Below are 117,230 nucleotides of genomic sequence, written 5' to 3'. Positions count from 1 at the left end.
CTGTAGTCCAAACCCCAGTTCGGGTTTACATTCTCAGTCATTCCCTGTCCTTGTCTCTGTTGATATCACTGTCACATTTGCTGCTGCTGCTGAGCCTGTTGCAGTCTTCCTCACTGTCCTGGGGTCCAGTTGTGTCATTGTGCTTTTCTTTCTGTCCTCTTCCCTTCCTTCCCAGGGGAGTCTTTGAACAGCCTGTGCCAAGCATCTCCTTTCTAGGTGGAATTGGCTGTGTCTTCTCCATTCTCTCCCACTGTTTTCTGGTAGTAGGACTGAAGTTTGCTCAGAAACATTTTAACACAGCCTGTTTTCGCGTGTCTATAGTTTGCTGCAGGACAGTCCTGACACATGACACAAACTGGTCCAAATGGGCTGTCAAGGACCGCTGCTGGTCAGACAGATGCACAGTGCCGCCACATTTTTGGGTTTGTTCTCTGCATTTGCTTATGATGCTTGCCTCAAAATAAAGCAATGCTTCAAGTTCGCACTCACTCACTGGCAAGTTACAGTGAACAATATAAAGTAAACACGAAGACTTATTTGCATCCTTATTTGCATATTTTCCAGTGTGCGGTGGTTTTTCAGCAAATAAGGTCATAGAATCATAGAATCATAGAAGTTGGGTTGGAAGGGACCTCGTAGATCTTCAAGTCCAACCCCCTGCCTGGGCAGGAGAAAAAACTGGGCTCAAGTAATCCCAGCTAGGTAGGCATGAAGCCTCCTCTTAAAGACCCCCAGGGCAGGAGCCAGTACCACTTCCCTTGGAAGTTGGTTCCAGATCCTAGCCTCCCGGACAGTGAAGTAGTTCTTACGGATGTCTAATCTAAACCTCCTCTCCAACAACTTGTGGCCGTTATTCCTTGTTATGCCAGGGGGAGCTAGGGGAAACAAGGTCTCTCCCAAACCCTTCTGGTCCCCCCTAGTGAGTTTATAGACGGTCACCAGGTCCCCCCTCAGCCTTCTCTTGTGAAGTCCAGCATTAACCCTTGCCTGAAGTGGCATTCCTTAAGATGCTCAGAGGACACTTAACATGAGTTAATGAGCTTTAATGTGTAGACTCATGTTTTAAATGTCCTTAATATGGTCAAAATCAGGGGCTGGCAACGTTTTTGGGCAGAGTGCCAAAAATATCCACAACCTTGACTTGTAATACGTTGGAGTGCCAGGGGAGGGTGGCAGGGGAATTGTGAGGGGCCCAATCCTTGTTTGGCAGCACAGGCCTGGCCACTTCCCTGCTGTCTGCCCTGAGCTGCATGTGCCTTCACGTGCCACACTTTGGCATCCGTGCCAGGGGTTGCCTATGCCTGCTCTAAGTTTAATCTGTAACTTCACCCTGTGACTCCCCTTCTTCACCTGCACTGCTTTGTCCAACGTAGCAGGTAGGGCTACTGGCTAGAAGAGTGCCTTGGGGTTGGTTGCTTTTATGTACGTATTTATTTAGCACCAAAATGAAACAGACTTTCACAAAGTTTCTAAAAGTGTCGTGTTTTGGAGTCAGGCTGAGAGATGGGGGAGACCTGTTAAAAAAAATGTCACTATCACAACTTAAAAGATTCTCTCTGTCCTGACTGCTGCACTGCTGCCACTCCCCTTCCCTCCACCAGGTGGGGAAGCTGCAGAGGTTGGGGGCAGGGAGCACATGCCATGCAATGGAAAGCCCAATAGCCAAAGCTGAACCTGAACAATACTTAACAAATACCATCAGGCCATATCCTCTTCTCCTTAATTAGAGGGGCCAGGATTTCTTAGGGTGGTATCTTTTATTGGGCCAACTGCATAGTTGGGATAGAGTAGGCAAACTTAGATAGAGTTAAACTTGAATGGAGTTAGACCTTTGGATGGAGTTAGACAGGGTTTGAATTACACTTAGACCTTTTATTTTTGTGAGGGGTGGGGGAGTCTGCAGTGGTGGCAGCTGGAAGTAGCCGCCACCGCCTCTGCCACCTGGGCTGCTTAGAAAGGCTTGGGGCAAGCCAAGGGCTGTCCGGTGGTTCTTGTCTCTTATGGAGGGAGGTTTGTATCTCTTATGGGGGGACTCAGCCACCCCTTCCTGCCCAAGCTACCCCATAATATGAACCCTGGAATTGGACTAAAAGAAGAATGTCTTGCAGTCAAATGCTTGTCTAACTCTATTCCAACTATGGAGTTGGTCCAATAAAAGATATCACACTTAGAAGTCATTGCCTTTCACATAATTCCTGGACCATCATGGCTACAACATCACTCTAACACTCCTTAATTGGCAAAGTAATCATAAGATTACTTATGTGTTGTGGGTAATGCTAATGGAGGACAGGTGTTAGCATGTGATCCAACACCCTTGGAAATTATACTAAGCACGCATGCAGCAAAGGGAAGGGGTAATGACTTAAGTTCTGGATACAGTTTTAGTCAATATTTGCAGCTGTTTAAAAAACAGAGAGACAGACAAGGGTTACTCTAAAAATGTTCATGTTTGTCAAAAATATTCCTAAAAGAAGATAGGGAACTGAGTGGTTTCAATTAAATTATGCCTGGAACATTTAGTTGTTTTGTAGATGACCAAAACTGTTTTATCTATCTTATGAGCTTTATGCAGATAGATTAGTTAATAGTTGCATGTTGTCTTGAAAACAGAAAGCATTATAAAAGCATTAACTGTAAATGCAACTGACATTTAAATACCATTCAGGACACAATGCATATTTTCAGTATATCATTTCAAACATATCCTTGGATCTCCTCTGCACCAAAAATTATAGGAATGTGGGGAGAGTCCTCCTAAGAAAGTCAAGAGGTGAATCCTCCTAGGGATAAAGATTCAAAGAGTTTTAAGCATAATATACAGATATACTACACTAGTATATATGTATTAATGATGAATGCAAATTGTCTCTAGAGACATGCAGAAGGTGGCACCAGTTAGCTGTTACAAGTTTTCATTGACAGAATTCAAGAATAAGAATACTTTAAAAATGAAACTGGGAAATGAGACTTTGAAAACATTGTCACTGTGTTGATATCTAGCCCTTTCTTGCCTGCTATTGCTCGACGAGTCAGCCCATAGCTAGAACCATGCAGAGAATACAGCAGTGTTATCTAGAGCCTGATTCTGAAAGCTGCTCTGCACTGGCAGATCATTACCTCACTGAGAAGCCTCATTAAAGTCAGCTGTTGATGCACTTTTATTGCAAAATTATAAGAACAGCAGTTTTTTAAACCTAAACCTCCAATCATCCATTTGGAAAATATTACCATAAACAAATGCTGCTTTAATGAACAAACTAAAAATGATGTGGGATCTTGCTGCCATAATTGCTATGTTTATTAATCCAGTAATCCTTCTGAAGTGAATGGAAGCACTTATATAAGACATGTAAGATTTGAATCTTTATAAACTAAAGCTGAAAGAATAATTGGATTTTATTGCACTCTGGTGATAAAAGTGAAATACAAATGATAAATCATGCCCTTTTTTTTTTTTTTGATGGTTAAGGTAGACCTCAAAGTATTGGTATTTTTATAACTACGTTCTGACCATTCTGGTGGTCAGCAGATGCCCCAAAACACACTATTTGCTAACTCCTATCTTAGCTCATGGATGTTATCATGTGTTACAAAATTATTTTTATTACAGCATAGATCCACTATCTCTGCCACAACATAAGCACTCATTCCTGATGCCATCTGTACCTATAATGTTAGGTACCTTCTGCTTCCCATGAAAATAACAACTCTCATCATTCCTTTCATAACAAATGCCCGCTGAAAGGAATGATGAGAGTTGTTATTCTCATGGGAAGCAGAAGGTACCTAACATTATAGAGGAGGCACTCATTACTGCTAGCATCGAGGAGGCACTCAGTACTGCTAGCATCAGTCCCCTAATAGACAACATAATATGATAAATAGTATGCTGGGTGAAACACAGAAAAAAAGTAGGAACAAAAGTGGAGGCAGTGTGACTGGATCACCTGTTGTCTATTTGAATATATAAAGTCAAAGTGTGGCTTTGCCATAAGTCTAATAAGGAATGACCGGCACATTGCTGTGCCGCTGCAGGAGCAAGTCAGGGTCCATATTTTAATTGAAAATCACAATATGGTCTCTGCTGAAGTGATGTTGTGGCTCTGTTTTCTAGAGGGGTTATAATCTGTGCCAGTTCTATTAGAGAGAATGACCCATGGAAGGATTCATTGGTTTAGGGCCCAGTGGAGCAAAGTATGCCTATATTTTTCTATGTCAACTTTAGCCTGTTTGATGAGTATTGTGGGTAGTTACTGATGCATGTGATGTGCATACTTGGATGGAGCAAGAGACTCTAGTTGTAGACGGATTGTTAAGCTTTACAGCGTGGAGAAGGGACCGTATATGTTTCCTGGACTGTATGGTCCAAAGTGCCAGAAGTTTGGTCCTCAGATCCATAACTTCATGCATAACTTCTCCAAAGGATTGCTCTTCCTGTCCATATACACAGGTAAAATTTTAATTCAATTCTCATTTGAATTACTGCTACATCCTCATCTCCAGCCTTGACTAATGTAATCTTGTTCTGGACCTATCCATTCAGAATGTTACTGCTTTGCCCATGTCAGTCATGTCTGTCTTATCAAAAACGAAATGTTTGTCTTCATAATCAGAACCCTCCACTGACCTTTCCCTGTCATCTCTCATTCGTCATACTGCAAAGATAACTCACAATCTCCCTTGAAAGCTTTTCTTAAATCTCTGCCATAAAGCCTACAAAAAAAACTTGACAACAGCTGTGCTGTAAAATTGCCGCCTACCATACTGACCAACTTTGTCACATTGCTTCCTTGCCCTTCCCCATTTGTCTCATGCCTCTTACTTTGCCTCTTTCTTAAAGCACTGTGGCACAGAAAACATCTTTGCACTGCATGTGTGCAGCATGTGGGACAATAGAGTCCTCATCTATAAGTAGTCATAGGTGCCACAGTAATATAAACAATAATAATTTGTGGGGAATAGAAATATTTCACATTCCCCAAGATATGAATTTTCCATTAGGTAGACAGACCTGAAGCATGGGATACACGAAATGAAATCCCATGCTAGTGAATCTGCATAATTGAGTTGCCTTTCCATTTTTAAGAATTTGTCTAACCCAAATTCGGGGCAAAACAGCAGGAACACATGTAGCTAAATATTCACCACCTATTTGCCAATAAAATGTTCTGTTATATAATGAAGGAGTCAAATTCTGGCATTCAAAATATGAGTCAGACTGTCTATTGTTCACAGATCCTAAGAATATTTTAATTTTAAGTATGTTGAAGTCCCATGTCTACCTTTACTGAAATCATGTTGCAACATCAGAGGTGATAAAATAACTTTGGCCCAAGTAATTTTATATTAGCTACACATCAACATGCGTGTGGATGGCACTTCACAACCATAAGAGACACACCTTGACACAGGAAATGTATTGGGACTTTGCTGTGAAAAAGGCTTGTAAGATTGGCACCTTTATTGTTCAGAGGATGTGTTGGCACAAGCTCTATGCTATACTTTACGTTTTTTTACTTACCTTAAGTCTTCAAAACACTATTACTGTGTAATCCCACTCTCAGATCCCAGGCTAAGCCTTCATGGCTGGCTAGCAAAACATTCTTTTTAAACAAATTATGTCCAAGAAAGAAACAGTTGAAAAGTATTATTGTGCAAACTTCACAATGATTTTTCCTTTTCCAGGGACACACCTTGAAGTATAAATGCATTTTTAACCAACCAAACAGGAGAGAAGTGTGAGAAAACAAAAATAAAGACCGTATGATTTTTAATGAAAAATTCCCTCGAGTTAGTCTCAGGTTGCCACCTCTGACTGAAGCTATTCAGAGATTTTTTTCCAGCATGATGTAATATAATATCCTATTAAAATCTCCTGGATTGCTTTCAATAGTCACTGGCAGATTGATGGTGAATCTGGTAGACTCCCAGCCAATCCAGGAGGGTTGGCAACCCTAAGTTAAACAAAAGGCATGGATTTCTATGGGTCTCATCTTTTATTGGACCAACTGCATGGCTGGGATAGACAAGCTTTCAAATGCATCAGCAGAATGCATTATTTTTGATTGTGCTTCTCCAATTCAGAGGTCTACTTTATCCTTAGAAATTGAACACATACTTTTAATTATTTACAAAGCAGTTGAAGGTCAAGACTGATTCAAGAAAGTACTTAAGTGTCTCCTGAATTCTCCCACGGTTCAGAAAACACATAAGAACATTCTTACCTTTAAGTATGTACTTTCCGCCAAGGATTTGAATATGCATTTACATGCTTCCCTGAATCAGGGCCCAAGCCAACTGTAACACATTCCCTTATTCAAAAAGGGAATGTAATGTGAATGTAAAGTGTGCAGAGCAGGTAGAACCAGGGGGCACTCTGCATAGCTGTGTTGACTGTTAATTTGAACTACAACTCCCAGAAACCTCTAGGGACTGGGGAGCAAGGGAGAAAGGAAGGGAAATTTTGATTCTGGAGTAAATGGAAGAGAATTGGACATGGTGCATGGTGGAGCTGGAGAGCTCACTGGCTTGGTCAACCAGGACTGTGGACTGAAGAAGCTTGACTCAGACTTGGGGGCTGCCACAGGCTGCAGTTTGATTGCTCTAGGGACTAAGGGGTTGTCTGGGCATACCTTTGGTAGTGTGAGGATAAAATTAAGGTGCTGAGTATATGTTACCACAGTGTTGACATTTCTTTAGCTGTACCCATCCCTGTAGCCCATTGGCTTGTAGCCCTAACCCCTACAATTTCCTATAAAGAAGTGGGAACTCTCCCTTGTTTCTTGCAAGTTTCTGGGGCTGCAGTGTTGGCACAGTTTGAATAAAGATTTATTTTCAAAACAAGCTTTTCCAGTAGCCCACTCACTCCCTATATAAAAAAGTCACAAATGAGAAGAAAGCAGACATACTTTCCATGAATGCTAACCACTTCCTGGAAATCAAGTCCTTAACTGAGATGAAAAATCATTCAAATATAGAGCTGTAGAAAGAGAGAAGACCCTGTAGAAAAGAATGACTTGAAGCAAAAACTTTACTTCATATGCCCAGATTTTTATTGTTAGAAGCAAAACAAGAAATTGCTTTTTTCCATAATATTAATAAAAAGCCATTCACCAGCTACTGGGGGAAGAGAAGTATAGAAATATTTTCCTTGTTTTTAATTCAGTCCTCACTCTGCTCCAGCAACAAAAAACATGGTACATTAGTCCAGTGTAGCCATGGCTTTTCCCAGCAGTTGGGTGGAGGCAGGGCATTCAGCCAGGGTTGTGCCAGGTGGTGGTGCGGGGCTGGGAGCGGAGCTGTGGAAAAATTTGGGCTGGCTGTAGCCTCCTCCCAGTGCCGCTGGAGCCCACTCCGAGCCCAGCTCCCACGGAGAAGACCCCTGTACAGTGCCAGCTCCACTCTGCAACTGCCGCCCGCTCTGAGCCATGCAGATCTGGGGACATACCACTTTCTACCCCTGCCCTCCTGGGGTGCAAGCAGTGGCAGGAGCTGCCTGGATGCACTGATCTGCCCCCCATGCCCCTTCCCTCCCCACTTCCCTTCCACCACACCAGACTTACCACCTGATGGCAGCTGTATTGGATATCAGATTGGTATCTGCCGATATGCTTCCTTAAATATTGGCTATTGGTATTTGCCTAGTCTATGCCTCCTTAAATATCGTCTATCAGCCCCCCAAATCTCTATTGGTGCACCCCTAGTAAACAGTTAAATAGTTTATGTTAACTGCAATAGTGATGCCTATGAACTTGCCATTATTAAAATAAAACAACCAATAAAAGATTTGCATACCACATAGGCCTAATTCTGCAGTCAATAAGAGAAATACTGACAGGTAGTGCTGTTCTGGCTCACACACTAACATTTAAGTACGAACTGCCACATATAACCATGTTAGAAATGGAGTATTGTTAGAAATGCACAGCTTGCATCTTGCGCCTGATAAGAAAGAAACACTGCCAAGGACTTTTTTTTCCTTGGCCAGCCTTGCCACAGTTTTTCTTAAATCGCAGACTCTCCCCCAGCCTCCCCCTAGCCTCTCATGCAGATTACAGAAGCTGGAATTCAACTGACTGTGTCCTTGAAAGGGGGCGGGTTTAAACTCTTGATGACCTAAAGAACTTTCTGAGCATGCGGAATTAGCTGATGCATATTTACTTCTCTGCCCTGCATACTTAAGTAGTTAATTATAATGTACATGTGATGGATGTAGTGATGTAACCACATATATGTTTGTATGAAACGGAAATGAGCTGTAAGAGTTCCTGTTTCTGCACACGTGCCCAGGAGGGAAAGGATAAATACAGCCTGCAAAAATTCCGTGGTGGGTTCGGAGTAATCTGAGTTTTTGACTCTGCTCTGACCCTATTTGCAAATACACCTTTTGTGCTGCTAAATGAGTGTGTGTCTATGAATTTGGTGGCCTCCAAGAAACGGACCGCAATCTTTTGCAACAACCAGACCAGGGGTGTTTCTAATAGTTATATAATTGTATTTTGTGGGTGTCAAGAATCAATGAGATTTTGCCTGATTTAGAAACTGCCATAACATACATCTGTGCCCATCTACTGCCCTCCTTTGCAGGCAGACAGTTAGAAGTAGTAGTTATCACTCTAATCATCCATTTGAGTGCTAATAACCTTTAAGTGTCCTCTTGATCCAGAATTAGGAGAACCATCAATGCTTAATATTTAGGTGTAGCTGTAAAAAATAGTGGATGTGTCAAAATCTGGTTCATAGCACAAACAAAACAAGGGCATCCAGACAGATGGAGAACCATTACAGACAGTGAATTTTGAGTACTCACAGAATGAGAAACAAGGACATTCGCATTCATTTGGGCTCTTATTTCAATCACTATTATGTAAATTATATGTAGTTATACAGTTATTTTTATTCAAATAGGGAAAATTTCTACCATCACCTCCTTGCTCCTGTTGAGTGGTATGCTATTCTAGGGATAATTTCCCTGGAATCAATGGAGCTACTTGTGTATTTAGGGTACTACTCAAACTGAATAAAGGTAGCAGGCATGGCCCTCAGTAAACTTGAGTCAGAAAGAATAGCTAACTATGATTCCTATCAGATCTCTTCTTTGAAACAAGCACATTTAAGTCAACAAGAAACCTTACTCAATAATCTTTTGTTAAGGACCTAGGAAAGGATGTCACTCCTATGGAATTCCAAATACAGAAGTGCCAAAGTAAATTGCTTGTATTGTTTTCATGATCATAATGTAAATGGGTGATAACACATCAATTTAAAAAGTATTTCTATTCTCTGTAAAGCACTCTGAAAACAATTAGTATAAATCATCTCTGCTACAATTACATTGATATAAATTGCATTAAAGCCTGGATGAATTTCACCAAATAAACATTTGAGTCACATTAAGGAATTATTGTTGTTAATTAACTAAGGCACAAAAACAGAACAGTAAAAATCTTTCATGCTGTTAAAACAGCTTGGAGAGTTCTAGGGCAATAAAAAACCACACCTGGTAGTAAACAAATTACAGCATCATTTTATGTTTGAAAGGCTTGTAATTTCATAGTGAGCATAGTGTACTGAAAAATTGAGTAATTTTAAAATGAATAATAACTTTTAAGCAGCACCTATTTAAATGAAGTCTTGAAACCAAATAGAAATTACATAAGCTTACATCAAAAAATAATCTGCTTTTCCTGCATATTCAGACATGCTTGTCAATTTGCATCTTGGAACACTAGTTTTGAATTGGCTTTTGAATTGACCCAAATAAGCTGCAAGAAAATAGCCTAAATGATCACCAGCTGTAAATAAAAGATGGATAGAATTTTTGCTACATAAATGATTACTTTGAAAGGGAAAAAAAGTCCCTACGATTAGCTATTTATTTCTAGCTAGGCTTCTACTACAGAAGTTGACATTATTGAAGTAATGGTCTACTTTAAGAGCTGTATATGTCTCCCACCTTAGAAGGATTGCAGTATACTGGATTTACAATTATTGACTTATTTCTTCCAATTTTCTCATCTCTCTCAGCATCCAATTATAAATATTTAATGGGAAGTCTTAAGAGAGTAGTACTTCAGGATAGCTCTCTATTCTTCTCTTTTTACTTTTTACATCTTCACTAAAACCATATCCCCTGCAAACAAACTGTTCAATAATCAAAACAAATTCCTATCAATATCATGACATTAAAATACTAGTGGATGGCTTCAATTCAAGAAGCATACATTACTTTATGGCAGCCCTGAAGCTGAGCAAATAATTTGGCTTCTATGTCCATTCAGTCCGTCTGGGAAATTTGGCAAAGATTTCAGTACTGATTGGGGTAGTTAATTTTCTCATGTGGCTGCTCAGTACTGCTATCAGTAAAGGCAGGGGAGTGAGCAACAGAAGAAGCTCCAGAGGCCTCTGTTTCTTTTACCATTGGATTAAACTTTCTGTAACCTCCTGGATGGTAGAGACAAAATACTAAATAGAGCACTGTTGCAATCCAGTAAGACAATTAATTTGTTCCTGTGCAAAGAGGAAGAGAGAAAGACCATGTATATATGTCCAAATGATCTGGGAGAATTCTCCCAGTAGAAAAACTTACTGGAGAATCCTGTACTACTGATGTTTGAGCTCATCAGCGGTGAGCCTGCAGCACTTGACATTGGCCTGCCTGGAGGCCCTAGACTACAGTATCAAGTACTGCAGTCTGGGCAGGCCAGTGACGGGGCTGGTGGGGCAGGGGTTGCTGGGTCAGTGAAGGGAGGTGGGGGAGATTTGCTGGATCAGTGACAGACAGTGAGGGGGCTGCTGGGTCAGTGGGAGGAGATGGTGTTACCTCTCAGCTCCATGTTCTTGGGGAACCCTGACACTGGGCGCAGACTGTCTGACTCACAAAGAAACCCTCCCCCCACCTAAACAGAAACCGATTAAGATGCAGTGAGAGACACACCTAAAACCCTCCAGATAAGGGTGACAAGAGTGAAACAACTGCCCTAGGTCTCATTTGCATCCGAGCTGGAACCAGATGACCATTCATTTACATGAGAGATGGAGAACAGAAAGCCTGAAGCAGAGAGGGCAGTGAATTCTGGGATCAGAGGAGCAGGGGAATCTGTGCTCCAAATGCTAATCAACCCTCACACCCAGCTCAGCATTTATCAGACCATTCTAATCTGGATTTACAAAGGACTCCCCGCCCCCACACACACACACACCTCTAAGCAGAAGTAAGTTTACTAGGCATCTCGGGCCGTACATTCCCCGGTCCCACTATGGGAGGCCTATGTAAACTTAATTGGCTAAAACTCGGTTGCCGGGTTAGGGAATGCTGAGGCAACAGACCGAGTCCGAGGGGGTATGGGCAACATTTGAACAATGGTAAAGGGTCCATCACAGCATCCAGCCTGTTGGAGCCCTGACCACAAGTGTTGTCATACTTTTCCCGGGACGACTGGTGGAAGTCCTCTCCACAAAAGGTTATGAACACTCCAATAATTGCCTTAAGTCTGTTAAAAGACTATAGTAAGATCTGAAAAAGTCATGCTAAGCTGAGGCTTATTCACAAGTAAAAATCCAAAACCCTGATGTTGCAATTGATCTATTGTTTCAGAAGAAACCAGGAGCTATCCTGTCAGTGTATCTGCTATCCATTGGAATGTCAAGCTGGCTCCCAAGCAGGTGTTTCCTGAGTATCAATCAGTTTCCTGAGATGTTCCAATCAGATAACCCCTTGCCAACAGAAAAGACAATTTGATTTACACTATTGAGAATGCTTGAAAGAAGCTGAACCGAAGGTATAAAAATCTGTAAAAGAAGCAGCAGTGTGTGTGCTGACACCACCCGCTTTCTTCTCGAGAGGCTGAAGGAGGCAGATCATCTCCCTTCAAGGATCGTGCTGAGAACTTTGACCTGTCAGCTTTGCAACCTGAGTGCCTTGGACTGGTGAGATCCCAGCTCTCTCTCTTTCCTCTCTCTCTAAGCATAGATTTCTGAACCTGAACTGTATTAGTTAAGCTTGAGCTAAGTTTCCCCAAATACTTAGTGAAACCAGGGTAATACTGTAACTGTTTGTGTTTGTTTTTCCTTTGCATTTCTATTACTACTAGTGTCATTATATATTTCATATACTTAGCAATAAATAACTTTTTAGTCAAACTGGTGGTAACTGGGTATATTTTTCCTTCTTTACTTCTCCTTCCCCACCTGCTCTGCAGCAACGCTTCTTTTACCTAAGCTAAAGATCCCTGTGAAGCGCAAAAGTACTGTGGGGTCTGCTCATCAAGAGGCTAAAAGATTGGGACATGCTGAGTTTGAAACACATAAGGGGATCAGCTTGTACAGGCTGATTGACCCAGTTTGGCTCAGACATGCCCTAATGATCTGAATGCTGGCCCATGAGGGTGTCATCTGGACACCCAGCCAGATTCAGAGGTATTCTGTTTAACTGTGTGCTTGTGTCTGACTGTAGATATTGTTGCTCTGATGAACCAATTCTTGGCATATGAGGGCGTCAGCCTGTCCATGCTGATCAACCTGGCCAGGTCAGGCGTGTCACGTTAATCTGAGTGTGTTTGTGTGTATGACTGATTTGGGGACTGGAAGAACCCTGCCCCACTGAAACTGAGTCCTGCAAGATAGCTCCACTGTGGGTGAGGGCTTGCAGAAGGGAGTGATACAGCTCCGTATAGAAACACAAGTAACACAAGCAGAACATTAATAGAGTTACCAAGGCCCTGGAAATGTATCCCTAATAAATGAGCACACCCCAAAGTAATGGGCAAATCTGGTAACAATGGGGTTGGCTGTGGCTGAAAAAGCTGGGAGTACTGTAGACTATACCTCCTAAGTGCTTTGGCGTTAGGCTTTTCCAGCCTGAAACACTCACTGGGTGTGTTCTGCTCTCTGCTTGGCTGGGATCGAGGCATCTCCCTGGACTTGTATGAGGGTAGGGAATGGGCAGAGAGCAGAGCTTGCAGGGATTCCAGATGACTGCTTTGTGGCTTCTCTTGGACGGATACTGTACATATGTTCAGTCTCCCAAGAGATGTTCTCCCAGAAGCCATTTCACTTTGGTTGCTCCCAAGTTATTTTTCTTCCAAAGCAGCCATTTTTGTTCAGGCAGAAAAATCATGAGTGACCATACACTTGTGATTTTTATGGGGAGAGAAGTGACTCTCCCAGGAGAAACTGAATATCTGTAGGTAGGCAAAAGACTATTCTTATTTGCCCCCAACTCTGTTATTGGAGGATAATATCAGCTGAAAAATCTCACCTAGCCAGTCAGAATGTAACTTTGAACAGGCACTTAAGTAGTCAGTTCATGCAAATAAAGTTGTTTTGCCTGTGGAACCCGGTCTGTCCACAAATTCTGCAAGAGCATTAATGAAGGGCGTTTGAAACTCGGCTCAGAGCATTCAACGCCACATAAAGTACTAGAATGAATACGCATGCTTAGGGTTTAGGATTTGTTATTAGAATGGAAGAGGACTCTGGGATTTTTTTCTGATTTGTCACAGCACTAAGAACGCTTCTGACCAAAGTGATGCACAGGATATGTGGTGATTTGCAACTCTTGAGTTCTTTTGTCCTATAATTTCTTAGCATGTGAATGTAATCTCTTGCAACATCCCTTGTGACTCTTTAGAAGAAACAAGTAAAGCTTGCACTGTATAAAATCTCATGTCTCGGCACTTCTTTGTTCCTCTATGTTCATTTTAATGTATACTGTAATGTTTGGTACGTGAGAATTATATGTAGTTACCAACAAAATCATTTTACATATACAGTACTCCCCACTGCCTTCCAGAAATTTTATTGTATTTCACAAACAATTAAGATTAAATCAAAATAATCATTGTTATAGAACTTGGCAAATAAGAGACAAAACAGTCAAAATACTACTAAGACAAAGAAAGATGTATTACAAACGTTTCTTACACACAGACATCTAAAAAGTGGGACGAAGGGCCTGAAAACCAGAGCAGAAGTCACTCCTGAATAATTATGGAATCACCACAAGAATTGCTACTTAATAATTATGGAATTGCCTTAACCCAAGTGATGGACCACCGAAAAGACAGCTAGTACAATAATGCAGCTGTCTCTGAGGAGGTGGCTTTGGGAGAAACTTGGACAAGTAGCCACATCAATTCCCAGAGTAGCATGCGCTTGGAGAAGAAACCCTTAAGATTTGGACCCCTAAGATTAGCTACTTTTGTGAGAGGAGTCTTTGAATGGATTTTGCTGTGCATTTTTTGGTGTTCAGTCCTTACCCAACCCTGCCTATTTAAGGTCCAGCTTTAGCATGTGATATACACAGACTTCTTTGCAGTGATTTGACTTGTGCGCACACACATGTGCAGTTCTGTCCGAATACAGCCTCTCCCTTCTTTATATGTTCTTCACCACTGTACCTAATGAAATGAGCTTTAGCTGAGGAAAGCTTGTGCTCTCTCTCTAGCTTATTTTATCTATAAAGGTGCATATCTACCAGACCTTCTGACTGACTTGAGACTAATAGAGCTAGCCACCTCTTGCTTCTTGGGCTGCCAGGCTGTGGTAACTAGAACAAGAGACTGGTGTGAGTGTATTTGCAAGGAATCCTCTGCCCAATAAATGGCAGAATCTTTTTTGAGGGCAGCTTCAGAAATGTGCCACATAAGGGCACCTTCCACCCAGGAGCCCTGTTTTGTATTAGCATCATAGAAAAGTAAGCCTAGAAGGGACCTCATGGAGTCAAGTAGTCCGGCCCTCAGCTCAAATGTCTAACCTGCTCTCGCAAAGTTGGTTTAATAAAGTTGGTTTAATTTACCCAAAGAACCTTGTCTTGCAAAGAAAGGAATTTTTTTGCTACTGTTTAGTTGGTCTAATATCGCTTCTGACCCAAGGGCTTTGTGTAACCTGCTCTTGAAAATTTCCATGGATAGTGATTCCACCACCCAGAGCTGTCCCTACGGGTGTGCGGGGCCGGGAGTGGCTAGTGGCAGGGGTGGGGATGAGCAGCTAAAGCGCGGAGCTGGCAGCGCATGGCAGCCATGGCGGAGTGGGAGACACATGGTGGCCATGGCAGAACTGGCAGCGTGTGGCAGCCATGGCAGGGCCCGTACGGCACTGTCCATGGGGCCCCCCAAAGCACGGGGCTGGGGGTGGTCACCCCGATTTTGGCACCACCTCTCTAGGTTTGAATAATTGAAAAATGAAACACGTACAACTTTTTTTTTATGTGTATTGCATACAAGCACCTTGTTGACAGAAGTCTGAGGGAAGTTTTGGGGTAAATCCAACATCTTTTATTAGCTCACCTCAAATAGCTGGAAAAATTCTTCTTAGCAAGCTTTTGGGCATAGACGCCCTTGGGCAGGCTGAGGAAGTGTCCCGAGTGACACTTCCTCAGCCTCACGAAGGGCGTTTGCCCCCCAAAAGCTTGCTAAGAAGAATTTTTCCAGCTCCTCAGCTGGTCTAATAATACCTCACGTCAGATATCACATCTAAGAAACTCGCCTGCCCAGAGAGGTCTGCAGCCTTGCAAGGCTTTCGGTTCCCTCTGGGGGGAATGACGTGCGAAGACCAGGGGGAAAGGGAGCTTCCTTCGCGAAGCGGAGTGGTAGCCGGGGGAAACTGAGCGCGCAGGAGGAGAGGAGCTAGGAAGGCAGGCTCGCCCCACCGCACCAAGCAGCCGGAGGCCAGGCACAGCACGCACCGGGAGGGACCCGGCGAGGGCGGGGACTCGGGGGCGGTGCCTGGGCTTGTTGGCGGAAGCAGCCGCGGGCTGGAGGGGACCTGGCTGGGGCTGTGCTTGCGCTTGCTGAGGCCGGTAAGCAGCAGCGGCTGGGGTTGGGGCTGGGGCTTTGCTCCGCAGGGGGCCGCCGCTCTGCCAGCTGTGCAGAGAAGGGAGATGGGGGAACCCTGACCCCCGCATCCACATTTGGCAGCGAGGTGGTGGTGCCCGTGTCCTCTCAGCACGGCGTGGGGGCGCTGCTCTCTTCCTGGCGTGTCCACGTGGGCTTCCTCCCCCTCGCTGCTGGCCACAGGGGAGCTCCCACTGTTTAATCCTTGCCCAACAACCCCCTAGTACCCAGTTTGATCTCCCAGCAGAGGCCGGCCCTGCTCTTCCGCTCACCCCCTTGTCTTTTGAGGCCACTCCTGCTCTTTGCTCATGCCGTCGTGGTTTGTTTTGGTTTTGTTTAGGCCTGCAGCTCTCCGTGTCCTGCGGATACCACGACAGCACGCAGAGGCTGCCTGGGCATAGGGCAAACTCCAGGGCAAAGCTGCTCCCGCAGGTCAGTGCAATGCAGGCTGGGGCAGGTGATGAGAAAGGGGAGATCAGCCCCACAGCGGAGGCCACAGCTCCTTCCAGTGTTTCCACGTGCTTTGAGCAAAGGGAGAGGGAGCTCGCGTTGAGTGACGTGTGGATGCGCACCATGGGAAAGGGCGTCTCTGTGTTGCCCAGTCCCACTCAGTGGGACTAGTAATGCATGGAAAGTTAGGCGCAATACATGCTTTTGTTGGTAGGATTTGGCCTTAAGGTAGCAACCACTCATGACCTGCTTTGTAGGGCAAAACTAACCCTAAAATTAAAACCAAAACTAACACTTCATGCAGAAAACCAACCAGAAAGGACAGTGAGGGTAGCGCAGTGGGGAGATATGCTCCCTGGCAAAGTGCTACATTGCTCTTTTCTTTTCTCCCTTTTCCAAAAAGGTCTTAGGATGTCCGGTTGGCTGAGTGAATGCTTTTCTACTTCTCCTAGGTAATTTAGATAGCAGAATCAAAAGCGGTAGTCCATTTCAGTTTTCTTATGTTCTTGTACATGTACATTTGCTTCTCTTTGACTTCCCACTGTACCATGTACGTTGCTATGTCCCTTTTTTATTGAGTCAGAAGCTTTTTGCAAAAGTCATTGAGTCTAGTGCCTCAAACACCTGTGAATTAAATCTTGCAACACCCCTGCCTGGTGTAGGTGTAGATAATTTGTAGGTGAGAAAAGGGAGGTGCACACTTGCACAAAGTTTTACAAGTAGTTGGGACCCAGAACCCAGCTCACCTGTCAGGCTCATGGCCTAACAACACTTTCCTTCCTCCCATGTATGTATTTGGTGATTGTGATCTGTGTTTTATCATGATAATGGTCAATGAGGAAGTTCTGTTTAGGGACTTGTAGCAAGCCAGCTCATCCTGGGTTTTTTGGGGGGTTGTTTTTTAAATCTTTTCTTAAATGGAGAGAGAAATTTTGAAAATATTTTTCCCTGAGCATTTTAAGTAGCATCCTGCTGTGATGTTAGTGCTGTTGGAGCCAAAGAGATGCTAAGTTCACATATAAAAAAAAAAAGCTATTTGGAAGAAATTTAGACATTTCAGTTTGAGGAGCTAGCTTGTTAGCGGAAAAGCAATGCCTGTTTTGTGTTGCCTTGTATGACCCATCTGCTTCTTTGTTATACGGTGTATGTTCTTATGGAGGCTGTAGATGCATAACAGGATTACAATTACAACCCATTCAGCAGACATTTTAGCTGTGCATAGTGATTAGCTGGGTTCTGTTCAATGATAGAGAAGCACAATTTGAATCTATGTGAATAAATTAAAGAGGATGGAGCCAAGGCTGATCTACTCTTTTTTTTTTTTTTTGCAGGCTGAAATGTGTGTTGTCTGTATTTCTTTCGTGATCAAAGTCGAGACAGTCTAAGTTAATTGCCATTTTAAACATCACTTTGTTTTATAATAGGTCTCCTGCTCTCATAATCTCTGGGATTCTTCTGAGTAGACTTTTCTTGCCCAGACCTGTTTGATTTGCAGTTTGGATCATCTGTTTCCCCAAAATTTGGAGCTTCTACTTGAGGATTTAGTTGTAGTTGCACAGTGCCTTCCTCTGAAATTAGGTATTGTTATGAAATATGGTATTAAATTTTTGTATGCTTGACCCAGGACATGTGACTGACCTCGGGGAAATAAAGTTAAATCCAAGTCTCCTGTTTGTTACAGACATGGCAGGAAAATCATGAGGGAAAATTTATAAAAATTATTTACCTTTTTAATTTAAAATCTTTGTCATGTTTTATTGAGGGGGCAAAAAATGAAACTTCAAAAATTTTGACTAGCAAAGTTACACTTTTATTACAAATTCCAGGAAATCTTTTTCTTCTTTAGCACTTTCAAATTGAGTCTCCAATTTGGCAGGCCCAGTCTTTGATTTGTAATGAATTGTGTCTGCAGCTTTGCCTCTGTAATTCATTTTCTTCTTGACTTGACAATATTTGACTTGACAATGAAGGGCTTCTTTAAAACTCATGCCCTATGTCAGGTTTTTCACTGCAATGTGCTCTTTTCCCCCCCGCCCCATCCCCTCCCTTAATTAAATATTTAGAATGAAACATCACAATATAGAGAAGACCAAAAATGAACTACTTGAAGCTTATTGCCAGAGCTTAATTTTAACTCTTGTTAAGAAGTTAATAGGCCTTCTGCTTGTCATCTGCCAAAAGGAGACTTTCACGCCTAGAAAATAAGTGAGATTTTATAAAAGATTAGCTTGGACTGATTAAACATAATTCTAATGTTTAGGTTGAAATGTTTTAAATGAAATGCTCAGCATTGTTTCCACATGTGTAATGTGATTTTGTGTTAAGCGTAAGTGCATATATAGATTACGGTTCAACATTGATCCGTGTCAGTGGCCAACTCTCTTCTGAATATTTGTATAGTGTGCTAGGTAAGAGAGTGGTTGATTCTGGTAGAGTATGAAACCTGTTGGACATGCAGAGTCATGCACATCTTCAAAAACAAACGCACACCTTGGCATATCCCTATATTAAACTGGGATTTGGGTTTAATGTCAGGTGCAAGCATTACAGAGATATTTTATTAACTTATATTTCAGTTTTTATTTCTAGCATGCACTACCTACTGAACTAATTGATAAACTTTCTATTGTTTTTTTAAATTTTCTTCATAGGTATATTATGAATAAAATGAAGCCTTCTATATCACACTGTTTGACCCTGGGTTATTTTTTAATGTTTTTCTATTGTACTTCAGCGAAATTCCTTGAAAGGTAAGTTATCAGTTGGAAAAAAAATCTTTATTTCATTACAGTAATTTAAAGCCGACCTGAGACACTTGCAGCATAGTTAAACTCGTTATCAGTGTGAGATTTCCTATGCTAGCTTGTGCTATTTTTGATGCATTCTCTCTCTCAGAAGCTTAGCCAGCATAATGATACTGCCTGAATAACTTGCATTTTATGCTGCAGGAAAAATGGAGCTTTACACTTGTTAACATGATAGGATAAAAAAGTGAAGGTTAAGCCACAGTTGTTGCATTTAGTCATGGATTTGATTTAAAGATAACTTTAACCCAATATTTGGGATATTTTGTAGACAATTCCAGGAAGGTTCTTTGGGTGAATCTGATATCTTTTATAAACCCAACTTAAATAGATGGAAAAAACATTTCTTAGCAAGCTGTTGGGTTTAAAAACCCTTCGTCAGGCTGAGGAAGCCTCTGCAGTTGGTGTGTGCTCTTTCATTCCATCCAGGAAGAGCACACACCAACTGTACATATGATAGTAGAATTTCATCTTTAAAAGATGTGCTAATACTTTGGCTATTAGGGGTCCCAGGTATGCTAGCTAAGAAAGTGTAAATTTGTTTGTACCCTTCAAAAGGAGAAGGCAGCAGCTGTTAGGCAATAACAGTTATGTATGGATGAGCCTGTAGTCGCACAAGTGAGATAAATCACTGCAAGACACAGACTTACCCAGGACTAGAGTTAGAGTGGGTTTGGTGCAGTTGTATGCTCTAGATTCCTGCACTCATAACATTAATGCCTTACAGCTGTTCCATTCTCCTGAGCAGCAGTATTGGCCCCCTTCCCCTCTGAAGCCACAAATGTCCTTTTGTCCACACCTTCAGTGGCAAGTGGTGGATTGGTTTACTTACTCTGTTGATAGGTCATGGGAAAGGCACTGCCTATTCTAATATTATAAAACCCTAAGTCTGTCTGTCTGTCACGCTTTATTCACACTCTGATTGGCTGACAAACAGTCAATCAGTGTGAAGAAGCATTCAAACAGGTGGCAGCCCACCGCCACGATGGTGGGGACACAGGGGACGGAGCAGGGGGGTGCAAGGCCAGCACAGCTGGCCTCACCCTCCCCACCCTGCTCCCCGGAGGCAATGGAGTGGACAGAACAGGCTGGCCTCCCCCCACCCCCGCCCTGCTCCCTGCAGGTGGCGACAGTGGAGCAGAGGAGAGTGGGCAAGGCCACCAGAGCTGGCCTTGCTGCCCCCTTGGAGGTAATGATGGCGGCGGCAGCATGGGGGGCAGGGGCGCCAGGTTGGGACACTGCAGAGGGCCAAGGCCACCAGCGCTGACCTTGGCCCGCCCTTCCCCCTTTCCATTGTCACCGCCTGCAGGGCCAATCATGGCAGTGGGGAAGGAGTTGGCCTGTGCATGCTCCTGCCTTTCCCCTGCTGCAGCAGCAGGGAATGGGGGAGCAGGCCTGGACCCCAATCGGTAGGGGGGGAGAGGGCCGGGGCTGGGCACCGGGGGGAGGCGTGGGCCCACCACGGCGGGAGTGAGGGGCAAAAGCAGGCCTGGGCCAATACAGCAGCAGTGCGGGGAGGGGAGGGGAGGAGCGGGCCCTGGTCTGGGTCTGATGCGGGGGGGAGGATTGGGCTTGAGGAGGGGTGGAGAAATTGGCCTGCCACAGCAATCTGGGGGGGTGGGCAGCTGGTCTAACACGGCAGTGGGGACGGGAGGAGAGGAGTGGGCCCAGGCCTGACGAGGAGGGAAGACAACTGAGTCTGAGCCAGGGGGGAAGCGGGCCCACCACAGCAGTCAGGGGGAGTGGTGGGCCCAGCCTAATGTGATAGTGGCTGGGGGTGGGGAGGAGCAAGTCTCCTCCTCCACTTGGGCCCAGGCCTACTCTTCCCCCTCCCCCCTCTGCAAGGGCCCGAAGCCCACTTCTCCCATTCCCCCACCACCACTGGGTTGGCCCAGACTCGCTGCTCCCACAGCTGTGGCGGCCAGCTTCTCCCCACCCTCGGGCCCAGTCCTCCACCATATCGACCCTTGGCCCCCCCCACTGCAGCGGGGAGTGGGGGAGCGGGCCCAGACCCCAAGCAGCAGGAGGTAAAGGGGGAGTGGGCTCCGTGGGGGGGCATGGGGCTCAGTCCCTGCCCACTCTCCTGCCCCCTATCATTTTTGATGGGCAATTGGCTAGTATATGTATAATGCCAATATGTATTTGGGCTTGGGGAGAAGGGAACAGGACTTCTAAGATTCATTAGTGGTAGTTAAGCGTCTATCACATGGAAGATGAACGCTTATATGTCTTCTGTGTTTTTTGAATATCTACTTCTCAGCTTCCCAGTAAATTCCCTTTTAGTTTGACCATGGAGCCCTAATGTCTCTGAAGCCTATGAATGTACACAGCTTGGTTCTCACAGTAGCACTTAAATGCAGAAATTGAATTTCTGGCTGTCATTCCTTTATCCAGTGCAAAGTAGCACACTACAAGCTTTACAAGTACACATATCCATGGAAAATAGCACTGGGTGAGTTCATGTTGATTAAGTTTTTGAATTGAAAGGGAGGGTTGACAAGTCTGTGAGACCAGATGGTTAAATGTTTTAATTAATGATTTCAAATTCTAGTAATTGCACTGACGGGGAATACATGTGAGCCATCTTAGGACCATGGTTAATAAAGTTTGCTTCAGTCTCTAAGGGAAGCATGTGAAGAAATAACCTTCGGTTTTGTAACAGTGACTGCGGTAATGAAACTTCTGCAATTTTAAGTCCAGAGAAAGAGTCTTTTGCTCTTCTTTTTATGCTTAGGACTTGCCTAGCACAAGGAACTATCTCAAATGTTGCACAGGATCAGATAATGAAGAACAAGTATAATATGCAAGCAGTTAGAAATCTGAGCAGGAGAAACGTTAATATTTTTCTTGTGACTGTCTGGCTTGTTCCACAGATGTCTGAGTATGAAATAAAACAAAACATGAACATACATGTATATGTGCACATGTGCTCCCTCCCCCAACCCCATGACTCTTTTAGCAGGTAAAATGTGGCTAACTAATACTGGAAAAAACAAAACCTAAAGATGGTTTCAGAATGAGTTAACTTCATGATACCTCACATCACAAATATACCTGCATGTGATTGTTTTTCCTATTTTGAAGCAAAAATTAAACTTCTCAAGGAGTTAATTCCCTTAGCTGTTTTTCCATTCACTAACAAAGAATGCACAACAAATTAGCTGTTGTGAATAGTAATTTATGCTGTCAAATTCTGTAGTCATTTTGTTGGCTTGAGTGAACTGGATTTTGCAAGGATTTCACCTGCATTTTAATAAGTAACCTACTCATGACAGCCCTCTCTTCTTAATGCTTTTTGCTGCTATCATCTGAAGCTATCTAGTTGTCTTTCTCCCCTTGTTTTTTGTCTTTCCTCATTTTCACCTAAATTGTAAGCCTTGAAGAGTAGTTGTCATTCTCCGAGTCCTGGGGTTGGTCACCAGCTCAGATCTGTTGTTTGGTTGCATTACACTCCCATTTGCACAGCTCCTGCTGGATCACAATACTTATTTTAGGAGAGCACTTGAAATTTCAAGAACACTGTACACCCTTTTTTGAATTACACACTTAAAGCAACTTTAGGAGATCTTTATCCTGGATTTTGTTCTTATTGCTATCAAAGGTAAGATGGTGCTTGTCTAAAAACATGTAGTTATATAGACAAAGAAAATGTGTAGAGAGATTGGCTGCTGTAGCAGAACGTTTGTTAGCAATAGGGAAACATTAGAAATGATCAAAACTTTTTTTGTGCACAGCTTATTACACTGGGACTACCGTCTGTTTGGGGTCCTTTGGCTCTGTTCCAATAGAAAGAGTTACATAAAAACCAATTAAAATTCATGTATTGAATTACTTAAAGTATTTTTATTTCAAAGGAAAATAAATATGTCATTTTATTTTCCAGTGACTGCCACCCACATACTTGGGACAAGTTGATCCTTGTTCATCATTGGCCAGTGACCGTATGCAAGGTGAGGGAGGGGAGTAGGATTCATAATTATACATAAAGCTGAGTATGTAATACAGTATATATCTGAAAATAAGAGGAACATGTTATTGTAGCAAAGTCAATTACCCGTTTCATTTTAGTTGCCTTGTAGTACTCACTTAATAAAGATACTGGTTAATGTTAGTTGCTTAACAGGTCTCACTAGATCTAGAGCTTCATTAAAGAATGTTGCACATATAATATTATGTCTGTAATAGGCAGTCCTGCCTCACAGTGTAAGATTCAGGCTGAAACGTATTTAAATCTTTGAGCAGTTACTTACATGAATGGTCTCACTGAAGCCAATTGGTCTAAATTGGGGTAGGCAACCCCTGGCACACGTACCAGAGCATGGCATGCACAGGCATATTACTTGGTAGGTGTGTCTTGGGGTGGACAGCGGGGAAGCCACAAGGGCCCAATCCTTTTTGTGGCCGTGCAGCCCCAGCCCCTTCCAAGAGGCTGCAAGCAGCTATACTGGGGTCTGCGGAACTCCAGCCTGGCTCGCTGCTGGTGGCAGGAGCGTGCATGCCTCCGGTCAGACGGCAGGGAAGGGGATGGAGCTGTGGTACCACAACAAGGATCATGCCTCAGGTTGTCCACCATCTGCCTCTCACATGCCAGCATCTTACTAGTTGAGCTTGAGGGTGGTTTTGGCACTTGGCCAAAAACAACTGCTGACCCCCTGATCTAAATAACTGTCTATCATTTTGATTCAGTTTTGCAAACCTGGCTCCAGAATCTTGATGCTGAGCCATTAAATATAGATTCAACTGAGAGAAAAAATCAGCAGCTAACACAGGGATATTTTGGTAGTAACCCTGGAGTACTGCCAGCCATCAGATCACTGATTTTTTTTTTTTTCCTCCAGATACATCTGGCAAGTAGTCAACAAAGATATGTACATTCCTTTGTCTCTTATGCAGATGCATAACTCAATTCCTTTGAATTAAAATGTTTCAGTGCATCCAGATGAGCTGGAGTGTGCACTTTGTGGAGCCTCAAAGGCTTTTTAGGCACTGCAAAACACATACAGCATATGTAAAAAGTTTCTCTGTGCTGCATGCTTTTAGCACAGAGCCAAAACATAGACACCAGGAAATCCGGGTGTCTAAAAAAAAAGGCTTAAAAAAAAAAAGGCGAGGCGGTGCACATGGCTGAAGCATGCAGTGCCTGAAACCAGAGCTTGGCTGGCCAGAGCCATGCTTTGGCTGATGGCCAGGCTCTGCATGCCTGGATTGCTGCCACTGCAGCCCCAGGAGGCCCCTAGGACCCTCGCTAAGGCTTCTGAGGACAGCTGAGGTTGAGCCCAGCCTCCCCTACCCCACTCACAGCCATTTGCCGTGTGTGGGGGGGAGGGAGTGGAGGGGCATTCCCTGGGGACAGTAGCAACACACAGTGTTATGTGCTGCTGCTTATTGTCTCCAGGGAAACTCACGTGTGTGCTTATGGGGATGTGCCCTTTGGGAGTAAGTGGGTAAATATGTAGGTATGAGACAAACCAAAGGCTTTTTTTTATTTTATTTCTTTTTTTTAATTAAAAATTTCAGAAGAAACTTAAGTTTGACATTTTAATCAGATTGGTGAGATAGGGTTATATGACCCTGTGGTTAATAAAGAAGACTAGGCTTAGGGCAGCTACCTCTGCTATATATTTGCAACAAAAACAACCTGTCTGAGATGCTTATATTTATAGCTGTGTAACTGTATAGCTTTTCAAATGTGCTTTCTTGTTTATGGGCAGCCTTTTAGGCATCTCAATCCTGATGCAAGAATCAAATAGGAAGAAAAGTAGCAATAGTGTAATGCAAGTAAATATAATACTAAACCCTTATAAGTGAAGTAAGAGCTGTACTCCACAGTATTATGAAGTGTGGAGTTGGAGATGACCTTTGACTCTGAGTGCTCACCTTAAAGCATTTTAGCTTATCAGTGTGTTGGTCCATGTAGCTTGTACAGATTTAAATTGCAGTTGTTGGTGGACATCACTGATGAATATCCGATGTCAGGCTGGGCACTCGGACTAAAGCAATCCCAGAACAGTGGCCTGGCAAACATTTTCTTAAGTGGATAAGTGACAAACTAGATGCAAAAAAGGAATTGTGCAAAACAGAGGCACATGGCTGTGTTGCTACAGGTGAGATTAGGAGTTCATACAAACATAGGGAGAAAGTCAGCAAGGCAAGGCCAAGGCATAAAGCAATACATGGCTGGCAAAGAACATGAAAATGGTACCAAAACAGCATTATATAAAATGTGTTAGAAGTGGGAGGAAGAACAAGTAAAAAGTCTGACCCTTGCTGATTCAGGAAAAGCTAATGACATTATGTGGGAGGAGACTGAAATATTCAATGACTTGACTTCAGTTTTTTCCAAAATAAAAAATCAACTATCAAATAACAAGCAAAGGTAGTATCCGGGATAGCATAGGAACCTCAGCATTGATTCCATATTAAAGAACTTATGTGAGCTAGATGTTTTCATATCATCTGAGCCTAATGTGGGCTGTCCTTGTGTTTGTTTACACTGAGATGTTGGCATATCCCAGCCACAACAGGTCCAAGTCCACTCCATGCTCTCAGACTGATTCAAACCAGAAGTTCACCAGCAAGGATGCTTGTGTGCATTTCTCTGGGGCCAGCATGTGCCACACTGATGGTGTTCATGAGTCCCTGGAACACTTAGTTCTCTGATTTAATTCCAGAGCTGTTGGTTTTAATGGTTGAGAACTGGTGAAAGTCAGGTGAGGTTCCAGAAAACTGGAAAAAGGCAAATATAGTGTCCATCAACAAAGAGTTTGAGCAGTTTGAGACGCGGCGAGAGGCACGCCTAGAATGAAAAAATGTTGCCTGCGCTGCATATTTCCAGTATGAACTCCAAATTTGATACCGGGAAATCCCAGTATCAAAAAAAAAAAAAACCAACCCCCAGAAAAAATGTGGTGCAGGGAGGTCCGCTGAAGTAACCGGAGGCTGGGTCCTTCACGGTGATGCTTTAGCACCCGCCAGGGTGTCTCAATGCCTGCTCCATGGCCCTGTTGCCCCAACACGCTGCCGCAGTGTGCTGGAGCAAAAAGGAGGACAAATCAAATGCACAAAGACATATTTTTATTAACACACGTCTACACTGGTTGCCCATGTCCCATGGGGGTGAGAGGAATCAAGATGGTTACAGATGTGTTTGAACACTGAAATATTACAGATAATTTTGAACACTGAATCAAGAATTGTGTTAGGTGATTTCCTTACAGAATTTCAGTGCAGTGAGTGGTTAAAAGAATCTTAATTTCACTACCATCTTCCATGTCTTCAAAACTTACTGACAGCTTTTTGTTAATAATTCAATGAATTCTGGATCTGTATTTCTAGATATCAGCTGTATTTTTAAGTACACTGTCTTCCAACATGCAAGAAAATCTGTTTCTTCTGTCTTTTTCTTACCTTTTCCATGTTGCTTTAAGGAAGAAAATATCATTACTATCTTGTCTTCTAAAACTACTCAATAACTTAAAGATAATGAAGGAAACCTCAAAGTATGTTCTATTATTCATATCTGCATAGTGCTTTGATGTGATATTCATTGTTTATATGTTTTGACATTGTGTACGTGTGAGAGAAAGAGAGGAATTCAGTTTTACTCAGGGTTCTTTAAGGTGGGTTGAACTCTGGGTGCGGAAATGGGAGACCTTCATCTTAATTCTTGTTTCTTGTGGGTAATTGTATGTGTAGAAAAGATGTGTAGAAACAGAATTTTTATTCAAGGGTTCTCAGAATAAATGCCACGTCAGATTTCCTTTTGCTTCACCAAAGAGAGTGCAAAATGCTAGAAACACACTATTATTTACTTGCGTGTTTTTATACATTGTGTGGTAACCTTTCGAGTGTGAGCTCACCTTTACTCAGTGAAATTAGGACAAGTTTAGGACCTGTATGATAGGTTAAGATCAGAATGGTTCATTATGGCTCTATATGTTCTTTGAGTTCTTCAATTAAATGGGACATAGGATTTGCTCAATTAAATTCCATAGAGGAAAGAAATATTCTTTCCCACAAAGAAGGCATCCTAATTCAACTAAAAGTTGCAGGGCTTTATAATATTTAAAGATGGATATTCTCATTTGGAGGAAAGTGAAGATGAAGGAAAAGGGAAGCTTTTATCATTGAACTTTTTAATTCATGGAGAATATGAAGCTAGAATGTCTATTTTAAATATTGCTCACTGCTAGTATAGCTGATTATTTCTGGAGAACTGTCCCATTTTGATGGCAAGTGTGGAGCATTTCTGCTGTTCATTGGGAACGTGGTAAACCTAAGAGAAGGAGGAACCGTTTGTCAGTAGGGGTGTACTGATAAAGATTTTTTTGAACCGATACCAGTGGCTGATTATTAACCAGCCATATCAGCCAATACCCATCTGATTGCTGATACGGAGCCCAGCAGCTTGGAGAACAGCATCCGATGGGTAAGTCTGTGGGTGGAAAGGGGCATGTGGGGAGCCGGGGGGCAGCTCAAGGCTCCCACAGTGAGGGAGGGAATGAGGCAGTGCAGGTGCTGCCTAGCCAAGGTGGGGCATGGGATGGAGCTGCAGGTGGCTCATGCAGGGGCTGTGAGGGGTGGTGGGGGGAGTTCCCTGTGCTGTGCGTACCCTTGGGGAGTAATGGGGGGCATGTGCCCCCTAGATTCATGCATGAGGTGAGGGTAGGCTACCCACTGCAGCCTCTTCCTGGTTAGGGGGGGCTGGGTTTGAGCTGTGTTCAGGACGGGCAGTGGCAGTGCTGGGAGGGAGGGCTATGGAGAGGCTACAGCCACTCCAAAATTCATGATAGCCCCCCCTATAGACCTGGTCCCAGCACTGCTGCCACCTGCCCTGGCCCAGTTCCCCTGCCATGAAGAGGCCAGTGCAGCCCCTGGCCCTGAGCCCACAACGGGTAACCTGCCCTAGCCCTGCCCCCCATGCCTTTCCCAGGGGTGTGTGCAGCTCTCTGTGCCTCCAGATAAGCTGCCTGCACCTCCGTCCTGTGCTTTGCCCTGCCACGGCTGGGCAGCCCCTGTCCCTGGCCTAGCCCCATTCCCTCCCTCACCATGGTGGGGGGGAGCCTTGATTTGTGCCCCCAATCCCTTCCCATCCCATTAAGCTATTAGATAAAATTGCCAAAAAGTCCTGCTGAAGCGCCTGATCTACAGAGACGTTGGGCGAGCGGGGTCAAACTAATGCAATGCTTGTTATGGGCATGTGTTGGACTTGGTGCAGGGGTGCTGTGAGTTTAAATTAGAGCTATGAGTTTTTTCACGTCTGTAAAGCAGCAAGTGTGTCCCTGGGACAGGGTAATACTATATCCTGCATTTTACAGACAGGACTGAGGATGAGAGAAACTAAGACATTGCTGTGTCTGTAGTGGATTTAGTTTTAGAGTGGTGTTTTAACGATAGAGTATTCTGCCTTTCAAGATGAATGGTACTGTAAGGATCCTTTGGTGGCTTGTACTGGCATTTCATTTTCACTGATATGGTAGGAATGATGTTATTTTAGATCAAATTGAATCTAAACTGTATGATCTTATTGATAAACAGTTTTAAATATAGGCAAGCCAGATCCTCCTTAAATTTAGCTAACTACAAACTACATTTTAAGCCAATGTCTGCCTCGAGACACGCATTTGCACCCCCTTTTCATGTCAAAAGGAACTGCCTGTCTATATCATAAAGGTGAATTTGTTCCTTGTTGATCAAGATTTAGTGAATCTGACAGTGATCCGCTTTGCTAAATGTGTGTTTGACTACCTTGATAGTGCTGGTTTGAAATTAATTTTGGAAAGCAACATTGTGCAACATCACTAGTAATTTGAAGATGGCAAAATACGGTTGATAATACCGCAAGGTAGATCAAGTTTCTGATGCATGTACGTGGGTTCCGCAGGCAAGGGTAGGTGGGGAGTGGATTGCTGCTGTGCCCCAGCCCCATGCTGTCACCACCCCGTGCTTCAGGGCCTGGTCCCAGAGGCCGCTCCCTGCCCACTTGTAGCCCTATCCTATTCACCTGGTCATGCACCCTGCCCACTTGGCAATCTCCATGGAGACCCCAGGATCATGGGGCAGTAACAATGTGGGTCCAGGGCAGAACTGCAGTCTGCTCCCTCCATGCCCCTGCCTATGGAACCAGCATCCATTGCAGGGACGTGTGCAATGGATTGTGCCTCTTCCCTGGGCCCTGGCCTTATGCTTGCACCACCCCAAGATCCCAGGGTCTTCCCAGCCCCACCTGCCCATCTTGCTCCTGAATGCTGCTCCCGGTCTGCCCATGGTCACATCCTGGCTGCCAGGGGAGCAGAACCGCTTAGGGAGTTTTGGTGAGCTGTTGCAGGAGTAGGGTGGGGGGGCTGAACCAAAACTCCCTATTATGTGGCCCATCGGCTCAAATAATTGCCCACCCCTAAGTTAACTGTTCAGTGCAGAAATACCCTGAGCTAGTTAACTGTAACTCAAGGGAAGATGCGATTTCCTGGTTAGTTATAACTGACTGTTTTTTGGCTTCCCCTTCTGAAGGGTTTTTGATTTTGTAAATCTTGTCTTTCATGAACAATGTTGTTTGTCTTTGTAGCGTTTAGGTAAATTCCTGTCAGGAATAAACTGACACTGGGTTTAACTGTTTTCTGTTCACTGGACTATGTAGGTGGTAAGAGCAGAAAGGGAGCAAAGTGGTAGAAAACAGGAGAGATTCATACCACTTCCAGCTTTTATGTACACCATACAGCTGTGGTAGCCTAGGCAATTAATTTAGGTTCCTCATCTTTTTCTGCTCTTCTGCAGTATCTGAACAGCAGTTTGACACAGTGCATCACACCGTAATTAAGGCAGGCAGTAGAACATGGAGATTAAAAAGAAAGTGAGTTTTAGATGCGTAATTTTTTTTTTTTTTTTGCATTAAGCTATTTAATGTTCATCTGTCAAGCATCATAGGGAAAGTACAAAAAGAACATTTTGGTGTGTGAGCACCAAATTTGATTAGTGACCAGGAGCATGTAATCTATGCTACAATCCATATGTATGCATAGAACATTATGCTCTTCCTTCTATGATTAAGGGTTTGAACTACCATTTTGGAGAGGGTTAAAACATGCCATAGTCCTAAAACATGCCATACACAGTTAACTGAAAGAAATGGAACTAATTGTATCAAGAAGGGTTTGCAAGATTGGCATCCAAAATATTAACTGAGCTCATGGAGAGTTTCTTCATCTGTTGAACTGTCCACTTATTAGTGACTAGTATTTTGGACAGATAATTATTTGGGTTATGAATGTTGGTGTGGTTCTCTCTGTTAAACATTATAGGAAGTATAGACTGAATGTCAACTTGGATTAGGCAGCCTATATGGGACTGCAGTCTTCAGCATATTATTCCACCTCTTTCTTTTGTAACAAAATACTAGCATTGCCCATTGACACATACAGACTGTTGCTGGATTAACTAACAGTGCTGATGGCTTCTCACAGAATTAAGTTCTCTCTTATTTTGACAACTCTTACCTTATGGGAAAGGTCTGCTGATCGCTTAAGTGGGAAACTACTGGGAACTGCAGGCTAGATTCTCATGAGGTGTAAAAATTTGTGACTTGATTTTAACCGAACAGAGCTACCCTGATTTACACCAGCTGAGAATCTGGCCTTTCCTCCTTAATACATTTGTGCTGTGTATTTAGAATGTTTTTGTTTACCCTTGGCATGACATCCAATTAACTCATTTGATTTCTGACTAAATATATCTGGCAAATATTTTGGATTCTTGTCTTCCTCAGATGATTATGAATGACTGTGATGATCCCCCACAGTACTGGACAATCCATGGATTATGGTAAACACTTAAAACAGCTACCTTTTTTCTTTCAGACTGGATAAGAATGTCATGTTCTACTAAATTTCATGCTGATGTCAATGGGTACAATTTAATTGATTTCATGGTTAAGAACTGGTCATGCTTGGATGGGTGAATCAGAAGTAACTCCATTAGTGATATCACTACCGTGCAAGAGTAAGTGAAAGAAGAATCAGTCTCTTAGGTCCAAAGTCAGTTGATTTGTACCCATGTAAATGCAGTCTACATTCCTGTAAATAACGGTCATGATAATATTTCCATGCTAAAGGATTTTTAGTTTAAAAGAGACATGGGGCAAAACCTTGGTCTTACTGAAGTCGGTTGCAAAACTCTGACCTTAGTAGGGCAGAAGGCTACCCCGTGGTCTAGTGCCTAGAGCATGAGACTGGACGCTGGAGTGAATATAAATCCCAGGTCTGGCATTGGTTTCCTCAATAGCTCTGGGTCAAATGACCCTTTTGAAAACTGTCCAGTGGGGATGAGGAGGTTTTAGAAGGGTTAGTGATTTGATTCTAGCCAGCACTTTGAAAATGATTGTTCTAGTATGTTCTACAAAGACACTCAGCAATTATTTTGATTCAGTCAACTGTAAAAGGCTCTCGAATAGAATTAAGAATCCAACTAAAAATGTCATCAGCTTTGTATGTAGTACAGCGGCCCTGAAGTTTCATTTCTACTTTCACTGCAGATTTGCCCAGTAACTTATATATTGCAATACCAGGGTTTCTTGTGTCTCTCCACAAAGTGCTGACTCTAATTGTAGCTTTATAGAAATGCTTTCAGTAGGATTTTTAATAAGCTATGGTTTATAAAATAGTTCAGACTAATTTAAGGTGTTTTCTCTTTTCCATCTTGCCCATGGAAACTCCAAATTCTAAGTGCAGTTGTAATGCAAAAAGCGAGTCCAATAAAAAAACCCACTCATTGAACGGTGTTGTCTGACAAGATTCAGTCATGCAAATTCACCCTGGGCTTTGAAGGCTTTGTTGTGTGCTAATTAAAATCAGAAGCAACTCAACTGAAGTCACTGGTGTTACACAACTGTAAATTGAATACAAAGAAGATTTTAACCCTGGTAGTCCAAGATGGGGAGCTCTCCTCCTCCAGCATTAAAGGTCTTGTTAGACTTCCTGTGACACATATACATTTACATTTCAAGTTCTTCAAATTAAATTCTTGGTGAAGCCTTTGCATTCCTTTGTTGCCTTTAAAAGGAATCTGGTACATCTGAATTGTTAGATCATTCTCTCATACCTGTGTTAATTCTGCAAGGTTTACCAGTTGTAATGATAAAAATCTTTTATTTTGTGTCTACTCATCTGATCTAAAATACAGATTGGGCTGGGGAAAAGGTACTGTTTCTCATAGTGAGTTTTCAGGGTTGAATTGTATTTATACATGAATTTGTCTATCTGGGATCAGGTCAAATCTGTTATCTTATTGAAATATTTAATCTTACACTCTTGGGGGTTCACTTCATCCACTCTGTTTCTTTATTGTGTGGTATATCGCAGTATAAGAATCCTGCTCTACCAGAGAAAAATAGGTCAGCAGCATGTGGACACAAATGCATGATCTCACATGTGATGTGAGTTACAGATCACCAGGAATCCTGGTTTTCTCTGATTTAAAAAAACAATCCCCAATTTTCAGGTTAAAAAAGGTAAACTAAAATTCATGTCTTTCCATAATCAAAATGAAACGCCACTATACATCTCTATCAGTTAGTGGCGTTTCATTTTAATCACGGAAAAATGTGGATTTCGGGTTACTCTTTTTAACCTGAAAATTGGGGATTTTTTTTTTTTATCAGAGAAAATCAGGATTCCTGCAGGTCACTGCAGAATAAGCTCTTTATATCTCTCTCTCCAAACTTACTGAGGAAGTTAAGCTTCCTTGCTGTTTTGGGTGCACAGCATTTGTTAATGTCTCAAAAGTGACTATGGCCTTGAGTCTAAACATGGTACAGAAATTCATAGAAACTCGGGGAAAACATCTCTGAAAGGAAACAACTGATTATACTGTGTATGAGCAGTAGAGGCATGAAATAATCCATAAAGATAAGAAATTGGAAGAAACAATACAAGAGGTTGGGAAATTATGTAAAAACTGTGAACAGCATTACAATTAGAACTCAAAGACATTTGCTTACCATTTCCCAATACTACTCTCATGCTAAGTGACTTGGTTAGGGTGAAATTGATTCGACTGGTGACACACACCTGATGAAACAAGCCACTACTTATAAATGCTTTTGCATCTCTTATTTAGTTGGTTTATAAGGTACAAATCTGCCCTGCCAAAGCCATCACTAATGCTTTATTTCCTTCTCATGCCATAAGTTTTTTTTGCAGGGCTTAAGGGTGCTTGTACACTTGACAATGTCACAATGTACATGTGACAAAAAATTCCCTTTGTGTGGCTTAGTGGCATCATCACACGTTACGTGTACCCGAGTTTTGTGGGTTTTAAATGAGTTTGCATGGTTGCAAGCTAAACTACATCCCCAATTTGGCAGTGGGGACAGTTCATGAAGTGCTGGAAGCCTGGGCAGGCTGCTAGCTGGCCAGGTGCTGCCCAGCTTGGAGGTATCTGATCCACTGATTCCCTGAGCCTGCCTGGGCTTCCAGCACCCTGTGCACCTTCCCCACTGCCTTCTCCAGCCACCAGCACACTCAGCCGCCTCCTTGTGCTGCTCCAGGCTCAAACTGGGTGTGCTGGTGACTGGAGATAGCGACAGGGATGGTGCAAGAGGCATTGGAAGCCTAGGCAGGCTCGGGGAAGCATTGGATCAGGCACCTCCAAGCTGGAGCAGGACCCGGCCGACTAGAAGCCCACTTGGGCTTCTGGTGCCCTGTGCACCATCCTTGCTGCCTTCTCTGGCCACCAGCCAACCCAGCTGCTCTCCTGCTTCTTTTCTGCACTGCCCCAGGGGCAAGCCGGCCCATTACTGGGCAGCCTCAGGTGTCCTACCAGCCGTAGGACTCTGCTGAAGGTGGTGATGGTGGAAGTGGCAAGTGGGCTAATCCTTCCAGCAGAGCTTGTCTGTCACTCCCATGACCAGGGGGCGAGCTGAAAGATTAATGGCACAAATTAACGGCCTCCTAGCCACGGGAGTGCTTCGCCAAAATAAAAAAAAAAGGATTGGGCTCCTCTCTGCTTCTGCCTTCAGCAGGCTCCTGCAGCCAGCAGGACAATCACGTGTATACAGTGATGGAAATTGGAACAGTGAGGTTTCAATAAAAAACTCATTGCTTCAATTTAGAAAGCATAGAATGCAGCCGTAAGGATGAAACCTCCGTCACATGTACAAGCACCTTAAGTCAGGTAAAAGGCTAATACAGGACTGATAAAATTTTATCTATCAGCCTGGGCTGATAAAATTTGACTCAAAATAAATTTGTAATGAATACTAGCTCATTTCTGTTCATTAAAATGTTGTGGAAAGTGACATTGGTTTATTGCATTTTTAAAGTTAGATTTCCATGCTATCATCTTGTAACTTTGAAATATCTTGTGACTTGACTTTTTCCACCCACTGCTTTGTAGTAGGGTTTTTTAAAATTTATTTTCATTAATTTCTTTCCTAGGCCAGATAAAGGAGAAGACTGTAACAGAACATGGCACTTCAATGTGAATGAGATTGAGGTATTTAAATTAAAATGTGAATATTGAGTGCGATTGGATGAAATTACCTTTTGAGATGCTCATATAATACCACTTTTGAAATAGTCTGTCATCTGAGCTAGACATTATTTTTAGAATTCCTATTCTAACATTGTTCAAATGCCTAGTCTAAGATCTACTTTTTGAAGTCTGCTGTGCTGATGAAGATCAACAACCCCTGTCCATCCACCACTACCCGGATCACACTGGTGTTCTCACTGGCTTGATTTGTATCCTGGCTTTTTCCAGCAAAAACTGGAAGGACAGAGGCTTTGAGGTGCTTCCACCCTCTGAAGAAGAAGGTGTAATGAGTACCTCAGTTGAGAGGCCTAGGGCTCAGAGAATAAGAGGACACTGGCCACCTGCAGTTGGATTTTTCCCAGTAGCTTCAATTAGCAGTATTCCTATTAAGTTTCATCCTTTCAAAGCCATTTTCTCTGGGGGAACGCTGAAGTGGAGAAAAAGCTGTTGGGTCTGTTGCCTGCCCTTTCGCAGTTGTGAGGTGTATGTGAGGTGCACAAGTATGGGTGCAAAGGATACAAATTAAGGATAGAAGAGAGAGATCTGTGGTGTATGCCTAATCAGATTGATTTCCTTTTTTGATAAAGTGACAGGCTCTGTGGATGAGGGGAGAACAGTGGATGTGATATACCTTGACTTTGTCAAAGCTTGACACTATCTTACACTACAGTCTCCTACTAAGCTAATGAATTACAAACTAGATGAAAGTTTTGTAAGGTAGATACATAATTGGTTAGATTATTGTGCTCAATGACTGTTCATCAGTCACTCAATATCTAGTTAGGAAGAGTATCAAGTGGGGTTTCCCAGGGGTCTGTCTTAGGCCTGGTATAGTTTAACATCATCAGTTTAGATGATGCCTTGAGCAGGGGACTGGGCTAAATGACTTCATGAAGTCCCTTCCAGCCCTGCGTTCTTATGATCTTGCAAATCAAAGAACAGAAGAATCTATTTGCTAGTCAAATGTCTTATGAGGAGAGGTGAGAATTTCAAGCCTTTAAGTACAGAAGACTGAACATAAGTGTTGTACTGAATCAGGTCAAACTACTGGGGGAGAAGGCTAGGCACAGAATCTTTCAGCCTCTTAACAGCATGTTTTTGTGGTTGTCTGGCACATCTCTACCAAGAAGTAAAAAGGAAATGGGCTGTGATTTGAAAAGTAATCTTTTTAAGGTGTGTAGTTTTATTATTATTTCTAGGATCTTCTACCAGACATGAGACAATACTGGCCTGATATACTTCATTCATCTCTAAATCGCACCCGTTTCTGGTAAGTTCAAATCAAATGGGAAAGCATCTTGGATATATCTTTAATACGAACCATACTAAATAACTGCTGTATGGAGAAGCCTCTGGTGCAAGCCACTGGATATCAACTGGAGCTGTACGAAATACCTTTCCAATACCTTAGTCATCCATAGTATCGATGTTTACAGTCATATATATGTTAATATTAATAGTTGCATTAAAACATCATCTCAGGCCGCACACCTCTAAAAGACTAACTTATGCCAGTATGGATACTCAGGGCATTTATAAATGTGCTGCGGAAGATGGGGTAGGGGGAACGCTTTAATTAGAGCGACTTTGAGAGCCGCTGTAATTAAAGTGCCCAGACCATCACATATATTAGTGTCCCTGCACTGAAAAATGGTGGTGGAGAGGCTTTAACTAAAGGTTGTCAAACCAGCTTTAGTTAAAGTGCTTCTGTCACCATTTTTCAGCCCGGGGGATGCTGATATACGGGTGATGCTGGCATCTGCTGGAGCACAGTAATTAACATGCTCCAGCAGACTTGATTAATCAAGTCTCCTCCAATGTGTTGTACTTGCAGTGTGTTGGAGCAGCCTCTCTGCACATGTATAAGTGCCCTCGGTCACTACAGTCACACTCTGATAATCTGAACTCAACAAGTGTGTTGCATATCATGTTATGCGTCAACCTTTTGCATCTCTATTTAACATTCTTGCACAGTGTTAAACATTCTTGGCACATGTCTTACGAGGGAAGGAAAGGAAAGGGTTGCCTTCATCTAAACGCCTGTAGCTCGGGGGTGAGAAATGCAGAGTTCAGGTCTTATCAAACAATATATATTTTTAAGACCTCAGTTTTGGTTGATAAAACCACCTGTAGACGTTTAGACTTCTTTAAGGGTGTTTTATTTGGTTCTATCCAAAAGCCTGATTTTGGAAAGAAAGAAAGAAAGAAATCATTGCAGTGAAAAAATCCATGTGGGATCAATTTAAACATTGTTTAACTAATGGATCTCTGCAAGAAGGCTCTTCTCAGCCAGGCTGGCTGACCTGCTCCACCGGGCTTTAAACTAAGTCCGCTGGGGGATGGGGGGACTACTGCCACTGCTGGCCCGCTGAGCGACCCTTGCAAAGCCAGCAGACCAAGGCACTTAAGGGAGCCCACCCCTGCCCCAGCCCTGGCACAATCTGTGGGCAAGGCAAGAGCCCCCAAGGGCACACTTGCCTGCCTGTACACTAATGCCAGGAGCCTGGGTAACAAGCAGAAGGAGCTTGTCCTCCTGCTCAGTGCAAAGAATTATGATGTCATTGGGATAATGGACACCTGGTGGGACTCCACCCATGACTGGACCACGGGTATAGAGGGCTATACCCTGTACAGGAGGGATCGTGTAGACAAAAGGGGCGGGGGTGTAGCTCTCTATGTGAAGGAAAGCTACATGTCCCTGCAAGCTGATGTTGGCGACCGGCATGGACAGCTAGAGACCCTCTGGGTAAAAATTGGTGGGGAATACGGCACAGGGGACACAACGGTGGGAGTCTACTACAGACCTCCCACTCAAAGTCCCGAGCTTGACCAGGAGTTCGCCCGGGAACTGACTGAGGCCGCTTGCTCCAGGACCTTGGTTGTCATGGGTGACTTCAATTACCCGGACATCTCCTGGGAAGATCACTCAGCAAAATCCGAGCGGTCGCAAAGCTTTCTCTCGTGCATGGATGACCTCTACCTGACTCAAGAAGTCTATGGGCCAATGAGAGGCAAAGCGCTGCTTGACCTGGTACTGGCTACGGGGGACGACCTAATCGGCGACCTAGTGATTGATGGGAAGCTGGGTGACAGCGACCACGAGCTGATCACCTTCACCATCCGCCGTAAAGCTGGCAATTCAGTCAGCAACACAGAAGTCCTTGACTTCAGAAAAGCCAACTTTGACAAGCTCAAGAGGCTTGTCGGTCAGGCCCTCAGGGACTGTGACCCCAGGGAGATGGGGGTTCAAGAAGAGTGGTTGCTTCTCAAGGAAGCGATCCTCAGTGCACAAGCTAAATCTATTCCAACACAGAGGAAAGGCAGCGAGAAGGCACAGCAGCCCTCCTGGCTCTCTACGGACCTAGTGGACCTCCTGTGGCTAAAAAGGAAAGCCTACAAAGGATGGAGGACGGGATTCACCTCCAAGGAGAATTATTCTGCACTGGTCTGGTCCTGCAGGGAGCAAACCAGGAAAGCCAAGGCTGCAACTGAACTCCAACTGGCTTCAAGCATCAAGGACAACAAAAAGTCCTTTTTCAGATATGTGGGGAGCTGGAGGAAAAGCAAGGGCAATGTTGGGCCCCTGCTAAACCAGATGGGGCAACTGACAACTGACGCCCAGGAAAAAGCCAACCTATTAAATAGGTACTTTGCATCAGTCTTTCCTCAGTTGCATGGGACGCCCATGCCTGGTATGGGACAGGGTGATCCGGGTGTTGGGGATCCCCTACCCTCCATAAATGCTGACCTCGTGAAGGAACACCTTGAGAAGCTGGATACCTTCAAGTCAGCCGGCCCTGACAATCTGCACCCCAGGGTACTCGAGGAGCTGGCGAGCGTCATAGCCCAGCCCCTGGCACGGATCTTTGAAAACTCCTGGTGCTCTGGTGTAGTGCCCGAAGACTGGAAGAAGGCCAATGTGGTGCCGATCTTCAAGAAAGGGAGGAGAATGGATCCGGCTAAGTACAGGCCCATTAGCCTGACTTCTATCCTGAGGAAGATCTTAGAAAAGTTTATTAAGGAGGCCATTCTTGATGGACTGGCCCAGGCTAACATCCTAAGGGATAGCCAGCACGGGTTTGTTGCGGGTAGGTCTTGTTTGACCAATCTCATTTTCTTCTATGACTAGGTGACCTATCACCTGGACAAGGGAGAAGAGATTGATGTCATATATCTTGACTTCAAAAAAGCCTTTGATCTGGTATCCCACGATCACCTCTTGGCCAAACTGGCCAGTTGTGGTCTTGGCTCCACCACGATTTGCTGGCTGGGAAACTGGCTCCGTGGTCGGACCCAGAGGGTTGTAATCGATGGCAGTCACTCATCGTGGTGCCCTGTGACCAGTGGGGTCCCTCAAGGCTCTGTCCTTGGACCCATACTGTTCAACATCTTCATTAATGATATGGACATCGGAGTCAGGAGTGGACTGGCCAAGTTCGCTGATGACACCAAACTTTGGGGCAAAGCATCCACGCCAGAAGATAGGTGGGTGATCAAGGCTGACCTGGACAAGCTCAGCAAATGGGCGGACGAGAACCTGATGGTGTTTAACACCGAAAAATGCAAGGTTCTCCACCTTGGGAGGAAAAACCTGCAGCATCCTTATAGGCTCGGCAGTGCTACGTTAGACAGCACTACAGAAGAAAGAGACTTGGGGGTCATCAATGACCCCAAGATGAACATGAGCCTGCAATGCGATGCTGCGGCTAATAAAGCGACCAAAACGTTGGCTTGCATCCATAGATGCTTCTCGAGCAAATCCCAGGACGTCATTCTCCCCTTGTACTCAGCCTTGGTGAGGCCGCAGCTGGAGTACTGCATCCAGTTTTGGGCTCCACAATTCAAAAGGGATGTGGAGAAGCTTGAGAGAGTCCAGAGGAGAGCCACGCGCATGATCAGAGGTCAGGAAAACAGATCTTACGATGACAGGCTGAGAGCCATGGGACTCTTTAGCCTGGAAAAGCGTAGGCTCAGGGGTGATCTGATGGCCACCTATAAGTTTATCAGGGGTGACCACCAGGATCTGGGGGAACTTTTGTTCACCAGAGCGCCCCAAGGGATGATGAGGTTGAACGGTCACAAACTCCTGCAAGACCGTTTCAGGCTGGACATAAGGAAGAATTTCTTTACTGTCCTAGCCCCCAAGGTCTGGAACAGTCTGCCAGCGGAGGTGGTTCAAGCACCTACATTGAACACCTTCAAGAGTAAATTGGATGCTTATCTTGCTGGGATCCTATGACCCCAGCTGACTTCCTGCCCTTCGGGCAGGGGGCTGGACTCTGATCTCCCGAGGTCCCTTCCAGCCCTGATGTCTATGAAATCTATGAAAGAAATTCCGTGTGACAAATCATTATTTAATAGAGTCTTCTAGTTGAGTTTCAGAGGGATCTGTCCTTGGTGAAGTGTTGTTTAATATCTTCATTAATGATCTGGTAAAGCTATAAGTGAAGTACAATTTGCTGGAACAGTAAATAATGAGACCTGCTCAGTTTCACACATGAATCTGGCTCTTGCAGTAAGCTGGTTTAATAGAAGCATTGTGGATGTTAATGAAGCTAAATGTAAAGTTGTACATCTGGGAACCAAGGATGGTCATAGTGAAATGGGAGGTCTGTTTTGGAAAGAAGGACGACAGTGTGAGACCTGGTATTGTTTACAGGATGGATGTAATATTATGAATGGTGTTCTGCAAGTTCTTTAGTACTTGAAGTAGATTTAAATGGTTACCATGGTTTCCTTATCTCCTCTCTTCTCACTCAGAGGTAAAGATGATAAAAAAGCCCTTTTCTATCTTGCTTCATTGTTAATGTAGTAACTCTTCAAGCAAGAGGCATTATACATGTAGCTCATCTGTGAAGACTTTGGATTTCTTGATGGTGTGAATCTACCTTGCATCAGAGTTCCTCATACAAATGTGAATAAGTGACAGAGTGTACCTGTGACTCCCTGTCTAAAACTTCAATCCAGAAAGTCAGTTGACTTATTCAGTGTTCTGATAGCTTCTCCCCAGCCAAATCCAGTCTTCAGGAAGACTTAGCATTGCCCATCCAGCCTGTGGGGTGAAAAGGTTGGGTCCCCTGGGTTAATACCATTTATGGTACTAGGCAGTTTCTGGGGGCAAAGTGGTGGGGGTAGACTGTGTGTGTCCTTCATTTCAGAAGAGGGGTATGTAGGGAAGCCTGAAGTGAGAAAATCAAGATATGCTGGTGATTCCAATTCAGCATTTCTGAGTCATAGGATGTCCAATAGCAGGTGTGGCAAAATTGAAAAATCCTGGGAATATAGCTATATATGAGAGTGGAAACTATTTTTTTCAATACTATAACAAGAATTGCTAAGGGCGCGCAATTGCTCCTAATTGTAGTTTTTGTAAATACAAGCTTTTAGTAAAGACCTTCCACACTTTTTATTCTAGTTTATTCAATACATGTTTCCTACACAAGTTTTTCTTCAGGTTAGAAACCCAGAACTACAGTATGACAAATATAAAGCTGACTAAATTGATCTTCATTGTTGCAAGCTAAAAGAAATGAAATAATTTATATGAAGAGTAAGCATAGTAACAAAGAAATTAGATTTTAAAACTCCCGATATGACAAATGCTATAGACCACTCAAAGACTATTGAATCAATATTTATACATCTACATTTTTATGCGTTTACTCATGATTGTATTTCTGGCTTAGTGGGTAAGATTAGAAATGGTTCCTGCATGATGGAAAGATACTGGAGGGGGATAGTATAATTAATACAGCAAAGGAGACTTGCAATGATGTATGTAGCAATTATTTTTGTTTAATTTTCACACTCTATCTCCATTCCTGGGGATAGAGCATAGACTGGTTTGACTTGACTCATATGGACTAACAAGATAAAAGGACTTGAAACTATATAAAATGACAACCTTAACACTGGGGAGGGGGGAGGTAAGGGGGCAGGGAGAGAGAGAGGTGAAGGCATTTGATCCAAGAATGGACAAGTATGAAACTGACTCAGAGAGGCCCTGGTCTTCGTATAGAAGATACATGGCCACCTGGTAAGAAGGGCATGCATATGAAATTTGTATTAAGGGGTTTTTTAATCTAAAATGCTTTTTGTTCTGAACAAATAGAACTTGTTTTATGAGAGAAGGACCTCAGGGTATATAGACTGGTTGCTCTAGGCCTTTGTACATGCCACAAAATTGGCTTTTAAAGTGGCTTAAATGCCCTTTCGCACCACTTTAATGGCATTGCTGTTTGCACTGTCAGTGGCATATTGCGCATTACATGACTTAAACACCTCCGAGGTGTTTTAATTTGCTACCTAACAAAGTACAACAGCCACAGAGGGAAACACTGGGCCCTGTGCAGCTCAAGAGCTGTGCAGGCAGCCCAGCGGCAGCCAGCATAGGCTTGGGGGGAGGGGAAATCAAGCTCATGGGTTTTGGGGTTTTTTTGGCCCTCCCCCCACCGAAGCCTGCCTGAGCTGTGTGGGGACCTGGTGCTTCCTTCTGCAGCTGTGGGGGGAGGGGTGTGTGCTCCCCTTCATGGCTGCAGTGCCCCCTGGGACCACCCAGGCTGGTTGCCGCCGGGGGCGGGGCGCTGGTGCCACTGGGGAGGGAAGCACCGCCCCCCGCTGCAGGTCGGGGACTGCTCGGCCCATTGGCACCTTGCCATGCCACCACCACTGCAGAGGCGCAAGTAAGGATTGGGCCCAACCCTTGTGTACACGCCACAGCAGTTTACTTCAGTTTAATTCTCCCTAAATTGAAGCAGGGTTTTGAAAAACCACCGCTTCGGTTTAGGGAGAATTAAACTGAAGTAAACCCCTGTAGTATGCACAAGAAGCCTTTGACTTTAGTACTTGGGAAGTTACTGCAGCAAATGATAAAACAATCAAATTGTAAATGCCTGGAGGAGAAAGGGCATTTACAATTTGCCCTTACAATAATCATCATCAGCATATAATTTCCAAAGCACTTTATCTTTTTGACAGTGTGATCAGTTCAGTGGATCAAGGAAGTGCAGTGGACATTTTTATATACTTGGACTTCAGTAAGGCTTTTGATATAGTCCCACATGACATTCTTCTAAGTTAACTGAAGAAATTGTGGCTAGATAGAATTGTTGCTAGGTTGATGCATAGTTAGGTGAATGATGGCAAGCAAAGAGGTATAAATGGATCAATGTTGGAATGATAGGAGGTCTCAAGTTGAATTCCACTGTCTCGTGCTGTTTGACATCTTTATTAATGACTTGGATGCAGGGGTAGACAGCCTCCTGATCAAGTTTGTAGGTGGCACAAAATTAGCTGGGGTTATGATTCCTTTAGAAGCCAAGGTTAGAACCCAAAAGGGTCTTGAAAACTGGAGAACTGGGCTATAGCTGCCAAAATGAAATTGAACAAAGATGTGCGAGTTGAGACAATGGGAAGAAAAAACAAATGCACAAATTCAGAATGGGAGGTAACTAGTAAGGCAGCAGCATTGGTGATTTGGGGTTTTGGTGGATCACAGGCTACATGAGTGAGCAATGTGAAGTGGTGTCAAAATAAAAGAAAAAGAAAGCCAATGCAATTTGGGGCTATCATTATCAGTGTGTAAGATGCATGAGACAATAGTATCATTACTCAGTTCTGGTTAGATCTTAGCTGGAATATTGTGTCCAGCTCACTGTTTTGGGAAAGATGTAGAGAAACTAGAGAGAATTCAGTAATGAGCGACAAAGATGATAAAGGGGTTGGAATCCAAGCCATGCAAGGAAAGGCTGAGAGAACTAGAAAAAAAGAGATGATGGGGAAATCTAATAGCAGTTTTTAAGTGTTGGAAAGGCTTTCTTAAAGGAGTGGAAAAACAACTTTTCCCCTTTGCTGCAGGTGGCAGAGCATGAAGCAGTGGATTTAAACTGTGGCAAAGAAGACTTGGATTTAATTTTGGAAGTGGGGGTGTTTAATCTAAAATCAGTAGAACAGTTGGACAGGCTACTCAGGGAAGCTGTAGACTCTTCAATTGCAGTTTCTGAGAAGAGGCTGGATAAGCACGTGACAAGGATGGTTAAGAAATAGAGCACCTTTTGTTCATACAGGGGCTTGGACTAGATGAGTCTTGGTCTCCCTTTCATCTCTATGATTTTAAGTCTGTTTTCATCTTGGAGAATAACTGTAGGCATTGGAATTGGACATACTGTACTAAAGTGAGTGCTCTGAACTGGAGAAGTCTTCAAGTTCCCGTTCTAAAGAGAGCAGATTGCAGGTGGTAGTTAGAGTCCTGAGCCCAAAGTGGTTTAGTAGAGACAAAAGGAGGATCAGAAATGCAAATAACACAGGAACTCTGAAACCTTTTGCTTAAAAATCTTAGATCTTAATGTAGGAAAAGGGAATGTGTTATTTTCAGGGACACTTTCAGTTGGAAATTGTTTTCAGGTTTGTAGTAATCCTTTAGAGCAGGAGCTGGCATCCATGGCTTAGTGGTATTAAGTAGGAGCAGGCAATGGGGGCACTAACATTGATGAAAGTGGGGCAGCCCTATGTTCGCTCTGCCTACACATCTCTGTTTGTTACTATGCTCCAGTTTTTCCATAGGCTCCCTGCAGCGCTCAGGCCTCTCTATTCTCTCTCTCGCTCTCTCTTTCTCTCATGCCTCTGTGCTGCAGCCACCACTTCTCTTTCCACCAAATCCATTGCTTCTACCAGCAAGTGACAGTGGGAATTGACAGTGAGGAGTGGTGTTTTATTCTGGGTTTTTGGAAGAAGGAAGACTCTGTGTTCTCATTAAGCCTTACCCCTGACCCAGAATGGTCAACTGATCACTTCCTGTGGATGACACCACTCTTTAGGAATGGAGTTAACCCTTACTACTACATTCCCCTTTCTCAGGGGATACCTTGATACACACTTAGTTACAAAATGAACCTAAACAAAGCTAAACTATTGGTAGGTCTATTTGTTTAGACCTGACTAATTCACAGGTCTAATCTCTTTGGTGAAATTGAGGCATGTCCATACAACAAGTAAACAGGTGGGATTTTGTTCTCAATTCCTATGGAGAAGACCACTAGGTGTTTCCACCCAGTACGAACAAGGGATATTATCTGCCATAGCCTGGACAGTACCTTGGACCCTTGGCTCTGGGATCTAAACTTCCTTCTGGGGGGAAAGAGCAGGTACATGTCTTAGACCATACCAGGTGTCATAGTTCCATCTCTGGCAGTCCTTAAGAATATGTCTTTCTCTGCACACATACTTGTTCAGCTGTGAGGTCAACACATATCCTAAACTTACCATTGGGTTTTGGCACAACCACCATCCCAGAACACCAATGAGTAGATTCTTCAGTCTTTGCAATTAGTCCCATTTCTTCTATGCATGTTAGCTCTTTTTAACTTTGTCCATTAGTGGCAGTGGTAACCATCCTGGAGTAGTTAATGCATATGGACTGGCATCAGCTTTTTAGGCGTATCTGATATTCACCTGACATTTTTTCCCAGACCAGAAAAAATTGATGGGTATTTGGTTCTGTAGTACTGCTCCAAGGATTTCTGGTCTGCTGTTTCATCTAGTTGATGGACAAGTTGCAGTGCCTGTATACCTGGAAATCTACCTAAATGCACAGCAAGATTACCAATCACATAAACTTCCTGATCTATACAGCTCTGCTTCAGTGTCATCTTTGCATTAAAGGATCCTTTGAGGGTAGTATCTCCTGGTCCCCAGAACTGTTTAGTAGGGGTAAGGAGAATCCCATCCCTATGTGGGCTATAGTAATAGCTGAGACTGCTGCTCCTGTGTCTATTTTAAATGGTATTGGCTATCTGTTGAGCTCAGTTTCTGTCATCCAGACTCCTGGATCTGATGAAGACTCTGTAACTTCATCTGAAAGTACTGTGCAATCCTTTGCATCCCGTTCTGTGACTTCATAGATTCCAGTGGTAGAGTGACAAACAGAAGTATAGCGACCTTTCTTTTTGCATCGCTGACATATCTCTTCCATAGCAGGACACTGAGCACAACCTGGTCTTGGAGTTTGTCCACACCTGTGGCATTGGCCTCCTTTCCCATTTGTTTGCTGCTGTGGGCACTGGGGAGGCCATTTCCTATTTTTGTTGTGCCTGTTAGTTCTAGTTGTATTTGTTTGTAGCTTCTTAACAGTGTGCATTGCATCCATATTAACTAATGCCTGACAGGACTGAGAGTCATTCCGGATTTCTCATTGTTGCTGTTTAACTAGTTCTGATTGACGAGCCTGTATGATAGCCTTCTGGAGCAGTAAATCAGGGCCCAACCGTAATCTTTTTGAGAGCTCTGTATCACGAAGCCTCACAGCTCAGCGGTCTCTAATTAGCTCCTCCTTAAGCTCCCCATGTTGGCAGGATTCGGCCATTGTATACAAAGATGTGATGAATCTGTCCACAGGTTCTGAAGGCTCCTGTTTACAGATGTTGAATCTAGCTCATTCATTAATCACATTTCTTTTGCCCAGAAAATGATCAGTTAATGCTTCTATCACTGCAGTATATTGCTTTTTCCCAGCATCTGTAAGAGGCAGTGACAGCAGAATTTCATCCACCTGATCTCCCACAGAGTAAGTAAGAGTACTCACTTAGTAAGCTTCCAACTCCTTGTCCAGGCCTGACACTTCCCTGAAGCGATTAAAATGCCTGATCCATTGAGGACATGTTCCAGGGGATTGGAAATCAAACTGTTTTGGTGCAGCTTTGAGCGCCTGCAAGGTCTCTGTAGCCAGCCTCAGTGCTGTGCTGGGCTCTGCTGCAGGTAGAGGTGCTTGGCCCTGCTCTGCCCTGGACTCATCTGCTCCTAGAGTCGGATCAGTCATTTGGAAATCACCTGTTTGATTTCTTGTTGGTGACAGGATTCACCACTTTTGTGACAGCATGTGTTACTCTGGGTTTTTGGAAGAAGCAGGAAGACTCTGTTTTCATTAAGCCTTCATTGTAACAACTAATCCCTGACCCAAAATAGTCCCACTGACCACTTCCTGTGGATGATATCACTCTTTAGTAAGGGAGTTAACCATTACCACTACAGGTGGCACCAGCAGTGGTCACACTAATGGGTCATGAGTGTGACAGCAGTACTTGGGTTGGGGCAGCAGAAGGTGGCTTGGAGCAGCAGTGGGAGTGTCAGGGTTGCAATCAGCAGCCTGCCTTAGGACCCAGCTGCCTTAATTCAGCCCCATTGCTCCTTAAAGGCAGCTAGCACCTGCTTTAGGGGGAATTTCATGAAAAGCAAGTTTGGCCCAAACGTAAGAGCCTCCAGGCTCAACTTGCATGTAAGGAACAATCCTAAGACATAGCCTACAGCGACTGGTCCGCATCTAATTCTCTGCTAGTGCTGCCAATCTCTATAAAATGCTGTAGACAGGAGTGTTTGTAACTCCTTCATTCTGAGCCCAACAGGCTTGTTTTGGAGCCAGTGGATCTATGCACATCTCCCAGCAAATCTTGCATGTCTCCAGCTCAGTCTGCCACACATTCCTGTACCTCAGTGCTTCTGCCCAGTAGAGCACTGCAGAATATAGTTCCTGTGCTGTGCTGAAGGAAGTGTAAGATGCTTGTATCATGCCTTCCTTCATCTGTAGTTGAACCACACCAGTTGTGTCAGTTTTGCTACATTATAAGGCTGTCAGCAGTTCCCAGGACTTCACCCCTAGGATTTGTTCATGCCAGTCAAATTACTGTACCTCTCCCTAGTAGCAGAGGTAGTCAGCTAAGCATTTTATTTGAATGATAAACATGTCTATGTCTATGTAATTTAAACTTCTGCTTCCTTTAGCACCCACTGTTCTTCACCAAGGCTTTTTTGAAAAATGAAACAAAACAACCCCCCCCTTCCTGTGAAAAGGAAGAGGTTTGTGGTGATAGTTTATTTCTGCTTAGTACAAGGAACTTGTCTTGTACTTGTATTCAACCTAAGCATGAGCTAGGGCTTAAGTGAATTGACCTTGCCTTTCTTGCTTCGAACCACACAAGGACAGAATGAATCAATTTCATCATCAAACAAGAAAGAAATTGGTTTCTCATTTTTCAGTAGAAATCTTAGTACCTGCAGTTTCCATAGCTTCCTAAATCCTTCCGTTTGCATCAAGTGGAAGAGATGAAGGTTAAATGTTGTATTTCTATACTGAACAGTTAGAAGTAATTCACTACTTCTATGTGTCTCCATTTTTCACATAGCTGTTCTTTTGAAAATGGGTAGCTTCTCTTTAGGAAATGGCATATAAAGCTTTTATTATAACCCTGAATACTCCCCAGGCAGTTGTACTGGATCTGAAACTTGGGTCCCACATACTCGTCATCTGCAGGAGTTTGGTGGGTTGGGCACTAAGGCACAGGGTTAACAGCCCAGAGGTCACAAGTTTGAGGCCATAGCAGAAGCTCTCGCAGTGTAGCCCTGTCAGATTCCAACAAATCTGCTAATTCTACTAAATATTCTGTCACGAGAACACAAGAGGGAGGGAAGGCAGGCAGTGGAGTGTAGACGCTGTTTCTCTGGCTTCAGGTCTCTTGGCAGTGAGGACAGCATACCCCAATTGCCACAAGGGCCTAAACTTATGACCAGCTCCCCTTTGCCCTCCTAGTAGCTGTTGCAAGCTCTGACTAACACAGATGCTTTGGCTGCTTCAGTTTACTGTTTCCTTCTTTGGGTTGTAACTTACAGTGAATGCAAATAACAGTCTCTACTAAACCAAAATTCCTAAATGTCGTCTGTCATAACATATCTGCAGAAAAATAAACACTATCTGAATATGCACAGACCTCAGTCTCCTTACTTTTCAGCTTTCCTTGTGACTAAGTAACTCAAAGGCAACTTGCAAAAAGAAAAAAAAAGTGCTTTTCCTCTCCTCTGCTGCTTTGTGATACATAGAGGCAATGCAAGTGCCGAGGGACAAAAAGTAGGGCATCTGAGAGAGGAAGTAGACTTTGATCAGTTGTTAGAAGCTTTTTGTATTTTGTGTTGTGCTGACATCTGTTTTAGCACCAATGACTCACAAAAGCTTGGAAAAGATTTCCTTGTGAAAGATTCTCAACACTTTCATCCTTTTGATTAATGTGTTAGAACTCAGTGCTTCGAGCTATGACTGAATTTCCAATCTCTTTGAATATTTTAGTCCTAAAAGTACTATACTGGATTTCTTACATTCCTTTCTATGATAGTGATGGACTTAATAACACAGTAGATACAAGGTTTTGGAACATCTTCATTGCTTTTGAAATCTCTCTTGATCTAGACCTGCTAATTATTGACTCCACAGAGGTATTCTTGGGAATCAAGGAAGGCTTGGGGAACCTGTTCCACCAAATTAGGTGCTGAAAAGAACTGGGGCCTTGTTATGCCTTACACTGTGAGCTACACAAATGTTGATTTGGTGTTAGTGCTAGTTTGAGTTTGATATAGTCACACTTCAGGCCACGAGGAACCTGGTGGCCTAAAAGGTAAGAATCCCTCCTTCCTACCACCCCCATTCTGAGCTTCTCTCTGTCCCCAGGGCTCCCTCCCCATCCCCTCTCACTTGTGGCTGCCCTGCACTTTGTACCAGGGGAGCAGGCAGGGAAGGGTAAACCTGCAAGCAGCAGGAGTGGTGGTAGTGGCTAGACTGGCAAGTTAACCCTTTCCTGCCTGCTGCCCTGGGACAGACTATGTGGGTAGCCACAAGTAAGCAGGAGATGGGGGAGGGAAGGAGGGCAGTGAGTGGAGATGTGGAGTGCTGGAGAAGGTGGGCAATGGGCCCCATCTGGGCCATCAGGGGAGAGGGGTGGGTGGAGTGTTTACAATAAGGTTGGGTAACCATCTGTTCTGCTTTTCCTGGGTCAGTCCCAGATTTTAGATGTTGGTCCCAAGTGCAGGGCATAGATTAAAATGAATGTCCTGGGTGCAGGGAAGGAATGCAGTGCCTCAGGCAGGCAGCTGGGCAATCACCACAGCTGCTCTGCCTGCAGCATGCCACTGTGCCTACCTCTTCCTTCAGTGTGCCCCTGATTTGGGGGGGATGGGGAGGGGGACAGGATCCGGGGTGTCTCATATTTCCAAACAGGACAGAAAGAGGGCCACTTAGGGAGTTTTGGTGTGCTGTTGCAGGCCAGGTCAGCCTTCCCATACTGTTTTCCCTCACCCCCTCTGCCTCCCCCTGCTCACAGCAGCTCACCAAACCGCCATAAGTGGTAGATTACTGGAGTGGGCAAGCAGGTGTGGGGGGTCCATGGAGATCAGCCTGGGATCCCCACAGGCAGAGTGTGCTCAGCTGGGTGGATGTAATGGGGCTGTAGGTGGGCAGGGAGCAGCTTCTGGGAGTGCATCAGGTCAGGGCTGGGATTGTGGGGTAGTGAAAGCATGGGGCTGGGGCCCAGAGCAGAGCCACAATCTGCTCCCAGCACCGTGCTGCACTGTCATTTCCCTACACTCCTGGCCCCAGCTTCCTGTCCTTCTCCCAGATGCCAATCCCTGCCCATCCCTGGCCCCATCAAATCTGCTTTACTGAGTACATCCTGCCTGCCTTGGGGAAGTAAGTCTGGCTGCAGTGCTGTCCCAGCCTGGCTGTGTGCAAGCGGGCAGTGGCACTGGCCACACATGCTACAGGCTGGGCTGTCCCCTGTGCCTAGACCAGGTGGGGCTGAAGGACCCACCCCAAGCCAGGTAAAATACCTTGCTGAGCCCATGGGCTGTACTTTGCCCACCCTAACTTTAGTGTAACATGAGCTGGGTAACATGGATTAGAGATAATTCTGCCCTGGAATGGTGTAGCTTTGAGCTGCTTAAAAAGTGTTTTAAACTAGTTTCTGGTGTTAACGTGTGGACAGTTGAGGTGCTGCTCAAAATTACCATGTAACAAAGCCCCTTGTTTAAATACATTTAATAGCAATTTTAATATTGAATGCAAATAAGTGAGTATAGATAAGGCATATGAAACCAAATAATCAAATGTTTATTAATAACATAATTTTTAATATTAAATGCAAAGAGATTAATATTAAATTTACTATATTCTAAAGTCTTAAAAGCCTCTAATCAGTGGGCAGTCTATCAGGGGAAAATGGAATTTTTATTTACTGGTAGATTTAAATTTCAAAGAAGCACTCATCGTGGTTTATCTGCAGATAGCCAGTTCATCAAGAACCAGTTTAAGGCTAAAAGGCAAGGATTCTTAAGTATCCCTGGATTTTTTTTTTATACTTTATTACCTGGCTTAACTTCAAAACCTTGCTATAAAGGGCTAGAAAATACAGAAATACGTCAACTACGCTATTTCATCATTAGTATTAATATGAATTCTCTCTAATGTGGTTATTGAATGTACCTTGCTTGTTATGAAGCAGATATATAGGCTACTGAAAATGGGCATAAACTGCATCTGCCCTAAACCAGATCTAGCTGGTATAAAGCTACTAAGTGACTTCAAGTAACCTTAAGCCAACTTCTCTTAATCTCTTTCTCTTGCCTTCTGAACCCTTCTTGCCTATGACATTTTCTTCCCTGCTCATTTCCTTTCTCTCTTCTTCTTTTACACTAATTTACCATTAATCAGTTTAGGGTCAATTATAATCTACATAGTATTAGCTTAGAAGACATCACTAAAACTCATATATTAAAAAAAGTTTGAAGTGCTAACACTTTTAGGCAAATTCTTAGTTTTAACTTCTGAACATAACTTATTTCACCAAATACAATTTTAATGTGCATCATCAGCAACAGTGCTTGGTACCTCAATTTTAGGACGATGGTTTTTTTAGTAAATAGGAAAGTAATTGGTATATCCATAGGTGACTGAGGAGGCCAGTCCAGGATCCACATGTTCAACTGCAAATGTGGCAGATTAGATCTGGGAGGAAGGAGTAGATCCTGGTGATGTCAGGCTCTTCCGTCTGTCTGCCTCCATAGTGAGGCGAGTATGCTTAAAGTAATCAATGTCTTGTCATTCTTCATGGCGCCATTGGGGATGATGCAGTGATCTAGTCTCCCAGATATTGATGTTTATATTGCATTTCTTCAGACTGGCCTTCAAGGTGTCCTTGAATCTCTTCTTTTGGCCACCTCTAGAGCAGTGCCCATTGCTGAGTTGGGATTATAAAACCTATTTTGGGAGCCAGTTGTCAGGCATCCTTATGACATGTCCTGCCCAATGGAGCTGGTGCAGTATAAACATGATTTGAATGTTGGTTATGGTTACCTGAGCCAGAATGCCAGCATTTGTTCTTTTATCCTTCCAGTTGATATGCAGGATTTTCCAGACATCACTAATGGTAACATTCTAAAGCTTTCAGGTGTTTCTGATATGTCATCCAACTTTCATACTCATACAACAGGAAAGGGGTGACAGCAGCCTACCGGATGAGAAGCTTGATTTAGGTCCTGATGTCATGATAATCGAAGACACTATTTCAGAGATGTACAAAGGTAGCTCTGGCAGATTTTAATCCAGCATTGAATATCATCATCTGTGTTTACTTTTTGGGAAGATGGCTACCCATGAACAACTTGGAGCTCTTCGGTTGAGTGGGCGCACCAACAGAGTCATCAGTGTGTTGAAGATCATTAATGCAGGTGTTTGCTATCTTGCATTTGAAACATTACTGGTTGATGTTTAAGGGATTTTCATCCATATGATACTGGATGATGCTGCAAACGGAAGTCTGTCAGCAATGAGATGTGGAATTGCTGAAATATAGATAGAAAAGTGGTGCAGTCTCTCATCCTTGCTTGACTCCAGTTCTGATAATGACGAGGACTGTTTCTGGGCCATTGCGTAGCACAGTCGCTGTCAAGTTGTGGTGAAGAAGCCTGATAATTGTGACGAATTCTGGAGGGCATCCAAATCTCATCAGGATCTTCCTTAGGGCCTCTCTGATTGACCTGACTAAGGCCTTTGAGTCAATGAAGCCCACATAAAGATCTCTTTGTTTCTTGCAGCACTTCTTCTGCAGCTGTCTAGTAAGAAAGATCATAACTATTATACTTCCACATTGGGACTTGGGTAGAATCAGTGAGGAAAGTGAATCTGTTGGGAACATGAGCGAGGCTCTTCCCAGCTATGGACAGGAATGCAATGCCATAATAATTGCTGCAATATGGTCTTCTTTTTTAAGATATGGTAACAATTTGGGCATCTCAAGTCACTGGGAATCTGTTCAATAATGACATGTATTCTGTCAGGACCACTTGTTTTTGTTCTTAATCTGCTTAGTGGTTTTCAAGGCCTCTTGATAAATTGGTGGATCTGCAAGGTAATCCTTAATGGGGTGTTGTGGAATGGCTTTGATGATATTGTCTCTGATGTTAGAATCAGTTCAGGAGCTCTTGAAAGTGTTCCTTCTACTGTGCATTGTAAGTGGAGCTGATTTTAAAGAATGTTGTTCCACCCTTGGACCTTAGAGAGACCATTCCTTATGTGCTTGACCCATAAGTAGATTTGACTGCACTGAAGGAACTATGCACATCAAGGCTATTGGTAAACATTTAAATGTTTCTTTCTTTGTTCTCCCACCCCTTGTTCTTTTTGCTCTTGAATCTTCCTCTGGGTCTTGGCTGTAATGTGGCAGTAAACTTGTGTTTACAGTTGATCTTATTCTGTTAAGCATTGAAGGCTCTCCTTTTCTGTCAATGAGAGCTTGAATTTTCCTGTTATTCTCATCAAACCAGTTCTTATGTTTCTTCGTGGAGAAGCCTAGAGATTCTTTGCATGCCTCATGGATGCCTTTCTTGAGGCTCTCCCACTAATAAGTGGCATCAAGATCATTAAAGAGGGAGAGTTTCTCATTGAGGTATGGATGGAGATAATTGATTTTTAGTACAGTCTTCCTAGCACTCAATATTGAGTCTCTTCCTTCGTTTCTTTTGTTTACATCATTATGGGACAATATGAAAGGACACGAGGGAATGTATCAAACAATAATCTTTCCAGCAGTCACCTGTGTTGGTCATAGCTCTGGTAATGTGGACAATGATCCCATGCGCAAGCTGTGATGTAGTCCGTTGAGTGCTGTTGTTTGAAGACGGTGGGGGGGAGGAGGAGGGGGAACCACAATGTTTTTTATTTGTTTCTTTTGGCAGAATAAGGAGTTTGTTCCATACACTTGCTCAGAGGAAGAATTCTGTTTGAATATTCTCCACCCCTTCCTGTCTGTGTTCCTTTCTGTAGCTCAATCTCTGCCCACTCTAACGTTGAAATCACGCAGAATTATCTTATTTTCTTTGGGCACAGATGATGGGGTTTGTTTGAGTTTTTAGAATAGATTTCTTATTTTGTTTTGTCATCTAGGGTCAGGGTGTATGCACTGATGACTGCTGCATGTTATCTGTTGGTCAGTTGAAGATGAAGGGTCATGAAATGCTCATTGATGCCAATTGGACAGTCCAGCATCTGAGTAACAATCTTCCTCTTGATAGCAAAACCAGTACTGTAGTTTTGTCTCTCTTTTGGCTTTTCCCTCCAATAAAAATGTAAGCCATCCCCATGTTTTGTGAGCTGCCCTTCTCCCATGAATCTGGTCTCTCTGGGCACTTATACATGGGCAGTGAGGCTACTCTGACACCACTGTAATTACAGCGCATCGGAGCTTAATGTGTCTGCTGGAGCGTGGTAGTTACTGTGCTCCAGCAGACTCCAGTGTCTCATGTATTAGTGTCCCCATGCTGCAAAATAGTGGCAGGTTGCTTTTACTAAACCTCATTCAATTAGCTTTAGTCAGTGCCATAGCAACAAAGCTGGGCACCCAGGAGAAAGCCCACAGTGGTAGCCCTTTCCCCCATGCTTGCCCGGGAGTGCACGCAGTGGTGGGAGCCACTCTTCCCCAGTCCCCACTCCCTGCTCTAATTAAAGCACTCCCTCTGCACCACTCCCAGAGCACATGTATAAACACCTACTAAGTGCATCAATGTCAGTATGCATCTGCAGCCATTGTGAAGTATTCTTTATTCACCCACCTGCTCTGCCACTAAGGGCCACTCCTGGTAATATTTTTCAACAGTTTCACAGCCTATTTTTACCTCCAGCTGAAAACCATAACTGGGATATAGTGATATTAACTCAGGTATAGAAATGGTTGTCACTGAAGTATTGGAAGCACTGTCAAGATGCTCAAGAAGGCTAGATTTTGTTTTACGAATTTGAATAAGAGAAGTGTTTCCTGTACTGATCACAGAACTAATATAACAATATCTTTTGACTATGTTGACCATTTTTTGCCTAGATTTGGTTGTTGTTTTTTAATTTAATATATAATCTAGAAAATGAGTGGATATTCCAATAACATTATATTTGTTTTTACTTTGATATTAAACTGAATACAATAGGGATAGGCCTCTGGCATATTAATGAAGCTTCTAATATCTCTTTAACTGGAGAAAAACATGTACCATGTTATATGTGATGATGTACCACACCACCTGCACTGCCCCTTTCAAAATCCTAGATTCGCCCATGCCAGGTGGCACCTTCATTGTTTTGTCAATGATGATTTTTCTCTTACTTCCTCTGTGAATGTAATCAGTTTACATAATGCTAATTTTGTCCGTGTGTATGTATGAATTCTGTCTTCTAAATACTCTGTTTTGGGGGTTTTTTTCCCCATAGGAAGCATGAATGGGAGAAACATGGAACCTGTGCAGCCACAATAGAGCCTCTTAATTCTCAAAAGAAATATTTTGGTAAAGCATTGGATCTCTATCACAAGGTGGACCTCAACAGGTATGGAAATTTACCCCTGTGTTCAGTTTAGTATTTTAGCAGGTATTAGAAGCTTTGACTTAAAACTAAAAATGCTGCTCTGCAATGGAAGTAGTGACTTGGGGCACCAGTTATTTTACTTCACAGTGCTGGTTCCCAAACGGATACCACATACACCCAAATCCAAGAGGTCTTCAAAGTTAAGATGACCCCCTCCAATAATTAGACTCTATGCATAGAAAAATTATAAATTTGTTATAATTTTCCATATATAGAGTCCAGTTAATGGAAGGCCATCTTAAATTTGTTGCCTCTGCTGCTGTGGTGGGGAAAGCAGTGACAGGGGGTGAGGGGCCAGACCCCTGCCTCTTGCTCTCTGAACCCCTTGTTCCCCCCTCTTGCCTGCCCTCTCTTCTGCCTGCCCCCCACCATGCACCTCCCTGCCACCTGTTCCTCTGTGTGTGAGCCCTACTGCCTTCCTTTTGATCCCATTCCTGTGCTTCAGTTTTACAGTACCAAGGCCAAAAAATATATTGTTCATATTAGTGTATTTTTAGAATAAAATTTAAGATTTTGCATACTAGAGAAATAATGAGCCAGGGGCAAATTTCCTCTAGTCTCTTGAGAGAGAAAGATGGACTGAAATTCAGAAAAATATAGAAGCAGCTCCAAAGGAAAGAGAGGACAGCCTGAAAGGGAAAAGGTCCATCAGGGTCTAAGGTCCTAGCCACCAGGAATGAAGAATATTCTCCTCTTCTGATGGAATTTTTCCTATGCAGAGGTCCAGCACATTAAATCCAGGTAAAAATTTTAGCTGGGATATTATTTATCATATCCTTTTGTATGTACAGAGCTGCTCCAGAGGAAGGCAAAGGGAAAAGTGCAAAGTCACAGATTGTTCATTGGATAGGGAAAACATCTTCCTGATACAACATTAGTCAGTTGTATTCCACATGTAACATAATTCTAAAGGACAAGAGAGAAAAATCTTTGAGTATTTTCCTGAACCGTGTCTTTAAAAAAAAAAAAAAAAAAGCATGTTCAAGTTTTTGCTTGTCATTGTTCAGTTCAAACAGCTTAAAAAATCTAATTCTCCTTGCCCATGCATGTCCTAAAATATATCTTCTTCCTCTACAGTCATTGTAGCAGCTTCCTAAAATCTAGTCAGATTTTTCTAGACCCAAGTTACAAGAACACATAACATGTAGTAATAAAACAGTTTAATAATATCTTCTTAGTAAATTGCCTGCATTATATTGTCCTCGGTAGCTATGACAATATGATTATGAAGTGATTTACAGATGGCACAGTGACCTACAGTCTGGCTTTTTACTTAGTGAGTAGCACTGTAAGACAAAGAAAGGAGACTGAAACATTTTGAAGTTAATTGCTACTGTTTTTGTCTGCCCACTAATATAAAAATAAGAGCATTAACTCATTGGAATAATAATGATGAAAGATTTAGATTAAATAAAACCACTTGTTAGAACTTAAAAGTCATTACAATTAGAAAAGTTAGAAGTGATAAAAGGTTTAGGTTTTCTATTTACAATGATCTTTTTCATACCTCTGTATAAATGATGTGTATGTGGGGGGTGGGGGACTCCCTGTGCTATGTGGGGCATGCGTGTCTCGGGGTGGCCAACCTGCAACACAGATGCCAGCAATAGCACAGGCCACCCTCTACGTGTGAGATGCAGCAGACTGGGGAGGGGACAGGCAGCATAGTGGCAGATAGGGCAGAAAGCAGAACAACAGATCAGATGGTGGGGGGGAGGGGGGAGAGATGAGGGAGGCACTGGAGGAGGGTACGAGGCTAATTTGTAGCACACTTGCCAAAAAGGCTGGCCCCCACTGGTCTAAATGATTTCTTGGTGGTAACTATACAGGCTGTTGTAAGGATTACATTGCATCGGCATAGATATTGACCTGCAAAGAACAAGTGTCAAATGTCTGAGTGTGGTGGCTCCTCTGTTGGGAAGATGTCTTTACATATCATTAAATTGAGGCATATAGGATCTTGTGAGGTGCTGAGCACCATTGGTTCTCACTGAACTAAATTTGAGGGCTGCTGAACAGTTACAGTTCCTCCTTAAATGAATGGGAAATGGAGGTATTTGACAACCTGTTGGGATACAGGCCCACAAACTTCACTGGCAGTTGAAGCAATTTGTTTCCTCTTAGGATCAGGCTTAGAGGAAGAAGATCCATTGATTCCCAGTTCTGGAGGCTTGTGCTACTTATTTTAATGCACCTTTAAAGTGTGCTTCTGATACTAAAAGGCCTAGAGCAGTAGAGACCAACCTGTTTCGTAAGAGTGTCACAAATTAAGCCCTCTGCCCTCAAGTGCCATTCTGATCCCTTTCTCCTGCCTGATTTGCTGCTCTTCTTTCTGCTTCATCCCCTATCTTTAGCTGTGCTGCCTGTTCCCTTCACAATCTGCCACATGCTACAGAAAGGCTACCTGATCCACTGTGGCACACATGCCATAGATCGGCCACCCCTGGCCTAGAACACTACTTGGACTATTTTAGGGTTAGTGGTGTTCATCCTGACCTCCATGCCAGCTATTTTGCTCTCCCTCACTAATGCAGAGTAGCTCTAAACCAGTAAAACATTCCTGTGTAGTTGAAACCTCAAGTAGCATGCAGTGACCATAGCTCCTCCACTTTTTCCCCATGGTTGAGGAAAAGAAAGGTAAACTCTGAAGGTTGTTCTAACCTGTAGTAGGGGGTGCAGACAGAAGTGCAGCTCCCAGATGTAACTCAGAATGATTTTTGCAAAGCGTTTTGAGTTGCAACATTACCCTAGACCAAACAAGTTCACTTCTGGAACCAGGGGGGAGGGGAATCTAGCTGTGGGCTGGGAGCCTGCAGATGGGTAGCAGTGGCCAGGTTCTCTGCCAGTGCTTGCCATTTTCGGAATGGGAGGGGAGGAAAGGCAATGGAGGAAGCTTATTTTTGGGGCTCTCCAGCTGGTGCTAAAGGGTGGGTGAATTGGAGCCCCCCCAACGCAGGGAGGTTCCAGTACATCTACCCCACCCTCTGGAAGGTTGGGGGGGAGCTGAAAACCCCCCAGGCTGACTTCGTCTGCTCCCTTTTCTCCTCCCGTTCTGAAAAAGGCAACAGGCTGGGAGCTCCACAGACACAAGTTGCTAAAGATGCTACCTGTTGTAACATCTTCATCTGATACCTCAAGCAATGAGGGGTTGTATTTTCATGCAGTCAGCCATTTTTTAAACTGTTTGCAGCTGTGTACTTGTTTGGTCACAGCTATAAGCTGCTTCCTGTAGCCAGATCAGGTGAACATTGTCACTTCTGTCTGGACCAGCATACCACACTGCAGCCTAGTGCTCTGCAGAGTGAGGGCAAAGAACATTAGCATGCCCCTCCCAAACTGCAGCTGTTGGGGAACCAGGTAAAGAAAGTTGCTTGCTCAAGCCCAGGAGGGTACTGAGGAGCTGTGCTTCTTCCTTCATTAAAACTAATTGTCTAGCTCTCCCACTAAGATTGGCTATTTACTCATTTGTATCAACGCCAAATGAAATGTAAAAGTGAATTCTATTCCGGTTTTACTTTTTGTTTTGTTTTTTTGTCTGTTCCAGTTACCTCTTGAAAGTTGGAATAAAACCAGGCCATACGTATTACCAGGTAAGACATGTTCTTGTATGTTAAATAAAATCATTTTAATGCATCTTTTAGGAATCAGAAGTTTCAAACTCATTGTAGATAAGCAAACTCATCTAGTTTTATAGTTACTTAAGAGTTATGTGGTATGCAGAATGGGAAATGGGAACATACGAAAAGGTTATTTGTTTGTGGAAGTCCTTTTTGATTCTCCCTGTCTTTTAAATCTTCAGATGAGTGCCATAAAAGAAGCCCTTACAAGTTTTTATGGAGTGACACCAAAAATTCAGTGCATTCCTCCAGAAGAGGTTAATTTTTTGTTTTGTTTTATTGGAACACTAGAAGACAGACATTTATGTGTATTGTATAACTAAATTATTAACCACTCTTAATGCTTTTTTCTGTTTAGTTTCTGTGTCAGTACATTACATGATGCCTCTCAAATATGTTTCTCTCAAAAGTAAATAACACCTTGCCAACTGTCTCAGACTAGACAAAATTTTAGCAGTGTTTTTTGGCGGGGCAGAGGGGAGTTTTTGTTCTAGTACATGTGACCATCGGAAATTCAGGGGTGTGCCTTTAAGACTCTTCTTAAAGGAATAATCCTTGGAAAAACAGAAATATATATTTTGGCTTTCCTTTTGGTTCGGAAAAAGAGAATTAAGTTGTTTTCCTTTTGTGAGCAGCATTTTCCCTATAGTAAAGAATGTGGTATGCACAATCAGGAACTCTTAGCCCAACAGTGTTCTATGTAACTCAGTTAAAATAAAGTTTTAACATAGAACACAGTGAACATGATAATGATTTCAGTTCAGCTGTATAATTTGTCTTTTTTACTGTGGTCTAGTAAGGTGACTGTCTTAGAGTCATGGAACAATCATGGGAACAACTCCTTTTTATCTCACTCTACTGAACTGTTTTACTGGAAAACATTTGGCTGTATTATCCCACTTATACTGAAAGCTACTTTATGAAAATCCTGCCAAGTTAAAATTGCTGTTAGAGTTTAAATATCCCTTTTGTCTGTCTGTCCATTTTTTTTAGTTGTTATCTGAAGTTTTTTCTTTTCACCCCCCCCACATTAAATCTTCTAGTTTAAACCCAATATCTCATCCTTTAAAAGACATTTTCAACGGTAATTAAATATGGGTTGTTGCTGTATATTCATAAACATCTGCTCAATTAAAGGGATGCTGAGTGACTAATGGTTTGAATTGGTTCACTACCAAGGTCCAGTTGATGGTCACATGGGCTCATGTCCATTGCAATTTTACCTCCCTCTTCAATGGGATCCAGACACTACTCAGATTTTGATGAGCGTGGGAGGCTTGGTGGTTAAATACCAGTGTTAGTTCTAAGCTGGAAAAAATAGTGGTGAGGGGACAGTCAGGGAGGTTCACTCAGCTGGTAGCACTTTCTTTGCAACTGTTCCAATGTTCCTGTCTTTTGTTACGATGCAGTGCTCCCATCGTGATTGTTGCTGCACTGTAATTGATGCCACACAAACATACACAAAATGCGACTTCCAAGCCAGAGATCTTATTGCCTAATTATTCCTTTGTCTTTGCAACTGAACAAGTGGGACAATAGGTGAAATGAAAGGCAATAAAAGGAAATACTTTGTTTTGGGGCATCTTATTAACCCCCACAGTTTACATCCACAGGATACTTGGATGGCAGTTGAATTAGTTCAGAAAAATCGTCTAAGTTGTCTTAAGTTTCAGACAAACACTCTAAACAAGACAGTTTTACAATAGCTTTGGGGAATATACAGAGAGTACCTGAGCAGGGTGCGGGGCCCAGGGCAAATCAGCTTGTGTGGGGCCCCACCCCCAGATGCAAAGAAGCTGGCAGCAGATTCTGTGGGGAGCGGGTGGTGAGCAGCCAGACATGCTGGATTCGGAGGGGGGCAGGGGCTGCTGAGCGGCCAGCTGGCCATGAAGCCAGCTGCAGCACAGAATTGCCACTCGTGCTCTGCCTGGCTCTGTGTTGCCCCCCCCCACCCCAGGATGGCCCTGGGGATATATTATTATTGCATCTTGTTTAAAACAAGATACTGTGGCAGTCCTGGAGCTCAATGAAAACTAAATTTCTTCCTGGAGTTCCATTCTACTTTAACTAGACTGCTTCTGGTTCTCAAGCAGTAGCACATAGTATTTCTACATTATATGGCTAACACTATAACCAGCTTTTTAATTTCCCCTTTGTGGGGAAATTCTGTTGCTTTAATCTCCAAGTCTCTGCTGAGAAGCTGGGAGTAAATTGGTTTCCCATGCTAGACATCCTTGTTTGTTTACCTGTTGTTCAGCTAGTGCTCAGTTGTTATGGTTAATAACTTCTTTTGGTAGTTCTGTCACTGCTTTCAGACAGAGCTATTATGTGGTACATGTCAGGCACCCCATCAGCCCATGGTGGACTCACTACACAGTGAGACACTTAATGATGCAGCAGTTTTATAACTTACATAGAAAGATTTCCCTGTTCATCACAGACATTTGCTGTCAAGCATCCATGTTGATTCATTTATTTATACACTTTGCAAGTTAAATAAATGGAAAAATCTCACTGTCTGTAGCGGATACCTCTAGGAACATTACCCTTCCATACTTCACATTTATAAAATGATGTACATGTGACCACATAGTTAAGGTGTTGTGTATAATTCATTTTTCCTCTATTTTAGTACTCCGAAAAGGTACTTAAAAGCTGAATATCTCCTTTTTACTGTTCTTAGGATGAAGATGTGCAAACAATTGGTCAAATTGAATTCTGTTTCACCAAAGAATTGGAGCTGAGAAACTGCACACACTCGAAGACTAATTTCTTCTTAATGCAGAATAACTTGCAATTCAGACATGAGGAGCTGTCTATCTGCAATGATACCCTGACAAGTTACCCTTTAGAGGTTTAATTTTAAAACTGAAGCAACAAGAGCTTGACATGTTTTGTTGTAAATACCTTAAAAGAAAAAAAAAAGAGATCTTGGAAAGCAATAGGAACAGCCCTTTTTCAGTAGGTGATGATACTACACTTGCATATGTTGCTGGAATCTTGGAAGCATTAATGCTTTTGAAGTACCGCCAGTGGAAAGCGCTTTTCAGTTGGAGGCAATGGTCATTCTTATCTCCATTACAGAGGTGCTAATCTATTTTAAATTTTATGAGTAAATGAGATAAGAATATGGTTCACTTTTTTAAAAAGGAAAGTATGCTTAAAAGTGAGAACTGTGACTTAAAAATCCATGGCTTTGTTTCCAACAAGACTGATTCTTTATTTGGCTATTTTCTTTTGTATTTGCAAACAGAGCATGACTTAACCCCTTGGCCCAAAATGAAAAGATTGTTATTTGTTATAGTAGAGATGAGTTTCCTGGGAAACATTTTCCTAGACAAAGTAACCAAGGATTTTGTTCAGGGATCCCTATTTTGGTAAAACATGTAGTTACCATGAGGTAAAAGTATGTGTGTGTGGTTGGGGAGGAAGGGGGGCTGGCTTTATGACACATTAGCACTTTCTAGGAGTGTGCCATTAACTTGCTGTAGCTTGGCTTTTCACTGAGAGCTAAGCTACTACACATTAGTTTTGATTAAATGTAGCATAACTGTGTGCACCTGGACATGTAGTATGGAGCAGCAGGCACACAGTATATTCCCATGCCCTTTCACTGGTTTGAAAGGTAATCAATTTGTGGTAACTGGTTGGCATTCCCATGTCCTAAGAGTGCTTACTATAAGCCCAGTCTTGTGAGACTTCAAACATCTTGTATCTCCATTTGAAGTCAGCAAGCATTAAAAATGTGTGTTATATTTCAGGACTGTGTACCCTGGCCCAAATCCAACTCCACATTTAGGCAAGTAGCAGTTATATGGCTAAATTTTCCCACATAAGTGGTATTTTTGGCTATTCAGACACTCTGTTCACCCTTCTCCTTTCCTCCCTGAGAAGGACAGCACTTTGTCATTCTCAGCAGGGGTGACTTCTGCTTCCTGTGTCTGGGGAGGCACAATTTGTGGGCGTGCCCGGGACAGGCCAAAAGCCCCATATCCACTCCTATACTTCTGTGCCGTGGCTTAGTGCCCCCCACTCCCCCAACATGCCACTGGCCCGCGTAGCAAAAAAGGTGCCCTGTCCTGAGCGGGGCCAAGTCGGGGGCCAATATCAGGGGGGGCACATGCCCCGCTCACCCCCCTGTGGCCCTCCTACCAGTTGCCTGTGGTTCTCAGCATGCTAAGCAAGAACTGATCTGGCCACTTATGCTTCTTCAGAATACTAGTCTGCTTAAGAAAGAGCATGACTCCAAGTAAGTCCACAAAATGTCCTGGTTTTCCTCAAATCAACTAGTGACAGGTTGGGGGGGGGGAAGAACCCTCCCATCTTTTAACTTAAAGTCTAGTGGGATGCGTGCAAGCCCAGGGAATGAGACACAGTTTCTAGGCCCTCTTTGCTATCAGGTAGGGGGGATTTGAACTTATATCTCCCATTTCTGCAGCCATGTAGCTTTACCACTAGACCATGGATCTGCACCACTGAGCTAAAGCACCCCATTTGCTGAAGATGGGTAGCCAGGAGGGAACAAATTGAAACTGGAAGGAAAGCAAACAGGAAGCCAGACTTGGTGAGAGAGGCATTCTCATGGAAGTGAGGTTCTTTTACATTTTGCCCCACTCCTGCCTTTCCCATCAGTAGCTGTGGTTTCCCGTAACATTTTAGGGAATTATACCTTCCTGGGAAGATTAGGATTGCAACGAAGCATAACTGACTGTTGAGACAAGGTGAGCTGTACAAAGGGAAATGCAATCTGTAATCCATGTGTGGTCTGAAAAGACAATTAGTTATGTAAGTGCTAATTACCAGCGTAAAGGTAGATATGTATATGGGCCATTATCTTTTAAGTATTCTCTGATTGTGAGTGAAAAGACAAGGTACAAAATCCCAGAAGCCTCCAGCAAGCAGTGTTTAGTGGCTTTAGGTTGGTAGCCCTTTTCATAGATTCATAGATGCTAGGGTCGGAAGGGACCTCAACAGATCATCGAGTCCGACCCCCTGCATAAGCAGGAAAGAGTGCTGGGCCTACATTACCCCAGCTAGATACACATCTAGCCTTCGCTTGAAGACCCCCAGGGTAGGGGAGAGCACCACCTCCCTTGGGAGCCCGTTCCAGACCTTGGCCACTCGAACTGTGAAGAAGTTCCTCCTAATATCCAATCTAAATCTGCTCTCTTCTAGCTTGTGGCCATTATTTCTTGTAACCCCCGGGGGGGCCTTGGTGAATAAATACTCACCAATTCCCTTCTGTGCCCCCCTGATGAACTTATAGGCAGCCACCAGGTCGCCTCTCAATCTTCTCTTGCGGAGGCTGAAAAGGTCCAGTTTCTCTAATCTCTCCTCATAGGGTTTGGCCTGCAGGCCCTTAACCATACGAGTGGCCCTTCTCTGGACCCTCTCCAGATTATCCGCATCCTTCGTGAAGTGCGGCGCCCAGAATTGCATGCAGTACTCCAGCTGCGGTCTGACCAACGCCCGATAGAGGGGAAGTATCACCTCCTTGGACCTATTTGTCATGCATCTACTGATGCACGATAAAGTGCCATTGGCTTTTCTGATGGTTTCGTCCACTGCCGACTCATGTTCATCTTGGAGAGATAATGAGAACCACCTTATGCTGAGATTCTGAACATTTGCAGTTTCCAGGGGCCTCAAATGTGGATGTTCAGCTGTTCTCATATGGGGAACAAGTTGTCAGAGATTGGGCTTCTAGAACTTGAGGAACATGCATCAGTTTTGAATGGTTCAAGGCCAGCATTCTTCAGATAGATGAGCTTATGTATTCTTTAAGGTATATCCGGTACCAAGATGGCTGCTGCTGCTTATCCCTGAATCTATCGACAGCAGTGGCAGAGTCCAGTATTATCTTTCCTGTAGCCACTGGTGAAGTTGTAGCTTTGAATACCCACTGATCTGGTTAAAGGGGGGGTGAGCTGCTGCATGCATTCTGTAACATCTTGATGTGTCTTGTGGTATAGAAACAATGTTTTATTAGTTTCAGGAATTTACTTAAAGAGTTATTTACACCAAATTAATAATAGTCTTGCTAGTGCCCTTGCAGATGTCTGGGATCTAGCTTTGTTGTTGTCATGCCACACCAGGAAGTTCTTGCTGTCTCACCCACAAGTATGGGATGCTACACTTCTGGACACTGTGTTTCGAGGAGGACTTTGTCACGCAATCAGCCATGACTCTGGAAAAATCTTTATTTTCCTACATTCAGCCTTTTAAAAACAAAGTATGTATTTTATTTGGGCAAGGGAGGAGGGGTCATGCAAGTAAATACCATGCTTAGCTTTTGAAAAGAGGTGTAATCTAAGGGAAGTTATTCTTCAGATGCAGGAACATACTGTATGGCAGTAGTTCTTAGTCTTTTTGGGTCCATGACTTGTCTTCTAGTCAAAGCCTGATTCTTCCACTAGAACTTCTATAGGGTTACTGTCCCACCTTTTAAATGCTGAAACCCCAAGTTGGGAACTGCTGCTATATGTCCTGACAAAGAAATTGTTTTGAAAATATTAAATCCAGTATTAGTTAGGAAATTAATCCTTCCTCTTAAAGTCCAATTAAGAGTGTCAACAGTTTTGTTTTTGCCATCTACCTCTCTGTCTCCCATATACCATCTTGTATTTTAGGAAGGCCACTACTCTATCATTCCAGAATGCTGTGGTGTTTTGAAGAGTTTATTTAAATAGCAGAAACATTAATACACTGAAGACAAATACTTTCTATACTCTACATTACAGCCCTTTCATGCTACAAAGGTCTTTCAGATTTTACTGCTCATTTCTTCATCCCAGGGGGCAGAGAGAGCTTTACTGATATGAATTGGTTAATATAAAGTTCTGCTTCTTTTAAAATCCATCCTGTCTTGTGGAAGACAGTTTCCCTTCCTTCTCCTTCTCTCCTCTCCCCCCCACCAAAGAAAAAGTCTTATGTTTATGTTCTCCTTTACATATAAAAAATAGCTTGATAGAACTGAACATTTAAGTCAAGGGATTTTAAAGGGACAGGAGTGAATTTTGTACTGACTAGGTGTAGAAGTAAGTTGTATTACTGTATGGTTAATAAGCCAGATGCTGATACTGTAGCATGCACTGCTTTCCGTGATTCTTTTATGGTAAACCCGAATAACAAGCTGTTGCATCTGTGTCACCAGTAAAATACACATTCTTCTGTTGAGTCTGTATGTGAGCTCCAAACAGTGGGAACCTGCATGCACACCAAAGAGCAGAAGTTGGTTCAAAGAGTAAAGATAATCCATGGCTCATGAGAATTGCTTTGCGCAGATTCCAGAGAAAGGCAGTGAAATATTCATAGCTGAAACATTGTCTTCTGGAGAAGTTATGAGGTCCATAGTTGCTTGACCAAGGTTGTTTTAATAGCTGATTATTCAATTTTTCTTTTCTAGCAGGAATTGGTATTTGGGAGGATCTTTTAAAATTAATTAATTCAATGATTTATAGAATTTTATGGGAATTGTTGAATAACTGTCAGTGTATAGTACCTAAGGCTTTTGAGGAACGCGGCCTGCTAGTTGAAACATTTATATTTTTAAGAGGGAAAATCACATTTTAAAATCCTGATAAAAATATTTTCATGAAATGAAATAAATATTTTTCTGGAAGTCAGCAATATTTTTTTCCTAATGCAAACCTCACTGTCTGTTATGTGCATGAAACTCAACAGCACAAACCATATTGGTCATTCTGTAACCTGTGTACATGGGGAAGTGAGAAGTAGCAGAAACTTGACAAGCTAAGTTTTCACTTTCGATAAGCCATGGCGGTGGCTGTAACAGCAGGTGCAGAGGAAATGTGTGAGTAGGGGCCTTCTGAAGATGTATTACTTTGATTGTATCCTGCTATTTTACTTTAGTATTAACATAATATGTAAATGCACAAGAGGGCGCATCAAAATCATGCATTTTATTGCCTTTATCTGGCAGTGAGAGACTCAAACTTTAGGTGAGTTAAAAGCTGTTGTCATAGTATCCCTAGAGGAATTCTGCAGTCCTATGTGGCAGCTATGGTATCAGAGTTGTGGCATGGCCCTGGTAAAAGAATTTAGAGAGGCCTTACCCTCTTATTATTTGTGTTCTAGGAACTTCCACTGTATGGAAAATGTCCATTGAAGTGTATCAGTTCAAGTTCTTAAGCATTTTTCTCTCCATGCCAGAACTTTACTGCTTGGAAAAAGTTGGCAAGCTTTTATCTTAACATACATAAAAGAACTAGAATATAATTATTTTCAAAGGAGTCCTCCTGAGACCATTAATATGATTTTTCTTCTAATTATGGAGAATTATTCTTGACAAGCAGGGAGAATTGCAGAAAATTAATCCCTGCTGGGTGAAATTCAGTTCTGTGCGAAGGGCCAACACAAATCTATTCACTTTAGTCCCGCTTAACCTCTCAAAATAAGGTTTAAGTGATAAATATATATGGGCCTTGAATTTTTCACTCTCTTGTATGAACATTAAATGTGGTCAAAGGATGTGGTCATCATGGGTGACTTAAACTATCTAGACATTGCTGAGAAGAGCAGTCAGCCAGGTCTGACCCGCTCATGTAGGTTCCTGGCCACAAGCAATGACCTGGTGAGGGAACTGCAGGTGCTCGAGCACCTGGGTAACAGCGATCATTGCCTATTGGAATTCACCACCCAGCACAGGGTTGCAAAGGCCTGCAGCAAGACAACAGCCCTGGACTTCAGGAGGGCAGATTTCATTTTGCTAAAGAGATTAGATGGGGAGGCACTGAGGTCCCAGAGGAGTGGGGAGTTGGGAGTCCAAGAAGAGTGGTCGTTCCTCAAGGAGACAATCCTCCAAGCCCAAAGGATGGCAATCCCAACTGATCAAAGGGGGCAAGAGTGCTCAAAAGCCCCATGGCTCACCAAAAGCATCCAGGAACGTCTCAGAGCTAAAAAGGAGGCATACACCCAATGGAAGGGAGGGCTATCACCAGGAAGGACCATACCTCTGTTGCTCGGGATTGAAAGGGGGCTGTTACGAAGGCTAAGGTGGAGATGGAACTGGGACTAGCAACCCAGATCAAGGATAACAAGAAATCCTTTTTTAAATACATAGGGTGTAAAAACAAGGTTCCAGATAACATAGGGCCTCTGCAGGACATGCTAGGAAATCTGGTGGTTTTGCCAAATGACAAAGCTATAACCCATTTAACAATTTCTTTGCCACCATTTTTCTGAGCAGGGACCAGGTCATCCCCAGCACTGGGATTCCCGATGATCTCAGGGGACGCGCAGCCAGGCCCAGGGTCAGTGAGGACCTAGTTAGGGAACTTCTGGTGGGACTGGACATGTTCAAATCAGCAGGTCCTGACGATATCCACCCCAGAGTGCTGAGGAAATTGGCAGAGGTCATTGTGGGACCCCTGGCACGGCTTTACAAGCACTGGTGGTGCGTTGGCGAGATGCCAGAGGACTGGAAAAGGCCCATTGTGGTCCCCACTTTCAGGAAAGGGAGGAAGGAGGAGCCAGGAAATTATAGGCCTGTTACCTCAGTCCTGGGGAAGCTCTTTGAGAAAATTATCCAGGTGCACATCTGCGAGGGGCAAGCAGGGGAGTGTATGCTTAGGGGCAACAAACATGGGTTCATTCGAGGCAGGTCCTGTCAGACTGTTCCATCTGCTGGGAGGAACAGTCAGCCAGGAAGGACCGTTCCAGGAGGTTCCTAGCTGAGATACAGGACCTCCACTTAATCCAGCAGGTGCACGGTCCCACCAGAGGAAACGCCCTGTTGGACCTGATCCTGGCCACAGACGATGACCTGGTAAGGGGCCTCCAGGTTCTTGACCACCTGGGCGATAGCGATCATCGCTTGCTGGAATTCACCAAGACGGTAGCCCTAGACTTTAGGAGGGCCAACTTCAACAAGCTGAGGAGACTAGTGGGGGAGGCGCTGGGGTCTTTGAGGGCAGGGGAACTCAGAGTCCAGCACAAGTGGTCGTTCCTTAAGGAAACAATACTCAGGGCCCAAGGGGAGTCCATCCCAACAAGATGCGAGGGAGGCAAGAGAGCTCGAAAGCCTCCCTGGCTCACCAAGGACATCCAGGAATGCCTGCTTGCCAAAAAGGTGGCGTACACCCAGTGGAAGGGGTGTGCTATCTCCAAAGAGGAGTATACCGCCTCTGCTCAGGCCTGTAGGGGGGCTGTCAGGAAAGGTAAGGCGGACATAGAGCTAGGACTAGCGTCCAAGATCAAGGATAATAAAAAGTTCTTTTTCAAATACATAGGATGAAAAAGGCACCAGGTTATGTGGGGCCCCTGCAAAGTACGCTGGGCAATCTGGTGGTTGCGCCACAGGAGAAAGCGGAACTCTTTAACCAGTTCTTCATGTCCATTTTCTTGTGCAGGGACCGGGACTTCCCCGCTGTGATGCCAGATGGACTCAAGGGGAACGGCTCCAGACCTCAAGTTGGGGAGGACCGGGTTAGAGAGCTTCTGGAGGGGCTGGATGTGTTCAAGTCAGCAGGTCCAGATGCCCTCTGCCCCCGGGTGTTGAGGGAGCTAGCTGGGGTTATTGCAGGGCCCTTGGCATGGCTTTACGAGCGCTCGTGGTGCTCGGGCCAGGTGCTGGATGACTGGAAGATAGCTAACGTGGTCCCCATCTTCAAAAAAGGGAAGAGAGAGGACCCGGGCAACTATAGGCCTGTCAGTCTTACCTCTATCCTTGGGAAACTCTTTGAGAAGATCGTCAAGGAGCACACCTGTGATGGGCCGGCTTCAGGGATGATGCTCAAGGGCAACCAGCACGGTTTCATTAGGGGCAGGTCATGTCAAACCAACCTGATTGCCTTTTATGATCAGGTCACAAAGGCAATGGATGCAGGTGTGGCTGTGGACATAGTCTTTCTAGACTTCAGCAAGGCCTTTGACACCTTCTCCCACCCCATCCTCATTAAAAAAACTAGGTGACTGTGGCATTGATGCCTACACAGTCGGATGGATTGCAGATTGGCTCAAGGGTCATACTCAGAGGGTGGTGGTGGACGGGTCATATTCGACCTGGGGGGAAGTGGGCAGTGGAGTCCCCCGGGGCTCGGTCCTGGGGCATGTGCTATTCAATTTCTTCATCAGTGATTTGGACGACGGGGTGAATTGCAACCTGTTTAAATTCGCTGATGATACCAAAATTTGGGGTGAGGTGAGCACGCTAGTAGGGAGGGAAAGACTGCAACAAGACCTGGAGTGGGCTGACATAAACATGATGCGTTTCAATACTGACAAGTGCAGGGTACTGCACTTAGGCAGTAGTAACCAGCAGCACACTTATAAGATGGGAAACTCCCTTCTTGAGAGCACGGAGGCGGAAAGGGTTCTTGGAGTCATTATTGACTCCAAGACGAACATGGGCCGACAATGCGAGGTAACGGTTGGCAGGGCTAACCGGACCTTGTCATGCATCCACAGATGCATCACAGGGAGCTCCAAGGAGGTGATTCTCCCCCTCTATGTGACGCTGGTCGGGCCACAGCTGGAGTACCGCGTCCAGTTCTGGATGCCCCACTTCAGGAGGGATGTGGACAATATTGAAAGGGTCCAGAGGAGGGCCACCTGCATGATCCGGGGACTACAGGGCAGACCCTACATTGAAAGACTGCAGGACCTAAACCTGTTCAGCCTTCACAAGAGAAGGCTGAGGGGGGACCTGGTGACTGTCTATAAACTCACTAGGGGGGACCAGAAGGGTTTAGGGGAGTCACTGTTTCCCCTAGCGACCCCTGGCATGACAAGGAACAATGGACGCAAGTTATTAGAAAGTAGATTTAGATTAGACATCCGCAAGGTTCTCCACCTTGGGAGGAAAAACCTGCAGCATCCTTATAGGCTCGGTAGTGCTATGTTGGTTAGCACTACAGAAGAAAGAGACTTGGGGGTCATCATTGACCACAAGATGAACATGAGCCTGCAATGCGATGCTGTGGCTAGTAAAGCGACCAAAATGCTGGCGTGCATCCATAGATGCTTCTCGAGCAAATCCCGGGACGTCATTCTCCCCTTGTACTCGGCCTTGGTGAGGCCGCAGCTGGAGTACTGCATCCAGTTTTGGGCTCCACAATTCAAAAAGGATGTGGAGAAGCTTGAGAGAGTCCAGAGGAGAGCCACGCGCATGATCAGAGGTCAGGAAAACAGATCTTACGATGACAGGCTGAGAGCCATGGGACTCTTTAGCCTGGAAAAGCACAGGCTCGGGTGATCTGATGGCCACCTATAAGTTTATCAGGGGTGACCACCAGGATCTGGGTGAACGTCTGTTCACCAGAGCGCCCCAAGGGATGATGAGGTTGAACGGTCACAAACTCCTGCAAGACCGTTTCAGGCTGGACATAAGGAAGAATTTCTTTACTGTCCGAGCCCCCAAGGTCTGGAACAGTCTGCCAGCGGAGGTGGTTCAAGCACCTACATTGAACACCTTCAAGAGCAAATTGGATGCTTATCTTGCTTATCTTGGGATCCTATGACCCCAGCTGACTTCCTGCCCTTTGGGGCAGGGGGCTGGAATCGATGATCTCCCGAGGTCCCTTCCAGCCCTAATGTCTATGTCTATGTCTATGTCTAAGAACTACTTCACAGGGCGGCTGGGAGCTGGAACCAACTTCGTAGGGAAGTGGTGTTGGCTCCTACCCTGGGGATCTTTAAGAAGAGGCTTGATGCCTACCTGGCTGGACTCATTTGAGTCCAGTCTTTTCTTCCGCCCAGGCCAGGGGTCGGACTTGAAGATCTACAAGGTCCTTCCGACCCTACTTCTATGATTCTATGAACTTGGTTGTCTCCTATGATCAGGTCACAAAATCCTTGGATGCAGGTGTCGTGGTGGGCATAGTCTTTCTGGATTTTAGGAAGGTCTTTGACACTGTCTCTCACCCTATTCTCATTAAAAAATTAGGAGATTGTGGCCTACACAGTCAGATGGGTTGCTAATTGGCTGGAGGGCTGCACCCAGAGAGTGGTGGTGGACAGGTCATTTTTGACCTGGAGGGACGTGGGCAGTGGGGTCCCCCAGGGCTTAGTCCTTGGGCCTGCACTGTTCAACATCTTCAGCAGCGACTTGGATGAGGGGGTGAAAAGCACCTTGTTCAAATTTGTGGATGACAGATGGGAGAAGTGGGCACATGGGAGGAGAGGGACAAGCTACAACTAAATCTGGACAGGTTACAGGGGTGAACAGATAAGAACAGGATGGGTTTCAATACTGACAAGTGCAAGGTGTTGCATCTGGGGAGGAAGGACCAGCAACATACCAACAGGCTGGGGAACTCCCTTCTCAACAGCACAGAGGCAGAAAAGGATCTTGGTGTCATTATTGATTCCAAAATGAACATGGGCTGCCAATGTGGGGATGTGTTCAGGAAGGCTAACCGCACCTTGTCATACATTCATAGATACATCATGAGCAGGTCCAAGGACATGATCCTGCCCCTCTATGCGACACTAGTCAGGCTGCAGTTGGAGTACTGCATCCAGTTCTGGGCGCCGCACTTCAGGAGGGATGTGGACAGCAGAGGAGGACCACTCACATGAACAGGGCGCAGCGGGGCAGGCCCTATGAGCGGAGGCTATGGGAACTGAACCTGTTTAACCTCCACAAGAGAAGGCTGAGAGGGAATCTGGTGGCTGTCTACAAACTGGCCAAGGGAGACCAGCAGGCAATGGGGGGGTCCCTGTTCCCCTGAGCACTACTGGGAGTAACGAAGAACAGCAGCCATAATTTGACCAGGAATAGATTCAGGCTAGATATCAGGAGGCACTACTTCACAATCAAGATGGCTAGGATCTGGAACCAACTTCCAAGGGAAGTGGTGCTCGCTTCTACCCTGGGGGTCGTCAAAAAGAGGCTAGACACTCACCTTGCTGGGGTCATTTGACCCCAGCATTCTTTCCTGCCCAGGGCAGGGGGTCGGCCTTGGTGATCTGCTCAGGTCCCTTCCAACCCTACCTACTATGAAACTGTATAATGACTATAGGAGTAATACAACTATTTCAGACTATTTTTGTCTTGTTTGTGTTTTTTAAACTTTATATATAAAATCTAGCAAATTGGTGTCCATTCCAATATAGGGGTCTGCTTAAATAGTGGAGAAATTAAACAGTTTTTGCAGGTTGGTCATGGCCTAAATAGTGAATTCCACAGATATTTCCTGGATGTGCATTGACAGCCCAGTCTTGCCCTTCAGTGCTGATTAGCAGAGAGGCCCTGGTGTAGGGAGGCGGGGTGAGGGAGAGCCAGCATTTTATTTTTATTTAGGTTTGCTGGTTTTTTTGTTGATTCTGTGAACAATTCCAGATTTTTGCAGTTTCCATGAAAAATGGAATCATTCTTTGAGTGTACTTTTAATTATATTTGTTTTTGCTTTCATCTAAAATAATTTAGTGCTAGGCTCTGAGCATATTAGTAAAGCTTCTAGTTTCTCATTAATGGGTGAAAACAGGCACATATAAATACAATGCATCTAACAGGAGCCTTGGTGCTCCTGCTACGTTTAGAGCAAGCAGGGTGCAGATGAAGTAGGTGGCAGGTGTGGCAGGAGACAGTAAGGAGCCACATGGCCTAGAAGGGGCTGGCCTTGCAGTATATAAACTCAGGCCTGAGCTGGACAGGCAGTTTGGCCCTGGGAAGCTGCTAAGAGAACATCTGGGTAGGATTGCTGCAGCTCATGAATAATGCCTGGAACATTATATAGCTGGTGGTTTGGAGAGGAACTAAGGGGAGGTGAAGTGTCAGCAATTGGTGGTTAGGGGAATGTGATGAGGATGAGGCCCCAAGAGGCCTGAGAGTAGGGCTAGCCTGGGAACAGGGCAGAGGAAGGATGAGCAGAGGCTTGGGAGCAGGGCCCCAGAGCATTGGTGATGCAGGGGAAAAAGGATTATGGTGAGTTCAGATGCTCTGAAGTGGGACATAGAGGGGGCCAGGGTGGGTCCAGTGCCCAGGGGGGACTAGCTACCTGGCGATAGCATGGATATGGGAGTTAGGGTGGGCTCAAAGACAGAACCAGAACCGACTCAGACCAAGCAGCAAGACTGGAGCTGATGTGAGCTGTCTCGGGAATCCCTAGGGCAGCCTCCCTTTTCTTAAAGGTATAAGTACATCAAGGTGCTGTAGGCAAGCAGAAAAGCATGTCAGGGAGGAAAGGTGGGGGTGTGGCGCTCTACATCAAGGAGGAATACACATCCTCATCAAGTAGCACCGAGTCAGAAGAGGGGCACACTGAAGTGCTCTGGGTTAAAATACAAGGCAGTGGGAAAGGGACTTAACAGTGGGGGTCTACTACAGACCACCCAACCAAGGGGAAGAGCTAGACTGGGAATTCTTAAGTCAGCTCACAGAGGTAGTTAGGTCAAAAGATGTGGTCATCATGGGCGACCTGAACTTTCCAGACATCTGCTGGGAAGAGCAGTCAGCCAGGTCTGACCACTCACGTAGGTTCCTAGCCAAAATGCAGGACCTCCATCTAACCCAGGAGGTGCAGAGCCCCACCAGGGGAGATGCCCTGCTGGACCTGGTGTTGGCCACGAGCGACGACCTGGTGAGGGGGCTGCGAGTGCTCAATCACCTGGGCGACAGCTATCATCGCCTGCTGGAATTCACCATCTAGTGCAAGGTGGCAAAGGCCTACAGCAAGGCAGCAGCCCTAGACTTCAGGAGGACGGACTTCAATGAACTAAGGAGAATAGTCGGGGAAGCACTGAGGTCCCAGAGGGGAGGGGAGTCTGGTGTCCAAGAAGAGTGGACGCTCCTTAAGGAGATGATCCTCCAAGCCCAAAGGGAGGTAATCCCAACACGGATCAAAGGGGGCAAGAGGATCTAGTCAGGAAACTTCTGAAAGGAGTGGATGTTTTTAAATCAGCTGGTCCTGACGAGCTCCACCTCAGAGTGCTGAGGGAATTAGCTGAGGTCATTGTGGGACCCCTGGCATGGCTTTATGAGCACTCATGGTGTTCTGGTGAGGTGCCAGAGGACTGGAAGAGGGCCAGCGTGGTTCCCATCTTCAAAAAAGGGAGGAAGGAGGACCCAGGAAACTATAGGCCAGTTAGTTTTACCTCGATTCTGGGTAAACTTTTTGAGAGAATTATCCTGGCACATGTCCATGAGGGGCCAGCGAGGGAGGTTATGCTTAGAAGCAACCAACACGGGTTCGTTAGAGGCAGGTCCTGTCAGACCAACCTGGTGGCCTTCTATGACCAGCTCACAAAATCCTTAGACACAGGGGTAGCAGTGGACATAGTCTTTTCGGACTTTAAGAATGTCTTCAATGCCGTTCTCATTGAGAAACTGGGGGACTGTGGTGTCGACACCTACACAGCCAAATGGGTTGCTAACTGGCTGGAGGGCCACACCCAGAGAGTAGTAGTGGATAGGTCATTTTTGACCTGAAGGGATGTGGGCAGTGTGGTTCTGCAGGGCTCGGTCCTTGGGCCTGCACTGTTCAACATCTTCATCAGTGACTTGGATGAGGGGGTAAAAAGCACCCTGTTCAAATTTGCTGATGACACTAAGATGTGGGGGATGTGGGCGCACTAGACGGGAGGAATAGGTTGCAATCAGAACTAAACAGGTTACAGGGGTGGACGGATCACAACAGGATGGGTTTCAACACTGACATGCGCAAGGGGATGCACCTGGGGAGGAAGAACCAGCAGCATACCTACAGGCTGGGGAACTCCCTTCTCATCAGTGCATTGGCAGAAAAGGATCTTGGAATCATCATTGACTCCAAGATGAACATGGGCCGGCAGTGTGGGGATGCAGTCAGGAAAGCCAACCATACCTTGTCATGCATCCACATCTCAAGCAGGTCCAAGGAGGTGATCCTCCCCCTCTGTGTGACACTGGTCAGGCCACAGTTGGAATACTGCATCCAGTTCTGGGTGCCGCATTTCAAGAGGGATCTGGACAACATGGAGAGGGTCCAGAGGAGGGCCACTCACGTGATCAGGGGGCAGCAGGGTAGGCCCTACGAGGAGAGGCTAAGGGACCTGAACCTGTTCAGCCTCCACAAGAGAAGGCTGAGGGGGGATCTAGTGGCCTGTTACAAACTAGTTAGAGGGGACCAGCAGGCATTGGGGGAGTCCCTGTTCTCCCCATCACTACCAGGAGTGACTAGAAATAATGGTCACAAGCTGGCAGAGAGTAGATTCAGACTAGACATCAGGAGGTGCTACTTCACTGTTAGGGCGGCTAGGATCTGGAACCAGCTTCCAAGCGAAGTGGTGCTGGCTCCTACCCTGGTTGTCTTTAAGAGGAGGCTAGACGAACACCTTACTTTGGTCATTTGACCCCAGTACTTTTTCCTGCCATGGCAGGGAGTCAGACTTGATGATCTGCTCAGGTCCTTTCCAACCCTACCAACTATGAAACTATGTCTGGACGCATTTAAGTCGGCAGGCCTGGATGAGCTTCATCCAAGGGTACTGAAGGCAGTGGCAGATGTTATTGCACAGCCACTGGCAGGAATATTTGAGCACTCATGGTGCACGGGCCAGGTCCCAGAGGACTGAAAAAGGACCAGTGTGGTCCCTATTCTCAAGAAGGGGAGGAAGGAGAGTCCAAACAACTACAGGCCAGTCAGTCTCACCTCCATCCTTGGTAAAGTCTTTGAAAAGATTATTAAGGCTCATATATGTGTGAGCCCAGCAGGAAAAACTATGCTGAGGGGAAACCAGCATGGGTTCATAGTAGGTAGATCATACCTGACTAATCTAGTCTCTTTTTATGACCAGGTTACAAAACACCTGGACGCAGGAGTAGGGGTAGACATTGTTTACTTAGACTTCAGGAAGGCCTTTGATATGGTATGCCACCCCATACTGGTGAACAAATTAAGAGGCTGTGACTTAAATGATTACACAGTGTGGTGGGTGGCAAATTGGCTAGAGGGTTGTACCCAGAAAGTAGTGGTGGATGGGTCGGTATCGACCTGGAAGGATGTGGGCAGTGGGTCCCTCAGGGCTCGGACCTTGGACAGATACTCTTCAATGTCTTCATCAGTGACTTGGACAAGGGATTGAAGTGTACTTTGTCCAAGTTTGCAGATGATACAAAATTGTGGGGAGAAGTGGACACGCCAGAGGACGGGAACAACTACAGGCAGACCTGGACAGGTTGGATGAATGGGCAGAAAACAATAGAATGTGATTTAACAAGGAGAAATGCAAACTGCTGCACCCAGGGAGGAAAAATGTCCAGCACACCTACTGCCTAGGAAATGACTTGCTCGGCAGCACAGAAGTGGAAAGGGATCTTGGAGTCCTAGTGGACTCAAAGATGAACATGAGTCATCAGTGTGATGAAGTCATCAGCAAAGCTAACTGCATTTTATCATGCATCAGCAGATGCATGACAAGCAGAACCAAGGAGGTGATACTTCCCCTCTATTGGGCACTGGTCAGACTGCAGTTGGAGTACTGTGTCCAGTTTTGGGCGCCACACTTTAGAAGGGATGTGGACAACATGGAGAGGGTCCAGAAAAGGCCACTCATATGGTTAAGGGCTTGCAGGCCAAGCCCTACGAGGAGAGCCTAGGGCACCTGGACCTCTTCAGCCTCCACAGGAGAAGGTTGAGAGGTGACCTTGTGGCTGCCTATAAATTCATCATGGGGGTGCAGAAGGGAATTGGTGAGGCCCTACTCAACAAGGCGCCCCTGGGGGTTACAAGAAATAATGGCCATAAGCTAGCAGACAGCAGATTTAGACTGGACATTAGGAAGAACTTCTTCACAGTTAGGGGGCCAAAATCCCCTACCCTGGGGGTCTTCAAGAGCAGGTTAGATAGGCATCTGGCTTGGGTCATCTGATCCCAGCACTCTTTCCTGCCTGTGCAGGGGGTTGGACTCGATGATAACTATTGAGGTCCCTTCCGACCCTAACATCTATGAATCTATGAGTTAACTCCATAGTAGGACAGTACTTGTAAATCCTGCTGTGGAGTAAAAAAACTCCACAGCAGTGCACATGTAGACACTGGAGGGGCCAGCTGGGGTCCGAGGGTTCTTCAGTGTATAGGCTGCCTGCCAGCTAGCCCCACACTGGAGCACCCTTATGCCCCACACAGCTCCCCTGCAGCGCACTGAGCCAGGATGGAGTATCCCTGAGCTGGCAGGCTGACCCCCGGTTTACCCAGCCAGCTGGAGCTGCCCCAACCCAGCTCAACATACTGCAGTCCAGGTGCACGTTCAAACAGTGCACCCAGGAGAAATAAACTCTATCACAAATTGCACTGGAATTTATTGCTTTGCATGAATTGCACATGTAGCTGTGCCCAGAAGGGAATAATTCCTCAACAGAATGATGCTATGGTTGACGGGCATGGTCTATACCAGGGCTGTGTTTCTAAGGGGTGTAAGAGAATGGTTCCACAAGTTATCACAAATACTAAATGTAACCACAAGGAAAAACAGCCTAACCCAAAGTAGGGGATGCGGTGAAAAGGATAGTGGATGACAGTAGGGCTGTGCGAAATGGCACCATTCCATTTTGCCTTGCGTTTTGACTGTTTGACAGAACAGTGTTCCATTTTGAATTTCATTTCAATTCAAAACAGCTGTTCCATTCTGTTCCATTCCAATCCGTCAGAACAGAAAGGCTGTTTTGACACTGTTTTTTCGTTTTGCTGGGGATAGGCAGTCAGCCCAGGTGGGCTGACTTCCCATCCCCTGCGCTAGATTGTACCGGGGGCAGGGAGTCAGGCTAGCTGGGCTTCTTCCCTGACCCCGGGGTGATCCAGTGACAGGGGATGGGATGTCAGCCCAGCTGGGCTATCTTCTGGACCCTGACGCCATCTAGTGCTGGGATGGGAAGTCAGTCCAGCTGGGTTGAGTTCATTTTCCCAGCGTTATAGTCAAAATGTTTCTTTTGCTAGATCACGCTGGGGGTGGGGAGTCAACCCATTCCCAGTGCTAGATGGCACCAGGGGTAGGAAGTCAGCCCATTGGGCTGCCTTCCACATGCCCCCCGGTGCCATCTAGCGCTGGGGATGGGAAGTCAGCTCAGCTGGGCTGAGTTCATTTCCCCGGTGCTATGGTTGAAATGTTTAGACTTTAGAAACATTTCAGGTAGCCTTACTTCATTTCAAGGCTATTTCACAGCCCTTTGTTTTGTTTCAATTTTGCTGTTTTGACCTCAAAATGAGTCAAAATGGTGTTGAAATGGCTGGAGAAATTTTGCATAGCACTCTAACAGCATGGCGTTAAGTAGCAGCCTGCCACTAAATCTCAAAAAAAAAAAAAAAAAAAAGGAAGAAGTATGTATTCTGAAATCCTGTCCTGGGAACACATGCACAATGTATTGTGATCCCACTGTGTTTCATTATTCTTTCAATACTTTTATAGTTCATCTTACAAGCTGAGTGTTTTGACATCAATAAGACGATAACAGTTTATTAAAGCATAGGTTGTGTGAACTAACTCTCCTGCCTAATACCTATTGAGAGGCAAAAACTTCTTAATACTTTCCACTGTGAAAATCTGTTAACTCTTTTAGACAGATTAAATATAGGGATCACGGCTACTCACCAAGGCATTAAAAAATCCAAATGTGATAAAGGAAATATATTCCTTTAAACCGCCATCTAACAACTGCTTCAGATCTGCAGTTGTTACAATTTTTACAACTGTTACTGGCAGTTACAATTTTTGACATGGCACACAGTCTTGAGCTGGCGCAAGCAATTATTTTGGCTGGAGGACTGTTTAATGAGTTTTGGTGAGCTGTCAAGGACCGCATGGGTAACCCTGCCCCTTGACAGGTGCTCCGTCTCCTGGTCACTATCTTGGGACTTGGGTGCCCCTTGCCCCTGAAAGTACTGCTTTCTGCAAAGGGGTTGCCACCTGGGAACCAGAAATAAAAGCAAATTACATTCTAAAAATCGAACAACTACTACAGCATATATTAGTTTGATTTAAAAAAAATATTTTTGTCCTAATTTACATGTGTTTGCATAGTGTACATAGGGGTGACTGCATAATTGCTTAAAATGAAGTCTTACTTTTGTATATTGTGGGGGATGTGGAGGGGTGTGGGTGGTATGGGCGGGTGGATATGTGTGTGGTTATGTGTGTCTGTGGGGTGTGAGGGAAGGTATGTGCATTGGGGTGAATAGGCGTGGGGGTGTGGGTGGGACTGGAGTGATCACCAGTGTTCCTCCCCTCCCTCTGTTCTTATCTGACTGCACTCTCAGGTGGAGGGAGGTGGGGAATGGCTGCGGGGTCACGAGGCCAGAAGCTTCTGCTAGGCAGAAGTGTCCGGTTGGGTGTTGAGGGTGGGGAGGGGTCTGGGGGAATGGAACCTCACCACCACCGCCAGGGGGTCATGCACTTGGAGCATGGTGTGCACTAGCACATCTTGGAGGGCACTGCAAACCTACAGGGTGGCCTCCCCAGCTGTCACCTTGCCCACACCAAAGAGTGGCTGTTGTAGCGCAGGCTGGTGGGCATGGACAGCTTGAGCAGAGCGATGGTCAGCTGGGTGTCCTGCATGGTGGTGCCCTGCAGCTGCAGGTGCAGCCAGAGGTGCTCAAAGAGCTCCTGGAAGGTGGCATGGGTCATGTGAAAGGACTCCAGCCACTGCTTATCGTCCCAGGTGTGCTGGATGACATGTAGCCACCAGTCCTGGCTGGCTGGGCAGAGGCAGTGGGGCTGGAGCCTCAGGAGCACATAGATGGCGCCAGTGGTGGTCTCCAGGTGCATGTCATCAGCATCCATGCCAGGGTCCAGGCAGGAGCAGTGTGGTGGCAGAAGGCCTGAGACACGCAGCTGCACTGCACGGCGAGGCAGCCAGGGCTGAGACTAACCTGGGCCAGATGATGGTCATTGCAGCAGTGAAGCACAGAAAGGGTGGTGAGCTGGAGCCAGGGTGCTAGATGTCACTCCAGAGCCTCAGGGTGGAGCAGCAATTGCATGGTGGGCATAGGCTCCAGTGACAGAGCCACAGAGGGCTGTGTCAGCACACTGCAAGCTGCTCCAGGCCAGAAATGCAAGTGACCAGGGAACAGTGCACAGGGCAGCCCTGGCTGGCTGGAACCTCCTGCTCCCCCTGGCTGTTGTAGGGGGGTAGTCCCAGAGGAGACTGGTAGCAAAGCTGCTCCCAAGTGCTCACATGTGTAGACACTTGCCCAGGGTGAGTTTACTCCACAGTGAATTACTGCAGAGTAAATCCATATAGCACTAATTGCACATGTAGGTGCACCCACTGACTACAGAACTAACGTGAATCTATCCCCTATGTTCCTTTTTTTGGATCTGTACCTTAGAGCCTGATCATCAACAAGGGTCTGGGTTTTCTGTTTCCCACAGAAAAATGGAAAAAATCCACAGATTTTCTCTTTTACTTGAGAAAAACACATTTTTTATTTCATTTTAACAGAGGAACGCATGGATTTTGCTTTTTTGCAAAGAGCTGTCTGCAGGTTGGCAGAGGTACAGCCTGCAAGGGGCTGAGGGGAGCAGGAGGAGAGTGGGTGCCATGTGCACATACATGCTCATGGCATCCAGGCAGCCTGGAGTGCTGCTCCCACAGGTAAATCTGGTGGGGGTTGGGGGATTGAGGTCCCCATAAGGAGGGAGTTGGGCAGGGCTGGGGCTGCTGCCCAGCTAGGTGGTGTGTGGTGCTTGGTGCCCAGGGCTGCAATGAGTGGCTGGAGGGCCCTGGAGGGGAGTGGTACAGGGTCATGGGCAGCTCGTTTGGGGGGACCAGCTCCCCACCATTGCATGCACTCCCAGCAGCATGGGAAGCATGTTCCCCCCAGTTCTGTGTGCAGGGGGCGGGTGCAGGCTGCCCACTGTGGGCTTGGGTTGGGGGTGGCTCCCTGCTGCTGCACCCACTGCTGGGAGGGTAGGGGGGACCCATGCCTGTCAGACCTGCATGTAGGGTGGGGGCAGGCTGCCTGCTGTGGTCTTGGGCTCCCTGCCTTTCTGCCATCGCCTGGGGCCTCTGTCGCCTGGCAGGTGGGACTTGGCATGGCAGAGCACAGTGAGGCTGGACAGGGAAACTCATTTGCTTGGGCAATGCATCCCCTGTCTGCCCCAGAGCAACAGGGGTGGCAGTGTGATGCAGGGCTTGCAGCAGCTAGGAGCTTCCGTGCCTAGCCCAGCTCTGCCCCACCATGCCAAGTACCACCCACATGGTGGCCCCAGTGGAGGGCAGTAGGGCAGGGAGTCTGAGCCTGCAGCAGGCTGCCCACATCCACTCCCACCCCTGCCCCACATACAGATCTGGGGGTGGGGGGACACACAGGTACCCCCTACTCCCCTGGGAATGCACATATCAGTGGGGAGCTAGCTTCTCCCACCGGAGCCCGCAGCAGGCAGCCCACCCCCACCCCCATAGGCTCCACTTTAGCTGTGTGGGGGGTGAGAGGAACCAGCAAGGCTGGGGGGCTGTGGTCTGGGTGTGTGGGGTCTGGACCTGCACCCTGGTGAGTTAAGGGGGCAGGGGGAGCTCTGATTTTCCATGATAAAAAACCCAAAATCAGATACCTAAAGTTATAGGTATTTAGAATTTATTTTATTATAGTGACTGAAGCACTGGTAAGCTTCCAAATTGCTTTAATATGGTACATGTAGCAATAACACATTGTGTTCAACTGATACCCATGCACGCGCGCACACACGCACGCGTGCACACACACACACACACACGTACGTATATACACAGTGTCATTTCAAGGTTTTTATCAGAGAATTTGCAATTTTTATCAGTGACTTTGCAATGTTTTGTCAGGGAAAACCAGGATCTCTGATTATCAGAGTTGCTGTAGAGCCCATGGCAAGTTCTTATGCACTGGCAACTTACACTATAATACATACTGTGAAAGATGCACTCAAGTATGTAATATGGAAACAAGTCACACAAAGGAACTCTTATGGACCCAGAGGAACAGATATCCACCTTCAGCTTCCTCTGTGCAAAATGAAGTTTATTTTCTATCTATGGAGATTTTTACCATCTTCAATTTTCCCTCAGGCTGAAGGAAGTTTGCATGTGCCTGAAAACTTGCAACTAAAGATAATTTTTTTGTGATTTCTTACTTGGTCTAATAAAAGGTATCATCTGAACCAAGAGTTTTAGAGTTTTGCATTTCTAATATGGAAAAACAAATTTTAATGCATTATTTAATTGTACAAGTCCCCTCAGGTTTGAAGATCAGACAGTTAATAACTTTTAGCCTTATTTTTTACATACTGAACATTCTAATAACCTGATATCACTGAGAAACAAGACAGTGATTAGGTACTCAATTTACAAGACAAATGGAGGCTTATGAGAGTCATTCAGAGAATGAGAATGACATGAACTTAAATTACAAGTATTTATTATGGTAACTCAAAAGAATATTTTAAGACATTTGAAGAAAAAGCTATACTTTCCCAAAACTTCAAAAAGAATACCTGTCTTACATGTACATTTTAATAAGTTCTCTTTACAGTTAAAGTCAGATTGAAAACAGATAACATATAGTCATGATAACTGTTATCCAATTAAGGCAATCTCCAGCCAATGTATGAGATTTTTTTATTTGCTTTTTTGATTAACTGAATGAATCCCTCGAAATACAAATATGCTGAGAATTATGATGTAGCCTCTTAATAAAACTGATTTGTTTCAAAATTCATTCATAATCCATTTTGACCAACATGTATTGTTGCTACTTTTCAGTCCTATTAGTACAAAGTATTATAACAGGAAAATGGACTTTATTCTGGTTCATGCTATGGAGTCCTGGCACAGCATCTAGCAAAGTCAAAACCTCTCTTGGACCATACTGTGTAGCCCTCACATACATGCCTAATTCATTCATCCTGTTGACTTCAGGGTTGCCAACTCTGACTGAAGCTATTCCCAGAAACGTTTTTTCCAACATGACATAATGTCATTACTTGTACTGTTCAACCCATTCACAATATCAATCTCCTGAACTGCTTTCAATAGTCACCGGGAGATCGATGCCAATTCTGGTAGACTCCCGGCCAATTCAGGAGGGTTGGCAACCCTGGCTGATTTAAAGCAGTGGTGTGAGAGAGTGCTTATGCTAAGCAAGGCCTAGCATTAAAAAAAAATGCACTAAAACTCCCAGAATGCTTCAAGGAGGTTGAGGAGTCAGCGATTGACATTCTGGTAATCACTTTCTGACCCTTAGATGAAAATACTGAACTTCTGACCTTTGAACAATGATAAAAATAGCAGACATGCCGCTTACATTGTTAAGAATAGGAAACTGCATGGCTAAACCGCAATGACGAAAAAACAACCACATATTATGTCAGTTTTGACATTTTAACCCTGCAAAAACCAGCAAAACATATAGATGAATAATGTATTTTGGTTATAGAAAATTAGCATAAGAAATATAAAGGTCATTAAGAATTAACATAAGAAGCATAATGATTATAATACAAAGCGTATCACCTGATATTATAATATAGATAAGTTAACTAAATAACCAATAGAAGTAAGAATTAGAAATGCATATGTATAAGTGTTATCATATATAACTAATAGTAAAGTTATGTTAGATGCCTCGCTTCCACCATGGGGACAGTTTTGTATCTTTTGCCTAAAAAAAGATAAGGGACTCCTTTTAAATGAGCTGTTGACCAGTTCTGAGACTACTGAATCAGGCAGCCGCACCTAGCCTCCAGGTTAGAGAGCAAGGGCTTGATTTGGGAACCTCGTGAACCAACAGACCTCCTTTAGTTTATGACTTTGTGAAACAATAAAAGTTTTAAATTGAACAGGTCTGAGCCTGTGCTTAATTCAGTCCTATATAATTCGGCATCAAGCTCCCACAAGTGGTTATCAACCAAGTTGCCTCAAGACTCTTTCAAGAGTGCTCAAGACCCATTGCAACAGTATCACCTGTGTTGCAATGAGGTGAAAGTACTCAGCATGCCTTGTCTGGAGCCTGACCCAGAAGTGCCTGTGGCAGAAACAGGTACATTTGGCTGTATTAAGTTTATCTAATGCAGACAGAAGAGCTTACTCCTGGTATAGCCCTTCTTGGTCCAGCCCCACATGCTCCTGGAAACAAAGACACATGGGAAAATTCCCCCTGGCAGCCGTGGCAACCTAAAGAACGACAGGAAACACATAGATAAGTGTTTAGGTTTCCATGCTGCCTCCAGCTGGAACTACTCTGTGCACCTCTGTTTCCAGAGGAAGTGTGCGAGTCCAGACCAGAAAGGGCTGTGGCAGACGTGGGCACTTCTGCCTGCATTATGTTTATTTTTGGGTCCCCCTCTTGTCTGATAAACTTAATGCAGGAAAGAGTGCCTGCTCCTGCAGTAGCTGCTTCCACTTCTGGTCAGGCTCTGCAATCCTCACAAGGCCCTCACTTTCACTTGGGACACTTTCACTTGGCTATGGCAGTGGCAGCACTCTGGTTGACCACTGCTGAAGTAAGCTGAGGTAGTAGAACAGTGGTTCTCTACTGCAGTGCTGCTAGATACAGAAAAGTTATGATGGGATGCCTTGAATCTACAAAGGTTGAAAATTTCTGACTTAGAGGGTCCAGTCTACATTCCTGGGTTGGCTAATCTTTATAACTCTTCTAAGATTGCTAACAAGAACAGCACCTTTCATAAAAGTCACGGGCGACTGGTGCCACCAGAATCAGGGGGGGTGCTGACTGGGGGGTGCCCCCCCCATGGCCAATCACACTGACTTGGAAGTGGCTGCAGTGCTCCTGGAAGTCACAGCATCGCTTCACCTGGTGTCCCTGCTCTCCAGCCGGCACTGGCAGGGGGGGCACCAGTGCTCCTGCCTGCCCCTCCTACTCATCACCTAAGCAGAGAGCGTGGCCTGTCAGGGGGTGCACGTGCACCCCCATGCACTCCTTAGGCCTTGCCACTGATAAAAGTAGCTATGCACTTCGGAATTTGACTGAGGCCTTTGTAATTAGGAAACTATCTTAGGACTTACAGGAGTCTGTGCTTAAGTCCTTGCTCTGATATGGACTTTCTATGTGATCAATGGGCAAGGGATTTAGGCTGCAGTCTTCAAAAGATATTTAGGTGTCTGTAGCAAGTTTGTGCTCCAGGGGCAGCTGCAACATGCCCTGGTGGCCATGCAACTCCTGCCACAGCTCTAGCTCTTTGGGTGCCCTCTCATCTCCTGTTCTTGCCCACAACACCTTTGATGTTAAACTTAATTAGGAGGGAGGTTGCCTGAAGGTCTTTGAGCGAGCCTGTTGTTGTTCCTGTGTCGGGCTTTCACCTTCTCAGCTTTCACCCTTTTCACTTCACTGACACCACTAGGTATAGTCACTGCAGGGTTCCTAGCTTCCTGTCTCCACCCCTCTCAGGAATTGGGCACTCTGGCCTCAGTCCTCCAGCCTCCAATTTCTAGCAGGTTTTGGGTTTTTTTTAAAAAAAGTACACGTTATATGTGAGAAAATATGGTACTTTTAATTAAAATGCACATTATCTATTGTCTCAGTTATTTCCGGTTTTTTAAACTATATTAAGCCCTCAAAATGTTTAGCTGGGATTGACCAGCAACAATTAATCTGTGTCAGAATAATGCCAATATATTACAGCCAAAAGGCTGAGCTAAAAGTATTTCCACTGAGGCAAAGCTTGCAGAAATAGATATTAAATAATATGAAAACATCCATTATGGATAGGAAGGAACAGGCTGCTTTTATTTTTCGTCTTTATTGTTTTTAATTGTAACAAAAACTGATGCTATTGGGTGGTTCGGTTTCCAGGATTAGAATCTTCTACTCCTTTGAAGTAATGCTTTGTAATCATTTGAGAGTCTGCAGCCAAACCCTGGTAATCAATAATCTCTGCATCATGAATGACTTACAGGAAAGCTCTGGTCCAGGATCTGTGTTTTCAGCAACATCATTCTCTTCCAAGTGATATGGTATCATTCATATTTTTGTTTTAAGTCAACCTCATTTTTCTCAGTTGTTCTTTTATGAAGGCAGGGTTTTTATTGCCATTTCCTGAAATCTCATGAGCCACTCAATTTGAGTGTCATTAAAAGAAATTATTATTCCAAGATAGTTATAAGCCTAATTTAGGTAGTGTAACGATACTTTGTAGAAGAAAGAATATTAATGAGGCATTATCTTTTTAGGGAAGTAGTTATGTTTTCCCAGTGAGAAAAGAGTAATTTAGTATTGAATTTCCTGATTTCCTGCAGTAAATTACATATTATAAAGGGTACAAGATTCTTAGCTAGTGATTTAACCTTAATTCAGTCTGGTTATGCCTAACTGTTTCTTGCCAGTTCTGCCTCTGGGATGTATATGTTTATTGAAATTAATTACCCCATGAAATGCTCTCAGAGGCATCTCTGAGTCAGTTTAAATAAAAACAAAAATATGCACAGTGCCATTAATATGGCAGTGGATAGTTCAACGTTTTAGCACAGCATGTTCTAAGACAGAGCATCAATTTGCCTTTTTTTGTAGTATTTTTCATGCCTGAAGTAGAGCTGGTTATGAAGTATCCACAGAATGTACTGGATTTAGTGCAACGCTTGTTAGGAAAGTCTTTTAGGTCCAGGAAAGAACCAAAACAAGAACAAGACAGACCCACCTATCCACACTCCTGAAGCTAAGGCACTCACCTGAGATCATATATGATAGGAATGTAGGGCTGGAAAGGACCTCATCAGGTCATCTAGCTCAGTTCTCTGGTCAAGGCAGGATCATCCCTGACTAAAGCATCCAGGCAAGTGTCTGTCCAACCTGCTCCTGAAAATTAAGTTTTCATCAAGAAAAAATCTTGGTCCATAGAGAAATATGATTAGCTCCAACCTAATGCCACAGGTTAGGGCATTAGCCTGTTGGAAACCCAGGTTCAAATGCCTGCTTTGTGGTTTTGGAGAGAACAGGAATGAAAAACTTTCCTCTGAATCAGGCAGAGAAGACATTTGAATCTGGCTGCCCCACAGACTGATGCCCCTAATCACTTGGTGAGACATGCATACAATCTACATTTTGGGTTTCAGAAGTTGCTAGGGAACAGAATTGTTGTCCTGTTCCCTTTTATTGAAGATGTTGGGCAATGGTCCAAAAACAAGTGGTCATTATTGGAAAATATTCTATCATCATGTTGTGTATTATACTTTTGATTTTAAGCCTTTACTTCCTCCTTTCAAGATCTTAACAATCAATACAAAGGACTTAATTTCACCAATTAGAGGAAAATGAGAAATAAATTAGCTCAGAACTAGTACTGCAGGTATGTGTGTAATTTGGGAAAGTTAATGAAGTAATGAAGAACAGAAAAAACAGGCTCAATCACAGCTAGGTTAGGTATTTTGCCCCCCGTAAAAGATTATTAAGACCGGAATATGTGTTCTTAGAAAGTGAATTCCTCCTGCTGTTAATGAGTACAGCAGGGATTACAGGAGGATGTTTATCTTTCTTAAAAGCTATTTGGAAGCCACTGTGACAGGTTTAGTAATTGTGTGCATACCTAACACAGGTCAACATATTTGTTGCTAGATGGCTTTTAGCCGCAGAGTACTATTATTACAGAATAATATAGTCATGGGGTGCTTTAAAGTGCTTTCTGTAAGAAAATATGGATCAATCAAGTTACAGAATTCCCACAAGAGGAACAGCAGCCAAATTTATAAGATGTTTTGCAATGGTGCAGGACAGTCCTTGGGGTTAGACACTATGGGTGTTTATAGATGTGGTCCAAGAGTGGTGGGGGGGAGGGGGCACTTTAATTAGAACGGCTCCGAGAGCATCCCCACACTGAAAAATGGTGGCAGGGGAGCTTATCTAAAGCTCATGGAAAGAACTTTAGTTAAAGCACCCCCACTGCCATTTTTCAGCACAGGGACACTGCGATATGTAACTCTGGAGTCTGCAGGAGTGAAGTAACTGCCATGCTCCAGCAGACTCAATTAATTGAATCTGCTTTGATTCAATTAATGTACATGTATAGGAGTCCTATTAACTGTATGGTCCTTTTGACATGTATGCACTTTAAATTATTCTTTTTTTTCTTCATGTTTAGAAGAGGAAAGGAGTACTTGTGATATCTTTTATTGGGCCAGCTGGGAGAGCTGTTGGACAAGCTTCAAAGCATCAAGTATCAATCCCCAATTCTTGTCTGGAGGAAGATCACTTGATGCCTCAAAACTTGCCCAACAGCTCTCCCAGCTACATAGTTATTCCAATAGAAGATATCACCAAAAATCCTTGCTTCTCATATACTTCCTAGACTATCACAGCTAGAGCAACCCTCTTTCACCTTTACACCAATGACACTTCCTGAGGCAAAAGGCTGTGAGGTTAGACATGTGGTTTCTTTTCCCAGTTCTGCCACAGGCCTCCTGTGAGACATTGGGAAACTAATGTAGTTTCTCTGTGCCCTCTTTCATGTGCCAAACAGTGAGGATAATAATACTCCAATTCTCCATGAGAATATTTTTCATTTATTAAAATTTGGAATGAGTCTGGAGATCTTCTATTGAAAAAAATGTAACAGTTATTACTGAAGTCTGCAGATACTGCCTCTTGGTAATAACTTATTTCCTGGGCCCAGCCATGTGACCCCCCTAGGAGGATTCAGATAGTAATAATATAAGATTTAATATCACTTGACCTCAGGTGTTACTTTTATAGAAGGCAATATATAATTATTTCTAGAAACCCTTGGTTAAACTGGAGTTGAGGCAGACAAAGTATTAAAGGAAAAATATCTAGACTCTAAGTGACAAGCTCTAAGCTCCTACTTGATAGAAACCAAATAAAACTTAGTAAAAAACCCCCCCAAACAATTGTCTGTGGTGGAAAGGGGTGCTGGTGAGCTTCCTAAAGATTGCAGGAATCGACTTTATGGGTGTCTTGATGAAAAGTCCTGCTGCTATGGGGTTGAACAGTCTAGGAAGACTCATATGGAGAGTGACAGGGGTTCATCTATTCCTAAGATCACCTTCAGGGGCCTGGAGAGCAGAAGGAAGAGCAGGGAGGTTTTATCCCCCTCAGTTCTGCTGGCCTCCAAATTTCCTGTCAGCCTCCTTTCCCACAACTCTTACAGCAGACCTTATGGGAAAGGGTCCAGTCCTTTGGTTATGTAATAGTCAACAGGAAAGAAAATGCTCCTAAGCATTTTCAAGGCTCTGCAAGACAGAATCTTAAGCCTAAGAAGCTGGAAGAATTCAGAGACGCGAGAACCCTTAGGAGGACTGAAGTACCAGGACTTCCCTTTATAAGATGGTACTGTACTGGTAAAAGAAGTAAACTAGAGACTTTGATCCAAATCCTCGTTTACCTATTAGGTGTCTACTTATAATCCTCTTCCTCTACAAAAGAAAATATGTTAACAGTTTTTCCAGGGAACTGTGTAGGGTACAATCGGTCTAATATGGTATTCGTCATGAACCTAGACTTCCCTGAAGTCTGTTGGATTTGGTTTATTCTCCTGTTGACTTTGTTAGGTTTAGAAATAGGTTTCTTCTCCAGCAAAAACTGAGGAAGTTCCTACACAGAAAACTCTGAAGTGAAATTAAATAAGTAGTGCTTAGATGCAGGAGTGGAGTTAGATGTTATTTACATGGATTTTAAAAAGGCTTTCAACACAGTGTCACACCCAATTCTCACAAGCAAACTGAGTGGCTGTGATGTGGATTTTCTCACAGTAAGGTGGGTGAAAAACTGGCTTATGGGATGCATCCAGAGAGTGGTGGTGGATGGGTTGGTTTCCTCCTGGAGAGATGTGGGCAGTGATGTCCTCCAAGGCTCTGTCCTTGGATCAGTACTGTTCAAAATTTTCATCAGTGATTTGAATGAGGATGCTAAAAGCACTCTGGCCAAATTCGCAGACAACACCAAACTATGGGGTATAATAAACATGCTGGAAGGGAGGGAGCAAATTAAGGTAGATTTGGATAGACTGGGGAAGTGGGTAGATCAGAATAGGATGCAATTTAACAAGGATAAGTGCAAGGTGCTGCACCTGGGGAAAAAGAATGTCCAACACACCTATAGACTGGGAAGCACCATTCTGAGTACCATGGCAGTGGAAAGGGATCTCGGAGTCTTGATCAACACAAAAATGAACATGAGTCACCAATGTGATGAGGTAATAAGTAAGGCTAACTGCACTCTTTCTTGCATTAGTAGGTGCATCACGAGCAGGTCTAGGGAGGAGATACTTCCCCTCTATGTGGCATTGGTGAGACCACAGCTGGAGTACCATGTCCAGTTTTGGACACTGCACTTCAAGAAGCATGTGGATAACCTTGAGAGGGCTCAGAGGAGAGCTACTTGTATGGCTGAGGGCCTGCAGGTAGGATCCTGTGAAGACAGGCTGAGGGACCTGAATCTCTTCAGCCTCTGCAAGACAAGGCTAGAGGTGAACCTGTGGCTGTCTACAAGCTCATCGGTGGTGAAGGGTTGGGGTCAGCAGGGAATAGGGACACTGTTTACCAGGGCGCCCCTCGGAGTTACGAGAAATAATGGCCACAAACTGAAGGAGAGTTGATTTAGGTTAGACACCAGGAAGAAATTCTTTATGGTGGGTGTTGCCAAAATATGGAATAGGCTTCCAAGGGTGGTGCTCTCCCCTACCTTGGAGGTGTTCAAAAAGAGATTGGACTAGCACCTGGCTGAGGTTACATAACGCCAGGGCTCTTTCCTTCCTGGGTCAGGGGGTCGGATTTGCTGGTCTACTAGGCCTCTTCCAACTATAGAAATCTATGAAATCTAAGTAAATTCACCTTAGTCGTTTGTGTGGTTGCTAGATGTTAAGAATATTAGGATTTGGAAAAAAACAAACAAACCCTAAAAGCTTTGAAGAACAGAAACATGGAAAGTGAACATAAGAATATAAGAATTGTCATTTATTGTGTCAGAGTATAGATCCATCTCACCCAGTATCCTGTACCCACCGGGATACTGAGCTACTGCAGGCTCCTGCTCTCCCCAGCACTACCTTCACCTGGACCTCCCCACCACTACCTACCCACACGAACCCTCCTCTCTTGGGTCCATGCTACACAGGTGATCCCTGTAGCTAAAAATCAAATCTAGCAGTTTAGTCAGAAAGTTTAACTCCAGGCTCAGGAGGAACTCAGAATGTTTTATTTCTATAATACCTGGTACAAAATATTAGTGACAACACAAAGGAGATAAAATAATGAGCAACTTTTATGTTATAAGAGACTCTCCATCTCAAATCCCGTGGCTAATCTCCTTTGATTTGTTGAAGCCTGATGAATTTTTCCAAGCTTCCTGTGTTACATTATTGTTGTGGCAGATCAGGTGCTTTAAAGATAGGGTACCTTTAAGGAAATGTGTTTCTGAGACTAAGCTATACTCTTTCCTCTAGACAGGTTAAAGGGACTTTTACTTGCATGGAGTTTCAGAGATTAAATAGGACCTCTTATCTTAATGAGAAGGCATTATGGTATTTTGAGCCATTATGGAGTGCAAACAATGCTAGAAATTACTCAATATTTCTTAGATGGCTTGAAATCATTGCCTTACAAAGCATCATTGCCTTGGACAAGCACCTAGCTGGGGTCATCTGACCTCAGCACTCTTTCCTGCCCAGGGCAGGGAGTCGGACTCGATGATCTAATAGTTCTCTTTCAACCCTAATATTCAAGATGGTTTTTTTTTTCGTGGTATCTTTTATTTGGCCAACTATAGAGCTGGAAGAGATATTGGACAAGCTTTTGAGCACAAAGTACCCTTCAAGTTTAAGTTAGTTACTGTAAAAGGTTTGCTGGGGGATGGAAACAAAAGACCTGAGGTAAGTGGGAAGTGGGTGACCTGGAGGATGCACAGGCAGGTGGGGCAAGAGGGGAGGCCTTCTCATTCTTCATGAGATAGTAGGGTAATCAGCTAGTTCCCTTAGTTGTCTGTACATGAATGCACAGAGCCTGGGAAACAAGCAGAAAGAAATGGAAGTCCTTGCACAGTCATAGAACTATGCTGTGATTGGAAAAACAGAGACTTGGTGGGATGGCTCATACAACTGGAGCACTGTCATGGATGGGTACAAACTGTTCAGGAAGGGCAGCCAGGGGAAAAGAAGAGGAGGACTTGCTCTAATGCCAAAGAGCTGTGTGGTGGCTCAGAGCTCCAGTATGACCCTGGAGATAGGCCTGTTGAAAGTCTCTAAGTGAAAGTTAGAGGGGAGAGCAACAAGGACAAAGGTGATGTTGTAGTGGGGGGCTGCTGTAGACCACCAGATCAGGAGGATGAGATGGATGAATCTTTCTTTAAACAGCTAGCAGAAGTTTCCTTATCACAGGCCCTGGTTCTCAAGGGGAACTTCAATCACCCTGACATCTTCCAGGAGGGCAATATGGCAGTGCACAGGCAATCCAAAAAGTTTTTGGAAAGTGTGACAACTTCCTGGCACAAGTGTTGGAGAGGCTAACTAAGGACTGCTCTTCTTGATCTGCTACTCACTAACAAGGAAGAATTGGTGGGGAATGTAGAAGTGGGTGGCAACTTAGGCAGCAGCGACCATGAGATGACTGAGTTTAGGATCCTGAGGAAAGAAGGAAGGAGAGAAGTAGAGTAAAGATGCTGAACTTCAGAAAAGCAGACTTCTACTCACTCAGGGAACTGATGGGCAGGAAGCTTACAGAAAGTGGAAACTTGGTGAAATGACTAGGGAGGAGTATAAGAATATTGCTTGGGCATGCAGGGATGAAATCAGGAAGGCCAAACTGCAATTGGAGTTGCAGCTAGCAAGGGCTGTGAAGCATAACAAGAAGAGTTCCTACAAGTATGTCAGCAACAAGAAGAAGATCAGGTAAAGAATTGGTCTTTTACTGAATGGGGGAGGCAATCTAGTGCCAGATGATGTGGAAAAGGCTGAAGTATGCAATGCCTTTTTTACCTCATTCTTCACAGGCAAGGTTAGCTCCTATACTTCAGCTGGTGGCATAGTTTGGGGAGGAGGTGAGCAGCCAACAGTGGTAAAAGAAGAGGTTAGGGTTTAAAAAACTGGGAAGTGCACAAGTATACGGGCTGCATGCAATGCAATTGTTGAGGGAGTTGGCCAACATGATTGGAGAGCCACTGGCTATTATCTTTGACACTCATGGTGATTGGGAGAGATCTGGGACAACTGGAAAAGGGTAAATATAGTGCCAATCTTTAAGAAAGGGAAGGGGGAAGATGCAGGGAACTATAGTCAGCCTCACCTCAGTGCCTGGAGAAATCATGGAGCAGGTCCTCAAGGAATCCATTTCTAAGCACTTGGAGGAGAAGTAGGTGACTAGGAGCAGTCAGCATGGATTCACCAGAGGCAAGGCATGCCTGACCAACCTGATTGCCTTCTATGGTGAGGTGACTGTCTCTGTGGATGCAGAGAGAGCAATTGATGTGATATACTTTGATTTTAGCAAGGCTTTTGATATGCTATCCCACAACATTCTTGCAAGCAAGATAAGGAAGTTCAGGTTGGATGAATGGACTGTAAGGTGGACAGAAAACTGGCTGGATTGTCAGGTTCCAAGGGTAGTAATCAATGTCTTGATGTCTAGTTGGCAGCCAATATCAAGTGGAGTGCCCCAAGCATTGGTCCTGAGGCTGGTTTTGTTCAATGTCTTCATCAACGACCTGGAAGATGGGATTGAGTGCATCCTCAGCATATTTGTGGATGGCACCAAGCTAGGTGGAGTAGTAAATACACCACTAGAGGGTAGGTCTGAGATCCAGAAAGACCTAGACAAATTGGAGGATTGGGCCAAAAGAAATCTCATGAAGTTCAGCAAGGACAAGTGCAAAGTCTTGCACTTATCAGTCCCGTGAACCCGTACAGACTGGGGACTGACCGGCTAAACAGCAGATCTGCAGAAAACAGAAGCTCTGAGGGTTTATAGTGGACAATAATTTGAACATGAGCCAGCAGTGTGCCCTTGTTGCAAGAAGGGTAACAGCATATTGGGCTGCGTTATTAGTAGGAGTGTTGCCAGCAGATTGAGGGAAGTGGTTATCCTTTCTCTTTGGCACTGATGACACCACATCTGGAGTACTATGTCTAGTTTTGGGCCCCCTACTACAAAAAGGATGTATTCAAATTAGAGACAGTCCAGTGGAAGGCAGTGAAAATGGTTTGAGGGCTAGGGCACATGACTTCTGAGGAGAGGCTGAGGGAACTGAGCTTATTTAGTCTGGAGAAGAGAAAACTAGTGGGGATTAAATAGCAGCCTTTAACTACCTGAAGGGTAGTTGCAAGGAGGATGGAGCCAGACTGTTCTCAGTGGCAGATGACAGAATAAGAAGCAATGGACAGAATGGAAGCAAGGGAAGTTTAGGTTAGATATTAGGAAAAAAAACCTTTCTCATGAGGAAGGTCTGGAACAGGCTATCTAGAGAGGCTGTGTCATTTCCATCCTTAGAGGTTTTTAAGACCTGGCTGGACAAAGTCTTGGGTGGGATGATCTATTTGGGGATGGCTCTGCTTTGAACAGGGGGTTGGACTAGATGATCACCTGAGGTCCATTCCAACCCTCATTTTTCTATGTGTAACCAGAGATTGAAACCCTCTTACTTTGGTATAATGGAAAGGGAGGAGAGGGGACTGTAACAAGGAGCCAGAGGGTCCTGCCACTTCAAGAGAAGACAGCAGGATAAGCTGGCTGTGTGGGACTGCAGTGGCAGGAGTGAAGGTTGCCCTTTAATTAAGAGGGTAAAACCACTGTGTGTGGCTGGAAGAAGGCACATGATAGAAAGGGGGCATGGCTTCAAGGTCTATAATTCCAGAGTAGGGAGTCAGACCCTGCAGGCTGTAGGGAGAGGAGCTCCTGCCAACTCAGGCTGGAGAGGAGTGGGAACTGCAGGCATGCCATGTATTCCCAGGAGAGAGAGGGCCAGAGAGTAGGTAGGTGGCTGGGCAGCAATATGGTGGCCTAGAGGGAGAGACTTTTAATTCAAAGTGGCTGCTGGTATTTTTTGTTCTAGTTTAGTTTGGCGGACCAAGTAGGGCTGATAGGAGTGGACTGGATGCCACAACAGTGCTTCAGTGGCACCCAGCAGAGAACAGCCTCGTCCTGGGTCAGGAATGCCAGCAGGGCTGACCCGAATGGAGACAAGTCACGTCATGGGTCTGGACTGCAGCGGGGCTGGGACAAGGTGCAAGAGACACAGAGAAGACTTAGGCTGGGAGAGCTGGGCCTGAATCAGTGGGCCAGGGCTAGAGGTCTGAATCCAGAGTAAAGTGGGGGCTGAATACTGAACTGTGGACAGCGTAACATTTGAGAGGTATGGCCATGGCTGTAGGAATGGAAGTAGGCCATGAATCTGACCCTTAAGCAATTTGGGCCAGTGGGGCTGGAAGCTTTGAGGCCTAGGGACTGTGGGCCAATGGGGAGAGTTGGAAACCAAAATTTAGATGGTCCAAATTGGGCTCAAGAGAAGAACTGAGGGCAGAGAAAGATCACCTAGGGCTTGCCAGAACCTGAGGGCAGCCTCCCTTCATTATTCTTAATACCAAGGCATGGCAGGAAACCAAATTGGGCTCAAGAGAAGAACTGAGGGCAGAGAAAGATCACCTAGGGCTTGCCAGAACCTGAGGGCAGCCTCCCTTCATTATTCTTAATACCAAGGCATGGCAGGAAAGGAAGCATGGTGAGACCCTGGGAGGCTGGAATGGGAGCCACGCAAGATCAAGGTGGCCACTAGGGGGCATCACAGCAGCTCTTGGGTATCATCTTGTTCCTCAATAGTTCTAAGTAAGGGACTTGGTAGAGGACGATTCTAACACTGCTGGATACCCAATATGCAGTTAACCTTGTTACACAGCCTTTACAAGACTCATTAACACTCCCATTCAGCATGGTTTTGACACAACAATTTGTGTTTACACAGCACAATTCAGTGCCCTATAGAGATATCTGACTCAGATCTAAAAGGGTTAATTTGAGTACTAAATGTAGTACAGACACAAGGCTGAATACATTTGCTTGGACAGAGGCTCTGCTAACATGGCTAGGCTGCTTCTAAATAAGCCAGCTCAGGTATCTTTACAGAATATTGCACTGTATTTCTATTTCCTTCCTGTTGCAAGGCCAGTTTAGAGAAAGTACCATTCTACTCTAACTAGTACTATGTAAACACAGTGCTTTCATAGTCTGCCTGATGACTAAAACAAAATGGAATGGACAGAGAGGAAGCTTGTGAGTTTTCTGGACCAAGCAAAGACTGAGACAGGTGAAAGGTGGCCTACATGAATGCTAAGTGAAAGCATGGGGCCAAGAGGATGAGGAAAAAGAAGGGTGCACCCACAAAGAAGGATTTGCGGGACACTATAAAATGTAGGCCCAGGTTATGCCAAAATATAGAAGTATTAAGTGTTGCTACCATGGATTCTGCCCTACATATACATATACATATACATATACATATACATTGCTGTGTTTTACTTCTCTAAAGCAGGTGCGAGCTGAGCTCCACATAATATTTATATTGAACCTCAAACTGCAAAATTGACTTAATAGTAATTGAATGTGGACTTTAGGCTTTGGCATGTAGCCTACTTCTGAGTTTGACTGTTGACAAAGTACAGTAACAGAAGATCTACAAGTGTGGGCTGAAGTTCCCAAAAGGAAATTACATAGTAATTCTGCCCACAGCTAGCTTTCTTCTTTGGTAAACCCTCAGCATCACATCTTACCTTGAGTCTTGATGGGATATGGTAGCCTTAGGCCATTCTAATCTTCCTGTGTTGCAGAAGGAATACTTTTGCTTCAATAAGTTCTGCAAAGAGTTGTCTGACTCCATAATCACTAAAGCGTCTTGTGAATGAAACAGGATAGTGACTTAACAGACCTTCCTAACTCATTGGCTACTATCTCAGTGAAAGGGCTAAATGATATATATCTACTTCGTAATCTCTAATAGGGTTGCTATGAAACTGATGTGGGTTCCCTAGCAACTGCTAGCTAATGGTTATGGGGTGTTTCTTCACCTAAGCCACCTGACATAAGAGGTTGAGCATTTATCTGTTCCCACTGCACGGTAGAGAATGGATCGAATGCATGCTAGTTCATCAAACATCCTAGAATATTATGCTGGTTACAGGAAATTTAGGATCTGGATTCTAGAACTTGCTAGGAGATAATGAGAAGTTTAGGCTGAGCTCAGACTTTTCTGAGAGCAGGAAAAAATCCCAGGCTCTTAAGATGAGTGATATGAGCTGAATTCCTAAATCAAATGGGCTAAATTGATACTCTGAAACAGAAAGGCAAAGCAAGTTTTTGTGAGTTCCTTGGAAGATGCATCTTCATGTCATTGAAATATATATCAAGATACAATGGCTCAGAAGTTTAGTAACAAATAAAATGGTAGTTTAATTGATCTAATATGAGAATTCCTAAGTTTGATTCTTATATTAACACAAAGACTTTTTGGAAGAATTTTTACTCTTAGTTTTTCAAGCCTATTGACTTTTCTTTCTAGGTAGCCTTAGGTAGGGGAGGTTGAGGATAACCTGGTGATACAATTGCCTTTGAACTGGACCAGCTGGTCCCAGGAAATCTAAGTAAGGGTCAATTTGCTGGAAACCAATTCTTCACATATTTTACCTTCTATCAAAAAAAAAAAATCCACAGAACCAAGCTCTGTGCTTGGGTTGGGAATGAGAGACTGTCACAGTGGGCAACTCATAGCTCGAAGAGTGTCCAGCTGTAATCCTTTGACAATCTGTGCAGGCCATCAGCCTCAGACTGGAACAATGAAGGAGAAATGCCTTCCCATTCAAGGAAAATGACATTGGAAAGAGTAAATGTAGACAGCTGCTAGTGGGGAATGGCGTGCTCTTTTCCAAGCAGAGTCAATTGAATGCAAAGCTACTGTAATGAGGGGCACAAGTTTCTTGGCACCCTCTAGAATAGGGATAGGCAACCCCCAGCATGCATGCCAATTAGTGGCATGCAGAGACATTTTCCTTGGCACACCAAGAGGCGTGTGAGGAAATTGTTTGAAAAAAAACAGATTTTTTTTAAGTTGCTGCTCTGGGCTCTTCAGAGCAGCCACAGGTACAAGCACCGCGGCAGGCACTGGGGGCAGAGTCAGGAGAACACAGGCAGGGATGTTGTCTGCTTTCTGCTGACCCTGCCCTCTGTCCCTGGGTTGTACTCTCCAGCCCTGCCTGATCCCTGGTCCCGGGGGTGCTGCTGCCACCCTTGCATTGTGGATGGCTCCACCCTGCTCATCCTAGTGCGCAGGGAGGCTGAGCCTGGAGCCAGGAGCCCCCTGAACTTGACATCCCACCCTGGCTGAGAGGCATCCCTTCATGGCAGGGCAGCTGCAGCCCATCCCTGTGGAGCTGTGCGGGCTGGGCTGGGCACCAGTGCCACTGGCTGTCCCCACCTGCCATGGCCTGAGCCTGTGGAGCTCTGGGGTAGCCCCCCCTTTGGCCCTGCTCTCCTCCAGCTGCTGCCTTCCCAAGGGCCTGGCCAGACTGGTTTGCCTGCAGCACCTCCCTTTGTGCCTGCTTTTGTCTGCCTGCCTGCTTTCTGCCTGAGCACACAAGAACAAAGATAGTATATGAAGTTTTATGTATTGTCACCAGGTTTAAAATGTTTAGAAAACCTGATATTTACTGTAAATAAAAAAAAAAGAAAAGAACATTGATGCAGTGCGTCCTGCCATGTACCCCCCCACCCCACCCCAGTTTTGCTTTTCTGGCATGGTGGCACTCTGGCACCTTACAAGGTAGACATTGCAGTTTTTTTGGCACTCTGGCCAAAAACGTTGCCTACCCCATGCCCTAGAAAAAGCCCTGAATGGTTCAACCCACTGTCTAAACAATGGCTTAAGCTTTAATTTACAACTTCAGAGTTAAACAGTTTGTACTACTGCTATAATTTAAGAATTAATGAGGTACAGTTGAGCTAATTTTGTTGCAATATGTTCAAGAGGTATGAGGTAGTTTTATGGGAGAGAATGGATATATGGGGGGTTGTACCAGGCAAAACCAGGCTTTGCCTTGTATATCTTATATAATTGATTTATTGTTTATAAAACATTAAATGAAATGCAATAAGAGACTTCTTCCAAAGTGGTGCCAATTTGAGTTGAAATAGAATCCCTGCAATATATAGCATCCCAAATAGCATGATTTATGTTCAAAGCTAAACCTCTGACTCTCACTCATTTTGCTCTGGCTATACCTTCCACTCCAAACAGATATGCTAAACCCTGAGAAATGAATTCTGTTCCTTTCAGTGCCAATGGCCTTGGTCTTGCAATGGCTTCCCTGCAAATGGACTCCTGCCTCTTGTATAGTTCCAACAAAGGGAGAAGAGCTCAGTGTTCAAATCTGCCATTGTGATACCTACAGAACTGGGATTTATGGATGAGCCAAACTGGGTATCATGCATGCGGTCCAAGCTCTGATCTTTAACTTGTGCTGGTGTTATAGGAACTAGGTATTTATACAATTGTATACAAATCATACTATTCTTAAAAAACAAACCACAAAAAAATACTAGCGAGGATTTTGTTTGTTTAAGTATTTAGTTGCCTCTGACTGATCTTCAGCTACTTTCCTACTTCAGACCTTGAGTTTCTGATGGAAAATATTTTAAAAAAACAACCTGTACTGCACTGATGTCAAGCTCTTCTATTCACAGAAGGCCTGCTTGTATTTTCCTTTCTCATATTAACAAGCTCTTTTTGGTAGTAGGCACTTATACAACAGGTTAGTCAGGCTGCTGTTTTTCATGCCTTAATCACACTAATGCTGTTTCTTAAAACAAACAAAAACACTTTGTGAAAAATAAAAGCATTTTAGACAGCCCAAGAAACAAAAATACATTATTTATTCATATGTATATACAGGAAAATGCTTACACTTTTTTCCTGAATGTAAGATTGGCTTGATTCCATATTGTGCCTATGTTAGGGAAATGAAATATTTAAATACCAAGAAAAACATCAGTTGATTGGAACAAATGAATTAATTTATGGCCTCATCAGGACTCTACAATCCCTATGGATACCATGTGCAAGTAAAGATACTAGGAAAAGAAGAGTCTGAGTTGTCACCAGCATAGCATCAGATCATTTTACTGAATAGGATTTATTTGTTGAAAGGAATAGGAGACAATTGGATAGCACTGATAATTGAATTAGCATCCTGTGGATTGCCATCATTCAACATTTATACTCATATATTCCATAGTCTGTACTAAATTAGCAGTAGATTACAGTATTTAAAATGCAGGCTATTTATTCAAGTCTCTAGGCTGGTAGCTCTTCATGCCATTTGCCTAATCTCTTCTGAAAATAAGAGTTCAATAGGAAATCTTTCTTCATAAACATCTGCAATTCTGTTGTGCCATTACTCCTCCTGGCCTTCCTCAAGCTTTCTTCTGCCTTCATAGCTACAAAAACTCAGCAATGAGTAGGAAGCAGGTATGTTGAGACTGCTACCCACTATATCAAACCATTATTTCACTGTTCTCTTGTCCTTTCCATGTCTCATTTTTCTTCTTCTCCACCTATAGTCTTTCAACTTCTGCCAAGACAGTATAATCATTGGATTCAGGGGAACTCTTTTGTAATTAGCAGTACATATAATGCCTGTGACAATGGAACTTTGATAAGAGTCTCTAGTTGCCACATGAATTCAAATTATGGAGGTACAATTCATGACTGGTTTTATGACTAAATTCCATTTTGCATTGAAAGTAAAGCTTCAATATCTCTGTTTTGTGCAAGATATACATCCTAGTCTCCCAAATGCACAGTGATTCCTCCTTGAATACTGAATGAATTTTTGAAATTTTAGAAATAAAACCCCTTATTAGTTTGTTTTTAAAACAAAAAAACAGGGGAAGGGGGCTCTTTTAAGAAATTTAACATCTGAACCAGTCTCTTCATTGTCCTGAATGATCTAAGCAGCAGAGGAAGGCAGGTATTTTAAACCAGTGTATAATTCAAATTAATTGAAATATTGAGCATTGCCTAACATGGCAGAATGTAGATTTTAATTAAGCTAAATCATGACAGTTTTATGGGCTGTAGACAGTTCAGATTAAAAATTTAGGCACCTCTTTAGGGAAATATTGTGACGTCAGGTATAGCTCAACCAATCACCATTCTTTTTCTTTAAGTAATATGTATGCAACAATACTGATTCAGTGGTATAAACAGGTAGTTAGTTACGTTAGTCTGAAGTCAGGCAAAAGGCAAAGCAGGGAGCTACCTTAAAAACTAACTCATTCAGAAAAGCAAAAGCTTTTTTCAGGTGACAGCTTGTTTCATCAGATGCTTTGAATTGGACAATGGCTATCTGATGAAGTAGACTGTTATCTACAAAAGCTCGTGCCTTTCTGAATAAGTTAGTCTTTAAGGTACCACCCTACTCTGCTTTTTTTAGTGGTATAAGTGAGACTGGAGCGGGGGATCTCACAAAAGCATGTGTTGGGGGGTGTCCCATGCACACTTGGCAGCTGACCTGGAAGTGTCCAGAAGCACTTCTGGTCCATTTCTGGGTCTGCATGCTGACCCCCCCCCCCACCATGTCCCCCCCTTCCCCCCCCGGCTAAGTGACTGGTGCCTCTGGGCCTGAGGGGACACCCAGAGTCCCCGAGCAGCCGATCACCAAGGCAGGGCGGGAGGGGGGCGGGCAGCGTGCTCCCCAGTGGACCAGGAAGTGGACTGGAAGTACCTCTAGTCCACTTCCGGGTTTGCCACCGAGCACATGGGGGGCCCCCCCTGCACTTTTGTGGGATGCTCCATCTGCCCCAGCATCACAGCGTTCACAAGCCACCTACCTTCTATTAGGGATGCGCTTATAGCTGAAATACTAATTCTCTGAATCAGCACTGAATATTCAGATTTGGTTTCAGCTGAATTAAATCAGGGACAGTGATCTGAATCAATGGATCGAATCACTGTCCCCAATTCAGGCCAAATCTGAATCAAATAGGGCACATTTTGCACACCCCTAATAGAAACCCACTCAGTTAGAGTCCATAGTGTGGTGTACAGCCCTTTGGAGGCACCAAGGAAACATTCCTCTCAGAAAACCTTTTTCTGCTTATTCAGGGAGAGAAAACCCAAATAGCTGTGTAACAGGTTCAGGGATGACAGGCACAAGTCACCTGAGGCGGTATAAAGGAAACTCGGCTGCTTTCTCCCCTCTTGCAAAAGATTTGTCCTGTTAGATGGTTGAGGTAGCCCTCATTTCCTTGATCAGGTAACCTAAAAAGCTGGTGATAGCCTAGGAAACAATGAGACAGTTCCTTGCTAACTGCCAAGAGTCTGATTGAAGTTTATTATAGAGCAGTAGTAGTTGCTCTGGGCATGGGAGGATCTAGGATATTGCAAAGAGGGGTGCAGGTGGTATGGTGTATCATCACATATAATACAACGCTCATTTTTTCTCCACCTAAAGAGATACTGGAAGCTTTGCTAATATGCTAGGGGCCCAACATTATATTATGCATGTAACCCTAGCCACAGTGCTACTTGCAGCCACGTCCAGATTCAGGGTCCCGTGGTGTGAAATAGCCTTGGTCAACCTCCCAGCCCCTAAGGCTGGGGTCACCTCTCCATGGAGTGCTTTCTTGTGGTTTCCACACACACTAGAGTACATACAGTTTAACTATTTACACAGTTTATTATGTACAAAACAGTCAACATATGAACGAGGTAAATAGCAGAACAGGATATCAATAATCTAATTGCCAAAGGCAGGTATCAATGAAATAAACACTCTGTACAACTTGAATCAAAGACACCCTCAATACAACTCCCCAGCTTAAACCTTGAGAATCCAGTTAATTTCACCAGGAGCACACAGGGTTAACAAGACATCAGCTCTCCTTCACCCTGGCAGCACAATAACAATGGCTGGTGCTGCTGCTTCAGAAAGTCCTGCTCTCTGCCAGAGCCTCCTGGGGAAGAGAAATTCTCCTCTGCTCCAGCTGTCTGTGGTATCTGCAAAGAAACACACTATCCCCTCTCCCCAAAAGCACCTTTCTCCAATTCCCAGACACATCCCCTTGTGCTGACAACTGAAACAACCCTGGGTGTATCACCCACCCGGCCCCAGGCTGCTTCTCAGTTAACTCTCCCCAGAGCCTTCCCAGACCAACATCCTGCCCTCCTAAGCAAGTCTACCTTACCACCCTTTTTTCTCCATAGGGGTCCCTCTGGCTCACAGAGGGGGAAAAACGGATATCAGGTTGTCTTCTCCTTCACTAAAGGCGGGTTCACTTCACAGGTGGGCTACAGAGTGGTTTCTCCCCAGGCTCTATGGTCCTGGGGTGCCCTTCCTTCTCTGAGCCTGGCTGAGCCCCTGGGGCTCTCCTGCCTCAGAAGCCAATCAAAAACATGCAGATGCAACAACTTTCTGCAAACTTTCCTGCTCTGCTTTTGCAGGGATCCTGAGTCCTGCTACAAATCCAACAGCAGCTGTTACATGCAGTTTAAGTTCAAAGCAAAAACAAATAACTTTATTAAAATGTGTATTAATTTACGAGATTATATATATAAAAAACCCACCACACACTAGGCAAAGATAGTTCAAATATATTGTTTTATTTATCCCGTAGTCATTATAGTTACATGTGCATCTCTTATTCAGATTTTTTAAACAAAATCTAGCCTTCTTGAGCATCTTGACAGTGCATGCAACAGTTCATTGTCAACATTTCCAGACCTCCGTTGATGTTCCTGTGACTTAATGTCATCACACCTGAGATAAGGTTTTGACTTAGAACTAAAAACAATGTTTTGGGCTGCAAAATAGAAAAGCAATATTTCTAGGAATAGGTAACAGATAGCAAAATGGCAGAAGAAAGGGTAACTTGATTAATGGAACATCAAAATCATTAAAAAGAAAAAAGGGTTGTTAATGTTAGACCCCAACTCTATGCAGCACCCAATGACTAGGGAGACAACGATCCAATTGCTCATGGATCCTGTTACTCATTAGCCAGAGCAAGCAGGGAACAAACACCCGCAACGATTACTCGCAACAGCTTTATTCAGAATGGAGACAGCTTTGGGTGAGCTCCTTCACAGACAAACACCCTATGAAACTGGGGAGTAGCCCTGAACAATAGTTCTTTCCACATGTATATACCTTGGTTCATGTTCATTAACATTTACTCCACCTTTGCCTCTCCTTTGGTTCCACCCATACCTCCTCCTATCTCAAGCTCTGCCTCTGTTTAATGTTTACTTCATCAGCATGGAATTGCCTATGCATTTCTTTCATTTACATGACTTTTTGCTATGAGCACCTTGATTCCACTTCTTCCGTCAATGGGCGGACTTTGACCAAAACCTGGAAGCCTCTTTACAAATCACCATTCACCTTCTTGCATATGTTTATCTTGGATTCTGTTACCAGTTATGTGTTGTCTTTTACATTCCAGTCTGTTTTTCAGCCCCAGGTTGTACCATCTTCCACATTCCTAAGGCTTCACCTCATTCACAGCACGTAGACTAACAAAGACTCACTTAAAAATGATTGACACAGTTAAGATGGTTACTTAGCATAAGCACTCATAAGCAAAATCTGCTTTATCTTCTAATGATACATATTTACAACACTACTATATTGTTAAGAAAATGCTTGCCTAAGCGTCTTACAATGTTACTTTTAATATATCATTCTGCCTTGTGGTCAGCAGTGTTGCTGGCTACAGGTTAAAGCCTTTTATTCAGGTGCATATCCAATGCTCCCCAAGATCCAAATATTGTCACCCTAACAGTTAATACTTATGGTATGAAGAGAGATTAGCAGGAATCAGGCACATTATAGTGAGCCATGAAAGCAATTGACCCCTTCACTGCTATTTGAATGAAAATGATGGTCCCTCTCCAGGGCAGTTGGTTTTAAAGTTTGGGTGGAAAAAGAATCAAAGGGCGGGAGGACAGAGGGGTGAACTGCACCACTATACGCCCTCCCCCTTCCTCCCCTGGATCTGCTCCAGCTCTGGACATAGGTTGAAGCCAGATCTCTACTTGAAGCAGAATTTCATATCAACTATGTGGTTACTACACACTGGGCAAAGCCATAATTCTTTTGTGCTTTTGATGATGAAGGTGGGAGCGTAACTTAAAGGTTCCATTTCTCTGGCTATTATCACACATTGGGTGTAATAATGGTATCTCTTTTTATACACATGTACAACATAACTTTGAAGATGCTTTCCCTTTAATTAAAAAGAACAATACATTAATCTGTCTATTGAATGCCAGGAAATATGAGCTCTGGAAGAGTAATTCCATCCCTCTTTCTTTCCATTCTCTATCCCATGCTCACCTTATGGAAAGAACTGGTAGTGATTTGTCTTGCAAAAAATATTTCACCTGCAATTGGTTTTGCCCATAGATAATCTTTGCTCACTGGGGGAATGGACTCTGCCATCTTTTCAATGTTAAGAATTCTCTTTAGTAAAATAATTTAATTAATGCCTGCTTATGGCCTGAGGAGATTTTGCTGTGCAGAAGTGTAATGTACCTGTGAATGTTAGCTATAACTCTGAGAGTAAATCTATAATATAATGCAAAGGCATGGGTGCAGTTCATGTAAACATAATTAAGCTAGTAGCAGTTGAGCCCTGGCAGCATCGTGGGCTTCAGTAGTTTAGTATATACCATGGCTCTGGGAGGGTTCACAGAAGTCTGTGTTGCTGGACTAGACTACTACCAGTACTAGAGCCAGTTAGCTTCATGCCAGGTTGGGTAAATTATCATGGGCTGCAAACATAGCTCCAGAGTAGATACAGCTTCTCTCTCTGTGTCTTGCTCTCTACCTGTAGATATCAGTATGTACAAGCCCTTTCAGAGCTTGGGTTGAGTGCTAGGCTTGTGATCCTGCTGTGGAACCCATCCACCGCCCAATCAGGAGGCAGCAGGAGAAATAAAATCACACTCCTTTCCTGAGGGGAGGGTGAGAAGAGCTCCCCCAGACCTGATTGAAGACTGAAAACTGTCAGGTCTGGAAGCCTTCAGGGGCAGAGCCCTGGAGCGTATAAAAGGAGCTGCGTGCCCAGCACAAGGGGCAGATGCAGCGAGGGACTCAAGAAGAGCGGAGCCAAGAAAAGCTGGGGAGCTCCCATCGTATTGAAAATAGGGCACACCTTTGGGTGTACCCAGGTTACAAGTACAATAAAGCAGAGGTCCTGTCCTAAAATGCTGCCACTCTAAAGCAGTGATTCTCATGGCACCCTAGGGTGGACATGATTCACAATATGGACCCAGAGATTCCAAGTAGGAATCCATAGCATTAAAGCCATTCTGACACATCATGGTCTTTCTGAGGTCTTTGCAAGAGAAAAATTGATCAATGATTTTTCTGTAATAAAAAATGAATACAAACTAGAGCTAGCATTTTCTGAGGGGTGCCTCAAGTCTAAAAAGGTTGAGAACCATTGTTCTCAAGTTTAGCTCTGCTGCCTGGTGAAATAGGTATCTGCTGCCATAGTTTACAACTAACTCTGTTTACTATCAAAACACCCAAAAAATAACCTTCAAAAAGCTCTCATTGCAATCTTTGCTTTTCTTATTTTGTGTGCTTATGATGCAAAAATACAGGAAAAATGCAAAATTCACAGCATACTAATGACATAGACAAATAGAGCATCTGGAAATTACATTAAGAGCAACAGGAGCTGTGCTCAGCATCTTATAGGGTTAGATTACATGTTTTTCTTGGTAAGCGTGGGTGTGCACACGTACATGCATGAGAATTTTTTTTTTTGGCAAAACCTTAAGCAAGTCTCTGACCAATAGCAAAGCACATTTTCTGGGTAAATTGCTTCATAGAATTCTCTGACTCCATCTGTGTTCTTCTGTTGCATTAATGTTGCCATTACTGGTAATTGCCTTCCAGATTCACTGCTTGGGGGTCTCTTGATACTTCATTATATATTGATTTTTCCTAAGTAATTTTGCCTCTTTTCTACTGTATTTTTGTCTTGCCTTCTTCTAGAATGTCTGATCAGTTTTCCTCTGTGAAGTAAGTTTTGGATGTGGAATTATTGAAATATTTATATACTATAATTTATCATTTTGAAGGCTTGAAAAAAAATGACAATTGTGTAGGCATCCCACTGCTAAAATGCATTTTCTTCCACTTATCTCTGAATTCCAATTGTGAGTGTCAACAAAATCACTTCATATTAAATGTGCTAATGTATTTGAGCCTGTGATTTGCTTAAGTATTAAAAAGCAACCCACTGACATACAGTAGTTGGCAACTGCCTTGTTCTGTCAATGGAAGTTAGGTGATGTACAAGTACATTTCATGGACTTGATTTTCCCTTCACTTGCATCTCTCTAACCCCAAGGGTAATCTATTAAAGTAATTATTCTTCATTTAAACAAGTGCAGAAAGAAGGATAGTTGAGCCTCATGAGTCTTTAAGAGCAGGACATACGGAAAAGATGCTCCCATGGAAACAAGGCATTCCAGAAGAAGCAGAGAAAAGTTTCAAAAGCACTACAATACCTCTTGCAAGGTGCCAAGTGCTTTGAAATCCCACTGATGTCTATACTCTCAGTGAAGGCTTCAGTGGACATTAAGGGAATAAAGGACTTTGTAGGGTCTGGCTCTACCCTTGTTTTCACTCGTATTCCTCCAACATTATAAGCAGTGTTTACCCTTGTTTTCACTCGTATTCCTCCAACATTATAAGCAGTGTTTACAATGGGCTGAAAAAATGTGTGGATGCATGCATGGGGAGGGAGCCCATCACTACTTCTACAACTGCTGCTCCTTTTACTCCCACATAAATCCTGTCCCTAGTCTCCCCTGCTCCTTCTCCAGAGCTTCTGGGACTTTTCAGGCTCTCCCAACCAGGTTTTCAGGGGCAGCCACAGTTCCCCTTCAAGGTGTTGGGGGGTTTCTTTCTGCAGGGGGGTCTTTTCTTCTCTCTCCTTCCCACTTCCCTGAGTGGGGATTGACAGGAGCCACTTTCACATAGTGATCCCTGGTAATGTTTCTGACAGGCAAGAGCTCCCGAATCAACAAAAATGCCAAAGCATACAAAGATAAAGATATGAACACCATTTTTGTCATATAAAAGAAGAACTTCCCTGAGCTGTTCAATGCCATTCACACTGGAGAGGAGAAGGGAGAGATTCTTCAGGCTGACTTTTGTAAAAAATGCCATCTTCCTATAGAGTCATGTTGGAGCAGGACTAGAAGTACAAAGTGGTGGGAATAGATTGTAGTTCAGGTTTGGAATAAAAATCAGTGAACCTAGAATTTCTTTTTGAGACGGGCTACCTTGGTGGAACTGTGATAAGCTGGCTTTGGACCTTTGATGCAGATGAGCACAGCTACATTAGTTTAGAAGATCGCAGATATAGTCATATGGACACTGGATACTTTATGCTGTTAAAAGTTAACAGCTAATCAGTTTGAGCTTGGAAAGTCCTGTGGCACAGGCCTGTGGTATGTAAGAAAATAATGTATGTGATATTCTGCCCTCTCCTCCCACACCATGGTGCAAATTGCTGATATATATGCTATTATATCTGGCTTTGAGTGAATGAGCTTTCCAAACTGTACTGGGGCTGCCTGTGGCACATATGCCAATTGTATGCTTTCCCAAGGTGCACACAATTATGTTAACTGCATGGTTCTGCAATTCTGCAGCAAGGACACATTAAAGACAACTTTGAGGGATATGAAGGCAGCATGTGCATGATGCCAGAACACTGCAAACATCAGGCCTTAATTAATTTGTACAACAGGCTTGTTTATTACCACCAAATAGTCCTGATATCCACGGGGAGTGTGAACCTACTGGTATCTTGGGAGCCCTGCCACACACACTACTTTCCTAGCTAATGAAGCTGTACCTGGGCATCAGTGTAACTGTCAGAAGATAGTTTAGTCAAACCTGAGCAAATCCAGGATGGCTGTGAAATGTGCTTTGGATTAATAAAGGTGGGATGGTGCTGTCTACAAAGTATGTGATAAAGTGTGATAAAAAACCTTGTTCTCTCCATACATATCTTTCCTAGTTAATTTCTACCCTGCCTTCTGGCTGTCTATAAAACCATTTGGACCGCAGCATGTATAATGCCATCCATATCATTGCAGTGCATTGTGCTCTATGCTACACTAGTGAGAATAAAGAAAAGGAAATATTTTGAGCCAGACTGGACAAATGATTGTAATGGTATCTGTCCCTTACAGACAACTCAACTGTGCCTAGGTGCAGGAGAACAAGGAACGTAAGGGATATATCTAACCAGATTACTGCTAGTACTTAAATAGTAGAACACCTGAAGAATTGTCTGTTATTGAAAATGTCATGGCATAATGGAAATATAAAGTAACTCTGCCTTTTAGTTAGGAAAATATTCCTGGTGTTACAGAAGGACAACCCCTAGTTACATCGTTCCTATACTGTCTTCCTGGTGCTTTCCCACGAGGTCCCTGGTCTGCCATCAGTGCTGCAGCTAGTGAATGATGCTAAATTATCTTAGACTTCCAGATTAAAAGATTCTCGTGTTGTTAATTACTGTGGCAAGAATATTGGCTTGGCCCACTTAGCAAAAATAGAAGGGCAAAGCAAGGCACTGACAAAATTAAGAATTAATTAAAACTTCTCACTCCTGCTTTTAACATCTCACGATTCAGAAGTGGATACAATGGATGAGTCTGACATGCAGATGGCAAGAAACAAGCACTGCAAGCATCCACGTTGGCTCCCAGTTGAAGCAAACAGTGTGTGTTCCTGTCTTTTCTAGGGCTCTCACTGGTAGTGAGGGAAGCAGTACAATCCAGTACACTGACTAATGCAATGGTGAACGTTTCCATCACTTGTGGGGCTCTCAGTGGTGATGGAGGAGGCACTACCCTTCCCCTCCATGTACTGTGCAAGCTTAATGCAACAGCAGATAGTAATGTGCAAAAACTTGAAGTACTTAACTCTGAGGCAGAGAACAAAAGACAGCATTTCTGCTGCTGGAATCCATTTACCTTGACCTGACAATGAACTAGAGCATTTTAGCTTTTGATAACAGCTCACATCATTTTTCCAGCAGTAAACTGAAGGAGTAGCTTCTGATGGAGCTGTTTCAGTATAAAAAAACAAAACAAAAGCAACAGTCCAGTTCGGGGCAGTGGCAATAAAGAATCTTTGGCATGCCATGGTAGACCAGATGCAGATATATTAACCTCTGGTTTAGATGCATCTTGGTGGGAGCCTGTGCTGAGGTCACATTTGTCACCTTTGTCTGGCTTCTGCTGGGCCTTCTGCTGAGCACTTGTCCAGCAGGTGCCCAGACATTGTCAACTGCTACTGACTGTCAGTGTGCATGGTTTTGGTCACTGGTCCAGTTGTATGATTAGCTATGATGCACTCCTTTTGCTCCTCCTCTACCTCTACAATAGAGATGGTCAACTCTTCAGCTGTTGTGGCAGTGCATGTCTGTCAGATGTCATCCCATATCTTCTTTCTGCATCTGTTTTGACCCTAGATCCCAATGCTGCTGGTCAATGGACACCTACCCTGCCCCCCATCCACCCCCAAATCTGGCTTTATGGACATTTGTACATGGGATTGATAGCTGTCAGTTATTTTATACCCATGTCCCACTACTCTATAAAACAAATGGAGATGGCTGGTTGTATGGGTTTGTTTTTTTTTTAATACTTGGATCTCATGTACATGTTGGGCTGGTAGAGTTGGGATCAGCTTCTACATAAATCCCAGCTGGCTCGTTTTTCCTAATAATGAGCAGTTGAGTGGGGGAGTGAGGCAGAAATGGCTTCATCAGTGCCCCAAGAAACTCCATCTTAGCATCTTCTCAGTTGCCTGGAAGATGGGGCAGAAATATCTGTTCCCCAGTGGCCCATCAGATTCTCTTCTTCCCTGCTACACCCCACCTGCAGGCAGAGGGGAAGATGGCTGCCACTGTGGCAAGTAGAGGCCAAAGAAAATAATCCTTTCCTGGTTTCAATTATCAGGTTTGGGATAATTGCATGCTCATGAGGGAAGCAACTAACTGTCCTTGACTATACACCAGTCCCCTAACTCAGACTGTTCCTTTGCTACATGTTTCCTGCACTGTTCCTCCCCTTAGAATCATAGAAAATGATGGTTGGAAGAAACCTCAGGAGATCATCTAGTCCAACCCCCTGCTCAACACAAGGCCACCCCCAACTAGCTCTTCTAGCCAAGGCTTTTTCTGGCCAGGTCTTAAAAACTTCCAAGAATGGAGATTCCACCACCCCTCTGGGTAACCGGTTCCAGTGTTTTAGTACTGTACAATTTGTCCACATCCTTTCTGTGGGGGGAGGAGGGTGTGCAAAACTGAATACTCCAGATATAATACTCCAGATGTGGCCTCACTAGTGCTGAATAGAGGGGAATAATCACTTCCCTTAGTCTGCTGGCAACACTTCTACCAGTGAAACCCAGTGTGCCGTTAGCCTTCTTCACAACAGTCAGCTTATTGTCCACTGTAACTCCCAGGTCCTTTTCAGCAAGGCTGTTGCCCAGCCGGTCAACCCCCAGCCTGTATGGATGCATGGGATTGGTCCGTCCTAAGTGCAGGACTTTGCACTTGTCCTTGTTCAATCTCATGAGATTTCTTTTGCTTCAATCTGCCAATCTGTATAGGTCTCTCTGAATCTTAGCCCTACCCTCCAGCATATCTAGCACTCCCCCCAAACTTGGTGTCATCTGCAAACTTGCTGAGGATGCATTCTGTGCCATCTTCCAGGTCATTGATGAAGATATTGAACAAAACCGGCCCCAGAACCAACCCCCACACTTGATACCGACTGCCAACTAGACATCATGCCATTGATTATTACCCTATGAGCCCAACGACCCAGTCAGGTTTCTGTCTACCTTACAGTCCATTCATCCATCCCATACTTCCTTAGCTTGCCTGCGAGAATGTTGTGGCCTTGGTAAAAGCCTTCCTGATAGTTCTCTTGAGTGGCTTTGAACTCCAATGTAGAGCATCATGTCTGCATCACTGGGGACTACTGTGGTAACAGGCTGTGCTGGGTCTTTCACTGTTGGGCACTGGAAAACTACCTGAGAAGCCCTGGAGTTGTCAAGAGTGATTTCAGGCTTCATACTTGGGGCACTGGAAAACACTCGTAAAATCTCTTATAAAAGGACAAGATAGTTGGTACCTTAGGCCCTTTATACACATACTGTAGGAGTGGGGCAGTGCTTTAATTATAGTGGCTCAGAAAGCTGCTTTAATTAAAGCACTGCAGGACTTTGTGTATCAGTGTCCCCGCACTTCAAAATGGTGGTGGGTGCGCTTGAACTAAAGCTTATCAAATGAGCTCATTTGATAAGCTTTAGTTCAAGCGCACCCACCACCATTTTGAAGTGCGGGGACACTGATACACAAGATGCAGGAGGCTGCTGGAGCATGGTGATTACCACACTCCAGCAGACTTGGTTAATTGAGTCTGCTCTGACGTGCTGTAATTACAGCGCGTTGGAGCAGCCTCCTAGCACTTCTACAGGTGCCCAAGGTTTCTACCCCAGTAACCATCTGACTGAACACATGGAAGAGGAGAGCAAGAACATGTACTATAGATGTGGCCAGATGTAGTCTGACTCATATAAACATTAGTCTTTATAATCGGGGCAGAACTTCGTGGCATTAGCCAGAGGCAGAGAGATCTCTGTAGCTCAGTTTCCCTGTTTGCAAAATGGGAATGATACTTTCGTATGTCACAGACTTGTGATGGCATAATTTATTAATATAAATCACATAAAGATCCTTTAAAATGGCACTTCCAAAATGCATAGTTTATTATTCATGTATTTATCTTCTGCAAATATAGGCATTAATATAATACAGCAGGCTATTGATCCATCTAAACCAGCATCTTGCATCTGGCAATAGTCATTAACTAGTACTCAGGAGACAGGCAAAAAATAGATTATAAATCACTGTGCTAGCTGTACAATGCTGTGTTATGGAACAGGGTAGAAGAAACCATCTTATACCTTGACACAGTAAGGTTAAGTTAAATCTCTTGCAATTCTTGAGTTAGTTAGCATATTGACAAATATTATTCATGTTCCTATCCTGTGGATGGCTAATTACTTCATTAAAAAAAATCCCAACAAACTATCTCCCACAATCATTTTGTATTTTGACTTGACTTTTTGTTCCTTGTTTTGACCAGCTGAATGCTATTAACCTCTTTTTTCTCTCCCTCACACTTGTGTCACCTTAATTTGACTTCACACCTAGTCTTCTTACCTTTCTTTTCTGCCCTATTCCCCTGGTTTCTTCCTTTCAGTACCTGCTCCTTTCCTTCACTTTTCATTTAGCTTTTCCCCTCCTAAATATTATTTGCTGCAGAGTTCCCTGTGGTTCAGTGGTAGAATCCTTGTCTGCCACACAGGAGACCCAGGTTCAATTTCCAGATGCTTATACAAATACAGCCATGGAGGCACCAAATGTCTGAACCCAGTCTGGCCTTTGGATTCTGTTGCAGTGGCCTGAAGGGGGGATGGAAGGTCTGGGCAGCCTCCACTCCTCAGGGGAAAAAACCCCCCAAAGCTCCTGTCTAGCCATATGCATTGAAGATCTGTGTGATCTCTCATGTATACAGAAGGATCAACATTTACTGCTCTCACACATTATTCACTCTGCCTGTCTATTATACCTATTTTCCTCTTGTGTAGTCAAGTTGTACTGCAAGCTCTTTGACGCAATGACTTACTGCTGTTCTACGTGCACGGTGCCTAGCACAATGGGGTGCCATTTTTAGTTTCCCACTTCAGGGTCTACAGCAGGGGTGGGCAAAATATGGCTCACAGGCCAGATCTGGCCCACCAGCTGATTGTATCCTGATACACAAAGTGCTCCAGACCATGGGTGGGTGCCCACCAATTGATTGTATCCTGCCCATGGCTGCCCCCATGGTCCTCTCCATGGAGCTGAGCCCCATTTGCCCCTGCCCAGGGCAGCTTATGCTGCACTCCTACGTGCACCCACCCCTGGTCCCAGCCAGCATGCTCAGCTTCCGGGTGGGGTTGATCCCAGACAGCAGGCAGCATGAGGAAGAACAGTAGCTGTAGGGATGTGTGCAGGGTACCTGGGTACCATATACCTAGCCAGGTAGGTGGGGAAGCTGCAGCTGGGCAGCTCCTGCCCCAGCATGCAGTGGTCCAGCTCCCAGGCACCTTCCACACTCTCCACCACCCACAGGTGGCTGCTCATTGCACCAGATGGTTGGAGTGGGTGGAAAACAGCCAGGAGCTAGAGCTGGAGCCCCGTGTGCTAGGGCAGGAGCTGCCCAGCTGCAACTTCCCCACAGCTGGTCTGGAGCAGTGCAGCAGGGACAAGAGAAGGAGGAGCCACTAGAGGCAGGGGGAGCCAAGCAGTACCCAGGTGGCTGGGGCAGCAGCCCTGCCAGAAAGCTGTGCACACTGGCTGGGGCCAGGGCAGTGCTGTCTGGTAAGTGTGGTGCAGGTGTGAGTAGAAGTGTGCCCCCCTTTCTTCCCTCCCCCCACATCCCACCAGCTCCTGGTACATAGCATGTGGGCAGCCCCCTCAACATGTGCACATCTACCCCCCGCACAACCTCCCCACACACCCACCTCCCACATGTCCCACACACCCCCTTCTACATACACCCCCACCCTCCCTACCTCCTACCTCCCTACACACAGTATACAAGACTAAGACTTTATTTTAAGCTATTATGCAATCCCCTCTCTCTATATATTACTCCATGCTTGATGGAGGAGCTCACCATTACCTTTAGCTAGGAACTCAGAAAACATAAATCAGGACAAATATTTTTTGAAATAAAATTACATATGTTATAGTAGATGTTTGATTTTTAGTATATGATTTGCTTTTTATCTATAATTTGTTAAAGTGATACCTTCTAAAAGATTTTGTGTGTACAGCCCTCAACAACTCATCGAAACTGAAGTGGCCTTCCAGCTGAAATAATTGCCCACTTCTGCACTACAGTGATAAGCATGGCAATGTGGTAGTAAACGCCATAGCTTGAGTCTTTTCAGCATCAAGCTGTTCCCTTAGTCTTGTTACCTCAAAGATGCTAAATGTATATTAGTTTTTTTTAAGTAGAATGAGGGTAAAAACTTAAGGCTTAACTATAGAGCAAATAATTCATGTAAAGTTAGTATTTTTTAAGCAAGTTGACACACCCACACATTTTCCTTTATGTATAAAGATCATAGTAGCACTGCATTAATTACTGGAAGCAGTACAAAAAACAGTCAGTCGTTCTCATTTGTGAATGAGACACCCAATTTTTCAAACCCTGGGTCAGGATTCTGAGTAAAGCTTGAAAAATCCTGCTCTAACTAATTTTATAATGTCAGAGAAACTGGTTTTTTTCTTTTATTAGCTGAGTTTGTCTCTACTTTTACTTTTCTTTTAAAAATAGAGTTGAACAGCACTCTAGAGTTTTCTTTAAATTAATGTAACAACTTATCTGAATATTTTTTCAGATGTGCCTAACACAGTACAGGTGTATTGGTTTGTGCAGTATCATTGAATTCAATAGTACTAATCTCATGAGTAATGCCTGCAATAACAGGGTTTTTTTGTGTTGGAGGAAGGGTAAAGACAAATTATTCATTTTCTTTCCTACTTCTTTTCTCCCCTTCTTGCCTTTGGCATGTTAAGACTGGAAATGTAAAGAAGCTTGCACCTTGATTGATGACTTAATACTCCAGTTTGCACATTTGGATAGCATATATTTAAGTTATTTAACTAAATGCTTCATGGAGGAGTTCACAATTACCTTTAGCTAGGGACTGAAATTACACAAAAACTGGTATAAGGGATCAGAAATTTGATCAAATCTATAACACAACAGAAGTTTAGTGCACACAAACCACTTTCAAAATGGCCAAAACCAGTTTAAGATAAACCTAGATGGATGTAGTATTAGACTTAACTGATTTAGGTTAAGTTAGTTTATTTAACTTCTGTCCTAGGTCTCCTCCAGATTCAAGTTAACTCACAGTCCTGCAGCATCCCAGGATGCTTTGCACCTCCCCCGCAAACTCCCCCTCACAGGGTGGGTGGAATAGCCTGGGCCTAAACTGTGTGCTGCAGCTGAGCAGGGAGGTGTGCTCTAGCACCCCCTGGCTTATGGCCTTGGCCATTGCAGGCATGTGGCTGCATTTCCAGAGTCAAAAGTGAATGTCTGTTCACTTGCTTATCAGTTCAATCTACACAGCCTAGACTAATCTGTGAAAATTGAATCAATTCAGCTTTGTACTTTTTGACTGTCTGTACTTAGCCTAGAAATGATAGCAGTGAAAAGAACCCCAACTTCTTGTGAGCTGCAAAGTCAGCATTCATGCTAAGAAGCTC

General features: G+C 44.1%; 1 protein-coding gene across 2 annotated transcripts; it reads left to right on the top strand.

Moving 5' to 3' along the window:
- Positions 1-15,636: 15,636 nt before the first annotated feature.
- On the top strand, positions 15,637-66,573 carry RNASET2 (ribonuclease T2). Of its 2 annotated transcripts, XM_090042861.1 has the most exons (12): positions 15,639-15,802; positions 16,177-16,268; positions 17,711-17,864; positions 18,938-19,036; positions 22,974-23,040; positions 30,852-30,907; positions 34,519-34,576; positions 35,815-35,885; positions 55,179-55,292; positions 58,876-58,921; positions 59,131-59,205; positions 61,632-66,573. In XM_090042861.1, the coding sequence occupies exons 4-12, from the start codon at positions 18,945-18,947 to the stop codon at positions 61,806-61,808; spliced, it is 756 nt and encodes a 251-aa protein (XP_089898987.1). In that variant the 5' UTR covers positions 15,639-15,802; positions 16,177-16,268; positions 17,711-17,864; positions 18,938-18,944; the 3' UTR covers positions 61,809-66,573. The 2 variants fall into 2 exon arrangements, with proteins under 2 accessions (XP_089898996.1, XP_089898987.1); XM_090042870.1 differs by lacking the exon at positions 17,711-17,864 and having other exon boundaries at positions 15,637-15,802.
- The last annotated feature ends 50,657 nt before the right edge of the window (positions 66,574-117,230 follow it).

This window comes from Crocodylus siamensis, chromosome 1, assembly GCF_052110815.1.
Source record: "Crocodylus siamensis isolate JL-2025a chromosome 1, ASM5211081v1, whole genome shotgun sequence".
NCBI lineage: Eukaryota > Metazoa > Chordata > Crocodylia > Crocodylidae > Crocodylus > Crocodylus siamensis.
This window is presented reverse-complemented; position numbering and strand designations above follow the sequence as displayed.

What these genes read in the sequence shown, in the direction of transcription:
- RNASET2 (XM_090042870.1), top strand. Translation starts at nt 18,945, where the DNA reads ATGAATAAAATGAAGCCTTCTATATCACACTGTTTGACCCTGGGTTAT. An exon ending in TCAATGTGAATGAGATTGAG is followed by an intron (nt 34,577 to 35,814) that starts GTATTTAAATTA and finishes TATTATTTCTAG; the next exon opens with GATCTTCTACCAGACATGAG. An exon ending in CTAAATCGCACCCGTTTCTG is followed by an intron (nt 35,886 to 55,178) that starts GTAAGTTCAAAT and finishes TTTTCCCCATAG; the next exon opens with GAAGCATGAATGGGAGAAAC.